General features: G+C 38.1%; 2 pseudogenes; both read right to left on the reverse strand.

The window, feature by feature from the left end:
* Positions 1-137,842: 137,842 nt before the first annotated feature.
* Positions 137,843-138,390, reverse strand: LOC114046850 (annotated as a pseudogene).
* A 717-nt stretch (positions 138,391-139,107) lies between these two features.
* On the reverse strand, positions 139,108-139,604 carry LOC114045073 (annotated as a pseudogene).
* Positions 139,605-144,179: the final 4,575 nt, after the last annotated feature.

Consider the following 144,179-nt stretch of genomic DNA (forward strand, 5'->3'; position numbering starts at 1 on the left):
TCGGGATATAAAAAGAAGCAAAAGATAGTCTCTGCCCTCAAGGAGCTCACAGTCTGATGCATGCAATTTAATATATCTTCTACACAAGGATTACTTCCTGGCATGATGGCTTTAGGGGCTGGAAGCAGGACTGGTACACTTAGAGGTACACGTACACACACACACACACACACATATATGTGTGTGTATATATTTTATATATATATATATAGATGAGAGAAGAGATTATTTTTCTCCTATATTAATAGCCAATTATTGAATTAGGACTAATGTTTTTTCCTTTCTTTTTCCTCATTTAGAAAACAACATCTTAGCCTATTTAGACAGCCTTTAAGGGGCAGGGCTGATAAAGAGATGAAATCTTGGGCAGACCACCCCACTGGGAAAACTTAGATCTGAAATCTGGCCCATTGTATTTTAGTCAGCCAGGTCTGAGTACAGGTGGACCTCCTTCTGTGTAGATTGCCCTATGTGGAGGTAGTCTGGATAAGAGATAAGTCTCTTTGTCCAAGACTGAGTGATCAGAGTCATGGCCCCCAACTCTTAATTACAATAAACCAACCTCTCATTATAATATTCATTTCTCATTAATTGTTAGCTAATGAAAGTTGATTTCCACCCTCAGACACACCCATTCTTCCAAGTGTTGAGTGGGTTCCATGAGGGGTCTTTGGCATTTGAGGGTGCCACTTACCCCTTTTATTAGTTATCCATGAACATAATTAATAAAAGGATTAATTAACCAGAAACTATCTCTCAAACTTTTTATACATCGCAGTTTATGCATATCTTTATTTTCATGACCCTTTGATTTCCTTTTTAGTCTTCAGTATTTTATTTTATGCATTTAAAAACATTACTCTGATAAAAGGGTCCATAGGTTTCACTAGATTGCCAAAGGAGTCTAAAGCACATAGAAAAAGTTTAGAGAACCCCTAGAGTAGATAACGTCTAAGGTTCCTTCCAGCTTAAAACTCTGTGAATTTTGAACCCTTTGCTTCATTGCTCCCTACTCTTCCTGTGTACTGATTGGGTCCTACAACTTCAAATGCACCATTTGTGCAGATGATTATTTTAAACAGATTCTGGGGAGCTATCATATTACTATGGATCACCAGGCCTAGGAGGGGCAGGTTCCTTGGGATGTGGGAAGTGAAAGATTGCTTTGAACTGAATTTGCCATTATACTTTGGTACCAGAGAGACTTCTTCACTGAGGAGAAGTTCATGTAGCAATAGAGTGGTGAAAGTTGAAATAAAAATTGGGAAGAAAAAAAAAAAGACTCGAGTCATGTGGGTAAAGGCTGCTACACTGTCCCAGCCTATACAACTAGATTTTCTCAAACCTGCAATGGCATGTAGGCATGAGCTTTATCCTGTAAGAAAGATTAGATAAAGCAGGCAGACAAAACAGACTGTGACCAGAGGTATGGGACCATGGGAGAAGAAAGTAGGTTGGAGTGCCTTATTCATGATGACTAATGCATACTACCCTGACTGGCAAAAAAACACAGGTGAGTTAGAACAAAATGGAGCTTATTAGCTAGTTAACCATTATAAGTAAACAAGAAATTTCCTTCTCCTTTTGCATTGGGAGATAAAGATGTCTGCTTGTTTTCTCTCTTTTTAAACATATGGAAGAAGCTCAAGAAACAAGGAAAGATCAGGCTTAAAACCACTTGTCCCTGAGGGTTTGGAGGAGGCAAAGTTGCTTGATTGGACTATGTGTCTTGAGAGTATTGCTGCTAATGTATTTTCTTTATGTTACCATGCTTTCTATTTAAAATACATAGTTTTTATTTACTTCTTATATGAAGTATGTGATTTTTTTTTAAACAGGGCAAATCTGAGAGATGTGGGGAATTTCCTGTGTTTTTTCCCCTGTGGGATGGAGTCAAGTGAAATAATGAGAAGAGAGTCAGAAAGATACCAGAGGCAAGTACCCCCAGGTATATTCATAATTCTGATCTCCAGTCTGACTTCCACATATCAAGCAGCCTGTGTGTCTCATTCTAAATATACAAAACAGAGCTTTCTCCCTAAACCTATCCTTTATCTTAACTTCACTATTTATATTTGCTCTATCTCTATTCACCTCTTCTCACCCTCCCTCATAAGTCCCACAACTTATACACTATTTTTTTTTCTGGCTAGGCAAAGTTACATATAAAAGTAACTTGCCTAGGGTCACACAACTAGTAAGTGTTATGTGTCTGAGGCCGGATTTGAACTCAGGTCCTCCTGACTCCAAGGCCAGAGCTCTATCCACTGCACCACCTAGCTTCCCCCTTATACACTATTATAGCTATAACTGACACATATATTGCTTTAAAATGTGTAAACACTACTTTCTTTCAATATTGTAAACTATCTATTTTCCCTTACAACAGCATAAGATCCACATACTAATGTTATCCCCTTTTAACAGATGAGGAAACTGAGTCTGAGAAAAGTTAAGTGAGTTGCTTAGAGTGTTATAGCTGGTAAGCAAGATTTGAATCCAGGTATTCAAATACCTGGGGATGGCTAGGGGACTAAGTGAATAGAGTGTCAGGCCTGCAGTCAGGACGACTCATTTTCCTAAATTCAAATCTGGCCTCAGACACGTCCTAGCTGTGTGACCCTGGACAAGTTACTTAACCCTGCTTGCCTCAGTTTCCTCATCTGTAAAATGAACTTGAGAAGGAAATGGCAAACCACTTCAAAATTTTTGCCAAGAAAACCCCAAATGTGGTCATGAAGAACTCAACATGACTGAAAAACAACAACAATTTTTCCTGAAATCACTTAGGCATTCATAGCAGTAAACCATTCTTCAGTGTATGCTATTCTCCCTCTATGTTCTCTTATCTCTAGAAGAGATCCTTACTGTATTTTGGGTTATTCTTCTAGTAAAATGCAAGCTACTGAGGGCAGGAATTATACAGTCTAGCACAGTCCCCTGAGTACAATAAATGGAGGTTGAATGAATTTAGGGATAACTAATACATAGTGGCATTTTGCCCAGAATAAGCAGACTCATCTACCCTTTGCTGTTGTTGTTGTTCATTCATGGCCTTTCACCTACTCTGCTCTATTTACCTTATTCTGACTTCATCAACAATCCACGGTTTAATTAGTGTCTCTATGGGGATGACTCCTTGATATGTATGTATTTGTGTATGGATGTATACATATTAGACTCTGTGTGTGTATACATATATGTCAGGGAATCATCTGCTTATATAGGTATAGATACCTATATAGGTGTATATATGTATGTATAAATATACATACACATATGTGTGTATGCATATATGTATGTGTGTATCTATCTGTATCTATATATCTCCAAACCCAGTTTCTCTGAGATTGATACCACCTACTCATTATTATACATTTTAAACTTGATACTATATAGGTATATGAAACTCAGCATGTCCAAACCAGAACTCATTCTTCCCCCACCCATAGCCACCCCTCTTCTGAATAGCCCCATTACTCTGAATCATCCTTCCTCCTCTTTCTCTTTCCTTGTTTCTATCTCTCTGTGTCTCTCTCTGTCTCTAGCTCTCTCTCACTCTCTCCCCCTCCCTTTCTCCCTCCCCACATGTCCAATCAGTTATTAAGTTTGCTGTTTCTTCCTCCACAATAGCTCTTTTCCTCTCTCTCCACCCACACAGCCATTAATGGAGCTCAGACCCTTACCACCTCTCTGCTGGATTATTTCAATGACCTCTTAATTGAGTTCCCTACCTCAAGTCTTCACACCACCCTTTTTCATCTCCCACGTACCTGCTAAAATACTTTTTAAAGTATATGTCACATTCTTATTGGACAGACTTCAGCTGTTCTTTATTATCTCTAGGAACAAATAGAATTCCTGTTTGGCATTTTAAGTCCTTCACAATCTGGTCCCAACTTACCTTTCTAGCCTTATTATACATTACTCCCCTTTACACGCTCTATGATTAGGCCAATCTGCCCTTTTTAATGTTCCTCACACATAACATGTCATTTCCTGTCTTTGTGGTTTTATACTGGTTGTCCCTCATCCCTGGAACACACGCCTTGCCTCATCTTAGAATCCCAATTCCCTTCCCTTCAACACTCTACTCATGAAGCTATTCCTAAACCCCAGGTGCTAGTACTCATCCCTCCCCCAAATCACCAAATCAGTGCCTATAATTTTTGCATATTTCTATATGTGCATACAACTTGTTTCCCCTAATAGACTATAAACTCCATGAGAACAGAGACTGGTTCACTTTTCTCCTTGTATCTCAAGGCCGTGACACAGTGCTTTGCACACTAGAGACACTTACTAATTGCTTGCTTGCTTGATTAAATTATTTGAGAAGCCATGTTTATGGTTTATCACATTACCTTAGCCACTTGTCATGGGTTACCTCAACCTACAACTCTTTCTCTATAGAGAGGAATATTTACGTCACAGTGAAAAACTAAAAAGATAAAGAATTATTGCTTTAATATTAACTTTAATATTTTTAATTCAGAACAGCTAAAAAAATCAATCTAGACATGACTTTTATTTATAGTTAACACAGCCACATTTCTCATTAAAAGTAGGACTTTGTCCAAAGATGGATGGCAGGCTAGAGATTGCCATTTTACATTTAATATACTAGTTCAGCCTTATACACTAGCAGGATATCCATGAGGATTTTCTTTAGGAAATATGTTTCCCTATTTAAAGTGTATTGAATTTTCTTTTTCATTCCACATTTGGCTATATATCATCTGTCTTTCTTTGGAAAATTCTATTTTAAAATTTTCCTTTGGAAGGATAAAGCTCTTATTTGGGAAACTGAGATAAAATCTCTGCATACAATCATACAAGCCTGAGCAGGAGTAGTGAATCAGATGTGACTTCTGGGTTTTAGTTAGGAGTGTTCTGGTAAATGTTTAATAACCATCTGTCCAAAAATTTATAATACTCAAGTCTAATCTGTATTATTAACATTTTCTCCAGCACTTCCTTAAGTCTCCAGCACTTTCTTAAGCACTTCTTAAATCAAGGCCTGATTTGTAGTGTTTGACAATTTCTAAGGTGTAAACGCTCACACTGAAAATTTAACAACCAGCTCATGTGAGTCCAGCCAGTTGGAGTGGGCTCCAGCACATCCCTGGTTTAGTCCAATGAATGTCATGTAGCATGAAGTTGAAAATTCCACATAAACTGTAGAATGAGAAAAGAAGTATGTTAGGAGGTAGGAGATGAGAGGTTCTAATCTTGGCCCTGCCAAGAAACCATCAACTAGCCATGTGACTTTGGACAAATTATATAATCTCTTTGGGCCTCAGTTGGTTTATGTGAAAAATAGACGATATTCAACAAACATTTATCATGCTGTAACTATGTGAAAGACACTGTGTTAGGGTCTCTTCGATATTTAGGGTTCCATGACTCAATGAAAGTCTATTTTACAATTAGTACTACCTTTTAGATATATTTTTTAGATATCTTATTAGATATCTTTTAAGATATCTTTTATATATTAGAACTATCTTTTTGGAGGTGCTTTGGAGGGGATTAGAATAAGATTATAAACTTTCAAATGCAAATGGAAGAAAAATCCCAAAACAAAACAGAAGATTCTAGAAAGGAAGAAGATCACTGAACTGAGAGAATTGTTATAAACAATGATAGCTCTATGAATATGATAGAATAGAAAAAAGCTGGGTCAAACCTGAAACCTAGGAGCTATAAATACTAGAATATCAGGTTACTTCATTTCAGACCAAAATACAATCAGTCATCCAGTCTGTCTGAACAATGCCAGGTTGAATTCAGAGTTTAGTTGAACTAATTGACCCCATGTCTCTGCATTGTAGAGACAGTCTGAACACACGCACTAATTTAATTGAATTCAGTATTTTTAAAAAGTTGTATTGAGTAAGTTAAATAAACCAACTTTGGTCTTCATGATGATAAATAACCAATTTGCACTTTCGTAAAATATTTAACTGGAGGGAACCAAATTTAGAGGTCATCCTGTCTAATCTTTTCATTTTCTAGATGAGGAAACTGAGGCCTGGAGAGGTTAAGTAATTTGATTTCTTGACTCTCAGTCTAGTGACCTCCCTAGTATATTATACTTTCTTCCCAAGAATTGTGCAGAAAAAAAAAATGGTTAAGTGCTTACTCCATGCCAGGCACTGTGCTATGCAGTGGGACACATATATAAAAATGAGATGGCCCATGCCTTCAAGAGGCTTATATTTTAATGGAGGAGACCACACATAGGGGAGTAACATTCATGAAAGGCAGTTTTGGTCTGAGATATCAAGGTGATTGAATGGCCCTAGGACACAAGGCAAGATGTATATGTGTGTGTGTGGCATGGACCACCAGAAGACAGATAAAGCAAATGTGTACTAGCTATGCAAAAAATATGATCCTGGTTCAACCCCTGAAGGGTGACTGAATGGTATGCAGCTATGCCATGTGAATTGACCTTTTTCTAAATGAGCTACATTCACTGGGATTATAGTAAAGGGAGGATAACAAAAGACAAGGAATTCATAAAGATATACTCATACTTTCAGACTGACGACTCATGTATAGAAGGTCAGAGGTGAAGAATTTCAATGATTAAGACACTAGGAGTGTGATTTGTGCTATTTTAAGATTGCTTCCTTGTAATAAGATGGGATTGCTGACTGTCAAAAGGAAAGGATTTTTTTTCCTTCAGGAATATATAATATTGATGATTTTTTTAAAAAAAGTTGTAAAAAATTACTGATTAGCTAATGGAACTTCCCATCTGTGGAAAGCAGCTAATGCAAAAATCATTGTCTTCCCAGCATCTCATAGTGGTTTTGGTTATATTGGTGTGAGACAAGTTTCAGCACAGGCCACCCTTGTATGCCATTATTAGGCTACCTGACAATGATACCTAATGATAATATCTAATTATAGGGGCCTTGCTGACATTTCTGAGATGTGTGGTCCTTCACTGCTGAAGGACTTTTCTACATTCCCTCATTTGTAGAAAGCAACTATTCTTAACATACCAATACGAGCAAATCAGTGGCGATGCCCAGAGAAGAAAAGTGACTTGCAGAACAGACAAATGTTTCCTTCTTCATAATGATAATGTGTTTGGCGTGTGTGTTCTCTGCCTTCTTGATGTAAAGCAGGAAATGTCAATAGGCTTTTCAATAGAACGAAATGCTTATTATGATCAGTCTCATTACAAACATGTGGGCAATTAACAACTTGAGTACTGGAAAATTACCTTTCAAGAGGCCTGTTTCACAAGGGAGACATCCTTCATATGTTTGATTAATAAAGATTTTTGTTTTGAACTTTACTAATTCTGCAATATTGTGTGTGTGTGTGTGTGAGAGAGAGAGAGAGAGAAAGAGAGAGAGAGAGAGAGAGAGAGAGAGAGAGAGAGAGAGAGAGAGAAGCAAGCACGTATTTCTGCAGCATGTTCACTTGTCCACTTTCTGTTATGGGTTTGCCACCTGAGTAATTTTTAGTTTCTGATAACATGTGCTTAATAAATTACCTCTGAGTAAATCTGTCATCAGAGTAGGGTAGAGCCAATGCTGTCCAAAATAAATGTTTATCTGAGATCTTTCTGAATTTAGCAACATGCTTATTGACTGAAACAAATAAACAAACAAGATATACCTGAGAGTAAAAACCATCTTAATTTTGGAAATTAAACCTTATAAATTGATTGGTTAAAATAAGAAATTTTAAGTGTTTTTTCCTCTCAACTGTGAGTATTCAAAGTTTTCAAAGTGGAAGCAAATCTGGAATCTCTTCACTGATCTCAATTGCTAACAAGACTCCAGTTTTTCCTATATCTTCCCAAAAAAAGAGCGGGATGCTTAGCGATTATCTAAATAACTTAGTACATCAAGACTGAACTGAGAGGCATCATGGCATAGTGCAAAGTCAGAAGACCTGAGTTTGAATGCTAATTGTTCATCTTACTACCTCTGTGACCTTGAGTAAGTCCCATCTCTTCTCTGGGCTTCAGTTTCCCCATCTGATAGGTGGAGTCATAATACTTGTATCACTTCCATCACAGGGCAATTTTGTGAAGATTCAATGTTATGATTATAAAAAGTTTTATAATCTAAAGCATTCTCTAAGATCAGCTGTCATTAATATTGTGATTCAACTTACATGTATGGTCAGCACATTTTGGGAATGGTTTGGCCACTCGATACGGGCTTGCTTCAAATCAGGATTCTTGCCCAGGGGAAAGGGAGAGAAGAACATGTGTATGCATGTGTGTGTCCCTGTGCCTTTAAATGCACATGGTTCTACAGGTGTCCTTGAATGTGAACTTGAGAGTCTGAGAGAGTGCAGGTTGTCACTTAAAAGAATAACAGAAGTAGTGTGAGATAAAGTGAATATGAGAAGAAGAGGAGAGATGGAGAGCGATTGTAGAGAACCAGTCAAGAGTAGGATGAGTTTTTTTTTTTAATTTTTTCTTCCTTATCCCTTTAAACTCAAGTTTATTTAGTTCCTTAAAGTGCTAAATACATATAAGCTACTAAAGCCAGTCACTCACGTCTTCTGATATTCTACCGTAAAGAAGCCCCAGAAAAGACTGTTACTTCTTGTTAAGCACCTTTTCACTTCTGACTAAATTCATTGCTCCAAAGAATCCCTCTGGCAAACAGTATTCGCTCTTTTCAGAAAGGTCCATGCAAAAGAACAAGTTCTACCCCATTTAAGCACCTTTTTGGGGATCTGCAGTGGAGGCTGGAGACTTCCCACCACTCAGTCAGCACAGGCAATTATCCCCACCCACCTCTTTAATGGTAATCCCTCTGCAAACAGTTGATTTCAGATTTTGATAACTCCTTCTGCCCACCTGAGTACACATCAATCAGACTTTATGTAATGGTACTGTATGCAATTCCAGAAACTAAATCTGTTCTTCGGAACAGCTATTAATGGAAACAGGCTCACAGAGAAAAGATGTCAAGCACTCTGTCACATCCTAGTAATGGTGTAGATTTTCATAAATAATGTATGACACATCGGAGCTGGATCTCAAGTGGAGAATGGGAGGGAGCAGAAGGTAAGCGCTCCTCAATAGAACTAGGAGAGATGTCTTTCAAGTTAAGGCACCACCTCCAAACAGCATTTCTCAAGAAGGGTAACCAACCCCAGGGGGAAAAAAACTTTAAGATGTGGTCAGTGGAAGACTACTCTAGTCATAATGATGGAGTTCTTCTAGAAGAAAAAGATCTGCAAATACTTTTATAGTTCATCTGGTTCAGTCACACAACTCAAAAACGACTAAAGATGGTTTAGGTGATTTCCTGATTTCACTCATAATGGGTTCAATTTTGATTCCCATTCTCTGATGTGGGACTGTAATTAATGCCAAATAAGATCTTGGGGAAGGGGGCAACAGACACATTATAGAATGACTTAGAAAATCTTTAAGGTATCGTATGTGTATGCTCTTGGGAACTTTGATCTTTGGTGAACACTATATGACTCCATCAATGGCTTTTATCATTTCCTTGAATCAAGATTCAAGAGAGGAGGGTGTTTGCTGGACACTAGGTGGCAGCAAATTGTTGAGAGAAATATTTAGCCAACTGATGATTCTATGCAACTTTTGAGCATGGTCACTGACCCTGCATAAGGGAAGAGCACCGGGAAAATGGACTTCATATAAAACAGAATGAGATCAAAGAAGACAGCAATTGCAGAGATCCAAAGGATAATGTTTATCTCTGTATGTTTCAGTCTCCTTCCTTCCTCCTTATCCTCTTCATGGAAGCCCAAAATTATCTTTCTGTCTGATGAATTCTGATAGCACTTTTTCCCCACCTTTCTAAAGAACTTATGATATTCTATTTTAGATTATATTTATTTATGGTTATGTTTTATCTGCCCTACTCTATTTCAGACTCCCTGAGGGAGAAGGCAATATTCCATTTATTACATGAATGTAAGAATATATAGAAGCTTCTTGAGGACATGGGTTGTTTCATGTTCATCTTTGGATCCCCTTCAGCTAACACTAGGCATGGCACATAACAGGTGCATAATAAATGCACATTAATTAATTGATTGATACCTGTCAGGCATGAGCAAAGACCTTGCCAAATAACAGGCACAATATTGGGTCCCTGGCACATAGGAAGTGCTTAATAAATGCTTATTCATTGATTGGTTGAATGGCCTTAATATGGATGGTATATCTGGTGAAAAGAAAAGAAAAGAAAGGAAAAGAAAAGAGAAAGGAAGGGGAGGGAACAAGGAAAAGAAGGGAAGGGAAGGGAAGGAAAGGGAAGGGAAGGAAGAAGGGAAAGTAAAGAAATACTATAGTCTCTTCAAAAGTAGGGACTGCATCTTCTTACTTTGAAATCCTATACAACAATACTATGCAAGTAGCTATTAACAATTTTTCTATGATGATATAGACAAAATTCCTCTAAAGTCAAATTGACTTATTGTAGCATCTCATGTACATTGGAAAGATTAATTTAAAGGCACTGTGCTGATGAGTTACATTTTGCTTAGATCACACTTCTGGTTTTCCTCTACACACTAGCATCTAAGTTCAAGACATCAAAAACAAGAGAGAATCTTTTATATTTAATTACATTTTAAAGAATAAACTTTTAAAAATGTACTCACTGCTTAACCAAGTTTAATTCATCATTCACCATTGCTTTAAAAATGTTCATTCATCAGAATATATATTTGAAAGACTGTTAGATTATCAGGAAGAATTTTATACCCATAACAGTTGAAAAATAAACCAAATGAAAAATGCAAATTGCTATCCAAAGATAATTCTTATTAATAGATGTAGATGACACCATACTATCTCAGCTTGAGGAATTTCTCTGCAATGCAGTGGGTTCTATTCTGTTCCAGCCCACTAGAAGTGACAAGCTCTACTTGGGAAAAATCACCATCTGGGTGATTTCACAAGAATCTAGCCATGAAATATAGTGTTTATTGACATATATTATGGTATCCCTCTGTTCAGCTTGTCAAGCTTATAGGTTAGCAAGGCTTTGCTTGAGACTTTGCTCTTCCTGTGGAGGGTATACACATGCCCCCTGATGATTTTCTTGAAAATACTGGGGAATATTTCACTGATTGAGGCTAGGAATGAAACAGCAGGTTTATCTGGCCCTCTGGGATTAGTTCAGGTGCCTCTGAAACTTATTAGCCATGTGACCATGGATGAGTCTTTTAACCTCTCTGAACCACTATTAACTATAATAATAATAATAACTAATATTATGTGAGTGGGTACATGGTGCAGGGGATAGAGTATCCAGCCTGGAGTCAGGAGGACCTGAGTTAAAATCTGCCCTCAGAAACTTAGTAGCTGTGTGACCCTGAGCAAGTCACTTAATCCTGTTTGCCCTAGTTCCTCATCCGTAAAAATGAGCTAGAGAAGGAAATGGCAAATCATCCAGCATTTTTGCCAAGAAAACCCCAAATGAGATCACAACAGACACAACTGAAATGACTACACAACAACAAAAACTTATGGAGAGTTTACCATGTGTCAAGCATTTTGCTATTATTATCTCATTTGATTCTTACAACAACCTTGGAAGGTAGGTACTACTATTATCCTCATTTTACAGAAGGAAACTAAGGCAAATAGAGGTAACTGACTTGCCTATGGTCTCACAGCTAGTAGGTGTCAGAAGCCAGATTTGAACTCAGGTCTTCCTGACTCCACTCCCAGCACTCTATCCATTATACCACCTAACTGCCCTTGTAGGCTAAACTAGAAGACTATTAAATTATAACTGCTCATAGTCTGACTCTATGCCTCATGAAGTCATGGTTCTTTAATGTATTAATGTAGTAGGGGATCATAAATTTAGAGCTGGATAGTCCATCAGAGGTTGTCTAGTCCAAATCCATCATTTTACAGATTAAGAAACTGAAGACTAATAAGATTAATGAGGCGGTAGAGTAGCAAGTGGAAGAACCGGGATTTGAACCTACTTCCTCTGACTCAAAATCCAGCACCATTTCCAGTATGCCACATTAGAGTCACAATTGAATTGCAGTAGGTTTCCAGTGATGAACAGGATACCTACTTGGATTATGTGACCCCTCCCCATTCCCAATCCTTTCTAGCTCTGAAAATCAGTGATTCCACGATTCTATGAAATGAAGATTATGGGAGTGGTTTGAAGAATCTCTGAGGGGTTTGGGACTCATCATTGTCTAAACACACTGTTACTTAAATAAAATGGTTGAAAGAATAATTTAGGATTGTGTGAATTATGTTTCACACCTTTATAATGATATGAACATGCAGAGTTTCTAAATTTCTGCCAACTTGAAATAGTGATGGATGATAAGCGTTCTTATCTGCCAGAACTGGGTATCATCAAAACTTTTCTTGAATAGAGAAATTATAGTTGTTTTTTGTTAGGTAACAATACGTTTTGACTCACATGAAAATAAAAATATGAATTGATAAATATTATGTCCGGCTACTAACTATAGCTATGAAATGTTTACCACTTTTCTCATAGATTATTGATAAAATTGCTTAAAAATATTTTATGCTCTATTTACCATCAAGGCTTTTTCATACCTACTGACTCCAAGTATTGGCCAATATCTGATCATTTAGTAAGAAATCACTCCTGGATGAATTTAGAGGACCATCATGCTTTATCAGAAGAGATTAGATTTCTTCTCTACTTCAGAAGGTTATAAATTGGTTCACAATATTTCAACTATCTGCATTAGCATCTAAGGGCTAGTTTTCTAGATCACATATTTAGAACCAGAAGGCACCTTAGCAGTCATATAGTAGAATCACCTGATTTGAAAATTGATGTAACTGATGACCTGAGAGGTCATAGGGTTATAGAAGCACAAATTTAGAGGTAGAAGGAACATAGAGGTCATCTAATCCACCCTCATCATTTTACAGAGGAGCAACTGAAATCTTCAGGATGATACAATTAACCCAAAGTTGCACAGGAAATAAGAGGAAGACCTGGAATCTAAATCAAAGTTCTCCAACTCCAGTTCTCCAAATCCAGTACTCTAATATGTCCCACTACCTCCCTCAATCCAACTCAAGAGGTATGAAGAGGTAGGATAAATGGAAATCAGACTTCCTAGAAATTTGGCAGGTGGAATAGAAACCTGGGAATATAAGCTCACCATTCTCCAATCAGTCTCCACCCAGTACTGAAATCCAGATTAATTTCCATCTCATTGAAGTCTATGTTTTTGATTTGCAGCTAAAATTGCAAAATATGGTGGCAGTGGTTAACATTTAATTTGGGTAGATATAATTTTCTCCAGAAGAACAAGCCAGTACCACTAGAGGTCACTGCCATTCCAGTTTATTGGCTCCAAAGCATTTAGAATGGCCCCCAACCATAATTCCTACTGCAAACCCAGCTTGTAAGAAACTCATCCTTCCCCTTTACCCTCAGCAGCTCTGGAAGAAATCACCTGATTCTAAAAGAGAGTGAGTTTAGAAATATACGAAACAATAATAGTTTAGATGTGTATTGCTTGGATTTTGGCTTTGATATAATCCCAAATATGAAGTTATGTATATTTAATGAGAAATAAGTACATTTAAAGAGACAAAATGAAATTCTTTAAAATGATCAAAATGAGCAGGATCACAAGACTGAATGGATTGAAAAACATGGTGGGTGTTGCCACTAAGGCAAGCAACAGAGACATTGTGATAATTAGAGAATGTTAAAATAAAAAGAAATCTCAGGAAAACTACCCTGTGACACAGAAATGGGAAAGCTATATGCCCAAGGATGAAAGTGAAGGAAATAACACTTACCTCTTTGCTTTCAATTAGATAGTTTTGCTTAAAAATATTTATGTTGCATTTTAGTCCATGAATTTCTATGCTGATCAGTCTGTGGAGTAGCCCAACAGTTCAGGGTGATTCTCTTGATCCAAAAAACATTGATTGGGATGAGCAAGTCATTCCACCAGTGCGTCCTCACCAGAAAGTAGGCCTTAAAATCTTAACAATTTCTTTCACAACTGTGTGTTTGTTTTAAGTAGACAGTGATTTATACTCATGCTATGCTTCAATTATTTAATTTAATTATTTAATTGGAACTAATATGTATCCTCTCCAAACAATTTAATTTAACTAAATTCAACTGCATTTATTAAAATCTGATCATGTTTTAGATATTATTTTAAACAGCAGTCCTTGCCCTCAAGGAGCTTATATTCAATCAAGGAGAAACACGTATGTGATAAGTAAAAAATATCAAATTTACAAACAGCTAGTTGATTGATACAGTTGGCAAGAGATTTAAAAATGGAACAAAGTCTATCTTTTGTATCACACCCTTCCTTTCATTTCCCTAGAAACGCAATATCCTTATGGTATCTTTCCCCGGCTCTGTATTCCCCAATCTCATATTCCCCCCATGCCAATTCTCCGTATTCTGATCTTTTCCTCCATACTATGGCCAACCAAATAGTGTTTAATCTATACTCCATGCATTAGCCTTTGGCAATTTCTGGGTGACTGGCTAGATTATTTAGCTGCTAGATGATCTGGTCAATTACCTTTCTCTTCCAAGGTGACACTTTTAACAAAGGCCCTTATTAACCTAAAGTAGTGACTTATGGTGGGAATTTAAGGTGCTCAAATCTTTGTTGGCAAGGAATTAATTGGGGATTCTTCAGGTTACACTAGACATTCTAGACCTACCCAAATGCTCAGTGTAACTATTCATCTGATGAGCATTTATTAAACTTCTGCTATTTGCCAGGCACTATACTGGTTGCTGGATATACAAACTCCAAAAGAAAATAGCTCTGCCTTCAACAGTTTATTTGAGGAAACAACACATGCATGTATGCACATGTAAACTTATATATACACAAAATGTAAACACAATAAATACAATGTGATTTTGGAAGGGAGATACTAGCAGCTGGGGATAAACAGTTGAATGATCTATGGTGTGGGCTAGCTGGGCAGGGAATGAATCAGATAGGTTATTTGGCAGGATTCAACTTATTCAAAGTGGTCATACCAAACACACTTACAAAGATATTTATTCATTTATCCGCTGGGGCAGCTAGGTGGCGCAGTGGATAGAGCACTGGACCTGGAGTCAGGAAGCCAGCCTCAGACACTTACTAGCTGTGTGATCGTGAGCAAATCACTTAACCCTGTTTGTCTCAGTTTCCTCATTTGTAAAATGAGCTGGAGAAGGAAATGGCAAACTCCAGTATCTCTGCCAAAAACAAAAACAAAAACAAAACAAACAAAAAAGACATACGGGGTCACAAAGAGATGGATATGACTGAAAAAACTAAACAACAACAACACTTACCTTCTGATCTCCTCCCTGTTCCTTTCCAAATTAAGCTTCATAACCTTGTCCGGGTTTGGAATAGGCTGCATTATATCCATTCAGTAGAAGAATAATGAATCTAAGATCAAATGAGCTGAAATTCTCCATAGTTACCCAGAGCAGACCTTAAAAATTGGGGATGACCCTAGTAGTCCTGGAGTAGGCAGCCCTATTGCTAAACAATGAATGTCTCTCCCTCTTCCCAAGGCATGATGGTGTCTGTATATTTACATAACTCTTTTCATTGTACCATTTTCTCAAATATGCTGCCATCCTGATTTTAGATGAAGATACTGAAGCAAAGGGAGTTTGAAGTACATTTTTCCCCTTTAAGTCATGGGGCAAATCACTTCAAAAGTGAACTTAAAACTCACAGTAATCTGATGTTCTGTTTCTAGACTTTGATTCAGGAAGATATGGGTTCAAATCCCATCTCTGACATGAGCTGAGTGACAAAGGACAAGCTATTTATCCATGTAAGCCTCAGTTTCCTTATCTGTAAAAGAGATGAAAATAATGCCTGCAAAGCTCACATGAGATAATAACATAGGGTAAATCCTTTGCAACCTTTAAGGCCTTCATAACCTGCTTTTTGAAAAGCTCTGCTTAAGGCTTAGGATATAGCTGGGGCAAGGACTATATGAAGAGGATGATGAGGATGATGAGGAAGAGGATTATCATTACCAACTGATTCTTTAGTATTTGTGGTTTTTGATGGCACATGGAGATCATCTGAGAGATCTTTACTCTTCACAGGGTCCAACTAACTGTGAGATGGACAAAGTACTACATAGCTAGGAGAAAAGTCCTTTCATCTCAAAATGACACTCTCTTTCTTAAAAGATTTCTCCCTGCTTTCCTTCCTCTGCTTGCCAGGTAGTGACATCATGCAGTGGGCAATGCCTGAGCTTCAGGAATGCCAATGATCAGGCATCATCCTCCTTGCCCCCCCCCCCAAACAAACACCGCAGTTGGCACCTGCACCGGCTAGCATGTGGTTCTGGGATGGAAAATCAGGAAGGTTTCAAAGTTTCATATACAATAACAGGAAAAAAAAGATTAAACAAAGGAACATTTTAAATGGCAGTCCCCACCTCTGAACTACTCCTTTCCAGTCTCAGCTAACATTCAGCATACCTAAATTCCCTGGAGAGTAGAGGGTTATAAAACCTCTGTTAAAGACTTTCTTTGCACCACTGATAAGGAAATCTAAACTTTCTCCCTTACTCTGTTTTGCCCCCTTCTAGGGCCTTCTAAAATGAGAATAAGGTAAGTAGTGGGTAGAGGTGTCCTCACTTGTTCATTTCTTCCCTGGTACATAGTCCTTAGAATAAGTAGAAACCTCGTGACTCTTTGAATGAAATTTCCATCATTTTGCCTCCTCCTAAATTTTAATCTTGATTCTCAAGAATTGCAAGAGTATCAGGTTGAAGTCTCTCTCCAGAACATGGGTAGGACAAAAGGAAAAGTAATAATGATAACAATTTTGCCTGTCTTTGTATCCCTAGCTCTTAAAACAGTACCTGGCACATGGTAGGCACTTGAAAAATGCTTGCTGACTGACTGAAATTCATTTAGGTTAGTACTTAAAAATCAAGTCAATAAGCATTTATTAAATACTTACTCTTTACTGGGATCTGTACTAAGCACCAGATATACAAAGAAAGGCAAAAACAAACAAACAAACAAATAAATAAATGAATAAAAACAAATACTGGCCCTTCTCTCAAGGAGTTCACATTCTAATGAGGGAGACAGAATACAAACAACTCTGCAAACAGGGATGTATATGTCAGGATAAATTGGAGATAATCACAGAGGGAAGACATTAGTATTATGAGGGACTGGAAAAGGCATCTCTCAAAAGGTGGAATTTTTGCTGAGACTTGAATGAAGCCAGGTAAGCCAGGAGGTGAAGAGGAAGAAGAGAGTTCCACTACCAGTGAAAGTATGCAGTGTGTTACAAAATGGAGTGTCCTGTGTGAGGAGGCCAGATTCACTAGATTGGAATATTGGGGGAGGGGCAAGGGGGTGTTAAGATTGAGAGAGGGAAGGAACAAGGTGTAAGAAGATTAGAAAGGTAGGAAAGATCCAAGTTAAGAAAGCCTTAAAAATTCAGTCATATCTGAGTCTTCTTGAACTCATTTGGGGTTTTCTTGGTGAAGATACTGGAGCGGTTTGCCATTTCCTTCTCAAGCTCATTTTATAGATGAGGAACTGAGGCAAACAGGGTTAAGTGACTCACCCAGGGTCACACAGCTAGTAAGTGTCTGAGGCCATATTTGAACTCTAGAAAATGAGTCTTCCTGACTCTAGGCCCTGAGTTCTATTCACAGCGCCACCTATCTGTCATTCGCTGATGTAAAATTTCCAAATTGCTTTCCTCAAGTCAACATATTAATAGGATCATTGAGCTATAGCTGGAAGGGATAAGCTTTATAGTTTCTCCCCTTACATTCCCTCTATCCAAATGTAAGCTTTCTGAGGGTAGAGATTGCCATTGTGCTTGTATCATCATGTTCATTGCTTAGAGTAAGTAGTTTATTAATGCTTTTTCATCCATCCATTCATGATCACCCTTGCTCCAGCTTTCCAAAAAAAAGGATTTTGGAAAGTGTTTTGATAAGGTAGAGACCTATGTCTTAAGGTTATTTTGGTAGTTGTGGTTGTTTGGTGGAAGATGGATTGAAAAAATGAGCAATTAGAACATTAGAGACCAGTTAGGAGGCTATTTAGAGTCCATTTAGAGGACTTCCTTATAGTGGCTACCTAGTTTAACCTCCTTATTTTACATTTGAGGAAACTGAGACCTGGGAAAATTAAAAACCTTGCCAGAGGTCATGTAGGCAAAGTCATAGGTAGGCTTTGAACCCAAGTCTTCTGACTGCTAAGTTAGTAATCTTCCTACTGCTGAATTTCTTATGCTAACTATAGGCAAGGTCCTGTGCTAGGCACCAAGAAGGCAATATTCAAGAACGCAATAGTGCTTACCCTCCATTCTGTTGAGGGATTATAACATGAGCACACCTAAGTATATTACAAGATTAATTGAAAGCTAGGGTGCGAGTGATGAAGAATGAATGAAAAAGCATTTATTAACTGCTTACTATTATCACTGGAGATAAAATACAAGAAAGATGACCGTCTCAATACTTAGAGACCTTATACTTGAATAGGGCAAGACAATACACATTGAAAATGGTAGCCAGGGAGGGTCACATTGGTGCACCTTTCCAAGAAAAATATGGTAGTTCATTTGACCGTGGTTCTAGAACTGTAGGGAGGTGTTGGAAAGAGTATATGCATGGCAGTAGGGCAATTGGTGAGGCTGATGAAAAGAAGGGCAGGGAGTGAAGTAAACTATGACTGAAGCCTTAATAATGTAGTGCAATAGTAGAGTCAGAAGCCAAACACTACAGTTAAATCCCTAAGGTAAAAGTGCTGGAGATGAAATTCTTAAAACCGTCAGGGCATGGCAAGGGCAACAAGGTTGTTGAGAAGACAGCTAAGGAAGTAGAGATGGCTTCATGGAGGTGTTGACATCCAAGGTGAGCCTTGAAGGAAGCCAAAAGATCTAAGAGAAGAGGTAGGGCACACCAGGGTTTTGGTGGAATGTTTGTGTGAATACATAGAATCTGCAGATGGAGTGTCCATTCTGAGAAATATAAAGTAGTACAGTTTAGCTGAGTCCATGAAGGTAAGTAATACACAAAAAGGCTGAAATGGTAGAAAGGGGCCAGATTGTAGATAGCCTTAAATATCAGACTGAGGAATTAATTTCAATGTAAAGGCTATGGAGAAAAATGAGGGTTTTTTGGGGGAAAAGTTTGACATGATAGAGAGCTACGCTTGAAGTTTAGTTGGATAGTTATGGTAGTGTGGTGGAAGATGCATTGAAGAAGAGGGCAAATAGAAGATTGGAGACCAGATAGGAGGTGATTTTAGTAGTTCAAATGAGAAGTTATTGCAATAAGAAGAAGAACAACCACAATAGTAGCTATCATTTATATCACTTTAAGGTTTTGCAAAGCACTTTAGATATGTCATCCAATTTGATAGTCATGGTAACCCTAAGAAGTAGATGCTATTTATTATCCCCAGCCCCTTACTGATTTTGAAAAAGATTAAGTCACTTGCCAGGGCCATGCAATTAATAATAAATATCTGATGCAAGATTCACACTCAGGTTTTCCTGGCTCCAAGTCCAACACTTTTTTTTCCATTGTACCACCTAGCTATGATGAGGGTATGAACTAGCAGAGTGGCTGTGTGAATAGAAAGAAGAGGAAACATGTGAGACATATTGTGGAGATAAAACTGACAAGAATTGATAATGATTAGAAATAGGAGGTGAAGAAAGGGAAGTATCAAAGATGATTTTGAAATTACAAACCTATTTGATTGAGAAAGATGATGGTGCCCTCACTAGGAATAAATAATTTCAAGCAGAAGGGTAGGTTTCAAAGGAAAGACAATAAGTTCTGTTCTGGGTATACTCACAACAACCCTGTGGAGTTGGTAGTATCATGTTACCTCTGACCCAGGGTCCATCAAGATCACTGGCCTTAGACAGAATCATATGTTATCCTGAGGGCCTACAAGATTGTCACTTTCTCTCTTTGGTTCTGGTATATTTGCTACAAAAAAACTCTAGGAAAATCTTAAAAGCTAAGCATAGCTTTGGTATAGCTTATTTTTCTAAATGTGAGTTTAGGTTCAGTCCCACAAAAGTCTTCAATATATAATATGGATATAAGGTATGGAATAACTTTTTATATCCTCCACCACAGAAAAATCCTAAGACACAAAGGACTGATACTTAATCTATCCTATGGAACGTTTGGCAAATCACTTAATCTTGTTATACCTCAATTTTCCCATCTATAAAATGAAAACATTATACTAGCTGGCTTCTGTGGTCCTTCAGACTTGTATTGTCTGAGCAGCTTACTGCGATGTCATAGAGCACCGGCAAGGTCCAGATCTCAGATTTCTTGACTTTTTATGTCATGGCTAGTCCTCTAGCTGTCTGATTATCCTCTTGCTAACTCTTCTTCTTCTTCTTTTTCTTCTTCTTCTTCTTCCTCCTTCTCCTCCTCTTCTTTCTCTTTTTTCCTCCTCCTCTTCTTCCTTTTCTTCTTCTTTCTTCTTCTTTTTCTTCCTCCTTCTCCCCCTCCTCTTCTTTCTCTTTTTCTTTCTCCTTTTCTTCTTCTTCTTCTTCTTCTTCTTCTTCTTCTTCTTCTTCCTCCTCCTACTCCTCTTCTTCTTCTTCTTTTTCTTCTTCTTCCTCCTCCTCCTTCTCTTCCTTCTCCTCTTTGCTATAAAGGGAATTTCATGCATTTTGGTGGCTGATACCCAACTCAAGCTTGTGCCCTGTTGCATGATCCAAATAATAATATTTACCTCTAGCCTCAAACTCAGAAACTTTGGAACTCATATTTAATCTCTGCTTGGCATTTAAAGGTCTTCATAACCAGGCTTCTTCCTACTTTTCTAGTCTTTTTACAATTTGCCCCCATTCATACACTGGAGATTGGCTACAATCTAGTGACACTGGCCTTCTTTCTATTCTTTGAATAATATACTCCATCTCTCATTTCTTAGACTTTTTGCTGGTTGTATTCATTCCTGGAATGCTCTCCCTTTTCCCTTCCACCTCCTGGCTTCTTTGACTTCCTTCAAAACTCAGCTCAAATACAATCTTCTGTAAGAAGCCTTTCCAGGTTTCCCTAATGCTAGTTCATTCCTCTCAGATTACCTTTCATGGATCCTGAATGTATGTTATGTTACATAATTACCTGCTTGTTGTCATTCTCCTTGAAAACAGGAACTGTTTTGCTTTTCTTTGTGTCCTCAGTTCTTAGCACAGTCCCTTGAACGTAGTGAGTGCTTAATAAATTGACTGACTGCCTCCATTATGCATTATGCCCAGAAACATTCACAGAAAGACACAAGAAGGCAACCAGGAATTGAAAGTCTACATATTTTTGTCTCAGGCTTTCTTAGTCAATAAGAGGCCACTTACCATGAAACCCTCGCTGGTCACCATTTTCTGCTCTGTGAGGTGGAAAGTGGGGGGAAAATCCCCACTTCTATTCACCTCCCTCTTGCTTCTCTCCAAGAGAGTGAAAACAAAAGTAGAGGAATTTTAAAAAAGCTAAAATAGCTGAACTCTTTTGCAGCTCATTCTTATAGATCACAGAAGGGGTAGTATCCCTAACTAGAGTTCATCTCTCCTGATTCTCAGATATCAGCCATCTTGAAGGCAGCCCCAGTCCTTAGAGACCAATCAGGGGAGTTCCCTGAGACCTCTCAAGAAGAGACTGGGCCACAGACCTACCTCCATGGAAAGTGAACCTTCTGACAAAGGTCCAGGCCCTGGAACCTCATCAAGTTGATTCTGGACAAACATTTGATTAATTGAGATTTCGTAATCATCCCTCTATGCAGATATTTTTATCATTTTCATTTTTTTTTGTAAATATACAGAGAAGCTGATACTCAGCTTTTGGGAGATTACACAACTTGATCAAGTTCATACAAGCTAGTAAGTGGAAGAAGTAGGACTGGTGTACTTTTCCCTTGACCGTACTGTCCTTGATAACAATGTCTTCCTTATTAGGCATCTTGTATCCTTGTTTCCTTTTGTCTTTCATTTAACCAAGAAATAATTAATCAGTGCCAGCTGTATGCAAGGTCACGCACCTAATACCTACCTCTGGGGGTTGCAGAGATGAAGGGCTCCTTAGTAATCAGTCAGGGCCTTTTGTAAATAAATAAACAACTCCATCATTATTGTTAAGGTTATGATACAGGGACTTGAATGTCTTACTTTTAAAAACCTGGGTGATTCTCACTTGATTAATATCCAGTATACTCTAGAGCAGGGTTTCTTAAACTTTTTTTCCACTTACAACCCCTTTTCTCTTTCTGCAGCATTTGTTGGCCTGAGGGCATGCACAGTGCAAAGTGCACATGCTTTGTATTCAGAACTGAGACTGCAGTGAAGTTGCCTGATGCAACATGGGCAAGTGCTGCCAGATTGGATTCATTCCACCTTGGATTCATTAAGCATTTGATTTTGAATTAATTTTTGGTCATTGTGCATTCAGAAACCTTTTACTGTTGCCAAATTTTTCACGACCCCATATGGGGTCGTGACTCACAGTTTAAGAAGCACTGATCTAGAGAACTATAGTTATCATTTTACATATGCAAATTCAGTGGCAAAGAGAGGTGAAATTGATTCACTTAAGGTTCAGCAGTATGGAAATGACCTCACAATAGCAAAACCATTTCTGTAATGCATAGAATAATACTTCTATTCACTGGGTCTCAGTTTCCTCATTTATAAAATAAGGCAGATAGATTAGATGACTGAGGTTTCTCTCCTAAGAATTCATGAAGTGCTCATTTTTAGAACATTATTTTTCATCTTTATGATATCCTTAAGAGGGAATAAGGGGCAGGTATTTTATACCTTTTATAAAGAAGGAAAAATTGAAGCAAAAAAAAAAGTGAGATGATTTGCCCTAAATCCTATTATGTAACCGAGGCTAAAGCTCAAGATTTTAACATCACGAGCCAGGTTATTTTTCTCCTCTATAATCTATACTCTTCATTCTGTCAACACCTACAAATCAGTGTGAATCATAATTCTCAAAACTCGCTCAACATCTTCAGTAGGTCAATTAGCTCCCATAATTCTGTTCTTATAATCAAATGAATCTTGCTTTCATTTGTGTATGTGTGTGAAATAACTTATCTAAGAACATTTATCTAAGTTCCTTAAAATAAAATTATATCACTTACATATGAAATTTGTGTTTTAAAAATTTAGGCTATCACTGTATACCTGATTATGCAAAAAATAAAAAATAAAAAAAATAAATTAATTAAACAAAAACTATTGGTTAACAACCATTCTTGATTTCTGAATTATTCTGTTCAAATGTAAAATTCTTTGAACTGTAAAAGGATCAAATCCTGGGAATGAGTTCTGGGTACCTTTGAAGTGAGGCAAGACAAGTGAGCGTTTTTAAGTTCCTGAAAAGGAGGAATTTCAGAAAATGATAATTAAGACCCATTTAATAATGTCTTCTATACTCAGAACATTGTGATAGGTGCTGGAGATACAAAGATGAAAAATGACAGTTTCTGCCTTCAAAGAGCTAACCATCACTTGAGATGAGGCATGCTGGGATTCAACATAGCCCCAAATAAGGTAAAATAAAACAAATAGCAACACCCTCCAATTAATCTCCCTACCTACAGCATCTCTCCATTCCAGGCTAACCTCCAGACTGCTTATAAAATTATTTTCCTTAAGCACAGCTCTGACCATGTTACTCACCTACTCAATTAACTCCAGTAGCTCTCTGTTGCCTCTTTTGTTGTTCAGTTATTTTCCAATAGTAATTGTACTCTATATATTGATTCTGTATACATCTACATTAGCAGCTAGGTGACTCAGAGAGGATAAATCGCTGGACCTGGAGTCAGGAAGACCTGAATTCAAATCTGGCCTCACATACTTACTAGCTGTGTGACCCTGGGCAAGTCACTTACTCTCTGTTTGCCTTAATCCACTGGAGAAGGAAATCATAAACCACTCCAGTACCTTTGCCAAGAAAACCCCGTGGACAGCATTGGTATGCTATGGCTCATGAGGAGTTGGACATGACTGAACAATAACATACCTATATTGGTACTTCTTGTCTCCCCACAAGAATATAAGGCTCTTATGAGTAGGGATCATTTCATTCCCAGCACCTAGAACAATGCTAGAGGTGCTTAAAAAAATAAATAGATGAAACATATGGGAGGTGCTTAATAAATACTTATTGATTAATTGATTGATCTAAAATAGAATGTGATAGGAGAAAAGTCAGATGCAAACAAAGTGACATAGGGAAATTTGATGAGGGAAAGACCAGTCTTTGTCAAAGAGGTGATACCTGAGCTGAACCCTTAAAAAGGGAGGTTTTTTTTATTGTAGAGATGAGCAAATTGTGTGTCCCAGGCATAGGAAATAGTCTATAGAAAATCACTGAGGTTGCATTTCTTTGATTATATTCAATATATCTTTATGTATGTTAAACCATTGCTTTGGAAATATTTTTTTAATGGAGCTATGTGGGGGACCTGTGATAAACCTCTGACTGTTTAATCAGACAGCTGAGACTCTAAACAGTGATGAAGTCTTGAAAAAAACATTGAGGTCAACTCGGATGGAGAGATCCTCTGATGTGGTCACTGTAATACAATTTTTCTGGAGGACTTTCTTAGACCATCCCTCAAAAAACAAAAGCACTGGTAGCTCAGATCCTTTGGGAAACAGTGATGGATGAGGCTGTTCATAAAGTCTGACAGCTGCAGAGTCCTGTGCAGGACAACAGAACTGCTTCCTTGCATTCAGACAGGAATGCCCGCCTACCATCATAGAAGGAGCTGGACTCAAAGTTAAAAGACCTGGATCCTAGTTTCAACTCTTAGGAGCTGTATGATTTTGGAAAGGTCATTTAACCTCTTTTGGCCTCAATTTCTTCCTTCATCAAGTGAGGAAGTTAGATTAAATCATCTCTGAAAATTCTTTGAGCTCTAAAATTCTATTAATCCATCCAGTTCCTAGGAACTATTTGATGAGCTATTTTGAGGCTTAATAATGTCCCTGAATAGCATGTTGCCTTCATCTCTTAACCAAAATACCTTATTTTATTTTCTTCTATGAAGATAAAAAAAGGAATGATCCTAAGTTGGATTTATATAGTTTTGTTCTTCTTAAGAATTCAAAGCAAATTTGCATATATTATTTTATTAGATTCTTCCTAGTTCCAACATTACTGGAAGATCCGGGGATGAAAATATTATCTTTCTTTTAAGAGTAGAGAATCTGAGTCACTGAAAGGTAAAATGAAATATGTGGTCTCAGACAGTGAATCAGCAGTTCTCTTAATGCCTTTCTCTTCTCTACTCCCCATTGTCCATTCATTACTCTGATGAGATCCTAAAGATCAGAAGTTGTTAACTTTTCCTACCACTTAAGGTAATATTTCATACCTTCCAATAGCTCTCCTTCAATTCAAATATTTTTATTATATGGTAGCTATTCATTAACTAAATTTTATGTGAATAAACTCTAATTAATATCCTATAAGTTTGTTATATGCCTAGAGGCAGTGAGGTGTAATACAATCCTGGAATTTGGACTCGGGACCTGGATTTAAATCCTGACTCAGAGACTTTCTACTGTGCAACCTTGGGCAAGTTGCTTAGCTCCTCTGGGCTTCAGTTTCTTCATCAGTAAAATGAATGGAATAATTCTAGATGACCTGTAAGGGTCGAGATAACTCTAAATCTATAATCCTATGGTCAACAGAATATGCTTGAATTAGATAATGTGATGACTTCATTTCTGTTACCCACTCTGTTTTCCTCCCCTTAATAAAAGGAAGAAGTTTTTCCACTTATTGCTCAAAAAGGAATGAATAAACGCAGACTTGGAAAGCTACCTTTGAAAGCAGTCCACTTCTGACATATGTTATGATCCTTTACCCTTGCAAAGAATGTTGAGTTTTCCTTTTCTTATTCCAGGCTATTAAAAACAACAACAACAACAACAACAAAACAAACAAACAAAAACAAAAGTAATCCTGAGCCATCTCCTGAAGTGTTTTACTTTCCCACAGGTTGCTACTTCCCTGCCCTTAAATCTTCACCATGGCCCTCCTGAGAGTGTATCTTGATGATCTGGAATCCTGGGAGGTAATTGCATCATTCTCCTCTATGTTCAAGGATGACAGCACAGGGTAAATTACTTTCTCTACTCAGGAATGTAAATGGAAAGACTGATATATAATTCGATGAACCTCAGCTCCATCTAGCTACTGAATAAGTGAGAGGTAAGATGTTTAGAAGGAAGAAAAGATCATTTAAGGGAAGAAAACAAGCATTTACATAGCACCTTCTATGTGCTAAGCACTTTTTACAGATATTATCTCATTTCAACTTCACAACAAACCTGTGAGGTCAGTGCTATTATTATCCCCATGATGCATATGAGGGAACTGAGGCAAACAGAGGTCAAATTACCTGCCCAGGGTCACACAGCTACTATGTGCCTGAAGCCAGATTTGAACTCAAGTCTTTCTGACTCCCCGGCCAGTGCTCTAGCCACTGTGCCACCTAACTTCCGCTAAAAGCCAGGAAAAACAAGAACCGTACTGTTAGTGCTCAAAAGACCAGGCCATATTCAGCATTGACTGAGCATTGACTTGAGCAAACTCTGTGTGCATGTATGAGTATTTGTTCTGTTGAGGTTCTTTGCACAAAATCATCAGACTTTCCAGTAAGACATTGTTGTAGTCAAAGGGTTGGGCCACAGTGTTTAATAGCAATGAAACCAGTCACTAAAAAGTTTCTTCATCCAGCCAAACTGATGGGATTGTGGGCATATCTCTTGACCCACCTTCACTAGAGCATCCATTTTTCTCTCTTAGAGATGTCAGAATCCAAAAGTGGCAAGTTTGTTTAACTTGAGAAGCTTTTAAAGGGACTATCCTTTGTTTTAGTCTATGTTCCTTCCCAAGAAGAGCGAATTCACAGCCTTTTTGATAGGATTGGAGGACACCTACAGCCACATGCCTACTAATACTTCAATGATGATGAGAATTATTCCTTAAATCTCAATATAAGATATGTTTTCCAATATCTATATTCTTCTGGTCCTAGTTCAGGTAGATGGGATCTAGGAACATCCTATTATCCCCAGCTTTTGCCTCTGCCCTCGTTTCTACAGATTTTTCTGAAGCTGAAATCAGGAAATATTAAAACTCTTCATGATACTGGTACTCATTAATCTCTAACAACTGCCAGAGCACATTTCCCAGTGCATTCCTTCATGTACATCACAAAGGTACTGGGGCCTAGGATCCCAGGAGATCTTTCTCTCCAAGCCACATTCCTGACATTATATTCTCCCTACTTCTAACCCCAGTTTAAGGAAAGAGGACAGGTGCAGGAAGGAAACAGGAATAACAACATAATATTTTGATTGTTCTACTGTAGATTTCTGAGTTCAATATTCTTTCTACTCTTTCCCTTCCTCCCTAGACCTCTCTTTCCCTTTTGCCCTTTCTGACCTCTTTTTTTTCTCTCTCTCATCTCCTTTCTCCTTAGATCTGTTATTCATCATAAAATGATATGATATATTGGGGTTTTGACAGAATAAAAAGGAACAAAAGCCATGTGGCTAGATCCCATCCTTAAGCTCAAGCTTCTCCAAACAATGGTTTCTGGGCTAGAACCAAACAGGAGAGGTTTAACCCCACAGGACCATTTTTAAAAAGTCACTCCAGGAGAAAGGAGGCCTGGGTTTAGCCTTATGTAGTCAGAGAGACTAAAAATAGGTTCTTTCCTTTTGTTCATAAAAAGTGGAGAATGCAGATAAAGCCAGCAAACAGGGGATGAGAAAGGAAAGCTCATAAATTACAGTGTTCCTCCAAGAAGCAAAGCCACAAGAATGCATATTGGGAAATAACAGGAACCGAGAGGCCACAGGCTCTGTGATGTGACAGGATAAGAAGCTGCCATCCTCTCCTCCCTAGTCAGGATGTCAAGGCATGAAGTGCCCCTCCATTTTGCTTGCCTAATCTCTAAACCAGCCACGGCAACCCTTGGCTCCATTTACCTTTATCTATTTTCTGATGGAAAGAGAAATGAACTGAAACAAAGGACAATCTCAACAGACATTTGAAGGCTTTCTCAAGTTGGGCAGAAAAGAAAAAAAGATTAAAAAAAAGAAATAATACAGCAACAGACCATTCTCCCCCAACCCCCACCTTCACTCCCCCATACCTAAACATACAAATACATACAGATGCACTCATATGCTTTAAGACTTTTATTTAAAAATAAATTTGCTCTGTCAAGTTAAAGTCATCACATGCTCCTCAAAGGAAGGGAATAGACATTTATATAGCAGCCACAATGTGCCAGGCACTGCACTAATTTTTACAAATATTATCTCATTTGACCCTCACAACACCCTGGGATGTAGGAATTCTTATTATCTCCATTATACAACTGAGGAAACTGAGGCAAACAGAGGTTAAATGAGTTGCCTGGGATCACACAACTGCTAATAATAATAGCTAATAGCTAACGTTTATATATTATTTATATATGGACAGCTAGGTGGCACAATGGATAGAGCACTGGGCCTGGAGTCAGAAAGAGTCATCTTCTTGAGTTCAAATCTGTCCTCAGACACTAGCTAGTTGTGTGACCCTGGAGAATTTCCTTCACCCTGTTTGCCTCAGTTTCCTCATCTGTACAATGAACTGGAGAAGGAAATGGCAAATTACTCCTGTATCTTCCCCAAGAAAACCCCAAATGGAGTCATGAAGAGTCAGACACAACTGAACAACAACATTTATATAGCTCTCACTATGTGCCAGGCATTATGCTAAATTCTTTACAATTATTATCTCAACTGATCCTCACAACAGCCCTGAAAGGCAAGTGCCATTATTATTCCCATTTTACAAATGAGGAAATTGGGGCAAACAGAGGTGACTTGTCCAAGGTTATATAGCTAGTAACTATCTGAGGCCAGATTTGAACTCAAGTTTTTGTGTCTCCAGGACCAGCTCTATATCTGCTGTGACACCAGCTGCCTTATCAAGCCCTACTTCCTTCAAGAAGCCTTGGATTGTGTGATTCCCTCTCTCCAGTCCTGATGAGTTCTGTGCTTTCTTGCCATGTATATATATGCGTGTGTGTGTGTGTGTGCATATGTATATATATATATATATATATATATATATATACACACACACATATGCACACACACATATACACTTACATATACATATTTATTATATATGTGTGAGAGGTATACGTGTGTATGTATGTACACACACATACATATCATCTATTATTCCTTTAAAAAATTATAATAGCTAGTATGTTGCATCATTATTGTTATCTGGTTGTTTCATGTGTGTATGGCTTTCTTTAGTCTCTCCAACTAACCTATCTCCACTTGAAGTTAGTACTGTAAGGGTAAGGGCATAGATTGAGACAATCAATTACTCCCACCCAACTTAAAATAAGTGACAAGATACTATGCCCTCACATTTTTTTTGGTGAGAAAAGTCAATCAATGATGAGAACCAAACTTGGACACCTCACTTGAATCAACCAATCAATAAATCATAGACTTTAGACTAAATACAGAAAATGTCCTTGATCAATTTAGATGTCCTTTATAGCTATTGTATGAATTAGAGTGATTTTGTATAAGAAATATATTCAGATTAGTGGAGAGAATTTGCTTACGTCTAGAGGGTTATATACATAAAATAGCAAGTCAGTTCATATTGCAAGGAAGCCTTCCAACCTTAAGAAGGAATCAATTGATTGGGATGAAGGAAGGAAAAGAACCTTAGGCTCAATCATGATTTCTCTTAGACACATACACACACACACACACACACACACACACACCCTTTCGTCTGAGAAGTACACTATGAGATCGGAAGAGTCCAGATAATTTTGGACTTTTCATTGAAGTCCTAGTCCTACTGGCATTCCCCAGAACATTTGACACAGTGTCAACATTAGAAACCAAGGACAAACTAGACACTTTGAGAAAAAGTAGCTTCAAATTTATACAAAAAACATCAAAGAGAGGTTAGTTACCCCACTACATCACGCCTAGGGGGAACTTCATGAGTACTCCCACAAGAGGAAAGGGCCTCCAGGAACCATGAGCTGTGAGTTACACCTTGGCCACTTGGTCTTTCTGAGTTACAGCCCATCTTGGATTCTATATATTGAAGAAAAAACATTTCTCAAACTTTTAGTGGGGATGTTTTGTATAAACTACAGTAAATACTAAAAGATAGTCTGACTATCTGATATGAACTGATAATCAAAATAAACATACTAGTGGGGGCTTATAAGGCATAGAAGTAGAAAAACCAACCTAGAATTCTGAGAGGAGAAGTAATGGCTACATTCTAGGCACCTGATCTGCCATTGCAAGCAAACACTTTAGAAAATAATTTCAAACATATATTATAGCATCATGTATATCTCTTTTTCCCCTTGTGCCATGCTCTACCCAGCATTTAAATAGCTATTGAACACAGTAGTGGATAGAGCCCTGATTCAAGAATCAGAAAGACCTAAGTTTAAATCTAATCTCAGTTACTTCATTTAACCACTGTCTGCTTCAGTTTCTTTATCTATAAAATAAATAGCCCCTACTTCCTAGGGTTGTTCTAAGGAAAAATAAGATAATATTTGTACATACTTTGCAAACTTAAAGTACTATACAAATGCTAGTTATTATTATTATTGCTATCATATAATTATTATCTATATATGATCATAGAAGGGAATTTCATATGTTTTGGAAAAGATGCAAATTATGCAGACCCTGAAGAAAATATAAATGTGCATGAAAACTCTTCCCTTCTAACTCTTCCTCCCTTCCTCCACCTCTTCCTCCCCTCCCATATTGGACAGTTAAAGCTTGTGTGTGATGCTTTAGGATCCACTTGTTTATCCCTGAGAATGTTGGGTCCTGGCTGAAGCTTTTGTGTAATAGGTAGAAAAAAACAGTATCATTCTTCTTGTTTTGAGAACAAACTGTTCTCTTTGGGGGGGGGCAGTATTAAGTTATGATATTCTTACTAAATTCTTAACAGAGGAGAAAATCATCACTTATGTCAGGAAAGGACAGGAAAGAACAATTAAAATAAATAGAACTTTCATTCCAGTGGTAGAGTTTTCTGTTTTCTGTTTCTTTGAATTCTGGGATTAAGATGCACTGGTCTCATTATTTGGAATTTACATGAATACTTGATGTTACTACTAATAAAAAACCAAATAATGGAACTGCTCATCTTGGGCTATCCATAAGCAGGGGCAGCTCTTGTAAAATTTAAGAAGTAGTCAAAGGTCATCTCCTTTTTTTTTTTTACCACCTTTGTCCCACTTTTTAATGCCATTTTAAGCTGATTCCTTATTCATACACCTTCTGTGCTATCACAGTCTGCTTTCAGGAAAGCAGTCACAGAACCTCAGTTTTAACTTGGTTTTTCCATTATTCAATTTGTGGCCTTGGACAGGTGCTCTACCTCTCATGGCCTCAGTTTTCTAATATTCAACATGAGGTAGTTGGACCACCTATGGTGCCTTCCTACTCTTATGATCCTATAATTCATTAAGAAGAATCATGATTCTGGCCTTGGCCTCTGTTTCAGTCTCTTCTCTCTTCCCTTCTCACTTCTCACACGACTTTAGCAGTACCTTGTGAGTTTTGAAGGATTTTAAAGTATTATCCTTCTAATAAGAAGACATGTCTTAAATCACAAGAATGAAACTTTCAATGGTGGCATATCAGATTTTAGAAATTCAGGTGGAAAAGATTGGGGTATATTGGACAGCAAAATACTTCCTATTTTCCTTGAAATCATCAGGTAGGTCAATCTCACTTCACCAAGGCTACCTTCTCCACAGGGATACCTCCATGCTAACATTCCTCACATTGAGTGGAAAGAATGTTTTGGAAAAATGAATCAAGATTGTTGCAGGTGTTGTATATGATTGTGATGAAATATTATTGTGCTATAAGAAATGACAAACAGGATGAGTTCAGAGAAAACCTGGAAAGACTTACATGAACTGATGTAAAGTGAAGTGAACAGAACCAAGAGAACATTATACACAGTGACAGCAATATTGTACAATAAAGAATTGTGAATGACTTAACTATTCTTAGCAATACAACGATCCCAAAGGACTAATCATGAAGCATACTATCCACCTCCAGAGAAAGAACTGGTATTGTTTGAATATAGACTGAAGCATGCTATTTTTCACTTTCTTTCTTTCATTCTTTTTCTTTTATTCAAGTCTTCTTATACAAAAATTACTGACATGGTAATGTTTTACATGATTGCACGTATATAACCTATATCTAATTGCTTTCTGTCTCTGAGAGGGGGAAAGAGAAGGAGAGAAGAAGGGACAGAAACTGGAATTTGAAACTCTAAAATAAATGTTAAAAATTGTTTTAACATGTAATTGGGGAAAAATAAATTTTTTTTTAAAAAAAGACTGTTGCAAGGTGGATGTAAAATTGGCTGCCCAATGGTATCAGAGCTCAAATTTTTAGTTCATCATAGCTCTTCTTGACCTGTTACTGCTTCTTTTCTCCTGTACACTATTAGCTCCTTGTGCCCAACCAATCACGGCGAAACTAAAGCAAGGATGCCATTGTCACTCTCCTTGTTAGTCAAAAGGCATAGAAGGCATGAACTAATCTTCTGTAAAGTGCTTGTTATTAAAGAGCTGAAGAAGTATAAGTTAAGAATTCTCAAACTTTGGCATGCCCTTTGACTATGAGTTTTAGTTCCTTCTCTGTAGATTGTAGCCTACTATTTCCCCAACTGCTTTCTCCCTTTGATTAATATTCTTTTGGTTTAATTTTGACTTTTCACACAATCTCCCCCTTCGTCCTCATCCAGTTGTACTCATATGGTACCTTTCTATGGTCATCAGTAATGGTGACATCAATGAATGTGATGACTAAAGACTCAATGACAACTTAGGGCAGCCACCCCAATTCACCATTATCTATCACAATCTTTGACTCATTTCCAAGAACTAATAGTCCAAGTATCATTATGTTCACCTTTTCCAATATCAATCAGTTCCACAAATCAAACCTTGAGAGATATTAGCAGATGCTCATAATTTTTTTAAAATTATCCCTAAGTCTCTTATTCACAAGCAACATAAAAAGCACAACTGACCCCTAATTCACCTCATGCCCCTCACTTCTAAATTAATAATAATTCTTTGCCATTATAGAACTTTGCCATCATTTGCTATCCTTTTGGGAACTCAAAGCACATTGTTTCTATGAAATCATTTTTCCCTTGGACTTCATTTAAAAGTTACCATATTTATTTAGCACCCTATTCTCTCCAGACTAACTCATCTAGAGGTACAGTATCAACTTTATCCCCTTCTAAATGGAAATAACTATGTAGGATATGGTAGAATGTGACCAATTCGAAATTAAAAATAGATTTTTTAAGCACACATGAATATAGTATAGTGCTCTAGACCAGGCCTTCTTAAACGTTTTTTCCACTCACTACCCATTCAGTGCTTCTTAAACTGTGGGTCCCACATGGGGTCACAACACAGTTTAAGAAGCAATCTAGACAAAGTAGACCTTAGTACTAGTCCTGGTTCTGTTGGTCACTAGCTGTGTGATCTTGGATAATTCTTAACCTCTCTGGGTCTCATTTCCTCAACTGAAAGATGATAATGTGACATGAGGTTTCTAATTTATCTTTCGGTTCTAAAATTCTTTGAGTACTAAAATAAATAGCAATTATATATATATATATATATATATATATATATATATATATATATACACACACACACACACACATATATGTGGATATACTCTCCAGCAACCTGCTTATATAAAATAGATGATTTCAACATTTACTATTTAAATAAAAAGGCTCTCAGAAATATATCTAAGTGGTATTGGGAATTAGGACACTGGGGTTGAAGTCAAATCTCTAATATTTCCTAGCTCTATGACTATGGGCAAACAATTTCCTTTCTGAGCTGAACCAGTTTCCTCATCTAAAAGTGGGGATGAAATTCTCAAAAATATACTTTGAGGAAAATTTTTTTCCAAACCTTAAAATGCTGCAGAATTGTGAGTTATTAAGATGATGGACTTTGAACAAATACAATTTTTTGTCTTGACAAGCCACCCATTTCACCTATACCAATGAGTTTAAAGGGTTAGTAGACAGGTTATGGGGAAAGAGTAATACCAAGTTATCATTTCTGTGAAATAATAAAAATTGTTTTATGGGAAACTCTTTTCTCTTCCTTCTATATATTGTAATGGAATGAAGAGCAAATTTACGATGTCAGATACGACCAACCAATGGTCTCACGTAATCCGGTCTTCATCTGCTCCAAACACACAAACATATACCTTCAACATATGTGGACATAACATCAGCTTATCTGAAAGAGAGGAAATACACCATCAAGGATATGTATTATCAGCAAAAGTATCACAACAGTCATGGGTCAAGAGTAAAGGATAACAGATAGACAGTAGTATTCAGAAAATTATTGAAGAGCAAAGGAAAGCTTCTAGTTGGCTAGGTTACTCCTCTGACTGTGAGGGATTTACAGAAAGGTATGGACAAATATTTTTCAGAATTTGTAGGTCGGAATGGGTTTTGAGCAGCAGAGCAAAGGGAATGCCCCACATCCAGGAGGCCAGGGAGCACTGAAGTATTGAGATGAAAGTACAGGTAGACTTGACCTCCACCGTGTAACTTAGCTATAATGAAACTGCTGACGGTGAGAAGTGTGTCCCAGTTTATCCTATAAGGACTATACTGGATATAAATGAGAATGAATGCCTTCTCTTTAGCAGAGGCTAAAGTTACCATGAGATCACAGATTTAAAGCTGGAAGGGACATTAGAAGTCATCCAGTCCAACTGTGTCATATTATAGATGAAGAAGCTAAAGTGCATGGAAGTTAAGTGACTTATCTTTTTTTAAATATATCTTATTTTCCCCAATTACATGTTAAAACCATTTTTAACATTTTAAAACAAGTTTTGAGTTACAGATTCTATCCCTTTCCTTCATTCCTCCCCCCTCTCTGAGACAATAAGTAATCAGATACAGGTTATATATGGGCAATCATGTAAAACATTTGCATATTAGCCATTTTGTACAAGACTTGAATAAAAGAAAAAGAATGAAAGAAAAAGTGAGAAGTAGCATGCTTAAGTCTGCATTCAGATTTGGTTCTTTCTCTGGAGGCAGGTAGTATGCTTCATCATTAGTCCTTTGAGATTATCTTCAATCATTGTATTGCTGAAAATAGCTAAGCCATTCACAGTTCTTCATTGTATAATACCGCTGTTTCTGTGCAGAGTGTTATTGTGGTTCTGTTCACTTCACTTTCCCTCAGCTCGTGTAAGTCTTTCCGGGTTTTTTCTGAAATCGTCCTGCTCATCATGTCTTATAGCACAATAATATTCCATCACAATCATATACCACAACTTGTTTAGTCATTCGCCAGTTGATGCACATCCCTTCAATTTCCAATGCTTAGCCACCACAAAAAGAGGTGCTGCAAATATTTTTTGCACAAATAGGTCCTTCCCCCTGCCTTTTTTTTTTGTGGATATCTTTGGGATATAGACCTAACAGTGGTATTGCTGGATCAAAGGGTATGCACAGTTTTATAGCACCTTGGGCATAATTCCAAATTGCTCTCCAGAATGGCTGGATCAGTTCACAGCTCCACCAACAGTGCATTAGTTTCCCAGTTTTCCCTTAAGTGACTTATCTTAAAGGCAGCTGGGTGGTGCAATGGATAGAGCACTGGGCCTGGACTCGGGAAGACCTAAGTTCAAATCTGGGCACTCACAAACTGTGTAACCATATGCAAGTTCCTTAACCTCTGTTTGGCTCAGTTTTTTCAACTTTAAAATGGGGATAATACCCTGCAGGGTTGCTCTCACTGGCAAACTTGGAATTTGAACTTTGGTCTTCCGACTTCAAATACAGCTTCTTTCCATTGTTCCACATGTAAGAAGGCCTCAGATTTTATGTTAAAATAGGAGCGAGTCTAATTAAATACTAGCCAGCTGACACCCAGAGCTTAAATCTGTTCAGTTCAATTCAATTCAACTAGGGCGTATTAAGTTTCTATTATTTGAATGGCACTGTATGATGTGTGAGGGCTACAAAGACAAAATGGGGGAAAAGTTATCCCTTTCCTCAAGGAATTTGTGTTCTAATGTGGGATAAGACCAGTACACAGAAAAATAGATATAAGACATATACAAGCTGAATAAAAATCCTGCCCTCAAATTAGGAATCTTTTAACTCTTTTCATATTTTTTAAGGGTGCTTTCTTCCCAGAACATCCATCTCGCTCTCCTTCATTCTCCTCCAATCAGTGGTAGCTTTTCCTGTTTTTTTTTATTAAAAAAAAACTTACTTATTTTTAGTTTTCAACATTTACTTCCACAAGATTTTGAGTTCCAAATTTTCACCCCATCTTGCCCCTCCCCCTACCCCAAGATGGCATGCATTCTGGATACCCCTTCCCCTAGTCTGCCTTCCCTTCTATCTCTCCCCCTCTTCTCTTTTCCCCTTCCCCCTCTATTTTCCTATAGGGCAAGATAGATTTCTGTACCCCATTTCCTGTATTTATTTCCCAGTTGCATGTGAAAATATTTTTTTAAACATGTGTTTTTAAAACTTTGGGTTCCAAATTTTCTCCTTTCCTCCCTCCCCACTCACCCTCATTGAAAAGGCAAGCAACTCAACATAGGTTATACATGTGCAGTTATGCAAAATGCTTCCATAGTAGACATGCTGTGAAAAACTAACTCTATTTCCCTTAATCCTATCCCACCCCCTCCATTTATTCTATTCTTTCTTTTGACCCTGTTCCTCCTCAGAAGTATTTGCTTCTGATTACTCCCTTTCCCACACTGTCCTCCTCTCTATCATCCCCCTACTCTCTTGTCCCCTTCCCCCCCTATTTTCCTGTAGGGTAAGACAGATTTCCATATCCAATTGAGTGTGTATGTTATTCCCTCCTTAAGTCAAATCCTATAAGAATAAGATTCACTCATTCCCTCTCACCTTCCCCTGTTTCCCCTCCACTGTAAGAGCCTTTTCTTTTCTGTTTTATTTTTGTGTGAGATAATTTACCCTGTTCTATCCCTCCCTTTCTTCTTCTCCTAGTATAATTCTCTCTCACACCTTAATTTTATTCTCCATATATGACCTCTTCATCTTCAACTCACCCTGTGCCCTCTATCTATCTATCTATGTACCTATCTATCTATCTATCTGTACATACGTACATATAATTTTTTCCCTCCAACTACCCTAACACTGACAAAGGTCTCATGAGTTACAAATATCATCTTTCCATGTAGGAATGTAAACAGCTCAACCCTAATAAGTCTCTTATGATTTCTCTTTCCTGTTTACCTCTTCATGTTCCACTTGAGTCTTGTATTTGAAAGTCAAATTTTGTATTCAGCTTTGGTCTTTTCATCAAGAATGCTTGAAAGTCCTCTATTTCACTGAATGACCATTTTTCCCCTGAAGGATTATACTCAGTTTTGCTGGGTAGGTGATTCTTGGTTGTAATCCTATCTCCTTGCCCTCCAGAATATTATATTCCATGCCCTGCGGTCCCTTAATGTAGAAGCTGCTAAATCTTGTGTTATCCTGATTGTGTTTCCACACAATCCACACAATCAGGTGAATTGTTTCTTTCTAGCTGCTTGTAATATTTTCTTCTTAACCTGAGAACTCTGGAATTTGGCTACAATAGTCCTAGGAGTTTTCCTTTTGGGATCTCTTTCAGGAGGAGATTGGTGGATTCTTTCAATTTCTATTTTGCCCTCTGGTTCTAAAATATCAGGACAGTTTTCCTTGATAATTTCTTGAAAGATGATGACTGGGCTCTTTTTTTTGATCATGGCTTTCAGATAGTCCAATAATTTTTAAATTCTCTCTCCTGGATCTGTTTTCCAGGTCAGCTGTTTTTCCAATGAGGTATTTCACATTGTTTTCTAATTTTCCATCCTTTTGGATTTGTTTTACAGTGTCTTGATTTCTCATGAAGTCGCTAGCTTCCAATTGCTCTATTCTAATTTTAAGGATTCTTCAGTAATCTTTTGGACTTCCTTTTCCATTTGTCCAATTTTGCTTTTTAGGGCATTCTTCTCCTCATTGGCTTTTTGGACCTCTTTTGCCATTTGGGTTAGGCTATTTTTTAAGGTGTTGTTTTCTTCAGTATTTTTTTGGGTGTCCTTTAGCAAGCTGTTGACTTGTTTTTCATGATTTTCTTGCATCACTCTCATTTCTTTTCCCAGTTTTTCCTCTACTTCTCTTACTTGCTTCTCAAAATCCATTTTGAGCTCTTCCAAGGCCTGGAACTGATTTATATTTTTCTTGGAGGCTTTGGATGTAGGAGCTTTGACTTTGTTGTCTTCTTCTAGTTGTAAGTTTTGATCTTCTTTGTCACCAAAGTAAGATAATGTATTCTGACTCTTTTTGTGAGGTTTGCTCATGATCCCAGCCAATTACTTGAGTTTTAAACTCTTTGTTAAGGTAAGAGTCTGCTTCCAATGTGGGGAATGTATTGTCCCAAGCTTTGGGGATTTGTACTGTTGTTTTCACAGCTACTTCTAGGGACCTGTAAATTTTCAGTTCTTCCAGAGTGATATGATTAGGGGTGAGGTGTTTCCTCTCCACCGCCACACCAAGCTCCACAATGCCAGCACTCCTCCTCACCCCAGGACAACCCCTCAGAACTGTGACCCAGATCCAAGCATGGGCAAAGCAAGAGATTCCTGCCTCAGCACTGGCAAAGAGATCCATTCAATCCCTCTCTGATCAGTCACTTGATTCCCCCTCAGTCTGTGGGCCAGAAGCTCAGGAGGCAGCTGCCACCGTAGGGCCATGCTCAGGACTTGCAGCTGAGATCTAGCTTCTCTCTCACCACAGTCACAGTGGGAACACTGACCTTCCAAGCTGTCTTTGGCATTCATCGGTTGAGAAGTCTGGAAACCGCCACTGCCTGCAATTCAGTCCTCTGAGGCCTGCTACGGGTTTGCTGAGGCTTGCACTGCCATGCCGAACTGCATTCCTCTCTTAGATCAGAGCAATGTACCTTTCCAATCAACCATCTAGGTTGTCTTGGGCTGGAAATTTGTTCCACTCTGTCTTTTTGTGGGTTCTGCTGCTTTAGAATTTGTTTAGAGCCATTTTTTACAGGTATTTTGAGGGGTTTGGGGGAGAGCTCAAGCATGTCATTGCTTTCACTCTGCCATCTTGGCTCCACCCTTTTCCTGTTTTTAAAAGACAGTTTTCATTCTCTCCTCTTCAAAGAATATTATGTTTCATAGTAGCTATTAGGAAAGGGCAGCAGAGCACTATGGATAGGGCAATAGATGTAGTCAGAAGACTTGAGTTTGAATTCTAACTTTTCTACTCATTATCTTTAGGATTATAAGGGCATCACTTAACCTGTCTGGGTCTCAGTTTCCTGATCTATAGAATGAGGGAGCTAAATTAAATGTTAGCTAAGCTCCTCTCCAGTTCTATAATCTATAAGAAGGGATTTACTAATCCCACCTTTGATAAAGAATATTAGAGTCAGAGATGGGGCTACATTAGACATCACCTATTACAGTCCATTCATTGTTGAAGTGAAGAAACTAAGATTTCAAGAAAGTAAGTGACTTTTGCAAGGCTACCCAGCTTGTAACTGACAGTAGTGACTAAAATCCAGGTCTCCTGATTTCCTGAAAAATTTATTACTCTTCCTTCCTACTCCATCATGATACTTTCCATAAGTTTTGTTTAATCATTTTTTTCCACAGTTTGCCAAGTCAAGTCAACTCCTTGGAAGGAGGGAACCCTCATAATTGTATTACTGCTGGAGCCCCAGGATTGAGCAGAAAGAAAAACATAGAGCCACAGCTTTTATAGAGGAAAACATCTTTGCATGGTCTGAAGGGATTGGAATTCTCTCTTTTACATGACCTGAGAAGTAGAGTTAAGTTTGACAAAAGAACAAAATAGTGATTTATTATTATTTTTAAATCCCTTTCACCAAATACAACTTCATGTACTTGACATGCAAGAGTCAGTTCCTGGGTGCATTAAGGAAACACAGCCAGCAGAGATTATGTAGAAAGCATATGACTGCTCTAGCTGCTTTTATTACCCCTGGGGGACTTGTAATAACACTCCCTGCACTCAGCAAACTACCTGGGAAAGAGGCTAATATGATTGATTAAATTTCTTCTCTTCCTATTAACATCCTTCTAAGAAAACTCATTCACTTCATATCTTGGAAACTAAGTCAATTTGGTCCAACCTTTATAAAAGCATCACTTTGGGATTGTGCATATGAATAAGTTGAGAAGCTCTTGGGACAACAGTCCCTGTAGTTTTGCCAACATGTATCAAATAGGCCTCAGTTACATAGAGGCACCATGCCACTCAATGACCTGACTGAGACATAGCTGGTCCATTTGTTTCAGCAGCCTTAAAAGAGTCATTGGGAGGGTGGAAAAAACATTGGATTGGGATGAGGGCATAGATTCAAATCCTGATTTTGTTACTTACTCCCCAGTTAATTTTCTAAAATGAGGAGGTTTGATTAAACAATTTCTCAGGCTCTTGCCAGCCCCAAGTCCAAAGATTCAGAGTTGGTGGTTCCTCCAAGGCCGTCTAGTCCTCTACTCCCTTCATTTTAAAGATAAGGAAATTAAGTTGCAGGGATATTAATAATAGTTGGAATTTATGTATAGTTGAAAAGTACTGTACGTGTAACTACCTTATTTTTATCCTCATAAGATACCTGGGAGGTAGGTCCTATTATTATTCCCATTTTACAGGTGGGGAAACTGAGATGAGAGATGTTAAATGACTTGCTAAGGTTCTGAGACAGAGTATGAAATCGGGTCTTCTTGACTCTCAGACTAACACTCTATCTACTGTGCCACCTAGCTGTCTAATTTTTTCTCCTTGTGTCCTCAGTGATTAGAACATACGAAGTGTTTAATTAATGCTTATTCATTCATTTATTCATTTGCCTGGAATCACACAGTTAATCAAAGGTAGGTTTTCAACAAAAGTCTTCCAATGTTGGAACTCAAATTCTGTGTTTCCACTGTAATATTTGCATCACTCCACATCCAACCTGACCACAGAGATTATTGTCAGTGACAGGAGTAACTGAAAGGATAATATTGGCCAGCCAAGCCCACAGCTAGGCCCACACCAGGTATCTCATTCTGTGATTCTAGGCAGGGTCCCAGCATTGCTTTCCTCTAAATGTGGAATTTACACCCTTTTCAACTCTCAGTTTCAAAGAGCATAGTGGCACCAGTCACCACTGGTAATCACCAAATGTTGAAATCAAGGAATCACAAAGGGAGGCCCTGGAATGTGTGGCCGCTTCCAGCTCTCTTACTAATAGGTAAATAGTATTGTTGTCTCACCCCAGTCTAAGAGTCTCTCTCCCCCGCCACCTTCCACCTTCCTTTCCATACTCTTGGAATGAGTAGTTACTGTATGCCCGGTACCTCTCCCCTTCTAAGGAGTCAGCTTGGTTATGACAGGAAATATGGGAAGTTCATGATATAAACACAAAGTGCCCCAAGATTGATCTCCTATGCTTTCATCTGGATCTCGTGCCCAGTGCCTGGGGGGCTCCGTGACTTTCTCCATGCACAGCCATGTTTTATGAAGCGCAATGGCCATTCCTTGAATCAAGCCCAAGCCTGTGTCAGTAAAGCCCATGATCAATTTCCCGTGCCATCTTGCAAAACAGATTGAAATATAGCACCTTTTAACCAACCTTCGGGGTAAACAATACAGCATGTACTAGGCTTCATAAACACTAGGCTTTATTACAAAGGGCATTTCAAACGCAGTGTGATAGGACTTGACCTTAAAAGCTATAGACAATCTAGCGGGGCACAGACGGTTTCATAAAGTACAATCACTTCCTGGAATTCTTGGGGCAGCGCAGTCGGAGCCGTGCAAATCCTGTTTTCCTTGCATTGTTTCCTGCATGTGAATATCATCAGTCTAGCAGGTTCTGTAACCATGGCACTTGTAAACAGCAGAGGGGAGGCTTCTGATAAAGCCACTTGCTGTTACAGTTTCAAGGAATTTATTTTTTTTTCTTTGAGAAGACGACCTAGATATAACATGTCTGAGTAGATATCTGTCAAGCATTTCTTTGATAACCAGCGAAGTTTAAACGCACACACATACACACATACACACACACACACACACACACACACACACACACACCCCCTAGTATATACATTTTTTCACTGATATGGGAGTGGGGTAGGCAGCTTCATACATGAAATCAGAAAAGACATCAGTAGTGAGGGGATGTAGCCCAGGATTCAACAGTTATTTCCCCAGCCTTTCTACCAAGTATCTGTGACTTTATCCAAGTTGCTTTATGCTTATTCTGTGCATCATTTCCCAATCTGCATTGTAAGTTTATACTTCTCAATCCCCACATGTGAATTGACTTCCCTATGGGAAACAAGCTTATTTGTTAAGCACTCTGTAAGTTCTCAATTCAGCATATATTCTAGGAAAAAAAAACTGCCTTAAAGATAAAATCAGAAAAGTCATTTCTCATTTCTGAACCGTAGTTTCTGGACCTTGATTAAAGACCTATGTTCCATTTCCTGGACTCTAGGGAAATACTGCCCCTGTTGACATGGATGCTGCTAGGAGCTAACCTTATAGTTTGTTAGATAAACTCACCCCTATTACAAACTAGGAAGAATGAATCTTGTCAAAATTAATAGGCCTGATTGCTCACAGTAAGATTACAAATGGATCTTCTATAAGTTTCAAGAAAGACTGCATTGCTCATACTTACAGATGTTCCTGTGTGACTTCAGCAACAGCTAAAACTGAATCTACTGAATAGTTTTATTTATATCCAATCCTGTTTCTCCAACATTATCCAGGTTTTTAATGTTAGTTAGAGTGTCATTAAGAACCTCCTGTGTAACACTGAGCAAGTTACTTAAACTCTCTGGGTTTATTTCTTTATAAAGTGAAGGGTTGAATTAATTAGGAATTCTTTTAAATATAAATATATCTACACCTACATATGTATACACACTTATACCACAGGCATTTGCAAACACATATACCTGTTTATCTTTATATATCTGTAATACATATGTAATCATATATATATATATATCTACATATATTTATGTATATATGTATCTATCTATCCATATATTGCAATATCAGCTGTGTCCCATTTAGGGTTGTAAAAATTATCCAGATTTGAAACTCACACACACACACACACACACACACACACACACACACACACTGACCATGTAATATGTTGATGACAAGAGTGTTCTGTTTCAGTCTGAGAAAGACTTTCTCAGAAATGAAATACTGACAAGAGAAAAGATTAAAGTCTCCATTACATGCTTGTGTTTTCATAAGACTGTAGCTATCAATCTGCCCAAGGGCAGAGGATTTTCTGAAATTTTAGCTTTTCTATTTTCCCATTTTTTTTCTGGATTTCAACTCTCTTGGTATTTTATGGATATTTTCCCTCCACTATCCAGAAACAATCTGAAACAATGACTCCAGCTACAAATTCAACTTTCTAATATACTAGAAAATTAAGACTAACATGAAAAACTTCATTGTCAATATCAATAATCCTGTCAATACTTACTTTAGTACTATAGGGATTCAGGCTTTCAATTCTATGGGCATACCATCTACCAATATGGATGATAATCTCTTTCACACTTTGGTAGATGGTTTAATGAGATGCTTTGGTCAAAAAAACTCCTAATCTAGTTGCCAAGCCTCTAGTGGTGAGCCTCATTATACTTAACCAGATTGGTCCCTAAACAACTGGACCAATATTCAAAGCCTTCTAGTGTGGTAAAGCCCATCATGGCTGAGGCTCTACTGGCTTTGTAGAGCTAGGATTTACCATCTCTTATCACCACTGTGCCATGATGGGGAATCTGACTTTACTAGAGAAATAATAATAACATCTTATGTAAATTGGTTCAATAATTGTGGGAAACAATTTGGAATTACGGGAGAAAAGTCACTAACCTATTGGGTCAAAGATCATAAAGTAGGCATATACTTTAAGTAGGTCAAAGTGTGGGTGTGTGTGTGACATCATTTGCAGAGCAACATTTTATGATAGTAAAAACAAAAATAATAGCAATAAAAATTGGTAAAAAATGAATGTCTATCAATTGGTGAATGTCTAAACAAATCTGATGAATTAATATAGTAGAATATTGCACCGTATGAAATTATTGATATGTGGAATTCAGAGAACTATGGGAAGATTTGCATATGGTTGTAGATATACATGGCTATGGCTGGAAGGGACCTCAATGGCCTTCTGATCCAACTCATTCTTTTTACAGATGAGGAAACTGAAACCCACGGATATTAAGTAACTTACCCAAGGTCACATAACCAGTAAGCATCAGAGATCAGATTTGAATCAAGGTTATCTAACTCCAGAATCAATGTTCTTTCCACTGTACCCTGTAACCTCCATGAGCATTTATAGAGTGAAATAAGCAAAACCAGGAGAGGAAGATGCATGATGATTACAATAAGTTAAACTAAAAGGACACTAAAAACCAAATGGTGAGTAATCCTAATATTGGAACCAGAGAGTAGATGGGGAAGGTTTTTGTTTGTTTGTTTGTCGTTGTTTTCAGTAAAGAGGTGCAGGACCATGAGTGTGGAGTGTTACGTACACTATTCGATGTGACCACTATGTCTGGGTCACTACTGCTTAACCTTTTCTGTGTTACAAGAATGAGTTTATTTGGAGAGGAGGATATAGCCAGGAGGCTGCGAGATGGCTCAGTGGATAGAGTACTGGGTTTGGAGTCTGAAAGACCTGAATTCAAATTCAGCTTCAGACACTTACTAGCTGTGTAACCCTAGGCAAGTCATTTAAACTCTGTTTGCCTTAATCCACTGGATAAGGAAATGGCAAACCACTCCAGTGTCTTTGCCAAGAAAATCCCATGGATAGTATTATGATATGGTATGCAGGGTTACAGAGTCAGACATGACTGAACAGCAATCTATCCAGAAATAATGGTGATATAAGAATAAAAGGCATCAACAAAACTTATTTTTAACCTAGTTATATTCATATAGAATTTTATGAAAATGAATAACTTTAATATCCATTATTTTACCTAATTCTCACAACCACCTTGGGAATTAAGGAGAATAGATAGGTATTATTATCGCCACTTTACACTGGAAGAAACTGAGGCCCATAGCAATAAAGTGATTTGTTCAGGGTCACATAGCTAATATGCAACAGAGCTAAGATTTAACCAAAATTTTTCCTATTCTACTAATAGCTGATTTCTATAGGAAGGAAGCAAAGGAAGGAAAGAAGTGTTTATTATGTGTCTACAATGTTCCAGTCATTGTGCTAAATGCTTTAGAAATATCATCTCATTTGATCCTCATGACAACCCTGGGAGGTAGGTTGCTACGATTATCCCCATTTTACAGTTGAAGAAACTGAGGCAGAAAGAAGTTAAATGACTTGCCTAGGGTCACACAGCTAGTAAGTATCAGAGGCTAGATTTTAACTCAGGTCTTTCAAGACTCCAGGTCCAGAGTTCTATCCATCTATCCACTATACTGTTAGAGCATTTTATAGTTTGCAAAGTGGTTTATTCCCCAAAACAAACAAACAAACAAATAAACCATGAGACAGATAATATACCTATCCCTGTTTTACAGATGAGGAAACTGAGGTCCAGAATTGAAATTACTTGCCCAGATAATAAGTGACACATTCAAGAGTTTAACTCCGGCCTTCTGACTCAAAGCCAAAGTCTCTGTTCTCTGGCCCATACACTCCACAGCTCCCTACCCTGATAAAGTGACCAAAAATACCAAAAAAAAAAAAAAAAAAAGGAAGAAGAAAGAAAGAAAGACAAGAGAAAGAAAAGATGAACCTAGTCTGGGCACATTTATAACAAGCAACTTCCCCACCTCGCAGATTTCCCTTTCACTGTTTTCATTTCACTGAATCTTCAGGATCTGTAGTGACAGCTGAGCTGGCAGGTATGTTCTAAAGACTCAGCAGCTTCAGGGAAAAATTGGATATAACTGGCAGAGAAAGAGAGGGAGAGGCAGACCATGGGCTGGTGCCTGAAACCAACCCGCTGTTGGCAGAGAATTACAGGTGAGTAGAAAGTCATACACCTGGAGCTGCAGTATACTTCAGACTCCACTGTCTGTCTCCATTTGTCCTTCTCCATTGTCTATTGTGGGCTGTGGTGAAGTCTATGTCATGTTGTTAAATTCTTACAATATGTTGTCTCCCTATGGTAGACATCTGATTGTAAACTAACTGAAAAGAGGCAATAATAAGACACACCTTTGTGAAGTGAGGTAATGTCTATATGATCTAATTTTTTTCAATACCCAATTTCAATCTGTTAAGTCATAATAGTAAATCAAAGAAACCACATTGGCATAGTAAATAGAAAGGCAGACTTGGAATAGGACGGACTTGGACACTGATGGATGCTGCCACTGAAACATACTGCCTGTGTCACCCTAGGCAAGTCATTTGACCTTTCATTGGCTTTGTAAACACTCTAGTACCATGAATTTCAGATCAGCTGCCAATCCGCTTTAGTAGAAGTAATTTCCCCATGGGGAGTTGCCTACATCCATGAAATCATAGGTCAAGACCAAGAAAATATGTTAAATGATAATACTTCACCTAAATATCAGTAACATGAATTATGTCAGTAAAAATTTAAAATAATTTTATAATTTTACAAATGATCTCATATATGTATATTATATATAATTTAATTTCACAATTCTTGAAGTAGCTGGTCTTTACTTTGCATCTGCTCACTAATAGGATCATAAATTTAGTGTTGAATTTGAACCTTAGAGGCCATTGAGTTCAACCCACTCATTTTACAGATAAGGAAACTGAGGCACAGAGATTTAAATCACTTGTCCAAGATCAGAATGTTGTTTGCCCTTTATTCTCAAAGAGAACCAAGGACATCGGGAGGTTGATGTCTTGCCTTGCAAGTGAATTGGATTTAAGTGACCAAAATCACTGTTAATATATGACAGAATCAAGATTTGAATCTAGGTCTTCCTGACTCCAAAAGCAGTGCAGTAATCACATTATTTCTCTGAAGAGTCTCTCCATTCTGGGGCAGCTAGGTGGTGCAGTGGATAGAGCTCTGGCCTTGGAGTCAGGAGGAACTGAGTTCAAATCCGGTCTCAGACACATAACACTTACTAGCTGTGTGACCCTGGGCAAGTCACTTAACCCCAATGCCTAACCAAAAAAAAAAAACCAGAAACAAAACTTTCTTAAAGAGTCTCTCCATTCTGCTTCTTGTCTCTGTAGAAAAGTAGAAATGGTATGTTATCATTCATCCCATCCTGTTGAATGAAAATGCCTAGTGATACCCATTTGCCGTATTTTCAGCAGCACAGTAAGCTTGAAAACCAAATTCTGCCCTTGGATAAGCATGAGCAACTACCCCTAAAGTCAAAGGGAGTTACATGCATGTCATTTGGGCTGAACTTGGCCCCAAATATTTTATTTATTTTACAAAATTCACTTACTGGCATAGGCAGAAGGGAGATAAAACATCTCCTTTTCACGAGGGTCCCTGAGGGAGCAACAATGTTGCTCCAGCAGAATTCATACCACACAACCGATACAACACAGAACACTCTGCTTAATAAAATAAACATACAGTCATATGTCTGGGTTCTTTGGACATTGACAATGCTTTTTAAAGTTAGATTAAAATGTATCTTGGATTTTTGTTTAGAGAGAGAGAGAGAGAAAGAGAGAGAGAGACAGAGAGAGAGAGAGAGAGAGAGAGAGAGAGAGAGAGAGAGAGAGAGACTTAGTTAACGTCTGAGTGGAGCAAAAAGCCTTGTCTGTCTTTCTGAAGTTCTGAGTCCTGTACATGATGCCCAAAGCTAATTTCTGTTTTGAGTGTCTAAGTGAGTAGCAAACTCACAGAAGAAGTGTGGTATACTGGTGACTATCCAGCTTCTGAATTCTGGCCCTTTTCTAGATCCTAACCATGTCCTCATTCTACAGAGTTCTAATGCTATTTTGGACCCCAGCAATCCTCTAGACCCCAAGTCTATTCTGGAGTCTTATTCTCATTTTAGTTTCCATTCCTGGTCTGTGTGTCTGGTACAAATTTGGAGTCTTGTTTTTATTCTAGGCCATTGCTCTGATTTTGGATCTTTTCTTTTGGATTCACGCTGAAACAGTATCCATGCACTTTTGTATACGATTTGCATCCTTCTCTGACCATGAGGAAAATTTATTGGCCAGCCACCCACAGCACTTCAGACAGTTACAAGGAAAGAATCAGTTTGAAACCCATAGATGAAAAGGAAAAAAAAAACAAAACCAAAAACAAAATCTTGCCACCATGTGATTGCCTAACCGTGCTTTTGTTGCATGAATTTGAGACTTCAGGAGAGTATTGGTCAGTATGGTAAGGTAGGGAGTTGAGCTTAAAGTCAGCAGCATGTGATTTTAAATGTTGTTTCAGATACTTATTAGTTGTGTGACTCTGGACAAGTTATAATTTAACTCCTCTGTTTTCTCATCTGTAAACTGGGGACACATAGACATGTACATTTAGAAGTACGTATACATATACACAGGGCAGCTAGGTGACACAGTGGATAGAGTGCTGGAGCTGGAGTCAGGAAGACTCATCTTCCTAAGTTCAAATCTGATCTCAGACACTTATTAGCTATGTGACCCTGGGCAAGTCACTTGGCCCTGTTTGCCTCAGTTTCCTCATCTGTAAAATGAGCTGGAGAAGGAAATGACAAACCACTCTAGTGTCATTGCCAAGAAAATCCCAAATGGGGTCACAAAGAGTCAGACAGGACTGAACAACAATAACAGCAGCAATTTTTTTTAAGCAATAATAACGTGTTTTTTTCCTCATAGGACTGGTGTGAGGATGGAGTGAAATCATGTGTGTAAGGTACTTTGAAAGCCTTCAAATGCTAAATGAATATTATTTTAAAGAAATGTGGTGACAAATTTAAGTTATAAGAATATTATTTTGTATTTCCTTGTTCTGAATTCTAAATTATATCTCTATAATGGCTTTTAAGCGAGTGCCAAAATTTTTAACGGAGAGGATACAACTAGTTGATTCTGGTTCTAAATTAATAAAGGAAAGGAAGAAAAATAGGGAGGTTTAGGTTGGATAGAACTTCCTGAACATATTGGTTGTGACAAGTTAGCCTAGGAAGTGATGCCTTTGTTTTAGAAATTAAAGAAAGATAAGAATATTTGCTTTTACCACGCAAGATATAAAACTATCTATCTGTCTATCTACTGTCTGTCTATCCGTATGTATTTGTACGTGCATATGTGTGTTGTTACTGTTGTTGTTCAGTCATGTCTTCATGACCCCATTTGGGGTTTTCTTGGCAAAGATACTGAAGTGGTTTGCCATTTCCTTCTCCAACTCATTTTACAGATGAGGAAACTGAGGCAAACAGGGTCAAGTGACTTGCCCAGGGTCACATAGCTAGTAAGTGTCTGAGGCCAGATTTGTACTTAGAAAGATGAGTCTTCCTGATTCCAGCCCCAGCACTCTATCCATTGTGTCACCTAGCTGCTCTGTATATATGTGTATATATTTATAAATGTACATGTCTATGTGTCCATGTATGCAGATGTATATCTACTATACATATACACATATATAGTATCTAAATCTCCATCCCACCTACTGTAAATATACATAGATGAATTTACATATATAGATAGTTTGATCTTAAAGTAGGACCTCTGGCTTTTTAACCTTCTGGTCTTAAGGGAACTACATACATATATTGTGTATCTATCTGACTTATACTTTATGTATGGTGGATGGTAGATAAATGTTTAGTGAACTAAAGTTTAATAGTTATCACTTTCTTTCTTAATATCTTTCCTTTATTCACAGAAAGGAATAGTTCGATGTTCCTAAAATTCTGTGTGTATATGGATTTATATATGTATATACATATGAATGCAGATATATGCATGTATGTATATGTATGAAAACTAATGCATATACTTCCTCTACACATATTTATATCTGTATATTCTTACATATACATGTCTATTTCTCTCTGTTTCTCTCTGTCTGTCTCTCTGTCTCTGTCTCTGTCTCTGTCTCTCTCTGTAGATAACTCCTAGAGAATAACCTGAGACACACAGAGATGATTGTTTGATCAAATTCACACAACCATTAAGGTTCAGAGATGGTATTTAAGTCCAGGTCTGCCTGACTCAAAGTCCAGTACTCTATCTATAGAATCATGTTGTCTCTTTAATATACATTAATATAGCATAAAAATAATACCAATCATATTAATAATTATGCCTATGCCTCTTCCTCCATTTGAAATGTATGACTTTATATAGGACTGAGGTGTGTATACTTGGCCAGAGAGGAAGGAACATAGAAAAGAATAAGCTGGGCCCAATAATAGATATCCGTCTATCTATACATTAATATATATGTGAGTGTTAACTTATGTGTATATATACATACATTTATTTGTCTAGACCTGTGATTTCATCATTGTTGGAAAAGTCTGCTGGTGAGGAAATTCCCTTTATCAAGCAGATATCAGGTGCCAATCTGATTTGCAATTTATATTTTGAGAGAGGCACCTGGGGCAATGGGAGGTTAAGTAACCCGCCCAGAGTTGTAGAGCCAGTACTTGTCAGAGGATGGATTTGAATTCTGACTCTAGAGCTGCCCCACCCCCTTCATACACAAAGCTACTAAGATTTATATTAATAATACCTTATCTATACCACTTTACAGAGCATTTTCACATCTATGATTGCAAATGATCCTCACAACAATTACCTTATAAAGTTTGTAGGACAGATGTTATTATTTCCATTTAACAGATAAGGAGATTCAGGCTCATAAAAGTTAGGTGATTTGGTCGAAACCATATAGCAAGTTTGAATAGATACTAGAACCCCATTCTTGCGATCTCAAGTTCACTGATCATTCTACTATATCATAACTAGAATAGCTTTTATTTACATAGGATCATATGTTTAGAGCTATAAGAGACCTTTGAGATCATGCAACCCAGGCCTCTCATTTTACAAATCAGGAAGCTGGGACTAAGAGAAGCAAGTGACTTGGCCACAGTCACACGACTATTGTGACAACCACTCTCAGTTGTGAAATTCAAACCCAGGTGTTCCTGGCTCCAAATTCCCCACTCTGCTCTGCACCATACTGCCCCACTAAGGTTTGCAAAGCATATTCCTCACCACAGCCCTGTGAGGTAAGTAGGACAAGTACTATTTTCTCCATTTCACTGATAAGGAAACTAGGACTCTGAGGTAAACAGGTAGGTGCTATTGCCAGCTCCTACCAGCTCCTACCAGCTCCTACCAACTCCAGAGAGCCAATTGTTGCATTTTACACCTCAGAAATCAGCAAGTTTTAAAATCAGAGCTTGATGTATTGCTGTTGATTGTCTAGGCTTAAGAAAGTGATGGAGAAAAATGTTAATGATGGAAATTAACCTTTAAGGTGTGTCAGGATTACTTTTTTTTTTTTTCCTGAAGACCTAGCTGCTAAACATTTACCAGCCTATCTGTGGTTATAGGCCTTGTCCATGTTCACACAGCTAGTTAGTGTCTGAGGGAGGATTCTTACCCATTCTGCCTCCATGTGGGTCACTGTCTCCATTATGCCAGGCTCCTTCTCAAAATACTTTGCACACAGTATATCCTAAAACCAGATATTGGTCCTACTCTGACATTCTAATAACTTGTATCTTGTTAGAGTGTACTTTGCTTCAATCATTTATTTACTATTTGAAGTCAATGCAAGTATAACTTAAGAATAAAAGGTTAAGTTTTCCATTTTTTCAGAATACATATTTTGCAGTTTGATTGTTGCAGATTTCTGAATATTCTGACATATGAAAACTTCCTCAAGTCAATCTGAGATCTAGGTAACATGGACACTTTTTTGAATAAGAGCTTTCAGAAATGACTATTTGAAACTTCTCAGGTCACATTCCATTGTCCCATGTCCATTCTCCAAACTCAATAATCAGATAAAGTCAGTTGCTGGATTTAGAGAAATTTGTAGAGTTGATTCCCAAATGTGAAAGTCTGCCCACAACAATGAAATGTGGTTGGGGAGTTCCTTGTTGTAAGTGATATTTACTGAGTGTGAGGATGTCATCCTCTCCAAAAGGCTGATTCAGGCTCAGAGACAAATAAAGACCTCTTCAAGGGAGCTAAGCCCCAGAATAGCATTTTTCCTAATTTAGAAAGGGAGGGATGAATTATCAGTTTTCACGCAACTCATTTAGAAACAGAAACTTTACACTGTTTACAAATGACATCACTTGTTATCAAACTTTCCTACCCAACGTTAGCACTCCTCTCCAAGGAGAAGAGGGTAAAAGTCTTTTTTTTTTTTTTAATGTGTTTTTTTTTTTTTAATTTGGCTAAAGCTCTTAACCTAATGCAGGGTTTGCTTGAGAAAACATAGGCAGGTTTTCCTACCATTTCAGTCTAACACAAGCAGATGGAGCTAGTAATTCCAAGGTATTGCATACTAAAAGGTGGAAATTGTTCAGGATTCCTATTGTGAATTGTCCTGGATTCCTATTTAACTTCTACCTGATCAGGAATGTCTCCTCAGCTCCATGGGCTTCTTTGAATTTAGGAGGCTGTCAAATGAAGGAATTCTCTACAAAAAAGCCTTCTTAAGAAGGCTGACAATTAGATTGGAAAATTAAGTGTATTTTAAAGAAGATAGATCCAGAGAGTCAGGATACCTGGATGCTAGCTCTAGTTCAATCAGTCAACAAACATTTATTGAACTCCTCCAATGTGACAGGCATTATGTTAAGTACTGGAAATGTGAAAAGCCAAAAAGGGGCAGTCTTTAGTGTTGCCATTTTCTCTGTGACCTTGTACAAGTCAATTGACATCTCTCCATAATAGTTTCCTCAGATACAAAATGAAGAAGTTGAACTAGATAATCTCTAAAGTCCCTTCTAAATCTGATTTCTATCATCCTCCCGTCCTTTCTTCCTTATGATCCATTTATCGCTAACATTTTATAATATTTCATGCATATATTTCACAGAATCAACTATGATGGGACATTTGGACAGTAAGATAGAAAATCCAAAACAATGATTGAATTGGTATTTGGGAGGTGGAGAAGTAGGAAATTTTCTTTCTTAAAAAGGCATTTTATTAATACCTTTTGCCAATTGGCCAATTCTGGATGGAAACCCTCTCTTACCCCTTGATTGAACCCTCTCATTAATAAAGAAAAACAATTAAGCAAGAACAATAACAAAATACAATAACTGCAATTGACAATGTATACAACATTCTGCCCTAGTAGTCCACCCAATAGCTCAGTTATGAGGAAGAAATATATTTCCTTATCTGTTCTCTGTTTCCCTTATCTTTGTTTGTTGCTTTTAATTTATTCCATTTTTGCCCCTCTTTCCCTTACTGCTCTTCTCTTCTTCATTGTCCTAATATTTGTGTATAATATCTCTTCATTCTGCTTAGGTCATTCTGAATTAGGTCATGAAGATTTTCCAGGATATCTCAGAATTCAACATGTTTGTCATTCCTTACTAGATAATAATATCCCATTATATTCATAGAGCAGAGGTTTGCTTGTTTGTTTGACATTATTTTGTTTTTAGCCATTTTTACCATGGAAGTCGATTTTTTAGCCCCTTTTATGCCCAAGGTGTGCAAAAAAAATTGAAGAGTGTAGAATAATTTAACAATAATATAATCAAAATTATCAAAGTCAGTTCTTAACATTGTTTGCCATTGGTCCTAATAACCATGTCACTGAATTCTCTCCCAAATATCACAGTCAAGTGCTCATTCATTTTCTCTTTGACTTCAAGAGAAGAAGCAGAGAGATAGGGTTACATAGTAGATAGAGAGCTACATTTGGAGTAAGGAATTAAATTCAGTGTAGTTCAGTTCAATTTAACTCAACTTAACAAGCTTTTACTTAACACCTACTGCATGCCAGTAACTATACCGGACCTCAGAGATACCAAGAAAAAAATGAAAACAGTACTTTCTCTAAAGGAATTTATATTCATAGGGATGTTGTTCAATTGTGTCTGACTCTTCATGATCCCATTTGGGGTTTTCTTAGCAAAGACATTGGGGTTGTTTGCCATATCCTTCTCCAGTTCATTTTACAGATGAAGAAACTGAGCCAAATAGGGCTAAGTGACCTGCCCAGGGTCACACAGCTAGTAAATATCTGAGGCCAGATTTGAACCCATGAAGATGAGTCTTCCTGACTCCAGGCCCAAAACCCTCATCCACTGATAGCTACATTGACTCCAGGTTAAAATAAAAATACCTATATTCAACTTTGAAAACCCTAGGGATATAAATAGGCCTGCCTATATGGATTCTATTCATTCTTAAGGGGATACCCTTCTGACCTAGCCTTATGGTGGTAGTCAGGAATAGTATTTTATTGTGTAAATGAAGAATTGTATTTTTTTAAACTTTATTTTAAGTGAAGTTGTTTTCATTGCATTTTTTATTTTTACTTTTGGTCTGTGAGCATGTCCTTGCATTCCAATAATGAACCTGATTCACCAAACAAGCTTGAATTAGGCCTGGTCCAGAGTAGATACTTACTGGCTCTATGACCCCTGAGGCTTCTAACAGTTTGATTTTCTTCATCTGTAAAAATGCAGATAGAAATAGCAACTTCACAAAGTTGTGAAGACCAAATGAGGAAATCTAAGTCAAGAACTTTATAAGCTTTAAAGTACTATGTAAATGGTAATTATTATGTTTTTCTTTCTTTTTTCCCCTCTTTTCAGTATTAATATACCTAATTTGATTAGGTCAAGTCTGAAATATTTTAATTCCATGTAGTATGTTCTCATCTTGATGCTTTCATTCTATTTGAGGTTAATTTTGACTTTTCCTCAAACTAATTGATGATCTGACTACACACAGACACTTGATAAGAAATGATTGCTATGTAAGTAACCAGTTGGTTCCTACTCATTTAGATAGAACTGATTTCAATTTTTTGTTATATTGTATAGTATGTCATGTCCAGCCCTTTGTAACAGTAAGCATTCAGAATATACCACTGTGAGGCTTCTGGAGTGTGCTACATATCTAAATGGTCTCTCTCATTTTTTTATTCCTAAACTACATCTTCTTCCTGTTCTTGTTCTTGTTCTTGTTCTTCTTCTCCTTCTTGTTCTTCTTGTTCTTGTTCTTGTTCTTGTTCTTTTCCTTCTTCTTCTTTTTCCTCTCCTTTTTCCTCTCCTTCTTTTTCCTCTCCTTCTTCTCCTTCTCCTTCTCCTTCTCCTTCTCCTTCTCCTTCTCCTTCTCCTTCTCCTTCTCCTTCTCCTTCTTCTTCTTCTTCTTCTTCTTCTTCTTCTTCTTCTTCTTCTTCTTCTTCTTCTTCTTCTTCTTCTTCTTCTTCTTCTTCTTCTTCTTCTTCTCCTCCTTCTTCTTCTTCTCCTTCCTTTCTTCCTTCCTTCCTTCCTTCTTTACTTCTTCCTTCCTCTGTGCACACATTTGCACCAAAGTCACCAAATGTCAAGGCACATGTTGATTTTGTTTAGATAACATTGTCCAGCTGTTTTTTTTTTCATTTTCGTTTTTTTTTTCAAGGCATGACTTGCCCAGGGTCACACAGCTAGTAAGTGTCAAGTGTCTGAGGCCAGATATGAACTCAGCTCTTCCTGAATCCAGGGCCAGAGCTCTATCCAATGTGCCATCTAGCTGCCTCTTCTCCAGTTGTTTACAAGCTTTCTTCACCTGCTAATTGCACATAACAGATACTAGCGCATAAGCTGTTGTGACCTTCATGGTGACCTTTTGGAGAGTGTTCATCAAGAGCACTGCAAAGTGAGATGATCCATGAAATGATACTTCTCCTTGCTTTGAGGTACATGATTAAGTCAACTCTTTTCTTTGCCTTTCCAAAAAGTATAAGTGAGCCACCTTCAATTTAGCTAAAAATCCCTTATATTTTCTGGGTCTATCTATAGTAATTATTTACAGTATTTTTATAAATTTATATAGCTCTTCTGGCACTATGCCAACTTGGGAGATCTTGTTGGAAAAGCATCTCACATTTAGAATATCAGCAAGTCAGGTTTATACAAAGTCTAAAAATTACGTCATGCTCTGCCCCTTTCTTGCTACTCTTCATTTTTGCCACAGAGACAGAAGAAAGTACATAATAAGTCATTTTGAATTTTTTCTTTAATCCAATGGGCTGCCATGGCCAAAGACTTCATTACCTAGAGATCAGACTACTACTTCTGACACTCTGTACACAGCTCAGCAGGTTCTGACAGCACTTACAGTCCATTCTTGGGATCATCCTTGAAGACTTCTTAGCTTAGGAAAACTAGGGAGAGCTTGTGCACTTCTAGGCTAGCTTTTGGGATGCCAGAATTACCTCCAAGCCACAATAAGACCTTCGAGTATAAGATTTTATATCTATCCTTGCTGAAGATGAAATAATTACATTGGTCCATTGCTCCATACTACCTCTTTGTGAAGAAACAAAGAAGCTGATATAGTCTCCATTTGCTTTGCTAAATCATTTCATCTTTCAGAAAAATAGGGGAAGTAACAATAAGGACAGTTAGCTGGACTTGATTCTGACTAATAAGAAGAAACTGGTGGATGAAATGAAAATACCAAGAATCCTAGGTTCTATCACTGGTAAAGAGGGGGATGCCAGTCAGTGTCTGATGTATATGCCCTACAGAACAGGGATTTTCAAAGAATTTAGAGATAAGGTAGGTAGATTCCCATGACCTACAACTATAAAAGGAAATAAGCTCAGGAGGTATGAGGAAGGTCTCAAGAATGATCCTGTGAGTCAAAAGCAGTGTCCCAAGACGGTTCTTGTAAAGTATAGTATTTGCCAGAAGGGCACACACAAGGCCTTGAAATAGAGACACTGAAACTAATGACTATGGAAGAATTATGAAATCTCTGGGGAATCACCAGGCTATTCTTCTACTGAAGGCTTTAGTCATTACTCATTTTGTTTAATGTGAGCAAACAATACCAGTGATTCATTCTTCAATTACTTGGTCACTTAAATTAAAATTAGCCATCTCAAGGGCCTATGCTATGGTATGGATGATAAGGTTTGTCCTGTGGAATCATGCTGGAAAAATTGTTTTTTGTTTTTGTTTTTCTGTGGGCAAATGGCATCAAGAGGCCCTGGATTTCTGGTGTGTGTGTGTGTGTGTCTGTGTGTGTGTCTGTGTGTGTTTGAGAGAGAGACAGAGAGAGAGAGATAGAGAGAGAGAGAGAGAGAGAGAGAGAGAGAGAGAGAGAGAGAGAGAGAGAGAGAGAGAGAGAGAGAGAGAGAGAGATTTGGAACAACAATACTCAAATATCATTGCTAAATGATGAATTGGATGAGGTCCTAACTGAATCAGGCCTGGGCAATGGCTCTGAAAATCATGAAGCCTATGGGTCTGGACCTGTTGAGTCCTTAAAAATCAACAGTGCTAGGGTGCTTCGCCTGGGTGTAGCCCCAACTCGAAGCCTCTCTAGGACAGAAAACAGGAAAATATTATGTTCTGAGTTGCCCGGGAAATGAGCACACTATAAAATGCCCAGGCATGCCCTTGTGGCTAGGAGGGGTCTTCAAACTTCATATCTCATCTACCTTTCTCCTGTGGGTGCCTTATTCAGGGTTGTCAGATATTTCTGGGTGGCTCTTGGAAAGCTGATAAATACTTCTCTTGCTTTTAGCTTAATTGGGATAGGGTGTGATCTGCACTAGACTCAAATCCTGAAAGAATGGATTCTAGTATTGGTCCATCTGCTTACTGGCAACATTTTTATTCATTCATTACACCTCCCAACTTCAGTTTTGTTTTTGTTTTTTTGCCATTCATAAAGCAGCTCAGTGTAGGGCAAAGGGTGCTTGACCTGGGATTAGGAGGGATCTGGGACCAAGGATATTAAATATATCCTTAGTAGCTGTGTGCCCATAAGGAAGTTGCTTCTCTGATGCCTTATCTGGAAAATGGAAATAATCATGCCCATATATAATATATAATGATCATACCCAAATAATACTTCAAAAAGCTGTTTTAAGGATCATATGTATGTAAAGCCTTTGGTAAACCTTCAAGAGCTATTACTATCCATGAAGTAGCTATTGCTGCCATCCTATCCCTAAGAAGGTTGGTAGCATTATATAATATGTTATTTAAATAAATTATTTTTAACAGTTGAAGTTTCAGGCTTTAGCCTTAAAATGTTTATACAAGTAGATTGGGAGAATTTTAATCAATTTGTAATTCCATTATACCGTGAGCTCTTGGATAGCAGGGATCAAGTTTTTGTCTTTGTTTGCCTTTTTTTTGTACTCTTAGCACTTAGCCCAGGTTTGGCATATAGTTGGTGCTTAATAAATGCTTGTTGATGTGACCTGAGCAAGTGTTTCTTGAACAGCTGTCATGTTAGAAGGCAGTGAAAAAGCGCTGATTGTGGAATAAGAGGACCGGGGTTCAAATCCCACCTTTGACATTTCCTACCTGAGTGATCTGGGCAAGTTACTCCCTGAGCATCAGTTTCCTTAACTATAAAATGAGGAGGTTGACTAGATGGTCTTTGAGGCCACTTCCAGCTTAAGGCTTATGATCCAATCTTTATCATAGCACTGTGACTGGCAACAGAGGAGAGCCAAGATCCATGGACCCTGCCTACACTATGTCTGATTACTCAGTGAATCAACTATCTCTGAATTAAATTGTTAATTAACAATGAATTAGACAATCTTGGAGAGAAGACATTATTTAGGTTCCTAGAGAAGAAGGCAATGTAGAAAATCAGGTCATCTCAGGGACCCACCAACTTGGGGATATAGACCAGTTTCCAGTGAAACACCAAAGGAGTTATTTGTAAGCATTCAGCTTTCTCTTACAAATGAGTTTTCCCTGCTGAAGCCCTAAGGATTTTAAGAGGGCCCCAATTATGTTGGGAGACACAATTGCTCACTGTATCTACAGTACTCTGTGACTGTAGGAAGATGATATAACAAGGTAATCTTGCAGTTGTCCTTTATGTGAGAGTTTTTATGGGTCTTTGAGGGTGGCACATGTTTGAGATATTTTAAAATTCTTCTCTTTATTAGTTTCTAAGTAGAGAAACAAGTCTTGATTCTGTTTAGAGCTCAAGTGGCCCTGAATCTTCCTTTTGGTGGTTATGGTCTTCAGTCCATCCCTGAGCTCAGACAAGAGGACTCTGCAGCCTCAGAGAGAGTCAGACTTAGCACTGGAGGGGTAAAATACCAGGCTTGAATTCCTTTGAATCAATGAAGATGCCTGTCAGATTAAATCTGAGCTTACTGGACCATTGCTCAGAGCAGCAGGTGATCCCCTGCAGCGAAGGGCCTGCGTCAGTCCCACAGGACAATGCCAGAGAAACCAGCTCACCAATTATGAAAGATGTCAATGAATTTCATTTTTGGAGAAAGTTTTTCAACAAACATGTAGGCCCTGGGGTGAAAGAATTTCTGAAAACCTATTCAACATTGGAGTGGAAAGCAAGAACGGAAAAAAAAGGAAGAGAATAAGAGAGAAGAGAAGGATTGTAGAAGAGGAGAGAGGTGATTAAAAGGATAGGAGAGGGAGGAGGGTAGTTGTTTCAAAAGAACTATTTCGTTTCCCAGAAATTAAATAAATGCTCTGCTCAAATGCTACCTCTGACACTTACTACTTGTGCAATCTTTGGTAAGTCACAACTACTTTTGGCTTCAGTTTCCTTATCTGTAAAAAGGAGAGTGTTGGATTAGATGGTTTCTGAAGTTCCTTCAAGCTCAAACTCTATCATTTTATGAAAGATAATTAAATATCATCATACTAAAACTCATTTCTACTCCAGTAAGCAGTGAGTGGAGGTCTTCCTAGTGGTCTGAGGTATACCACTGTCTTGCCCAAATGCTTATAAATGCTTTTTCTCCTGTCCTCTAAGCCCTGATTCTGTGACCTGCAGATTGGAGGACACAGAGGAAAGCTCTCTGGAAGGTGGGACAGCTGAGCTGTCCTTATGAGATTAAGAGGGAATTGTCCCTGAATCATTGGAGAAGTTAGTGCCAGACTTGAGACCTTTGAAGAGAGTGTGGTTATTATGAATATTCCCAATACTCCCATGAATAGAGAAAGGGCAATGGATTAGTAGACTCACTTTAAAAGATACAGAGGTATTAGAGAGGTGGTGTGGTATAGGAGAAAGAATGCTAACCTGGGTTCAGATCTCACCTTTGATGCTTACTGCCTGTATGACGTTGGGTAATGAACTTAGCATCCCTGGGCCTCAATTTCCTTATTTTTAAAAGGAGGATGGTGAGCTTGATGACTTCTGAGGACCCTTTCAATTCTGTGTCTACAATCTCATGATTTCATCCAAAGTGTCCCTGCCCATTAGAATGTCAGCTTCTTGAGGGCAGGAATCACGTTTCCTTCTTTTTTGTTTTTCATTTGTTTTTCAATGATTAGCTCAGTGCTTAGTACATAGGAATTGCTCAACAGATATTTGTTGATTGGTTGGTAGATTGATTAGAGGTCAATACCAAGGGGAACTTTGAAATTACTTTCTCGGATAAACATTCCCTCCCTGTGTAACAATTTTCAATCATCTCTGACAAAGCCCTTCCTCACTCACAAATACTTTTTTTATCCCAAAACACAAGTCCTTCAGTGCTGACATATCCCCATGGGACCAGAGCATGAGTGCTTATCACCATAGAAGATGCCCTAGATAAATTGATCTAGGGTTTTCCTGGTCATTCTGTTATCTTTGAGAAAGAATGGGAACAGAGGTGGCAATGGATTTTAAACAAAGGACCCGCTGGGACCCGCTGGGATCTGCTGGGATTCCCTCTGTCTGATTTGCCAAAGTCAAGATTCTTCACAACCAGTATCTACAATAAAGACTTGAGTTTGTCATAAGTTCAGATAATCAACTAGCAAGTCCCAGTCATTAAGCTCATTTTCCTGTCATATCTTTTATAAACCAGGGATGAGAGCCCTCAGTAAAGCTGGTCTTTCTGACAGACTTCCCCATAGTACCAGTTCCAAGAGAATTGTTATCCAAGGAGCTGGAACAAATATGTAGAGTTCCATTAAAACCCCCTAATTCCAAAAACATAGGGAAATTAATATGCAAGACATCCTGTCTTGTTTCTGTAGGCTTACATGCCTTTCATTCTTATAGGAAAAGTTGACCAGAGGTGGGTTCCTGTTAGCCAGAGTGGTTCATTTCTCCTTCATCCACATGGATTCATGGAAGTTATCAAAAGAGTATTTAGTCTTTAGCTAAAGGTTATGCAAACTTCTTGAGGTTGCAAATTTCAATTTGAAAATTCCACAAGCATTAGTTCTTTCATGAACTTTTGGCTGCAGCCAAAAACTGGAAGTACAAAATATAGTGACCTAAACATTTTGGTTTTAGGTTCAGTTCTAAAACTGGAAAGGTATCCACCCATCATTAATTAAAATAATGCCTCCTAAGATTGGCTGCAAAGCATGTTGCTATGCATGATATAAATAAATAAGCTTTCAAATGAAATCTTCGTTTAATGGAATCTGTTGTGGAAAAATTCAAACAGACAAACTGATAAACCAGGAGCCAATTATACTCACTACAAAATGGTTCTTGACTGGAACTTAATAAATACTTGTTGAGCTTAATTTAATTTATATCTGAGTTCTTTTAAATAACAACTTCCATTTGCACAGTTGAAATATAATTCCAAAATGTGATTTACCTTGAACTCTGTGGGAACCCCAGTTTTATTAGCACCCTTTAGAAAACCCCAAATTGAATCAATTATATGCAACATAATCACCATGGATGTCCCAGAACAGAGATCAGTAATATTTTAATGTCATCTATAATTTCCAACCACTGATGGCAGGGGTATAGATATGGTACTGATTAGGGACAAGGGGGAGAACACGTGAAATATATTCTCTTGAATTTTGGGGGAGCTGGGCGATCTACAGGAATACTCTAACTCTTGAAAAGGGCAGGAACATAGGAGAGCAATAGGTAAAAGAGATGATGGAAAGTAGTCAGAGGTCCATTGAGAAGCAGACCACACGCCATCTTAGATACACATGCCATTGGTGTATGACCCTGTCCTAGATGTTCTAGTTTCTTTAGAACTGAGAATCATGCTACTAGCTGATAGTGAAATATATGATAGTCTCGCACAAGCTCATACATATATATGTGTGTGTACACACACACACACACACACATATGGTGGCTGAATGTTGCTTGGCTGGTTGCTGTCCTTTGTTTTTGAAGAGGACCAAACTGACATCACTGTGCTAGAGTCAAGTTTTAGTGTGTCTAACTATGGTCGATCAGACCAATAAGAGCTCGGGATGTTCTACCATAGGTCGGGCACAAATAGTCCATGTGAACCTTTGGGGTGGATTCCCTGAGTTTGCGTATCTTGCGTTTCTCATGAGCTATTTCAATTCTGCTTTGCTCACAGAGCACAGCACCGTCTCTGATGTGGCCACACTATGCTGAGTGACCCTGTGCCGGTGTCTCCCATGTCACAACAATCAATTCCAAAGTTCTTAAGAGAGATCTTGAGAGTGTCCTTGTATCGCTTCTTCTGACCACCAGGTGAACACTTGTCCTGTGTGAGTTCTCCATAAAAGAGTCTTTTTGGCAAACATACATTTTACATTTGAACAACACAGCAAGCCCATCAAGAGCTTCACTCTCTGAAGTAGAGTTTGAATGCTTGGCAATTTCGTTCGAGAAATGACCTCAGTGTCTGCTATCTAGGTTACTGGAGCAGTGTCAGCTATGAGAAACAATGAGTAAGCCAGTTTAGGTGGAACACAGCATGCAGGAAGAGGAGTAATATACAGTAAGATTGGTGAGGTATGGAGAATCAGATTGTGAAGGGCTTTGAATATGAAACAGGAGAAACTTATATTTTATCCTAGAGGCAATAGGAATCTGCTAGAGCAGGGAATGAAATGGCCATACTTATGCTTTTGGAATATCACTTGTGGAGGTTGGGTTGGAGAGTGGAGACTTACAGGTAGGGAGATGAAGCAGCAAATATTGTAAGAGTGCAGGTATAAGACACAGTCCCTTTGCCCAAAGGGCTTACAGTCTAGTTGGGGAGGCAAGGTATAATGACTACATACAGAATTAAATCATGAGAGTTACATAATGATATATCAAGTAAATAAAATACAGTAAGTATCATAAGACAGTTGACAATTGTCCATGAGCAGTATAGACAATGAGAATGAATAATTAGTAACATTTAAGAGAATTTACAGGTAATATCTGAATTTCCTCCACCTCTCTATTCCCCCAAATATGATACTTAAAGCTGAAATCCAGTGAGGGCCTTAGAGGTACTTCTATTATTATAGGCAGAGTTGTGACTCTGCCCCTTCCTCCCTCATGCACTTGGGCCAGAAAACAATCAAATGACTTGCCACTTGAAATTTCTGACCTACTGCACAGGGTTTGAGTAAGCATTATTTCAAGAGTCAATTTCCACAGGCCTACTAGCATACATCTCTCACTTGAACATACTACAAAGAAGGCCGAGATAAACCATATTATAAAAGAAGAAAGATGGCTTACCTCCACTTGTGTACTGAAGAATCAAGACTGACACCAAACCAGCCATCTGGTGAAATCTTGAAATTCCTGACATATTTGTCTGATGAGTCATTTTAAAGAATTTGTGAAGTGTTCTGGGCTCTTTTCATTCTTATATTTTGTGGTTTTTCTCCTTAGAAAAACTTCCTGGATCTTTCTTCCTCTAGAGCTATTGTTAATATTCAGAGATGATGTCTGGTGGGCAGTGAACAGGTCACTTTGTTCTCTTTCTCTGGCTAAAAACATGAGGCAAAAAAATTATTCTTTTCTGTCCCAGAGAGTGACAATTTCATCAGCTACTTCACGTTTTAAATGCAAACCCCAACTTTAAATCTTTTTAGTTAGCGGACTCCTATGAATGTGTTCTATAGAGAATTTGGCATGAGAAGTGTGAAAGGTTATTATCTCCAGCCAATAGTTTACTTTAAGAAATCATTATCCTATAAAAATGTATTCATTAATGATGACTTTTGGAAAAATGATTTTTCACTGGATTAAAAATGTTAACTTTTTGAACTACTACTGTAGCCCTAAGTAAGCCAGATATTGGGATTGGTGATTATGAGGATGAAAGAAGGAAAATAAATTAACACTTGCAAATAGGATATTTGGCAATCTTTACTTCAGTCATCCAATATGTACATTGGTTTTCAGCTATGATTCAGTAGCACACGTAATAACATGAAAATACATTGACCTCAATGAAACATACAAAAATATCCTACATAAATGCAAGACTTTGTGGTTTATTTGCTTATTTTTGTTTGTTTATTTGTTTGTTTGTTTTTGGCAAAGGACACTTACGTAAAAGTGTAAATTAGGTATGCCAGAAAAATTTTAAACAATAATAACTCCTAAGAAATACATACATAAACAAGTAATCAAAAAAGGCCAAGAATAAGTAACCCTGTGGAAAAAGAAAATGAGAAAATTTAAAAATATGAAAAATGAGAAAATATAGAGATAATAGCTGAAAAGTTTTTGATTGACTGTGAGGAGAAAGGAAATGAATGACTCTACCCCATTCAATACAGCTGCCCAGAAAGTATTGAAGTCTATCAAATAAAATAGCCAGCTGCTTATGATATTTTTTTTAAAAACTGAGAATCCTCAAGGTATTTAGATTTTCTAAAGAGCTGTCTCTGGATCAGGAAATAGAACCTACCAAACCTAAAACATGGGGTGGAAGGTTAGTCATTAATTGAGATATTCAGATAATAAACCCCCTTTTACTTCTTCTCCCCCACCATTCCTTAAGATTTCGACCGTTATGGATAATTGGCCTAGGAAAGTTTGAAGGAAAAAAAGAAATATGCTAGAATTAACTGGCAGGTAGTAGGTGCTTAATAAATGCTTGTTGACCATGACCTTCCAGGCTTGGAATTGGAATGTTTGAAATGAATGTGACATATCACAAAAGGTTCTAAGTCTTATTTTCCTCATCTAAAAGATGAGAATATTAATAGTACCTACTTCATAGTTAGGGTGAGAATCAAATGAGATTCTCTCTATAAAATGCTTTGCAAACTTTAAGGCCCTATGTAAATACTTGTCATCACTACTACTAATAAGCTAAGCTTCATGAACTTCAACATGAGACCACAGTTGAAACACTTAGCCACTACTAATGCTTGCCCTACATTAGAGAAATAAGTTCATTGTTAATAAAGTCAAATGAAATATGTCAGTGTTTTTTGAAGATATTTCTCACTAATTTTAAGGTTAAGTCCCATTGAGTTGAATGTAGCAGAGTAAACAACTTCTAGGTCTCAGAAGGGAATTATCAGCCTGATACATAGCTGCTGTGATTTGGGACCGCAAGAAGATAAATGATACAAGGCTCAAGGGCATAGGTGTCAAATTTGCACTGCTTGAAAATAAAATGAAAACTGAAGGTATAGAGTGGTAACAAATGGGTCCCAATAAGACTTATTGTTGAGAGAGATAGTGATGAGGAAAATATCCTGAATTACGCATCCAGTGTACGTCAAAGTACGCCAGAATGGAACCTAAATTAGATAACCAGTTCAGGACAAAGAGTGAGGCAGATAGAACACACAGACATGCATGTTCACAAATGTGTGTTAATTTTTAATTCCCCTTCTTAATTACCAAGAGCATACCCTAGAACTTTGGGGTTTACCTTTACAGAAGTGTTGGAAAGCATCCCAGAGTGAAATGAGAAATTTAAATCATCTTTACTATATCTTTGCCTTCTAAACAAGAAGCCCCCCAAATGTCAACCCAGTCATTCTCTTCAAGCACTTAGAGAAGTGTGGTATCTGGAATAAAGTGTGTCTAAGCATAACAGAACAAAGTAGGAGGAAAGATGTCTTCTTTTTCCCCTAGATCACAGATCCTTCTGGGAGCAGCTCCATAGGAATTCATATGATTCATACAAAACTGTCCAAGTGACAGCATACACAAATATAACACACATGCACATACACATGTGTACAAAGTATACGCAGTACCCAGATATACACATGTACACATTCATGCACACACACATTCAAAGGTGAGTCTTGCATTCCTGGCATATTTTCATGTCTAGCCTTAGCAGGTCCTTTCTGAGCAAATTCTCTAAAATTAAATCTTGACTAACGAAATTCTTTTCTACTAATTCTAATTGGGGTAGACTTGAAAGCTGTCAGCTAGCTCACAAGTTAGTTAAACATTACTTGCAAGAAGGGCTATTGGCTTTTTGCAGAGTAATAACACAATTCTTTAGATGTTCATTCACTGAACACATAGCTATTTAGCACCTACTAAGAGCAAGGCATTGAGCCTTGCTGCTGAGATATCTTTGTTTTCTGTTGTTATGACCTTACAAATACAAGTGCAAACCTACTAGAGAAAAGAAAAATGTGCTGGCAAGCTCTCAGTTGGCCTCCTATGGCTACAAGGAGAAAAATGCAATATGAATGTTTGGAAGGATGAAAGAATCCAGATGTTTGGCATTGATGAACCAAAATATCTTGGTAGCCGACTTTCCATTCATGTTTTGGTACAGTGTAGACATAGCTTTTGCAGAAGGTTTTGGTTGCAGAAGGCTTGGATAGAAATATGTGGTATCTTAATTAGGGGCTGGGGGGCTAGAAGTAGAGCATGCATATAAGGAACTTCTAGATGACAAAATTCTTTCTCCCCAATGCAAGTCATCACCTTCTCTGCAACTTACAGGCTTAGAGGATTGCCTAGGTCATTGAAGAGTTAAACGACTTGCCCTAGTCAAACAACTAGCATTATCAGAGGAAGAACTGGAATGAAGCATCTCAAACAATACTAATCCTCGACAATAAAACAAAGTAGGCAAAGCATGCCTTGGATCCCTCTCACCTCCTGAATCTGTCAATTGATCTCTTTTAAAGACTGTCCCTCCTGCTCTCCCTGATATCCAGAATCCCTATTTATCTGTCCTCCTGACCCCTATCAGAACCCATTTTAAATCCTTCAGCATACTAAGGTATAAGTTACAGGTTTTTACAATTTTAGAACTAGACAGGACCTCAGAAATCATCTCATCCTACCACTCTTTTGACAGTTTGGGAAACTGAGGGCCATAGAGATCACAAAATCATAGACTCTCACAGTAGGAATGGAATTAAGAAACTGTCCAGTCCAGCCTGTGTCTGAAGAGGAATCACCTCTACAATAATGAATGTTCATCCTGCTTCACCAGTAATGTGGAGAGGATGCAAGGAGGAGAGGGACTCTCTATTTAACGAGGCAACACATCCCACCTTGGGATAACTTGAGTTGTTTGTTAGGCAGCATTTCTTTAGAACAATCTGAAATCTGCCTCTCTCTACAACGTTTACCTATTGCTCCTAGTTTTGCTTTCTAGAGTCAAACTGAACAAGGGTAATCTCCCCTTCACATGTCATTGTTATATTTCAGCTGTTTTAATCACGTCCAACTCTTCGTGACCCCATTTGGGGTTTTCTTGGCAAAAATAATGGAGTGGTTTGCCATTTCCTTCTCCAGCTCATTTGACAGATGAGAAAACCAAGGCAAAGAAGGTTAAGTGACTTGCCCAGGGTCACATAGTTAGTAATTTTCTCAGGCCAGATTTGAACTCAGGAAGATGTCTTCTTGACTCCAGGCCCTATGATCTATCCTTTGCTGCCCTCCTCCACATGAAAGACATTCAAATGCTTGAAAATAACTATCATGTACTCACCTCGCCCAATACCCAGTCTCCTCAAGGTTAAACATGACCACTTCTTTGACTAGATCCTCCCAGGTCTCTGGTGTGGGGGCATTGCCAATCATCTTGACTTATGCCTTGTCACTGGACTCTAATGACTCTGGAGGAGAGAGTGAGGCTGATGACTTTGGAAGCTCTGCCTCACTTAAATCCAATTCACTTGTAAGTCAAGACATTACCCTCCTGACTATGATTAGTCCTTTTGGAGAACAAAGGATAAATAATAATAAACAGAGTTCTCTGGTTCCCTCAACATGGTGGTCACCACTCTTGTGCATGCATTCCAGTTTGTCAATACCTTCCATAATATTTGGAGCTTAGAATTGGACACAATATCCTAGATATGGTGCAAGGGCAGAGAACAGCAAAATAATCACAGCCTTCATCTGGACCCTATTGTTTTACTAAAGCAGCCTAAGATCACTTTAGGTTTTTTTGCTTCTTCATCAAGTCATTAAATAGCAGAATTGGGATTAGAACCCAGGATAATAGAGTTGGATAGCATAAACTGTCACTTGGGTGGGATTTTTTGTTTTGTTTTATATTTTAACAGGAATAAAATCTTAAGATAAAGGGGGTATAGTAGGTGCTTTATAAATAGCACTTAGTATAATGTGCGGTATATAGTAGGTACTTTATAAATGTTTATTGATTGAAATAGCTAACACTTAGGGTTTAAGCTTTTTTAAGCATTCATGGATTGCAAAGCACTTTACAAACATTATCTCATTTTATCTTCACGACTAACTTGAAGAGGTAGGAACTACTATGATCTCCATTTTATAGATGAGGAAACTGAAGCAGGCAGAGGTCATAAGGTCACATGATGTGTATGAGGCTCAGTTTTCTTCATGACTCCAAGTTCAGCATTACATATGAATGTTTGTTGGATTGGATTAGACTGGATTGTATTAGATGAAGCCTTAATGGTGGAATTGAGGTATCAGCCATCAAATGAAGGAAAATTTGCATATTTCTGTATTTAGCCATGTCATTCTATAATCTTACCCACAGTATTCCGAATAATCTAGACCTGGTGAGAATTCCTTCCCTGAGTCACTGAAATCACACCTGTGGTTAATACTTCCCAGATTCTCCCATCTGAGTATAAAACACCCTACAGTTCAGAATAGAGTCCTTTTGCTAATAATCCTACAGTAAATGCCTCCTCCACAGTTAGAGCCCCAAACCCCATGGAAGCAGAACTGAGGCATTTGTCTATCAGGAAAGTATTAACTCTGCCGGACAACATTCAGTCATATCCTGCCTTGTATCAAGGACTTTCCTTTTTTTTATTTTTCATTGGCCTTCTGACTGTCAACCTCAGGAAATACATATAAAAAAACCAGGATGGCAAAGATGGTTTGAGAAAACCTTGTCATCACTTTGAGATATCATTATTGAAACAGCTTCCAGTGGTCAACATCTTCGAGATGAGATGGGGGGAGGGAGGGGGGAAGTAAAATACTTCTTTCCCCTTGGTGTTTGTTTTTGCCTCTGATGGTATTCCCTGCCCAGTAATATATGTCTTGACTTCATGAACTGCTTTCCTGCAATAATTCGTTGGTGGAAAATACAGTAATTCTGCCAAGAGTTTGAATTTCCCGATGGCCCCACGTGCCCGGGCCAGAGATCACAGTTCTTTGTGTTTAAAAACACTTCCAGCTAGGTTATTCTGTTCACTGTCGAATAAACTTTACTTTAAGCTGGACTGCAAGAAAGCATCTCACAGAGAGAATTCTGCAACTTAAAAACATTTGTAGGGAAAAATAGGCTCCGAGGGAATGGGGAAGAAATTATTGAAAATAAGTTTATGGTGGGCTATCTGATCTCTACCATTTTTGTTCATGACTAGGGGTGGGGGTGGTTAAAGGAAGGGACTGAAAGAATAAGGAACAGCCAAGATCATAGGATCATGGACTTAGACCTGAAAGTGCTCTTAGAGGTCATTAGGTCCAATCTCCTCACTTCATAGATGAGAAAACTGAGGCAAAGAGATTTCATGATTTGCCCAAGATCACACAGTAAGTAGCAGAACTAGAGCTCAATGGCAGATGCTCTGATCCCAAACCAACATTATTTCCTCTAGCCAACGTGACTAATCATTCCCTCTCCCTCAAGTGGTAGTTGAGTAAATAAATTAAAAGTTTCACTCCAACTAGTGATGAGTACAACAGTTAGATTTACTTGGTTTCATTCAGTTCAACAAATATTTGTTAAGTGACTTCACTGCAGAGATTCCTGGAGGTGGGTTGGAAGAGGAGTTTTTTCCTGTAATTCCACATTGCCTTTCATGTTTTAACTACCAAAACAAGGATTTTCAAACTTTTTGAAGTTACAGAAATATCAGAGCATCTTGACCAAGCAGTAAAAATTTAATGACATTTATAGGGGGAAATGATACATGTTAAGTAGTCTAGTCCGAAATAATCTTTTTTTTTTCCTCTTTAATGTTCTTATGACACTTTTTTTTCCTGTCTCTAGAAGACAATACTTGTACTGTTTGTTTTCAGACAATGTCTCTGATTAAACGCGAGCAAAAATGCACTGTTACAGGGTAAAGATGAAGGTTTAATTTGGTGATAGAAGAGAATTTCATGGAATGAATTTTATGCAAAAACAGCACACTCATGTGCACTTAAATGATTAGGGAAGAAGAGAGAGGAAAGCTTCAATAGCAAGACAACCCTCAGAAACTCAGCAAATTTTTTCCTAATGCAATCCAATGCAACGAGCATTTATTAAATACTGGTTATGTGCACCTACTGCATTAGGCACTAGGGGTGCAAAGGAAAAAAAAATGAAATATAGCTTCACCCTTCAGGAGCTTACATTATTCAATTTAGGTTCCTGAGAGTCAAGAAACATGGATGGATGCCTCTTGAATTTAACCACAAAATCAGAGAGTCATAGAATGTTAGACTTGGAAGGGACTTTACAAATAAAAAATGACAATGATCATAATAATAGTTGTTGTTTTTACAGCATTAAACTTTGAGAAGCTCTTTACACACCTCATCATTTAATCCAAACAAACAACCTATGGGCTAAGTACTACAGGCATCTGTATACTCATTATATAGAAGAGATCATCTGACTTCAAGCTCAGTCTTGTGTACCCTATTGGTAAAGGAGAATTGCACTCAAACAAGATGAGAATTTTCTAAAGCATGTCCTTGGTTATCCTGGAATTTGGTATTTTAAGATGCTCCCCTCTCCCATCCAAATATAAAAAGAAGCTCATAATATATCACATACTTTGATACCTTTTATTTTTGTATCACCTATATTTCCCAATACTTGCCTCCTTGACTCTTTGGATCTAAGTGTTTGCATCTGTAGAATTATGGAAGTTGTGCTACCATGATCTCTATGGTCCTTTCAAGCATGACTTAATATGCAAAACAAAGCATTAGCTACTAATCTATATGCTTTAAAGATACAAATTTTTCATAAAGAACATTTATTTAAAGTGGGGGCACACCTGAATCATGAGTAACATGGAGAAGAATCCTTATTAAGGAACAGCATCTGTATAATGTCCCTTTTCACCAAGAATCCAGGTAGCACATCTCCCTCTCTCTAGGGAAAGTCTGAGACACTTTAGAAATGACAAAGAGGCTCACATACCCTTCAGGAATCAGCAAATACCAAGATGCTGTTTCTACTGGCATGGGCTTGAGTCTGGAGATAACAATGGAGCTTTTGTGAGTGCACATGTGGGGCCAGGACTTCCAATGAAAACAGAATGATGTCATTGCTGTGCCACTGCATACTAGGAATTTTTGGAAGCACAGCTGTACATTCCAAGATAAAATATTAGGTCATTTCAGGGCCTGAGGTGGGGTGAGGTAGGATGGTGTCCCAGTTCTTTTTTTGGTAGTTGCTGTGCTAGGACAAAGCCAAAGAATGAAACAATCTGCTGCCCATCCAGATGATGGTCATTTTGTTTATAAAATCCTTTCAGAGATGATGCCACCAGCTTATATCCAAAATTTAGTTCCTGTCTATAACAATATTCATTTTATAACTTTTCTATTTCTTTGTGACTAACCTGAATCCTTGATTGGATTATGTAGCATAAGCCCATTTCCTCTTATTCTAGCCTCAGTGATGCTGAAAGACAATTTCTTATCCTAGCTGTTAGGTGTCCCTAGAACTTCCTTCTCAGTATTTTCTCTTCTGGGTTTAATAAAATGCAAGTTCCGTATAATAGCAGGCAATTATTTGTACAGCTCTCTACCTATAGTATCTTATTTGATCCTCACAACAATCCTATGGGGGTGGGCATTGCAAGGATTATCCACCTCTATTTTGCACATGAGAGAGCTGAGGCTCAGAGAGCTGGAAAGCCTGCCCATGATCACTCAGTGCAGTGGAATTTGAACTAGTATCCCCCTTACTCTAAGTTCAGTGCTGTCGAGGGAGGGAGGGAGGGAGAGGGAAGGGAAGAATGTAAGGAAAGAAAGAAGGAAGGAAGGAAGAAAAAATGCATTAAGTACTTACTCTGTGCCAAGCACTGTCCTAAACACAAGGAACACAAATACAAAAGTGAGGATAGCCTTTGCCCTCAAGGACCTTACATTCAAATAAGGGAAATAAGACATAGGGGGAAGGTGGCCAAGGAGGGGCATTTTGGTTAAGAAAATTACAGGGATAGTGGATGGAGCCATAGAGAAGTAGAAACCAGATGGATGGAGAGGGGTATTTAAATATGCGTTAATCTCCTTTCAGGGTTGTATGCAAAGCTGTGTGCAAATCTGTACAAATATCTCTGATTCACAGATACTCACTGGGGACCAATTACATATCACACAAACAGCTTCTACTCAGGAAAAGCACATTGCGTTATGTTTGTGTCTCATAAAATCCAAAAGAATGATTCAGCTCCACATAATATTTAATGAAAACAGCTACTCATTAGAGAGCAGTTCCTTCCAGGCAAGTCAATATCTGGGAGATCCTTTTGCTCTTGCCAGTTGAGACTCACTGCATTGTTTTTAATGATAGCCAGGGACTTCCTTTCTTGACAAAGCACAATAAGCATGACATCCAGAATCTGTGGAATCAATAGTCACTATTAAGGTTTCTCAAAATTTCAGAATTGAAGCAGGTGAGGGCCTTATGTATTTTTAGTGACATTTATCATCTATTTGAGGTCTCTCATTACAGGCACCCTAAATTATCCTCCATTACTCAATGCCTCTTTATCTTCTCACTCATGTTCTTTCATTTCTTTTCCATTTTCAGTGGATGAGGTGACCCTTATCTAAGTCCAGGTTAATCCGTCCATTTGTATTCTTGCTTGTATGTTTGTATTCCTACTTGTCTCCCATGGGAACTTCTTCCCTTCCCCCACCACTCTGTTTTTTTCCTCTGTCTCTCTCTCTATTTCCCTCTTTTTCTGTCTCTGTCTCTGTCTCTGTATCTGTCTGTCTCACTGTCTTTCTGTCTCTATCTATTTCTGTCTGTTTCTGTCTCTGTCTCTCTGTCTCTTTCTCTCTCTCACTGTCTCTCTCTCTGCCTCTGTCTCTGTCTCTCTCTCTGTCTGTCTCTCTCTCTCCCCACACCTTTTACACTCCCTCCATCTCTACAGGTCTAGCAGCTAATCTACTATATCATCCTCATCTGGGCAGAGGCCTCTCTGAGGTACACATCCCATTCTTATCCCTTTCCTCAGCTTCTGAGTACCATCTCCAACTGCCTGCTGTATGTAATTACCTGGATACCATGTTCTAATGGAGGAGACAACATGCAAATAACTATATACATACCAGATGTGTACAGTGTACATGGAAGGTAATCTCAGAAGAAAGGCATGTGGGGGGTGGGTCAGGAGGACAGAGAGGGGACAAGAAGGGACTCTTTCAGAAGCCAGGATTTTATCTGAGTCTAGTAAAAAAACCAAAGAAGCTAGGAACTAGAAGTGAGGAGGGAGAACATTTCAGGGAGAACAGTTAGTCCAAAGGCATGGAATCAAGAAATGGAGTGTCACATGTAAGGAATGTCAAAGAGGACAGAGTCACCAGGTCATAGAGCATGTGGAGAGGAGTAAAGTGTAAGAAAACTGGAAAGGTAGGAAGGGACCAGGTTGTGAAGGGTTTTGAAAGTCAAACAGAAGATTTTATTTTTATTCCTAGAGGTGATAGGTAGCTACTGAAGTTTGTTGATAGACTTATGTTTTAGGGAAATCACTATGGCAGCTGATGGAGGATTCACAATGTCTCTTTCACCTTTCCCTTCCCCTGAACTCACATACCAGTCCTCTCACCTCTTGAACTATTGAAGCAACATCCTCTTCTCTCCAAGCCATACTTGAGACAAACACCAAAATCATCTTTCTTTCATTTTCTTTTTTTGTTAATTTATTTTGATTTATCAATAATCACTTCCATATACTTTTGAGTTTAAAATTTTTCTCCCCTTTCCTCCCCACCTCCCTCCCCAAGATGGCGCACAATCTGATATATGCTATACATTTACATTCCTATTAAACATATTTTCATATTAGTGATGTTGTAAGTAAAAATTAAAACCAATAGGAGGAACCATCAAAAAGAGGAAGCAAAACTCAACAGAAGAGAAAAAAATAGCAATTCAACTTCCTCAGTTCTTTCTTTGAATGTGGATAGCACAAAATAATCTTTCTAATGCACATATTGGACCTCATTATTTCCCTAATGACCAATCTTCATTGATTTCCTATTGCCTAAAACCATTCTCCATGCCTGGAATGCTTTCCTTCCTTATCACCACCTCATAGAAACCCTTGATTTATTCAAGACTCAGCTCTCCCAGCTATTTGAACCCTCCATCCATAAAGTATATTAATTATATCATATAAAGTATATTAATTCTGTATCTATTTCTACATGCATATATGGCTTCCCACAGTAGAATGTAAGTCTCTTGAGAGGAGGCACTTTCACCTTTGCCATCGTATCCCCAGTGTCTGGCACATAGCAGTTATTTCACAAATGCTTATTGATTAATTAGCATTGGAGGGCCTTCACTGTTGGGGAAGAACCTTTCTCTTCAGCCTTATTTCACATTTCACATGTAAGACTCAAGCTGTTCCTTGACCTTGTCTTACATTGTCCTATCTCTATACATTTGTGCTGGCTGCTCTCCATAACAGTGACTCATATTTATATAATAATAACAAAAAAATAATAATAGTTAGCATTTGTGAGTTTAAATCTAGCTTCAGATACTTACTAGCTGTGTGGCCCTGGGTAAGTCACTTAATCCTATAGTTTCTTTATCTGTGAAATAAGCTGGAGAAGGATATGGCAAACCACTTCAGTATCTTTGCCAAGAAAACCCCAAATGGGATCACAAAGAACTAGACTTGACTGAAATGACTGAACAACAACAACAACATGTTGGGAAGCTCTTTACATGTGTTAACACATGTGATCCTCATGACAATCCTGTGATGCAAGGTCCCATTTTACAAATGAGGAAACTGAGGCACGGAGTGATTGAATGACTTGACCAGGTCACACATTAGAAAGCATCTGATTCAAACTCAGGCCTTCCTGACTTCAAGTTCTATACTCTACCTATTGTGTCAGCTAGCTACAAGCACCATCCTTTCAGCATCCTCATCAGAAAAATGGTGAAGTATTATTAAGCCTATTTTCTGAATGAGAAAACTGAACCACAGAGAGGTTAAGCAACTTGCTGAGAGTCAAACAGCTCAGACTCAGGAATCAAAGTCAGGTGTCTTGACTCCAAATTCAGTACACTTCTCATAACTCTGCATTGTCTCACATACTCTGATATACTCCACACATTCTCCTCTTTGCCTTTTGAAAGCATTTTTAGCTTCAAGGCCTGGCTAAGTGGTCAGCTCCTCCATGTGATCTTTCATGATCTTCATAGCTGAAAGTGATGTCTCCTTCTTCCATTTTCATGGATCACTTTGTTGAGGCATCCCCTTTGCCCCTCTTACATTGTACCTTAAGTCATTCATGACTATAAGTTCCACAAGAGGAAAATGTATCATCTTTTCATCTTTATATCCCTACTACATAGCAGTGCCTCTTACCTTGTTTGATAAATGTTTTTTTTAATTTGAACTGAATTGTGTATATGTGCAATGTCTTTGTCTCAGGAATTAAAAATATTCCATGGTTTTCAAGAGATTTTCACAGTGTTCCCTTAACTTAGATAGCAGTCAAGTCAAAGTCTCATTTTATGAACATAATAAATTTTGTAATAAGGCATTAACTTCAAGAGGTATTATAATTCATCTAGCCCACTGTCAGTTAACAGAAAAAGTTTGTTTTGGGGGAAGTAGGGAAAGTGAGTCGCACAGAAACCTAAGCACTTGATCTAACTTTATATACTCACTAGATGAATGAATGAATGAAAAAGCACTCATTAAGTGCTTACTATGTGTCAGACACTGAGATAAGTACTGAGGATATAGATATAAGTAAGCAAGACAGTGGCTACCTTTAAGGAATTTACTTTCTAATAGGAGAAATCAAAACATATAGTGGAATGGTGGCCCATAGAATATTTGGTTGACATGTCATTTCCAGGAATGATAATGTTCACTGTTGTTGTTCAGTTATTTTTCAGTCATGAATGTTTCTGCATGACCCTATTTGAGTTTTTCTTGGTAAAGATACTGGAGTGATTTGCCATTTCCTTCTCTAGCTCATCTCACAGCTAAGGAACTGAGGCAAATAGGGTTAAGTGACTTGCTCGTGGTCACATAGCTAATAAGTGTCTAAGGCCAAATTTGAACTCAGGAAGATGAGTCTTCCTCACTCCAGGCCCAGTGCTCTATCCACTGCACCACCTACTTGCACGATGGTAATGTTATTTTGATTACTATACCCAGAGCTAGGATTAGAAAGCAGAGTGGGGGGGGGGGGTTAAGTGAAAGGTCTACAATCTGACAAGACAAAGGGAAGTCTCATGATCAGAGTCCAATATCTAAAGGGTGGGCATTAGAGTTCATGGTCTGAGCAGAGGGAGGGAGGAGGAGAGAAAGAGAGGAGGGAAGAGGGGGAGAGAGGGGAGGGAGAGGGAGAGAGAGACACACACACACAGAGACACAGAGAGACAGAGACATACAGACAGAGAGAGACAGACAGACAGACAAAGAGACAGAAAGACAGAGATAGAGAGAGACAGAAACAGAGATAGAGAGAGACAGAAACAGAGGGAGACAGAGAGAGACTAGAGCATGGGTGGCATTGCATAAAGATGTTCAAGAAAGAACCCAGGCCTCTCACCACATGATTCATTCAGCATTGTATTCACTACTTTGCGAATACAAAGTCTTTAGCTTGGCATTTAAGGCCCTCAATGATCTGACTAGAATCCACCTTGCCAACTTTATTTCACATTACTCACTCCCCTTCACATACTCTACATTCCAGACACACTGGACTACCTGACACTTCTCCAACTTGATCCTCCATCTAACCTCCTTCAAACATCTGTAGGAGCCATGTTGTTCATGACTGGAATGCACTCGCTCTTTATCTTCCATCTCACAGAAAGTTGATCTTCTTTTAAGGGGTATTCAGATGCCACCGTCTTCCATGATCCCCCCTCCCCAGTTGGTAGTGCTTCATCACTCCCAAAATAACTGTGCTTTTTCTTTCTCTATGCAAATGTTGTATCCTTCCAATAGAACACAAATTTCTTGAGGGCAGACATGGATTCATTTTTTTCTTTGCCTCCCTAGCACCTATTGTTTAACCTGATACTTAGTAAGTGCTTGATAAATGCTTGGTTACTCAGGCTGAATTCTGTAGCTCCTCAAACCTGAATATGCTGGTCATTAAATGATTTACAGAAACATTTTGTAACAGTTTTCCTATTCAAGCAACACATTACTTGGGTTCAATATAGAGGAGAAATATGTGCAAATCTCCATCCAGTGTCTACTCACAAAGAAGGAACAATAAAGCAAATAGCAAAGTATTGAGCAGAAAAAAAAAGTTAAAAGGGGAAAATCATGTGAGAAGATCATTCTTACCTTTCTCCTCCCCCATAGGCCAACAAGTACAATTTCCCACAGATTTATAAGGAATTAAAAAAAAATCTATGGTCTGGGAAGGGTTCGTTGTCATCTACATTGTAAGAAATCTTTTCTGCTTAAGATCTTATGGCTGTGTCTCCCAGCTGTGCCTTAGGACTGATGTCAATGTCATCTTCCACGTGGTTTGGGGGGTCCCTTGATACTGTCACAACATCTGATCATGAATCTCTGTCATTTACTAGTTTGGGCAAGGGATTTAGATTCTGTGATCTATCAACCACAAAACAAAAATAATAACATTTACAAGGTGCTTATGAGGATCAAATAATTAAAACACTATTTAAATAATATTAATAATAATCATAATAGCTATCATTTATATAACACTGTGTGTCAGGCACTGTGCTATGTGCTTTATAATTATTAACTCATTTGATAAATGTGAGGTACTGTCATTATGGGAAATAATAATGATAATGATAACCAAAACAATAATAATACTTTGTTTAGTCCTTTTTCAGGGATGTCTGACTCTTCATGACCTCTTTTGGGTTTTTCTTGGCAAAGATACTGAAGTGGTTTGCCATTTTCTTCTCCATCCTATTTTACAGATGAGAAATTGAAGTAAACAGGGTCAAATTACTTGACCAAGGTCACATAGCTAATGTATCTGAGGCTGTATTTGAACTTAGGAAGATGAGACTTCTTGACTCTAAGCCTGGCACTGCATAGCTAACATTTACATAGCACCATAAGGTTTGAAAAGTACTTTACAAATATGACCTCATTTGATCCTCATGATGATGCTGGGATTCAGGTGTTACCCCATTTTACAGATGTAGAAACTAAGTTGGGAAAAATTAGATAATTTGCCCAGAGTCGTTGTCATTGTCATTGTTGTTGTTGTCTGACACACGATTTGAACCCAGGACTTCCTGACTCCAAGAGAGACTGTCTATACAAAGACCAAGGTGGAAGATAGAATACAGTTTGGGGACCAGAAAGGCCTATTGGGCTGGATTGCGACAGGAAGAAGCATCAAATAAGTCTGGGAAAGTAATCTGGAACAAAGACCACAAAAGGCCTTTACGTGGTTCAGCACCAGTCGGCTCTCACTACTAGAAAAAAAGTGATTCATAATGCGTATCTTGGTAATTCTAGGTCATTAGGATCACTTTCCTGCAGAAAGAAATATCCTGTTATCAGGATGAAATGGAAGTTCTATTTTCATTTAGTCCCTCCATATTAAGAAATTTTCTTATTTATTTTTCATTTGAGATGCATGTAAGGTGTTATTAAAGAAGACAAGCCCTCCAAAGGAACGAGAAAGTAAGTTTAAATAAAATAAGGGTCATCCAAGTTCTTTCCCCAAAATGCAAACCAGCCTCTTCTTATTGGCAGCTGGAGATGGCTCACATTGATCCCCCAATTTGCCAGCTTCCAGCTTGGGACTCCTGTCCTCCAGGAGAGCTGCATATAAAGACAGGACAAGGCCAAGTGGGAATGGTTTCCTCTTGCCATGCACATGGATAAAAGCCTACTTTGAGATTTTGGATGCTGCTGCTGACTGCTAGATTGGTCTGTTAGGCATCCAAGTTTATGACACAGAATTCTCCAGGAAGAATGAGGTCATAGTCACTAAATAGCCAGATTTCTCAGAGATATCCAACCTAATTTTGCAGACACTTGCAAGACCACTTAGACTCTGAGCAGCTGGACTTCTTGTTGGCTATGGGATCCAAACACTCAGAGGTTCATCTTCCAGGAATGTCTACACAACTGCTGCTTCCACATCCAGTTACAGGAAGAGAAAATGCCCCCTCTCACATGGAATTAGGTTCTAACAACAAGAAAATCTGCTAGTAGCCAACCATGCTGTTGCTGTTCAGTTGTTTTCAATAGTGTCTGATGCTTTGTGACCCCATTTGGTTTTTTCTTGGCAAAGAGACTGGAGTGGTTTACCATTGCCTTCTCTAGCTCATTTGACAGATGAGGAAACTGAGGCAAACAAGTTTAAGTGACTTACCCGGGGTCACATAGCTAGTAAGTTGTCTGAGGCCAGATTTGAAAACTAGTCTTCCAGGCACTACATTCCATCTACTGCACCACCAAGGAAATCTACTGGTAGCCATCACTATAGGTCAAATTGACTCTCTCCAATGGAGATACTATAATTTTGTTAGCCATACACTTAACTGCCTTTGATGACACAAAATTGATCTATGAAAGACCTCAGCTAGAAAATAGTTATAGGTCATTAAGGAGAAGAGCAGTGAACTGGCCTCTTTAGCCTAAGAGATTGCTTTGTTCTGGTCTACTAGGGGAGCTAGAATGAAAGGGGGTTGCTCACTGAGTGGAAGAGATCACATACACTGGCTATGTCTCCTGTACAGCTGAGGGAAAATCCATACACCCATGTCCCTGAAGTGCTTGCTTTTACTTAGGAAATGTTCTAGGAATCAACCTTCAGCATATAATCTGGCAGGAATGGCATGCCAGGATGAGAGGGAGTATTAATCAGCCTCTAGCCTGTCCTAACAGTAGTTCATTGTCTTGACATGAAAATATTTGTTTAAATATTAAACAGTGAAATCTCTCCTGGTCATTAAGCCAATAACAAAAGCAGGATGGAAATGGGTTAATAATCTTTGCCTCTGGCCAACTGAGCAGCTGGAATGCCATCAGTCTTTGGCGGCATGTTACCCACCAGAAGGAAGGCCCGTGCATCCAAGGTTGGCCAGTCCAGACGCTATTCCCACACACTGTGTAAGTCTCTCAACATGATACGTGCCTCCCATCTCATAAACTATGTGAATGGTGAGCAAAAGTTTCAGTTTTCCTTTGGTTTGGTTTATACATCCACGAGGGCCTACATTCTTCACTATATCTTTGACACGTAGAGCTTCTAGCCAAGGAAAGACACATTCAGTTGAGCCCATTTTTAATCTGACTTCCAAACAAAAGCATGACATTTATTTGGCTCTTTCTCTCCCTTATTTAAATCAGTCCAAGTCAGGCATTACTAAACAGCTACATGACACAGACTGTCCTGGATGCTCTTGGGAGATCCAAAGAATTAGAAAGGACAGCCGCTGCCCTCAAGGACTTTACAGTCTAGTTACTTAAGCACACCTAAGGGCAAGATTCCATGGAGACCATCTATACAAAACATGACTGTTTTGAACTATGGTAGGCTAACTCTTCAAATCTTTTATCATTAAATTTTGCCAATAGAGCATAGTGCACTGATCTCCCTATCTCCCAGTATACTGTAGGTTCCCAAATCCTGGTCATTCTGTGCCATGGCTCACAATTCCATCTCCTAAACCCTTATCCCTATTCTACTCAGTCCTACTCCTCTCTAGACCCACTCTAATCTGGTTTGCCCATCTCTTCACCTCTTTCACTGAGCTCTTGTCTACTCCCACTCTCTTCTCAATAAACTCCCTTGCAACATCAACTTTTCAACCAACACTAGCTCCACCCTTTCTGGTTAACAGAGACTAATTCTCTTATGGGCCCACTACATTCCTTGTTGGCTTCTCCATGGGTGGCTACTCCTTTTCCCACTCGCCCTGGCTTATTCTGCCTGCATTCCATGGCCATTTCAAGAGTATGCCTCTACCTTCCCTACTTTATCTCTTTGAAGTCCATGATTGTTGTCATTTACTGAGTTCCAAGTCATTCTCCCAACTTTCACAGCGACTTTAGGACTTGTCTCACAGCATTCCTCTCTACTCCATTTGTCTGTGGAGCTACCACTCACAAAAACTCCTCTGTTTGAAAGCTTGGGATTTTATCTTGGAGTCTTTACTCTCCATTATCTTTCCTATCAAATCAGTTTGTTGACACCTCTCACATTGGTCTCCCTTCTCAATTTCTACTGTCACCACTCTAGTATGACCCTCATTACCACCCACTTGGATTATCACCCTCACATGTTGTACAACCTGCTTCAGAGGGTCATTGTGAAAATCAAATGAGATAATGTGTGAACAAAAAAAGCTTATCTCAATTTACAGGGGTGGGGGAATATGAAAAGAAGAAAAAAATCTGTGACAGGACTGTCCAATTTCTTTTTTTTTAAGTTGCTCTGGTGGAAAGTGAATTCCTTTTTATGGCAGGTTTCAAAAGACAGCTAGAGGCTCATTTGTCAAGGAGCTTGTAGACAGAATTTTGATAGGAACAGAACTAACAAAAATAATAATAGGTTACATTTTTAAAAGATCTGTAAGGTTTAAAAAATATTTTATTAGCATGATTTCATTTGATCCTTTCAGATAGTCAACCAATAAACAACTAGATGTTGTCTTTCTAAGATAGGTACATATATCAGATACTACTATCTATTTTGTGGATAAGGAGACTTAGACTGAGGGAGGCTAACTTATTTTCCCATGGTCACACAAGGAGAAAATGTCAGTTGGGATAATCTAGGTATCCTGTAATTTATGGTCCAGTGGTCAGGTCCCTTCCAGCTCTAAGATTACAATGAGTCTAATCATCAAGTACTATATAACTTCTAAAATTTCATAATAATAACTAACATTCATATAACATTTTAAAGTTGGTAAAGCACTACACACATGTGATATCATTTGATCTTTAAAGCAACCCTGTGAGACAGGTGCTACTATTCTTCGCATTTTACAGATGAGGAAACTGAGGCTGAGAGAGGTCAAGAGACTTGCCCAGGGTCACACAACTAAATTATTGTCTAAGGTGAGATTCAAACTCTAGTCTATCTTGATTGCAAGTCTAGCCCTCTATCTACTGAACTACCAACTTGCCTTAATATACATGACTTGTCATAATTGTGACTGGTCAAATATAGTACTAAGAAGTAAACTTCTGTGAACTCCCAGATCTAAAACATTGTCTTGAAGTAGCCCACTTTTCTTAAAATTGGCACTATTTATAGTGCCATAAAAAGATGAATTAAGAGAGACTCAAAAAACATTAAGCACCAACAATATGCAAGGCATTATTTTAGACTAGGAAGATGATGATGATGGTGGTGGTGGTGTCTTTTTTTCAAATTGTAGTTAAAAATTCATTTTGTTATGGCAGTACCCAATAAGAACATAAAGAAAGCAAAATACATTTCCAGAAAAAACACCTGTATTTATTTATTTGTTCCAGAAAAAAAAACCACCTAATTTATTTATTATTTATTTATTATTATGTTAACAGTAAGGAGGGATCTGTTTTTTTTTTTTTGACAGTATGGTGCTAAAATTAACCATTGAAATTAGCCAGAGTTTTGTTACCTCTCCATATTGACTTTATTTGCATTGTAATAATTATTATATATATTATTATTTTTGCTTTTTTACAATGTATCAGTTTCTATATATCTTCTATGTTTCTTTGAATCCTTCATATTTGCCATTTTTATAGCAAAGTAATATTCTATGGCCTGTTTATACCTTGATATATTTAGCAATTCCCCAGATGTTGGGCATATATTTTATTTCTAGCTATTCGTTATCACAAATAATACTTCTATGAGCATTTTTGTGCATATGGATATTTTCTTGTTGCAAATAACCTCCTTAGAAGGTTGTCCCAGTAATAGAATCTCTAGATCAAATGGTCTAAATGGTTTAATAACACTGATTGCATAATTCTATTTTTTTTTTTACCAGAACAATTCAACTGGTTCATAGCTTTACCAGGAGTGAATCACCATGCCTGTCTCCACAGTCCAATTATCTTTTACCATTTGGGTCTTGGCATCTCAAGGTTGATTTAATTTTCATTTCTCTAATTATTCCTTCTCAGGGACTTATGTAGAAGGGCTTCTACCACTAAGCTGTCAGAAGCTCAAAGGCTCTAATTCCAAATTTTCTTGCTAATGGGGCGGGGGTGGTGGGAGCTTGTAAGACCCTTGTTGTGCTATACAAGCTTCGTAAGACATGACTAAATTTCCTCAACCAATAGAATATACTTCCTATGCAACATCATTCCATTTTATGCAATGGTTTTCAAGGACTTTTCTCATACCTAATTCAAACGCCTGGGATTGAGTGATTGATTGAATCAGTGGGGATGTCTAGACCTTGTTCACACCAAGTTGTGCCACTGGTTGATGAGTAATTCAATTGAGAAATCCAGGCTCTCTGTAAGTATTGAGATAGAGATGTAGAACATCCCTCCTACATTCCTCTCCCTCTACCCCAGTTTAATATGTGATGTCATTAGCAAATCTACTGGAGGGTGTTTGGCTAAATGCATAGACCCAAATCTTGAATAGTTCTGGAATGACTCAGGGAGATCTTTCATACCTTTTTGTAATCATTCTCCAGTCTTCTGCTAAAGAGTCTTGGAAAACATCTGTGTTAGCAATTTTTAATCAAATCCTATAATTAATATTCTTCCCTCTCCAGAAAGATATAAAATTCCAATTGTGGGGGTAGGGGAACTTACATTCTAATGAGAGAAAACAATACATAAAGGTGAGGGGGGGAGGGGAGAGGAAAAGAGAGAAGGTCTGAGAAAAAGAACATGGAGGTAAAGTTTGGGGAGCCAGAAGCACAGCCAGGAGAGTAATCAAATATGGCTGATCTGGGCCCATCACCAAAATAGAAGATCTCAGAAGAAGTGTGACAATGAGATAAAGGAGTCACTGGAAGGATGGCCCAGAGTAAGAAGGCAGATGAATCATGGTGACAAAGTCTAGAGAATCAAAAGCACAACCAGGAGGGAAATAAAGTGTGAATCAAAGACAAAGATTTTCTTCTTTTTTAGTAATATTCATTGCCTCAATTTATTTTCCTTATTTTATTGATAGCACATCTAGCAAGTAATAGGTGAGAAAATAAGTATCCTTGCTTTACTCCTGGTCCTATTAGGAAAGTTTCCAATTTTAGTCCTTTATTTAAAAAATTGCTTGCTAGTTGTTTTATATAGATACTTGGATCATATTATGAAAGTTTTCTTTATTTCTATGGTATATACACACACATACCCAACTATGTGTGTATAAACATATTTCATTGAAAGCTTTTTTCCATGTGTTGATAACTGTTATTTTTACTATTTTGTTATTGATAATATTCATTAAGCTTATAATTTTTCTGATGTTGAACCATTCTTGAATTCCTGATATAATCTGTTCATAGTAAATGATTTTTAATACATTGCTGCATACTACTAGCTAATATTTTATATAATATTATTGCATTCCTACTTTCTAATGATATTGGCAAAATTTTTTCTTTATATCTCTTTGGTATCAGGAACTTCATGGGAGGAATTTGGCAAGGTACTCCATTTTTGTGAACAGTTTATATAATGGAAGAATTATTTGCTCTTGATATTTGATGGAATTAATTTTTAAATTGTTCTAGAATAGTGATTTTTCTGCTTTGGGAATTCGTTTACGGTTTACTTGATTTCTCTTTTTGATAATGGGTTGCAATTGCAGGCACTTTAGAGGGGCAGTGATTTATGGTATCTGAATATACTTTAAATCAAGGAATCTTAATCTTTTTTTCTGTCGTATACCCTTTAGGCCATCTGGTGAAGCCTATTGAGCCCTTCTCAGAATAATTTTTAAATGCATAAAATAAAATATGTTGGAATATAAATGAAATCAACTACATTGAATTAGAGTTATAAAATACATGTTAAAAACAAAGGTAGAAGACAAGAGATTTAGAACCCCTATTTTAAACAATAGCAACTATGAGCCCATACAACTAGTGGGTCCTTATTTTGCTAAATGTACTTGCCATTTCTCTCCTTTTCTACTCATTAAAATGTGAGCTTTTAGTTGTTGTCCAGTCACAAGCTTCTATCAAACTAACAAGTGGCACTTGACAAAAGCATGCATTTGTTGTATTGAGTGATATTCATCGGTCAAGGTTAGTCTAGTTGGTCAAGGTTGTTTGTTCCATGGCTGCCTGAATAGTCAAGTGAAGAAGACAAAGTTCTTTTCTAGGATCCCAGAGACAAAGTCTGTATCTCTTTGTTGTATAACCATAATCAACAATGAAAACCAAATTTCATCAGTTCAAAATGATCCCCTACAAAACTGGGCTGAAATGGGAACAAAGACAAGTGGAAACCTCCCATCTTAAATACAGCATACATTTCATATTTTTAAAGATTTTCTAGTTTCTCTTGTACATCTTCAATATCCCCTTCTTGGTTTGTTCCTTCCCATTTACCTTCAAACATGCTCCATTCTCTCTAGCAATAATCCTAAAGCTTTCCCAAATTCTAGGTACTTTATTGAGCTATTGTCCCATCTCTTGCCTCCCTTTCACCACTAAGCTTCTTGAAAAGTCTGCATTTGATATCTTCACTTTCTCACTATCTACTCTCTCCTCAACTCCTTACAGTATGACTTCTATCTCCATTTTTCTACAAACTGCTCTCTCAAAGGTCTTTGGTGACATCCTCATGGGCAAATCCAATAGCCTTTTTTCAGTCCTCATGCTCCTAGAGCACTTGCAACATCTAACGCTGTTGACTGCTTTGTCTTTCTTGATACTTTCTCCTTACTTCACCTGAAAGGCATTCACTAAAAAGGATGTTAAGGGTTATCTAGTTCATCTGCCCACTCATTGTATATATGAGAAAAATGAGTCCTAAAAATATTAAGGAACTTACCTAGATTAGTGCAAATAGTTACATGGTAAAGCCAAAATGCAAACTCAAATCTTCTGACTCTCAAGTCCAGCATTCTTTTCACCACACCAATGCTGCCTTCCATTTCTCCCAAGCTCAAAGCCTATCTCCATACAGGATAATTCCATTAGGCTATCCTACCAGCACCTCAAACTCAAACTATAAAATTTGTACTTACTATCTATGCATTTAAGCCTGGTCTTCCTTCTTTTTCTATTTCTATCACTGTTCCCGCCATTCACCAAGTATTACCATTGACTCTTTACTCTCCTTTACCTCCAATAGTCAAATAATCACCAAATATTTTAGGTTTTACCTCTGGCAAAATTTCTGTCATCATACTCTTCTTCTCTATTATCATTATAACCACCCTAGTATCACACCCAGTTTCTAGTTTAGTATGGTGCCTGGCACATAATATACGTGTTTAATAAATGTTTATTGATTAATTGATTGACAGTATTAGCCTCATCAGTCTATCCTTGACTATTAGCCTCATTAGTCCCTATCCCTCTGTTATCACAACAACTGTCTAACCCGTTTTTACCACCTCCACTCTCTCCTCCTCCAAGCTATCCTTTGCACCTCTGCCAAAGATTAGTTGTTCCTTTGTATGGATATTTATATCACTCATCTGCTCAAAACTGCTCAATGGATCTTTATCCAGACTGAATAATTACTGAATAAAGTCCAAACATATATAGACTGAATAAAGTCCAAACTTGGTCAGCCATTCCAAGCCTCTCCGTTACCTTTCCCACCTTATCTTGAACCACTCTTCTCCATATACTCTATGCATCTTCCTAAAACCTGTCTCTGTGCCTTTCTTTACTCATGCTGTTGCTTATACCTGGAGTAACTCACCTTCCCTCTTTACCCATGGAAAAACCACTTTTTTATCCCATGATTGAATGACAGAATAAAAGAAAAAGCATTTATTAAGGATTCAGCATGTGAAAATCACTGTCAAGTGCTAGGGGAGAAATAAGCAAGGCCCTGATCTCAAAGAGCTCACTTCTAATGGGAAAGACAATACATTACAAGATAATTCAATAAATCCAATGGAGAGGTTCTATGGTCTTTAGGGAATAGTGACAAAGCAGATGATAAGTATCTTCATTAAGATAATACCATTATCATATGGTTGACCATGCTATTATTCTAGATCTTTGTGATGGGACAAGATGCTCTTGCCCAAAGAAGGCCAGTGAGATAACCCATCATAAGACCATTGATTTGGAGCTGAAAGGGACCCCAGAGGTCATAGTTTAATCCTTTCATTTTTATTGATGAGGAGACTAGGACCCTGATAGGATCATCACATAGCTAGTAAATATTAAAGATGGGATTTGACCACAGGTCTTCTGAATCCATAGCCAACACTCTTTTGTCTTCAAAAGAGGCACCAACTAAACTTTCCCATGAGGTATTCAAGAGCTAATGTCTCTTTTCTGGAAGTCTTCCTTTTTGTAAGGGTCCTTTTCCTGAGAGATGATATCAGCTTATTTTCTACCTATGTGAGATCATTTTGTAGAACTGTCCCCTAAATTTCACAGAGGAAGTTGATGGCTAGGGTAGGGAATGAAATAACAAGGCCAATGGAATCCATTCTTACAGTGACCCTATATAATCCTTAAATGTTTCCATGGCAACAACATCTATGGAGATTCAAAGGGACAAGGTTTTGGGGACTGAGCAATAAGCAGAATCAGTGATATGGGGATACCTACCATTCTATGGGGTTCTTGAACTTACCTATCCATTGGTGGTGGTTGGTAAGTGGTTAGTTTTGGTGGTGGTAAGGAAGGTAAACCACTTTTCCATAGTGATTATTCACCTTAATGATGGCTGTAGGGGTGGGGAGTAGGATGAATAGGTTGTGGGACACGGTTATTCCCAGGATTCTTGTGTTCAATGTACTGAGCTGCCTTCATCAGGACCTGAGGTGGTTTTCTGCCCTGGCACATGCCTTCTCCTTTCCCCACTTCTGGGTGTCTTGCACTTCCGTGAAGATTCCTTAATAGACCCAGTCAGTAATGTGATTTCCTACCACAGATGGCAGAGCCACATTATACTTCACTTAGGCATTTAATTTGAGGCTTCCTATTGCCCCAGGAGAAAATTCAAATTACTCTGTTTGGCATTCAGAGCCCTTCATAACCTAGCCCCCTTCTACTCTAACACATACTCATAGACCCAGTGACACTGGTGTCCTGGCTGTCTACAAACAAGACACTCCATCTCTCGACTCTAGGCATTCTCTCTAGCTCTCCCCCAATGCTCTACCTCCTCTGCTCTGACTACTGACCTCACTGGCTTCCTTTAAATCCCAACTAAAATTCCACTTTCTTAAAGAAGCCTTCTTCCAACCCCTCTGAATTTCAGTGCTTTCCTTCTGTTAATTATTTTCTATTTATCATGACTCTAGCTCACTTTGTCTATACTTGCATGTTGTCTCCCCAATTAGATTATAAGCTTCTTGAGGACAGGGACTGTCCTTTGCCTCTTTTTTTTTTTTTAGCATAGTGCCTTACAAATATCAAGTGCTTAATAAATAAATGTATATTGATTGATTGATTGATTGATTGATGTTCAATTTTGTGCTGCAGTTATTTGTGGATATGTTATATCCCTCCTTCCAATAGAATGTAAATAATATGGGAGCAGTAGACATGTCCTTTATAAATATTTCTATTTCCCCTGGCCGAGGGATCATGGTACAGTGAAGAATGGAGTCAGGAACACCTTGGTTTGAATCCTTCTTCTCTTATATACCATGCCATACATAGCTGCGTTTGCTTGAGGAAAGTCACTTAACTACTCAACGTCCCAGGGAACTCAACATCTTAATACCATTATCGTTTAATACTAATACCATGTAATGCATTTTAATATGTTTAATACCATTTTATGAGGTAGGGGTTTTGTAAGGCTCAAATGAGATAATGCATACAAAGCACTTTGAAAACCTTAAAGTTCTATATAAATGTCAGTTATGCTATTTTTATTAGCTTAGACAGGCCTCCAGTCTGGGGTTGTCTTCTTTCCCTGGGCCTTCTATGACACTTCTGCTGAATTTATAAAGCAATATATGGGTGTGCTGATATTTAATAGTTGGGGGGTGGGGGAAGGCAGGCACACACTTACAAGTTCAATCTGCATTATTAACACTTTCTTAATCTAGACAATCAACAAAACAATAAATCAGGCCCTGATTTGTAGCAAGGTGTAAAGAGGTATAAAGACTCAAGCTGAAAATTTAATAATAGACTCAATTAGTTGGAGCTGGCTTCAGCACACCCTAGCAGGTTCCAGGTGGCTAGCTAAGACTTAGTTACAAATGAAATGCTGTATAGGTGGAGACATTTTCTATACATGAAATCATAAGCCCTGACTAAAATGAAAAAATAAACAAATGAATAAATAAATGAAAAAATGCATAAATAGAAAAATGAATGGATGAATGAATGAATGAATTTCCCTTAACACCTTGCACAGGTCTCTTCACTCAATAACTGTTGAATGAATGTTATATGAATTGTTGAGATGTAGCTTTTAAGTATTAGTTTCCAGGCTCCCCAGCCTAAGTCATTTCACAATTACTTTGCATATATTTTATATTCACCTATTGTTGTTGTTAGATTATTTTTCGATCATGTCCAACTCTTCACAACCCCATTTGAAGTTTTGCTTGGCAAAGATATTAGGGTGGTTTGCCATTTCCTTCTCCAGCTCATTTTACAAATGAGGAAACTGAGGAAAAGGGGATTAAGTGTCTTGCCTAGGGTCACACAGCTAGCAAGTGTCTGAGGCCAGACCTGAACGCATGATGAGTCTTCCTGATTTCAAGTCCAGTGTTCTATCCACTGCACCACTAGCTGTCCCATATTCACTTAACCTGTGAACATACTGTGTCCCACAAGTGTGATGGGAGGCCCTTGATGGAAAGGTCTGTTTAGCTTTTGCATTTGTATTCTCTGATAACTACAGAGTTCTTGCCACATAACAAGTACTTAATAAATGTCTATTGATTGAATCCTGCTCATAAGGTTGGATACTCAGTACTCTCTAAAATACATTGTCCCTATAGTAAACTTTTTATCCAGGTTGGGGAATACCATGCATTGGTATCATACATATCATGTGTGGAATAAAATGCAATAAAGTATACAGGCTTAAAAACAGACTGAGATAAGATAAAGCTATGCAAATCTTCTTATTCTTGTTTTTGTTATTCTTGTTCTTCCTCCTCCTCCTTTACCCTCCTTCCTCCTCCTTCTTCTTCTTCCTCTGTATTCAGGACATTATTCAATGGTTGAAGCTCCATTTCATTACCAATACTGTGATGAATGATAATCAGTATTATGGACATTGATTTCTACTGGTACTGTAGGTGTTAGAGTATGTTGGTTAAATTGATATCTGGATATAACTTACAATAAAAGGTACCTGGGGGGAGGTGAATAAATTATTGATATTTGATATGGTTTGGTTTTATTTAATGAAACTAGAATGCAAAACACGCTTCCCCAAAATTCTGGTTATTTGAGTTTTTCTGTTATTTAGATCCGAAATAAATAAGTAGTCCTACCTCTCCAAGGCAAATAAAAGAATGCAGTTTAATCTGAAAAATTTAATTCCATTTAATCCAATCTGACCCAATAAACATACGCTTAATACCATTTAGGTATTAAATGCCTACTGTGTGCAAAGAAGGAGGCAGCTAGGTGGTTCAGTGGTTAGATGCTGGGCCTGGAGTCAGGAAGACCTGAGTTCAAATGTGACCTCAGACACTCACTAACTATATGATCCTGGGCAAATCACTTAACCTAATTTACCTTAACCCACTGAAGAAGGAAAATGGTAAACTGGTACAATATCTTTGCCAAGAAAACCTCATACAGGGTCACAAAGAATGGTACATGACTAAACAACCACAAATGTGCAAGGAAACTGGTAACATTGATGTGTTGACTTTCACGAACTAAATAAACTGGTTTCAGATCATTACTAGCTCACCCTCATCACCAGCTGTAGTGAAATTATTACTTGAAATTGCTTCCTTACATTGGAGTTTAGAAGTTTGACAATGGAAAATTGATGCTGCAGTGAAGGTCATGTTTATGACATGTTATAAAGATTGTCCAGAGTTACTCTGGTCACTACAGAGAATTATATCTCCTCTCCTCTATCTGGATTCAAACCATTATGCAAATTGACCCTTCAGTTGACATGCCTTTTGAAGATTCAAAAATCAAATATTTAATCTTCTGAGTACAGAGAAAAAAGCTACTTAGGGTACTAATGAGCTGAGGAAATGAACATACCTTGGTATCTGTTTCATTCTATCCTGGAGAGGGAGATATGGGTTCTGGGAAAAAGAGAACCCAGCAAATTCACAAACTCAAATGCCTTTTCTTAACTCTAGTTTAAACCAACTTCCGTAGTTCAGAAAATGGAGTAGGAAGAGAGATTAGTTGGTCCTTGAGTAGCAAGACAACAAAGTATTTCACCATATATTGCTGAACACATTGTTGAGAGTCTCAGTAGGAGACATAGGCCTAGGCAGCAATTTTCAACACTCCCCAACACCACAAAATGGCTGAAGGGAAAGCAATATATCCTGATGACCTTATATTGAAAGCAATGTCTTCACCTGAGAGTTCTTTGTCCTTAACTGGATTGCAAACTTCCCAAGGGCTGGGGCCAAATCTTCTCTTTCCTTTGTACTCTATACAAAATATCTGGTAAAACACTATGATGACAGTACTCTCAATAAATATGTTGCCTGACTAATAATATCACAGTGATAAGATTTAATAGAACTATAGTACAGTAAAGGGAGATATTGGACAGCATCTTAAAAGGGGTGTGTGTGTGTGTGCGTGTGTGTGTGTGTGTGTGTATTATAATGCTTAGTTTTGGCCCTGGAAATGACATGAAGAAGTGCTATTTTCTTTTCCAGAAGCCCTGTGTCTGAGGTGGGGGTTGGCAGGAGGTGGGGGAGGCAGGAGTAGTGAGGAGGGTGCTATATGTATGGAATGTTCTGCTATATTTGAACTCTATCATTGGGCAGCTTTGTTTGTTTGTTGGAGGTGTGGGGATGAGGGGATTTTTTTAAATGATGTGTTCAATATGTCACAATAAAACTAACTTTTAAAAATTAAGAGGTGTGTGTTTGGTGGAGGAGGGTCAGTGAAAGATTAAATCTCCATTTCATTACCAATACTGTGATGAGGTTTTCATCTAAAAACAGAAGCATCATAGAGAGCTGTCAGTAAAGAATACAGGATGTACAGACAAGGAAGGAAATCTCCCCTGCCTAAGCAGGTCTTTCAAGTTTTCCCTCAATACTTATTTGCTGTGAAGCCTTCCCCAAATTGCCTTAACTCTTCCTTTAACCCTTTCCCAGCTTTCCCCTCACTGCAGAAATAATCAACTAAATTGCCAACTAATTTCTCCTTCATCTTGTTTCTCTGTTCTTGATATAGTCAGACCATTGAGAAGACGTCCTCTCTGTTCTCTTTAAAGGCTTTAAAAAATATTTACTTTGTAGGTGGGGACAAATCTTTGTTCATACCTCTGACCCACCAGAAAAAAAAAAAAAAAGGATAGCAGGTCCTGTGCAAAACAAAGACCCTGCCTTGTACTCAAGCTAAATGTTCCAGCCTCTTACAGGCAGTAAGGGTGCCCCAGGGGCTTCCTGGAAATAAGGCAGTGTTAACATGACCTTAAGCTCCCTCCAAGAGTATTAGTCACCTGTGGGACTGCCCTTAGCTGCACACAGATTTGTTGAACAGTAGGGCCAGGTCAGGTGGCCTCAGATGATCTGTTTGGGGCTGGTACATTGCCTGTGGCAACTGTATTCATAGCATCCTTTCTTAGCTCTTTGATCCAAGCATTCTCAGATTAGTATAGTGGAAAGAGTACTGATGCCAGGGTCATAGGCCCTGAATTCAAATTCTACCTCTCACACTATTTGCATGACCTTGGACAAGTTATTTAATCTCTCCATCTTCATTTTCTTCATCTGTAAAATGAGGGAATTGGACTAAAATTCAGGGGTGGGGAGCTTGTGGCCTCAAGGCCACATGTGGCCCCATAGGCCCTCAAATGTGGCCCTTTGATTCAGTCAAAGAGACTGAATGTGGCCTCACATGTGGCCTTGAGGCTGCAGGCTCTCCACCCCTGGGGTAGATGAATGCTAAGGTCACTTCCAGCTCCAGATCTATGACCCTTATTGGTAAAATAGAAACACTAAGAACACCTCTCTCTCAAGGGTTGTTGAGAAAATTGAATGAAATCACGTGGCACAGTGAATGGATAGAACAGAAGACTTGGAATGTGGAAGACCTAAGTTCAAATCCGATCTCAGGCACTTAATTGCTGAATGACCCCAGTCACTGAACCTCTGTCTGCCTCATTTCTTCATCTAAATGAGAATTTAGAATTTAGTAAAATGAAGCTAATAATAACACCTACCATCCAGGGTGGTTGTAAGGATAATAAGAGATAATATTTATAAAACACTTTGCAAAGCCTAAAGTGCTATATAAATGCTAGTTATTATTATTCACAATCCTTTGCAAACCTAAAGACTCCAAATATGCATTAACAATTATTGTTACATTTTTATAATTCATCTTAAATGAAAAGTGACAAAACCTGGCTACTCTTTAGATGCAGGGAGAGTACCCCTAAATCCTCAAGGGTAATTTTTACTGCAAGGGAAACACTTGTTAGCTTTCCAGCTATTTCAGATATGGTTCCTGAAAGGGACATTCTTTCATTCTTCTCCACATAGAGGCATAAACATTCTGCATTTTTAACTCAAAACACACAATGTTATCTGCTTCTGGTGTCTTATGTAACTTTTCAGGAATGCTGAAAGACTTTCCGGGCTCTGTGAGGTTGGGGGGTTGGGGAGAGGAGGGAAAGGGTCTTGCAAGTATGTGTGGGCTGAGAGGAGTAGATGGAGAAGGAAAAAAGAAATCCCTTTTTTTTTTTACCCCATATATCACTGCATTGGCTGTTTTCGACAAGAAGTTATTGCAATTAAGATACAAGCCGGATGTGTGGGTTCAAAATCCCAGCTGATATCATAGGCATTTATTGATAATGAAAATTTTGAGGAAGAGATCTGGCAAATTGTTGTCTTTACTGGTTTCCTATGAAGGGGAGAAACCATATGGATTAATCAAAAAATTACAACACCTTATCTGGAAGAGGAGAAGTGTGTTTATTTTACTGCAAAGGAATGTCTCTGTCAAGTTTTATGTGTCAGTTTTCAAAAATAGTGCTGCATCTATTGCACCCGACCACACGAACAAGATTGTTAGGACCTTTGGTCCTGCCTTGATGCGATGGTCTACCCCAAGCTCAGTATGTGACCTGTCCCAATGTCTTGCACAGAGGGGAGCTGGAGAGATGCTTGATGCTCTATTTTCACAAATGAGTGAGTTATGATGGTGCCTTTCCTATCGATAAGATACTGCTGATGACCTACTATCAACATGTTGTGGGCTGATCCAGCCCCATCATCCTACCTGATTCTGTGGCCAGTGACAGACTTTTGAGGTATTAGCTGGCTGAGTATGGTTAGGAATGATATGGTCTGTGTATGACGATTAGATATGGTATTCCAGTGATAACTGCCTCTCATTTCACAACATCACAAGAGATGCCAATGAGTGACCAAAAAGAAAATAACCTTCAAAAACAAAGCAAAACAGGATTTCAGTGAATCACTCAATTGAATTTCAGAACTGAAAAGGACTTTAGTAGCAAACTAGTCCAAACCATGTATGTAAATTATTCCCACTGTGGCATACTTAACAAGTGGTTGATTCAGTCTTTACTAGAAAATTTTCAGTGACTGGGAACACACTAGTCAGTTAGTAAAAACATTCATTAAGCACCTACTACATGCTAGGCAACGTGCTAAGTGTTGTGGACACAAATATGTAAAAGAAAGAAAGACAGTCTATGTCCTCAAGGAATTTATAAAGAGAGAAAAACACATGTAAAATGGAGCTAAAAAGTGGGGGTGACAGGAGAGAGGAACCTAAAGTATGGGGGGCATGGTGGAGAAATCAGAGATGTCCCAGAGTAGTGCAGCCAGGTGAGAAATGAGATATTTGGAGCTGAACTCCCTCCTTGAATGGAAGTAACAGGGGCAGAGGGTCTCTCTTTGAGTACAGTTTATATCTCCAACACTTGTAGTAGTACAACGTGTTGTTGCTATTCGTCCTTTGTTTTCAAAGAGGCCCAATGACATCATGGGGTAATGTCTTGACTAGTGTGTGAATTGGATTTAAGTGAGGCAGAGTTGGAAAAAAGTCATTAGCCTCATTCTCTCTTCCAGAGTCATTGAAGTCCAGTGGCAAGACAAAAGTCAGTAGTATCACTGGCAATGGCCCAGGATGCAGTAGATGACTTTGGTGTTTTCAATGTCTAACCAAACACCTGCTTCAGCCACCTTCATACTCTTGGAGCAAATTGTTCTTATCTGACCATTCTGCTGGGGGAAGTCTTTACATGCTTGGGGTAGATGCCCTCCAAACTCATTGAGGGGTTTGAGGCTTGTTGGTTACCCTCAACCTGGTTTAGCCCATCTGCCCAGATGGTTTACTGGGGTATGGCTGATGTGCATGCTGTAACTACTTGGAGCCCCAGGTGAGAGTTGGATGACAGGTGGACATCAAAGGTGGATGAGCAGCCCTGAAAAGGGCTCAGCAAGCCCTCACACCAGAAATGCTAGCCCTTCCTGAACACTTTATTCACCCCTTAGGCAAGTCACCTTCTTGGACCTGAGTTTCCTCATCTGCAAAATAGGAGAGACTGGGTTAAGTGACCTCTCAGGTCCCTTCCAGATTCTGTCAGGTAAAGCTATTTTCAATCTGGCAACAATCAACTTTTCTAGACTTATTGTATATTATTCTCTTTGCACACCATGATACAGTTAAACTGACTGTTTTGTTGTTTTTCAAACACGAAATTCAATCCTATCTCTCTATATCCTTGCCCTGATATCATAGGCATTTATTGGTAATTAAAATTCTGAGGAAAAGATCTGGTAAATTGTTGTCTTTACTAGTTTCCTATGAAGGGGAGAAACCATATGACTGAAAAGTATTTTTGCCTCATTTATACCTCTTAGAATACTTAGCATCCTTTAAAACTCAGCTCAAATATAACTCTTATATAAGATCTTCCCTGATATTCTCAGCTCAAAAGGACTTGTTTCGAATAATTTTATAAATGTGTGTGTGGTACATGTTGTCTCTCCTTATAGAATATAAACTCCTTGAGGGCAGGGGTTGGTTCACTTTTGACTGCATCATCAGCTCCTGATGCATAGCCAGCACTTAATTGCTTATTGATTCATCGATTGTTCCACTGATTAATGTTCCTGCTATCCTGTGGGTTTCTGTGAAATAAACTGGCACATCAATCAGGAGAACAAGAGACCCCAGAACACAAAATTCCTGGGATTCATATAACTCAATACCGTACCCTGTTCACCCACTAAACCACAGTTTTGGAAAATAGAGATGGTAACTCCTCCTCACATGGATTTTGCAAAACCCAATGGACCAAAATTCTTTTAATTCTAGATGTTTAGGGAAACATTGTGAAGTTAAGAAAATATCAGAAACACTGGCAATGCTGCAATTATTTGATGAGGTTGCCTAGAACATCATAAGCACCAGAAATTAAATGGAAAAAACCCCAGAGACTCAGATATCACTGAAAATGAAAGGCAAGGAAAGATATGGAAACATCAAGGCTAAATATATGGAAATTAAATTGAGAAGGTACTACAAAAAGAGAAGGCAAAAGGGGAAATACAATTGGCCATTTCTACTGCCCACATCCTCTCTTACCAGGATACAATAAAAGACTCCCAGCTTTTCTCATGCCTCCAACAATGCATTCTCCACGTATCTTCCTAAGCAATCTCCCTAAGACCAAAATCTGGTCATTTCGTTCAACTATTCAAAAACTTCCTTTAGTAACCTCTCATTGCTGAACAAATGTAATTCAAAGTCCAGAACTCTGCTTGCAAAGCCCTCCCTAATGTAGCTCCAATCTGCCCCCCCATAGCACTTCTGGTCATTCACTCTTCTCTAGCCACACTGGGCTCCTTGCTATTCCCTGATCTTGTCCTCTTTCCTACCAAGATATCATCTAGTAAGTATTTATTAAGCACCTATGAAGACAAGGCATTATGCTAAGCTCTAGTGACAAAAAGATAAAATTCCAAAATGTCTGCACTCAAGGAGCTAACATTATACTGGAATTTTGCAGCATATAAATAGAAATATATATGTATATATGTATGTGTTTGTGTATGTATATATATATAATACATATACACACACATAAACATACACATATACATATGTTATACATATATAATATACATACTTATATATAAATATATACTTATATATGATAGAAGTGTATATATATACTTACATATATGTATGAGTATTTACATACATATACATATACTATATATATACACTGCATATGTATATATACAAATTTATAGAAATATGTATATATACACACAAACAATAATATCTAGTATGTGTGTGTATACACACAAATATTATATATACAATTATCCCTTTCATATTGCAGTTTTCTCCATCATGATTTTCCCCTTTGTTTTGATATAATTCAGGCAAGCATAAGAAATTAAATAGGAATTTGGGGAGTGTTTTGAGGAAGCCATAGATGACATGTGAAGTCCAGCAACACAAAACAGAAAAAGTTTAGAAATTCAGAAATGCATAAAATATACACATAGTATTGTATAATATAGCCTATGACCAAATACTTAACCCAAATTTTACAATAAGGTACTGTAAACACCCCATGAAAGAAAAAGAAAAAAAATTCAGACTTCTTCTCTGGTACGAAGGGAGGGCCAAAATTTTTATGCAGATTTTCCAGATCATGGGGGCACTGTACCCCTAACCCCCACAATGTGGAAGGGATAACTATATACTATATGCAGACATACACATATACATATAAACATATACATGTGTATACACACACACACACACACAATAATATCTAAAGCATACAGACATATAGATGTGGATGGTATAATATTTGACCATGAAGAGGGGCATTAAAGATCACCCAGTCCAATGCTTTCATCTTACAGATAAGGAGACTGGGGTCCAGGGAAGGGAAATGACTAATGCAAAGACACACAGGTAGAAAGAACCATTTATCACCATCTGCCTTAGATTAAAATTGTTTGTCACTTTCCCTTCTCCCCTTCTAGAGTGCAAACTCTTTGAAGGGACATACTATGCCATCTTTCATCTTTGAATCCTGACACCTTTAACTGGCAGGTATCTAATACATGTCCATTTAAGTGAACTGGATTGATGTGGTCAGTAAACTCTTTGCTGAAGATTACAAGATGTGGAGTCTTTTGTTGATAACTATTACTTCAATGTTACATACTCTGAATTGGAGTGATCAGGTGTAACTTTTGATAATTTTTGGTTTCCTCAAGAAACAATTCTATTTTGGAAAAGATTATGCTTGGGTTTAAATTTGGACATAAATATATAAACATTCTTCCAGCTTCTTATAGTTAAACAAGAATTTGGGGCAGCCAGAATACCTGCCAAGAAAAAAAAAAGTAGACCATTACTCCTTGAAGATCATTTAGCTCCAGCGAAATGTTTTACAGTTAACAATGCTAATGAACAAGAAACATATGGACTCACATTTCCATGACTACAAAAATGGGCTTAAAAACCAGTGGTGTGGGGCGCAGAGGAGAAATGTGCCAGGGGACAGAATCTCATTAGAGTTTTGTTAAACTCGAAACAACCCAAAGCCAGTCCGAGCTATTTCACCCAAACACCTGCTCACCCTCTCCTTAGCACTCTTTCAAGGAACAGGTTCAGATTGGAGCTTACCTTCTATTTAAGAGAATCTAATAGGTATAAGGTTTGCTTGCTGATATTTCCCAGCATGCTAACAGGGCATAAACAATGAGTCAGAGCCAAGAAATTGGCATCTTCACCTACTATAGGCATTTCACTGAGGAGTAAGGTTGTTCTTCTTGGAAGTCAGAGGGGTGCTAGCAAGGGGAAAACTTTCTGGGTCATTGCTAGCGATAGCTTCATTATTTAAGAGATAGGCCAGGAGGAACAATATCAGTAGTGTACTGAAAAGAGCCTTGGATTTAGCAGGGTAGAACCTGGGTTCTACATTGGGTCCTGTGTTACCCTATTTGGGGTTTTCTTGGCAGAGATACTGAGGTGGTTTGCTATTTCCTTCTCCAGTTCAAATGATAGGTGAGGAAACTGAGGCAAACAGGGTTAAGTGACTTGACCAGGGTCATCTAGCTAGTAAGCGTCTGAGGTCATATTTGAACTCAGTTGTTCCTGACTCTAGGCCTGTTGCTCTTTTCACTGTGACACTTAGCTGTCCTTTTCTATCTCCAAATCCTACCATAAAAGTCAAATAGCAGCTGCCCTTCAGTGTGATGTGTTAAGGAGTTCATTTTCTAGCATTGTTTCTTGTTTTTCGTTCTGCGTGGTGAGTATGTGATGGAGAGTAAAATGCATTTCTGAGCACAATTGAAAAAGAAGGAAAACAGTGTGGCACATTAACTACATACTGTACCTAAAAATCTTTCTTCAAAAATGCAGCAGATCTTGAATCACTGAGAGCAACCAGAGGACACAGGAGCTCCTGCATTGACAGCTAATGCCACTGCAATCATGGGGTATTCATGTGACAATTGATTTCCTTAGCAACAAGAACATTGTAGAATCCCACTCTGCAGAGGGGTGGACATGTGGGTGACCATGAGAGAAACTAATAGGCATTTTTGTTTGGGATTTCAAAATCCAACTTGCCTTCTTGGATGAGGAGAATATGAATAAGCATGAAAGCTGGCTTGGATTGAATACATGACACGAAGCGGCATCTACATAATATCCAAATACAATTTCCCAGATGCAGGAAGCAATTTTACATCTGGATCCCATATTCCAAATGTGTCAATGGTATTTCTCATGTTTCACGTACAACAATCTTCTGAGTGATCCCTAGAAAACAGTCCTCGTTGAATGGGCCAGTCCATCAGTGAGACTCAAACCATCACACACATGGTCAACCTATAGTATCTGAAGATGTAGGAGTAGCCTGCCTAGTGATAGACATCCCACACTTTAACTCCCCTTCCCTGACCTCTTTAGTAGGACATGCCAATAGGTCAGTATTCTTTATCCTTTCCTGTGTTACCCAGTCCTGGCAGTATGATGTTAAGGTGAACGCCTCAGGACTCCCACCTTTATCCATTCTTATTAAATGTACTTGCTCCATATTGCTTCTGAACCTTCTATTGCCTTTGAACTGGGAAAATTCCTTCATGGAGTTGCTGTTGTTCTGAGTATGATAAATTAAGTTGGAAGGGACATTTCAGATGAATATTTAGTTTTGTATCTTGCAAAAATTAAAGAATATCTGAACTGGCAGGGACCCAGGGGGCATCTAGTTGAAACCATACCTCACCAAAAATTTCCTCTAAAATATAACCCAAAATTGACAAAATTCAACTATTCTCTGTAGACCCCCAGGTAAGAAAAACCTATTCCTGACCCAAAAATACCAATACTGCGATTGGGAAATTGTCCTCTGTGGAACTTCCACTTTTTGCTTCTATTTATATTTTCAGATGCCAAGTAGACCAAGTCTGATCCATCTTCCCCACAACAGCCCTTTTAATATTTGGTTTTTTTTGTGTTTGGTTTTGTTTTTTTGTTTTTGCTAGGCAATGGGGTTAAGTGACTTGCCCAGGGTCACACAGCTAGTAAGTGTTATGTGTCTGAGACCAGATTTGAACTCAGGTCCTCCTGACTCCAGAGCCAGTGCTCTATCCATTGTACCACCTAGCTGCTCCCCCCTTTTAATATTTGAAGAAAATCATCATATCCCCTCTAAATTTTATCTTATCCAGGCTAAACAACCCTAGTCCCTTTAACCTGTTCTTATTCAACATATTCTTCAGTCCTTTTATAATCCTAGTCATCCTATTTGGGAGGAATGCACTCTAGCTTGCCTGTAGCTTTCCTAAAATGTGGTATTCAGACCCTAAAACAAACAGTACTCCAGAGCAGAGTATAGCAAAGCAATTGTCCCCTTCATTTTGAACCCTATGAGTCTCTTCATGAAAACTATTAGTGTCACATTATTTTGGTGACCATGTCACACTGCTGGCTCTTATTGAAATTATAGGTCACTAAAATTCCCAAACTTTTTACTTTTTATTTTATTTACTGTTTTTTTTTTCTGGCCACGCCTCCTCTATTCTGTATTTGTAAAGGATTTTGGTTGCTGTCATTAAGCCAAATGTAACACTTCATTCAGCCTTTCAAATTTGAACTTTCTAGCTCATCAAGACCTTCTTTGGATCTAGACTTTATCATCCAATATGTTTGCTATCACTCAAAGCTCAGTGTCATTTGAAAATTTAACAAGCAGGCCAATGAATCCCTCATCCAAGTCATTGACAAAACAGATTCGATGTCTCAGGGCAAAGGAAAGATTTCAGTTATGCTCCCCTACAGACCCTTTTCCAAGGTGACATAAATTCATTAATGACTATCCTTCGGGTGTAGTCATTTAACCAGTTTCAAATACACTGAAGTATACTTCCATCTAGCCTTTATCTGTCCATCCTGGGTACAGGCATAGCGTTAAAGAGTTTTTCAAATGTTTTGCTTAAAAAAAAACAAACAAAAACAAAATATTCTCTATCTATAAGATTCCCCTGATCTACTAGCCTAATTATTTTATCAAAAAAAGAAAATCGTATTGGTCTGGTATGACCTTATAATGAGGAAGTCATGCTGCATTTCAATGATCACTGTATCTCGAGGTGCTCTCATGACAGCCCCTTAATTTCGATATCCTAGAATTTTTCCAGGGATCAAAGTCAAGTTCAAAAGTTTATAATGTCTACTTCCCTTTCGGGAAAATTAGGACAATGCTTGTTCTTCTGCAGCCCTGAAGTACTTCTTAAATTTTTTGAAAATCTATCAAGGATCAATGGTATTGTCATAGAAATCACATTGACTCATTTTTTTCAGTATTTTAGATCGTAGTTAGTCTGAATCTAATGATTACTTACCTGATCTTGAATTTCTGTTCCCTGCCTTCCTTTTTTGGGGGTTCTAGGCTTCCCAGTCCAAAGATCATTCTCCTTAGAAGAGAAAATAGAAACAAAATAAGACCTCATCTGTTATGACTATTCTATCCATCCCTTCTTTGACTCCCTGCTTGCCCTGAAAATAGTTTTGTTTTCAGCCCTCTTAAAAACAAACCAAACCCTAAAAGATTCTCAGAATTTCAGGTCCTGAAATAGTTTCATTTCAACTCTGTCTCATTCATTTTAAGGGATTTCCTACTAGGATGTTGAATGGCAATGATTGAATCATAGACCTCTTGAATATTAAAGCTAGAAAGGTTTTAGAATCTTGTTCCACCCTCTCCTTTCCACGAGGGAATTTTACACATAAGGAAACTGGGGTCCAGAGAAGTTCACTTGCTTCATTTTAGTGTCAGAGTTAAGACTAGAAACTAGGCTTCCTGACTCCCAAGAGCCAGGTTTGACCTCCCCCTCATTATAAGATACTACTCTCTTTTCCTTCTTTCTCTTCCTTTCTTCCTCCCTTTTTGTTTAAATAATTTTTTTTAAAAATTTCTTGTTTCTGAACTTGACAAACATCAACAGATATAAACACTTCCTTACGCAAAGAAGATCAGAAAAAAGAGGATTTCATTTGAAATAATGAATTTCTATTGTGTATAATTTTTAAGTATGTAACAAATTTAGTATGTTGGTTCCAAAATTGTCTTGATTGCCTGTAAGTCTCTCTGAAGTGTCTTCTGGTTTTTTTCTGCACTTTTTAAAGAATTTTTAGGCAATTGGAGTTAAGTGACTTGCCCAGGGTCACACAGCTAGTAAGTGTCAAGTGTTTTGAGCTGAGGCCGAATTTGAACTCAGGTCCTCCTGATTTCAGGGCCAGTGCTCTATCCACTGCGCCACTTAGCTGCCCCTTTTTTCTGCACTTTTAGAAGATGCTTCATTGATTCTTTTATTTCTTTTCACTTCCATTACTATCACTAGTCCTTCTTCTCTCTGTCCTCCCCCCATCTTTATACTCCCTCCAAAAAACCATACCCTATTCCTTGCTTATAACAAGCATCATCAAGCAAAACAAATCTACACATTTTCCATGTTGGAAAATGTCTCATTCTACACATTTAATTCATCATCTCTCTGTCTAGAGATAGGAAATATACTTCCTATCAGTCTTCTGGAGTAGTGGTTAGTCATTGCATTGATCAAATTTCTTGGGTGTGCCATCTTGTAGGCATTGGATAAATTCACCTGGTTCTTCTCACTTCACTCTACATCATTTCATACAAGTTCTTTTAGGGTTTTTTTTCTGAATCTATCCTTTTGATCAGTTAATTAAGCATAATAACACTTCATTACTTTCATATACAAAATTTGTTCAACCATCCCCAAATAATGGAAAACCCTTTATTTTCAGATTTTTGGGGGTTTTTTGTTACAACAAACAGAGCTGCTATGAAAATTTTGAAATATGGGTCCTTTCCCTCTTTCTTTTATCTCTTTGGAATATAGACCTAGCAGTAGTAGTATCACTGCATCAAAGAGTATGCACAGTTTAGTGACTTTTGGAGTATAGTTAAACATTGCTTTCTAGAAAGACTGTTTCAATTCATCACTCAACAAGAAATGCCCTCATCCCTTACAATAATTGTCATTTTCCTTTTTTGTCATCTTTGACTTTCTTCTCATGTACACAACTCCAGAAAAAGAGTGGGAGGATGTTGTTTGAGGAGAATGCCTGATGAATACAAGACTGCTATAGCTTAGAGATTATTTGCTTAAAATCCACAATTAATTCCATTTTTATAATCATTGTGTTTTGTTGATTGTTTCATCATAATTCTGGATATGAAAGGGGTCTTAGAAGTCATCTAATCCAATATAACAATTTTTCATATGAGTAAACTGAGGCTCAGATAAGTGATTTGACTTGTCCAAGGTCACATGATTAGTAAGGGACAGAGAGTTGAGGTTCTAATACAGGTTATATGGTTTCAATTTCAGTTCAATACTCCTGCCATTGCATCAGGCTGCTGGTCTAGCTATCTCTTCTTGGTCATCTTGTGTTGCATTTTAAATTTAAAGTTATTAAGACCAAACTATGTGAATTAGCTTTGGTTGCTTTAGATTTAAAGAAACAAAATTCTTCCCCTTCTGGTGGGGAAATTGTTTTGGTGGCTCATGTACCCAGAATTCCCTTGAGACATTTAATTGGATGACCCTAAAGGTCTGTGAATTCCTGAGCTGCAATTAGATTTTTACAATAGTTGGTACAGAAAGTAATTAGCGGTAGTTGCAGCAGTAGTAATGATAACTACAATAAAAAAATAATAACAACGAAAGATTATCTTTCTATCCCTTGCAGGGAGAACTCAGTCTCTGGAACCATAAACTCATTCCAGGTAACCTTATGTGAGAAGGAGCCAGCAAGAGATGTCAGAAAACACCACAGAGTTATATACCCTCCAGGTACAAATCTGCTGTTCTTACTGAGGCAAAGATACTATTAACTTCATCAGCTGGATGGTAGAGGGAGTGCACAGTGAATTCCTTCTGGGCATAAATAGTGCTATTCTTACATTGACAGAATGTGAGATTTGAGCCTATTATGTATGTTTGCAGGTTTTTACTTTTAATACGCGAGGCCCTGAATTTGAGTAGTGGACATGTGATGTGTCTTGGGTATAGAATTAATAAGACAGGTGCTGAAAGCACTCTTTGTTGTTGTTGTTGTTGTTGTTGATTTCCCTTGAATCTATGTGGTACCCATCTCCTTTTCTACATACCACTGAGGCTGCAAGTAGACCAGATAAATAGAATTTGAACACTCACTTTCCTAGAAATACTGGCACAAACTTGAGACATAGTCATAGGCAATAAACATCTATTGAGCACTCACTAAATGTCAGGCACTATACTAAATGCTGGATACAAATAACAAAAAGAATGGCAGTCCCTACCCTCCAGGAGCTTACAGTTTGATGGGAAAGACAATACACAAAAGGAATCAGAAAAGAAATGTGGGGTTACTACCCAAGGAAACCCAGCACAGGGGCCAAGCACGGTGTGGAAACCAGCAGAACAGCTGATGAGAAACGAAGTTAATTCGAAAAGCCTGAGCCCTCTCTAAGGCGAGGGCTTGGGAATGGTTCATAGATTCACCACCCAGCCCTCCAGTGAGAGGGGAAAGGCAATTGAGGGTGCTGAGGAGGTGCTGAGAATCAAAAGTGAAACAGTCTCAATGATGATGAGATTTCAGAGGATGAGTTTATCCTAGGGAAGACAGGCTGTTCTTGGAATCAAAACCAAGCCTACCCAGGGCTTCCTAGAGAGCCACAGAAAAAACTGAAGGAAAGATGCTAGGACTTGACTAAGTCAACTTATTGTGTCAGAAATGTGTTCTAACTCAATGATCCTTACACTGACATTCATTTTGCAAAATAGCTCTTTCTAGTCTAGCAATGCCATTGGCTCTCCACCACTAAAGCCTACCTACCTTCAAGTAGTTATGATTAATTCTCATCCTCCCACTTCTAGAAGCCAACACCTGTGTCCTGCTCCCTTTATGCCTTTCTTGCATCTGCATTTATTGTTTCTTGTCCTTACGTTTGTTGTTGTTGTCCAGTTCTTTCAGTCACATCTGACTCTTCGTGACCCTGTTTGGGGTTTTCTTCACAAAGGTATTGGAGCATTTGCTATTTTATTCTCCAGCTCATTTTACAGATGAGGAAACTAAGGCAAAAAGGGTTAAGTGACTTGTCCAGGGTCACAAAGCTAGTGAGTGTCTGAGGCTGGATTTGAACTCAGGAAGATGAATCTTCCTGACTCCAGGCCTGGCACTCTAACCACTGTGTCATGTAGCTACCTATGTTCTTGCCTACTACTGACAAAAGAAAGAACTTCTTTCTTTCAATACCAAGGATGCCAATTCCTTTCAAGGTTCAATAGAGCAAAAACACTGTGTCAGGAGCAGGGGGGTGGGGGAAGGAGGGAGAGAGAAAAAGTTGGCTAAGAAATGCATCTGCAATGTCATTGAAAACTGCACAACCAGGCTCTCACTTACCTTCCCATTCTCATTATGCTCCATTTCATGCACTATTCATATCAACTGAACTGGCCCTCTTGAAGATTTTTACTCACAGTGTTCCATCTCTGATCTCTCTGCCTTTTTATAGGCTGTTTCCCATGCCTGGAATGTTCTCCCTTCTCAATTTGACTCCTTAGAATCCTTAATTGTCTTTAAAGTTCAGCTCAAATGACATCAGTGTAAGCCCTTTCCAGATTCCTGGTTTCCATTGTCTAGTGCCTCCATCCTCAAATTGTCTTGGATCCATATTGTACATATTTTGTATATATTTACTGTGTGTACCTGTGTCTCTCCCTATAGAATGCAAGCTTTTTGAAGGTAGGGACTCCTTTTCTTTGTCTTTGTAACTCCAGCATCCAACACAATACCTTGTACATCATAAGTGCTTAATAAATGCTTGTTGATTGCTTATTCTTCATATTCTTGCAGTGCTTTGAACACAGATTTGAAGAAAGAGGACATATCCCAAGCCAGGACTCACTTGAGAAGCTTTTAGGAGCCCTATAGGGATGGACATGGTGAAATTTGTCATCTTTATCCACATATTCCCAGCACTGAGCATTTCACTGTGCTGTGCATATAGTGGGCACTTTAGAAATGTTTGTTGAATTTAGGTTACTTTGGGTTACTTAGGTTAGGTTACTTTGTTAAATGAACCATCAACAAGGTGACCATTTGTGTAAGAAAGGAACATTTCTACCTCTAAAGCACAGCACAGAATTACTGAGTTTACCAAAAGTTCACATCTGCCACTCTGTCTCTCTCTCTCTCGTCCCCCTCTTATATAGAGATGTCTATATAGATACAGATATAGAGATATAGCTATATGTGTATATATCAGTATCCATATGCATATATGTACATGTGTATATATCAGTATCCATATGTATATATGTGCATGTTATATATATGTATGTGTATATGTGTGTATACATACATACATTTATATAGATGTGTGTGCGCATGTGTGTGTATACATATACATATACATATACATATACGTATATATATGGAGAGAGAGTTGAATTTTTGGTAAACTCAGTACTTTTGTGCTTTAGAAACAAAAATATTTCCTTTTTACCCAAAAGTTTGCCTGAAACTTTATGTATGTGAATACACATGTATTTATGTATGTATATGTATATGTGTATATATATATATCTATATATACACACACACACATACATATCTATGTCTATTTCTCTATCTCTCAAGAGGGATAGACATAGATATAAGTACATGTAGACCTATATATACATATACATATGCATATATTAATATATACATATGTGTATATATTAATATATACATATATGTATATATTGATATATAAAGTTTCAGTATATATACTTATAGAAAATTTAATAATACATACATATATAAAAGCAAATATAACTCAAATCGAAAAAAATCCCATTAATTTACTTCTGAATCACTATATAACTTTTAACACAGGTGGGAAAGTTCAGATAAGAGTTTATACTTTTATGTTTTCTTTCTATAGAAAATAGAGCATGGGAGAAAAGGGTAATTGAAGAAAAAATGTGTCCCCAAATGCAAATATTTGGAATTAAAGGTACCAGAGCTTTTAATGTGTATAGCCAATAACAAAAAACTTTACAATGTTTAAGTACAACATACCTCCCTAAACCATATCAGAAAAGAAAATTCTCAGACAGATATAAGATTGATATCAGAATGATTCTAATCCACCTATCTGTAGCCTGGACCCAGGTCCAGAGTCCAGAGCCCAGGTCCAAGAATTGCATTCTCAGAAAGCCCTACCTATAGAGACAGGTTGTACTTTTCTCTGAAGAATTACCTGAGGCTTGAAACATTTAAGGATTATATAAGATCACTTTAAGAATGAACTCCATTTCACTCCATATTTCATTCCTTACCCCTTGAAATTTCTGGGGACTGTTCTCCAGAATGGTCTCATGCAGGTAGAAAATGAGCTGATGATATTATCTTTCAGGAAAGGGACCCTTACAAAAAGGGAGTTTCCAGAAAAGAGACTTTGACTCCTGAATACCTCATAAGAAAATTAAGCTGGTGCCTCTTTTGAAGACAAAAGAGTGTTGGCTCTCGATTCAGAAGACCTGTGGTCAAATCCCAACTTTGATACTTACTAGCTATGTCATGATCCTAGCTATGTGATGATCCTGTGTGGGTCCCAGTTTCCTCATCTGTAAAAATGAAAGGATTGAACTACGGCCACTGAGGTCCATTCCAACTCTAAATCAATGGTCCCATTACGGGTTATCTCCTTGGCCTTCTTTGGGCAAGAGCACCCTGTCCCATCACAAAGATCTAAAACAGCATGGCCAACCATATGATGAAAGTATTATCTTCACAGTCATCTTCCATCACCTCCAGGATCAAATACAAAATCCTCTGTTTGGCACTCAAAGCCCTTTATAATTTAGCCCCCTCCTACCTTTTCAAGTTTATTATACCTCACTCTTCAATTCAGTGACACTGGCCTTGTTACTCTTCCAGGAGCAAGACACACCATCTCTCAGGGCTCTCAGAACTTTCTCTGGCTATCCCCAATGCTTCGAATGCTCGCTCTCCTCTGCTCCACATATTGGCCTCCCTGGCTACCAATAAGTCCCAACTAAATCTCTTGTTTTACTGAGGACCTTCCTCAATCTTTCTTAATTCAAGTGCCTTTCCTTTCTTATTTATTTCTTATGTATCCCGCATATAGCTTATTTGTATCTATTCCTTTACTTGTTATGTCCCCCACCAAATTGTGAGCCCTTTGAGGATAGGAATTGTCTTTTGCTTCTTTTTGTATCTCCTGTGCTTAGCATAGTACCTGACACATTGTAGACATTTAATAAATGTTCATTGGTTAACTGAGCTTTTTTGTTTAGACTTCAAACAGCAGAGAGAGGAAAATTATTCACTAAGGAGGATTCTAAATTTTTGTTTAGGTATTCAACCTTTTCTTATGATAAGAATCTCAGTGCACTTCTTTAATAGTTTAAAATTGCACTAAGGGCCACTCTTTGTAGTCATTTTGGGTTTTTGTTTAGTTGCTTATTTTTCCACCCTGGTTATGATTCAAGACAAATAAATGTTTATTTTTTGCCTCCTAAAATTATTCATTCTCCTTCACCCAGATGAGAAAAAAATAGTCTTACTATTAGTAATAACAATAATAAAATAATTCCCATTTTATTATGCTTTAAAAAAGGGTTTTCTCATAATATCCCTGTGAGAAAACTGGCACAAGTATTATTATCCCCATTTTATATATTATCTCACTTTTACTTTTGTGTCCCTGGTGCCCAGGTCAGTGCCTGGCACATTGAAGGCACTTAAATTCCTTTTTGATTTATTGATTGATTGGTTGGTTGGTTGATTGATGAAGATAAAAGCTCATGTAGGTTAAAGGCTTTTTTGAGGTTTACATCTACTATGTGATGAAACTGGAACTGAAACCTAGGCCAGAGGATTATAGCACCATAGGAAGCAGAGGTGGAAAGACCTATAGAGACATTGTTGTTGTTCAGTCATTTTCCAGTCATGTCCAATTCTTCATGGCCTTCTTTGAGGTTTTCTTGGCAAAGATACTGGAGTAGTAAGTAATTTCTTTCTCCGGCTCATTTTACAGATGAGGAAACTGAGACTAACAGGGTTAAGTGACTTGCCCAGGGTCACACAGATAGTAAGTATCTGAGGCCTGATTGAACTCTGGAAGATGAATCTTCCCGACTCCAGTCTCACCACTCTATCCACTGTGCCAATATAAAGATAATCTATCTATTCCAAACTTCCTCATTTTACAAATAAATAAACTGAAGCTCATAGGTTAGTCAATAAATGATTAAATGACTTATTCTTGGATACATAACTTGATTGGTGTGGTAGAAACAGCACTGGGTTTGGAGGCAAAAGATTTGGGTCTAAATCTTTTTTTTTTTCCTCCCTTATTTGCCACACATATAGCTTTAAGCAGGTCCCTACCTCTCTTGGACTCAGTGTCCTCATCTGTGAAAGGAAGTAAGTGGTTTCAAAGGTCTCTTCAAATTCCCATAGCCTATGTCCTCATAGCAGGTATTTCTGATAGAGCCCTTTTCTGGAAGTCTTAATTAAGGGAACTAGATCATTGAATCAATAGAGAAGGTAGGAAAATGTACTTACGTATACATTTCCCTAGATCTCAGCTTTTCATCCTTTTTTCCCTTGAAAAGACTTCTTGCCATGGATTTTGGATGCAAGAGAAAAGACAGAACAGAGAAAAGGGAGAGAGACAGAGTGATATGTCTGTTGGTCATGCCAGGCAAAGAAAATGAGCACTTATGACTTAGGTCAACACTTCAACAGTTGCCATAACCAGAAATGGCTGTGTTGGGGATCAGATAGAAAGCTGAGATATAGCTATCAATAAAGATTCCAGCTATCTATAGGGGAAATAGGAGTTAGTGCTGTCAGGTCTGGAGTAGAAATGGATTCTAAGATGCCTAGACTAGCAGCTTATTAGAAAAGAATCAGCTACTGAGATCAAGGGAGGACAAACTCCTCCCACATTTCTTTGCTTCCTGTTGACATAGTTCCATGATCCCTAAGAAGGGGATACCAGACACAATTCTTTCCTCTAATCCTTTTGCTGTCTGGGAAAAGTTCAGAGAAGGGGTACCTACCCAAGTGAAGACTGGCAGATAGACTTTACACCTATGCCCCTGTGCAGTACTTTCAGATTTATTTTGATTTTTGTTGACACTTTTACTAATTGGGTAGAAGCTTCTCTTTGTAGAACTGAAAAGACTCAGGAGGTATCATTTCGGGGTGGAAAGTCATTAGGCTGAGAACCCCACACAGTATTTTATTTTAGAAACATATTATTCATTATCATTCCATAGTAAAATATATTTAGATGCAGTAGACTACTTGTGTAATAATAAATATGGAGGGATCGAATGAGAAAGAGAGAGATGAAAAGCAGAAATGCGGGCTGGAAAGCAGAGATAAAAGCTTTTCTTATTTTAATCATTTTGGAATATAGACTATATCATACTCTTAGACCTTGAATCTTGAATCTCTTGAATACTCTTGAATCTTGGACAAATGAGGATATTCCTCGTAGGCAAGTAATTAGTCCTAACAACACTTTATTTTTCTATAGGTTGCAGACAACAGGTCAATATGTTTTGATTCAGGCTGCTATGCTTCTGTGACTCCTTTGGAGCATTATGGAACACCTACCTAGTTCCCACTTTCCCTCTATCCACAACCCTATAATCAGAATTATCCAAGCTGGAGATTCAGCCTCAGATCTCCCAATTTAAAGTCCAGAGCTCTTTGTACAACCAGTCCTCTGTCTCTAAATCAGTAGTCTTTCCCTTATATCATGCAAGCTCATTGTTAAGAGAAAAGCCATTCATACTAACTGAAAATTAGCCCTAGAATTCATCTCTGATAGCCCTGAGAACAGACTGAACATCTCTATCTGGTTTCTAATGGTAAGATGCCTACAAGATAAAGGCATTGTTACTACCAATGAAGCTCTCATGTCAGTGGCAATGCAGCTGTGAAGAAACTCCCACTGTTCCCAGGATGAGTTTCATGATCGTTTCAAATAATGCCTCACCTGCCTATCTCACAGGGTCACTGGGATACGTACAGGAGACAGAGGGAAGTATTTGCTTTAAAAAGTTAAAAGTTCCATACTCATAAACATCTCATCCAGGACAGAGGTAATTGGGGTCTCCATCTCTGCTGTTTCATGAAACTCATTTATTTCTAAAAATATATTAGAGGCATGGCCTCTGGAACATATTTCTACTACTGTCTGTGGATAAGACTGCTCAGTCTCTCATAAAAGGAAGTTTCCTGCAGAATCAATTCTGAAATGCACTTTTCCCTCACCTTACCAAAAAAGTTGTTCATTTTATTGAAATACATTAGATCAGGAATTCTTATGGATGACTACTCAGAGTGAATTGACAGAGAAGGAAGGGGCCTCCAAGAACAACACTGTCAAATGTTCCATTCAAATATATTGAGTTTCATTTTGCAGTAAATTCATTCAAAAAAAAAAGGATATTCATTCCGTGCAATAAACAAACGTCCTCATAAGTCCTCTTGTAATCAGTTTGGCATATTATCTCCTTTCACTCCTTGGAGAGGAAATAGAATGTACTCTACCAGCAGTTGGTTACACAATAAAGTCTGCTTTTAAAAAGGTGGGGGGGTGCACTTGTGTACTGGAAGAAAAACTAAGGGCTCCACAGATCTTTGAAACTTGTTGAGATTAAAAAAGGGAAAAAAAATTATCGTGATTGTTATTTTAACTATTGCACTTGATAGCAGCCAGAAGCACAGCTTATTTGTATCCTACTGAGGAGAATTGAGGCAACAGAGAAGAGTTTGTTGATTTTTTAAAAATTTAAATGAGTGAGGGAATAAAATACCACCCACTCGAGAACTAATGAGTTTAGACCATGTTCATGTTCTTTTATTATGAGACTGAAGCACCAGTTCAATCAACTGAATAAAGTCTATTTGTAATGAATATATAATTTTTCTTCACCCCTTTTAGATTTCTTTCACAAACTAACCTCACTGAAAGCCAACTTGGGACAATTCTAGCTCTGGGAGTTAGAATATCACTGCCTTCATCATCACCCCTAACAATTGACTGATAATTGATAACAAAAAGAGATGATAATAATACTTGCTGTTTTCACCTTGACATCCCTGACTTCTCCCTCTATCATGTTTACTCTCCTTGTTGGAATGGGATCCATTTAGACTGGAAGCCCTCTGCCCAGGGATCTTGTCTAAGACCATATTTTTGATAGTATCTCTTAGAGTAATCAATCCATTTTGGCTATTATTATCAGGCCTGACCCTACAGTAATTTCCAATCAGTTGAATTAAAAAAAGTTATTAAATATCTAACATATACAAGGCAGTGTGCTAGACAATCGGGATAATAAGATGGCAGGTGACATTCCTTGTCCTTGTGAAACTAACAATTCAATAGAGAGGACATGACCTGTACATCATACATATGGATATATGATGAATAACTAATCCAGTGACTTCAAAGATCTATAATTTCCTTGTTAAGAATCCTCCTTAGCATTCTCAATGCTTAGCATTTGTGCCTGGTACACAGTAGCAATTAATAAATGCTTATTGATAGATTGAAAACTCAGATTGCAACTCTTCTATGACATAATTCCAACATTTGCTGACATATATGCATACATATGTATATATGTGCAAATATGTACAGATATACACTCGTGTATGTATACACATTCACAATAAATATGTGCATATACACACATATGTATATGTATGCACATATATGTGTGTACATACATGTATATATACTCATGCATATGCACATATATTCGTCATGATGTAGCTGATCTGGTAATGAACTTCTCCAACTTTCTAGGCTGGATCTTGTATGACATCCAATCCATGCTTAAGGTCTTTCCAGATTGGTAAAATATGTCAAAGCTTGCACTCCATTAGAGAGGCTTTTGATAACCCAGAGACATTTCCACATGATGATAAGACATCAGAGTGACAATTATATTACAAGTTAAAATGAGATTAAATACCCAGAAGACATCAAGGCAGAGAGACATGAGGCTTCTGAAGGGCATGAGGGGTCTCCTCCCTTTTAGCTTAGGAGCATCAGGGAAAGTTCTGTGGAAGAAATAGTGTCTGATGGGGACGTTGAAGCAAGAAAACTTTCTTCGAAAAGTACAGATTCCTTCCTGGGACAGAGGATGATGCATACAAAATCATAGATAAAGTAGGGGATGGCAAGGAAAAATCAGGAACATTGATTTAGAGCTAGAATGGATGTCAGAAATCATCTCATTTAAGACCCTCATTTTATGGCAGAAGAGACCAAGGAAATTCTAGGGACATGGAATAATAATCCCAAGGTCAGACTGAGCCAGAATTAAACCAACATCCTCACTTTCCAAATATAGCACATTTTCTATGACACTAACCACACTACATGATCTCCCCCATGGGTTATAGAAGAAATTAATATAAAGGCTGGTAAAGATAGTTGGCACTAAATTGTCAGGCCTTGAATAATAAGTTAATGAGTTTGTATTTTACTTAATAGGTAATAGGGAACCATGGCAGGTTTTAAAGTGGGGAAAATGATGTGATCTTCTCTAAGTATTGGGACGACTACTTGGTAGTAGTGTGAAGGATAGCTTATTGTGGAGGGGAAAATGGAGTCAGGAAGGTCAGTATAAAGATTTTTACAATAGATCAAATAAGATGACTCAGGACTGACCTAGAAAGAACGTGTTCAGTTGTGTCCAACTCTTCACGATCCCATTTGGCATTTTCTTGGCAGAGATACTGGAATGTTCTGCCATTTCTTCTCCAGCTCATTTTACAGAGGAGGAAACTGAGGCAAACAGGGCTAAGTGACTTGCCCAGGGTGACACAGCTAGTAAGTGTCTGAAGCCAGATTTGAACTCAGGTCTTCCTGACTTTAGGCCCAGTGTTCTACCCACTACACTACCTAGTTGTCCCCTAGAAAGAGTAGAATCAAGAAAATGCTAGTCCAGAAAAGAGGCAATGAAATCCTGAACTAGGGCAGTAGCAGTGGGAATGGAAAGAGAGATATTGCAGAAGTAGACTGTACAGGACTTATTAGGCTGTAGATCAACTGAGGGACAGGGAAGAGACAAAAATGATTTGAAGTTTCAACTAGGACAATGATGGTGCTCTCCAAATAAACAGTAAAGTTAGGAGGAAGGAAATGTTTTGGAAAGATGTTCAGTTCAGCTTAAGACATGTTGGGTTTAAGAGGCTGATGAGTTTATCTAGGAGTAGACCATTGTAGGCAGCTAGAATGCATCATGTTAGACTTGGAGTCAGGAGGATCTGAGTTCAAATCCTCCTTCAGACATGTGACCCTAGGCAAGTCTAAACCCCTCTCAGCTACTTCCTCATCAATAAAATGGGGATAATCATAGTACCTACCATAGAGGATCAAATGAATTAACACATGCGAAATGCTTTGCAACCTCAAAGCACTACATAAATGCTAATGTAGTAGCAGTAGTAGCAGTTGTTGTTATTGTTCTAGTTCTAGTTGTAGTTGGAGGAGAAGTAGTAGTGGAGTAGTTGGAGTAGTTGTTGGAGTAGTAGTAGGGAGAAGGAGGAGGAGGAAGAAGAGGAGGTGGTGGTGGTGGTGGTGGTGGTGGTGGTGGTGGTGGTGGTAGTAGTAGTAATAGTAGTGGGGGGGTGTTTTCCCATGGCCTATTGCAAATTGGGAATTGTAGATGGGGGTATAGAAAAAAAATGTTGTAGTCACTTGGTTAACAATGATGTTTGAAGACATAGAAATGTACAAGATTTCTGAGAGAGTTCAGATAGACTAGGAGAGAACTGAGAACTCATCCTCACCAAGAGGGTGGATATTCCCATATCTACAGGTATGGGAATGATAAATAAAGGCATAATTTATGGGGCCATAAGCCCTTCCTGATCTCCACCACTGAATGTCCTACCATTAATTAGTCACAGGATTTGATGAACCCTGTTAATATGGACACATTACCTAGGAGCAGGAATAAGACCAGAGGTTAACCTTCTCCCATTAATTTGTCAACATATCTATTTATATAAAATCACCTAGCTAGGAAATAGTGGGTGTGATGAAGGGAAAGAGGCCAAGGCAGTCAAGAAATCTAAAGCTTTGCTTAGAGGAGTTAAGACCCAGTACATTTGGGGGAGTGGGGTTGGTGGGATATTCCCAACAGCTAGGAAGAGAAGGGGTCAACTTGAAGATACCACAGTTGCTTGAAGCTGTGTATGCTTGATTTGCAAATTTGCCTTTGCCTAACCTTGTTCACTGTAAAGGCAAAATCCTTTTCACTGCTACAAAGCTGTAGTTTCAGAGAGAGGAATTTCAAAGTTAATTTTGCCTAGAAATCAATACTGAAAAGTAAATGACCACCCATTGTCTAAAAGACCAAGCTGAAGGCATCCCTGGGGTAGGGCTGGAGAATTGAAGGGTAGGGAGGAGGGGTAGATATAGGAAGACTGGTAGTATAGGTTCCATACCTTGTCAAAATCTGATTGTTCCATGAAGACTAAAATTCTAATTAAGGCTTTGTTTCAATAATTAAAGTAACCATGATTGCCACACAATTATGAAACACATAGCTCAAGAACAAATACAGTTTAGGAGTGTCCCTTAAATTAATCTAAACCATTGATTCAACTACTTGAAACAAGGAGGAATTTTTGGGCTGTTGGACTAAAATTAAAAACTCAAGAAGGAAAATAAACTCAGGTAGAATTCAAGCACTCTGAGGGCAAGAGCCATTTCGTTTCTGTTTTGCACCCTCAAATTTGCCCAGTGTAGGCACTTCATGAAGAGTTGATGAATTGAATGGAAAGATCTGGGCACTCCCACTTCCCTTGTTTGCAGTACTCCCCATAAGATAGAACACACTGCCCCCCTTGAAAGGCATGGCAATAGTCAAGCCTTTAGAAACCAGAATTCTCTCCATTAAATAACTACACTCAACCCAAGGGATGGGGTGAAGAATTCATGCTGCATTCTGGTGGATGTTTACAGCCCAGTTAATTAAGAATGAGTGAGGCCCCAAGGTGGTCAGGTCCCAGCAGCTCATTTTGAATAGCTGTATCTGAAACTGGAAACAAATTTGTTGCTGAAATACAAATTGGAGGAAATTGCTTTTGTGGGAAAACATTTCCTCTCCTCAGTGGGTTTCTCTTTTGTGTTTTGCCTGTTTCGATACTGTGTAGAGGCAACTGTGATCTCCTGATAGGGAACCTGGAATCTGTTCCAAACTCTACTCTAGTGCTGTGGCTTTAGGCAAGATTCTCTCTCTCTCTCTCTCTCTCTCTCTCTCTCTCTGTCTCTGTCTCTGTCTCTGTCTGTCTGTCTCTCTCTCTCTTTCTCTCTCGCTTTCTCTTCTCTCCTTTCCCCTCCTCTCTGTCTCCCTTGCTATTTTTCCTCTCTCTTCCTCCTTCACCCTACCTCCTTTTCTCCTCCTCTTTCCCTCTCTCTCTCTGTCTTTCCCTCTTCTTCTTCCTTCCCCTTCTCTTCCTGCTTTCTCTCTGCTTTCCTTCCTTCATCCTCCCCTCACAGTCCCATGGAAAGGCAAGTGGGACTAGGGAACTCAAATTGTTGTCCCTTCCTCTTGATTCATTAAATTGAATTTATTGAGGACTCCACTTACCATTCTGAACTAAGCCTAATTACAAAAAAAAAAGAAGAAGAAAAGAAAAGAGAAAGAAAGAAAAGAAAAAGAAAATCACCTGGCTTTGAGGATCCTAAATGACAGGCAGGAATCAAACAACTAGTAAACACTGGCCATTTTCTTCCCAAAGCATAAAGCCCTAAAGGTCTTTCTTTACTAAACACTGACTAATTCTGCCAGCAAAAGAGGGTATTTTATTAACGATAGCATGCTTGCCCAACAAGATGAACCTCCAGAAATTAATCTTCAGGGAAACTTATGAAAGTGAAAGCCAGCCCTTGGTAGGTGGTGATGAGGCATGGGGGAAGGGCCTGTTCCCTTATATCAGTTCATTCCATGCAATTGAGCTGGCAAACCTATGCTGTGCAATGTCCATAAAGAGGCAAAAAACTACAGTATTATTCATCACAACACCCCCATCCCACCCAAGCCAAAGGTGGGAGAGTCAAATAGATTCACAGAGAAGAAATTATCTTTGAAACATATTGGAAAAAAAATTCTTCAGTGACAATTCAATGGAAGCCTTCTCTCCATCAAGTTAGATGTAGGCCCTACAGTGAACACAAAGATGGATAATAAATAGTTCTAGACATCAAGTGGGATATAATCTAGGAGAGGAATTAAGGCAGAAGTACCTGAAAAGTAAATGGTAAAAATAACAAGAGACAACAGGGCCATACTATATGAAGAAAAGCCACACAAGTGGTATGGATATCACATGCTATTACCCTAGTTCCAGGAGGAAATACCATTTCCAGAAGAGTCCATCAAAAAAGAGCCAGGCTGATAAATCAATTAGAGAGGATTATTCGATCTTTCACATCTATCAAAGCCTTCAAAGGAGAGGTGGATATTTGGTCCATTTCAAAACTTCTCATTTTCAGTATTTGAACAGAGAAGGTGAAAATAATTGAGACAATTCAATTAAATTCACAAGAATTTAATAAAATCTACTAAGCAAAGATCTCTGCCCTGGGGCATATAAATTAATAGATGAGGATAAATAAATAAGTGAATACATAAGTAAATGAAGAAAAGAATGGAGATACAGATAGATAGATAATATCAATAGACAGCTTCTACATTCCAAGGTGTATTATTTTAATTGATGTCTGCTCTCCAATAAGATTCCATATCTCAAACTTGTTCTAGCAACCTAGCTACCAAAATGCCCCTAGGTGTCCTTTTTATTTTCTCCCAGTTACCCAACTGGGAAAATCTGAGCAGCGCTCCACACCCCAACCCCCTGCTCCAGAGCTCTTCTATCACCTTTCTAACCTCTGCACTGTTACTTAGCTCCTCCATCACAAATTGTTCAGACATTCCTTAACTGAAATGGTGGAAGGACATATGTAGCATAATTTATTATCTATGTAAGCACTCATTTATTTTACAAAAGACCTATTCCATTTCAAAGAAAGTACAATGACTTCTCATTTGTCCTGCATCATTAGGGAATGTGGTATTCCACTTAAGTGAATTTTTTTCCAGATAATTGAAGTTTATTCCTTTAAATTCTAAACATTTCAAAGAAAAGATAATCTTGGATGGGAAGAGATTTCAAATGTATTGCACAATTTGGTAATTAGAAACATAATTGAACTTTTTTTTTGGTAACTCAAGTTTATAATTTTTTTTGACTGACTTTGTGCCTTCATTGGTACAGGATTTCCTGATGAAGAAACTAACTCTACCAATGTAGATTAGCATGTCCTCTGTAATTTAGTCTTACACAGTTTCCTGAAGGCACTGAGAGTGGAAAATGACTTGCCCAGGGTAACAGTGGAAATATGTGACAAAGGCACATAAGTCTTGAGCCTTTGTTGTTGTTCAGCAATGTCTGACTCTTGGTGACCCTGTGGACCATACTGTCTGTGGGGTTTTCTTGGGAAAGATACTGGAGTGGTTTGCCATTTCCTTCTTCAGTGGATTAAGACAAATAGGTTGAGAGACTTGCCCAGGTTCACATAGCTAGTAAGTGTCTGAGACTGCATTTGAACTCAGGTCTTCCTGACTCCAGGTACAGGGCTCTACCCACTGAGCAACCTAGCTGCCTCCTGTCTTAAGCCTAGGTCTTCTTGATTCCCAGGCAGACAGACTCTCTGGTGTTTACATCATTGGTCTCCCACGTGTGGACTTGGGACCCAGAAGATGAAGGGTCATGGTCCCAAGCCACTTGTGATCAACCACTTGGTAAGTGGGAAGACAGGTTAAATCCCACTTCAAATCACCACTCATGGGGCCTGTCTCTAATGTACCATCTACCCTTCACCCATGTTCCCTCAACACTACCACCATTCTATCCCTCTGACTATTGTGCACACCACTAATCTCTCCCCTTATGCCCTAATCATCAGGATAGTTATAACCTGCTACCCATGGCAGGGGCTGCTCAAGTGCCATTGGGAAAATCACCCCTCTACTCACATACCATCTCCAGGCCCATCAGATCACCTAATAGCTAAGACAGAGTCACCTGAGAGAGCAGGCTGTATATCGTAAATGCTCCTCCCCTTTTTTGTCTTGGGTTGGATAGATTAAACCAAAGAGCAGCATATGCAAATAATTTATAAATAAATTTTGGGGGTGAAAACTCAAAATATTTTAATGGCAGTTTTCAATCAAAAAAGTCTAGGCATTACTGCCCGACAAAATTCTGACCATACATAGTGCACTGAAATAAAATATCTGCTCTTACTTTTGACCTTTTCTATATTGATGTCAATTATTCAGTTTACTTGTTGCCTTGCTCCCATTGTCTTCCTGAAACCCCTTCAACCCCTTCAAGTTTGCTTTTTTTTTTCCATTAACATTGAACTAGGAAATCAGATAACTGAGTTTGTTAAGAGCTACACTTTAACACAGGTTGCTAGATGGCACAGTGGATAGAGCAACAGTCATGGAGTCAGGAAGACCTGATTTCAAATCTGGTCTCAGACACTAACTGGCTATGTGACCCTGGTCTAATCGTTTAACCCTGTTTGCCTCAATTTCCTCATTTGTAAAGAGAGCTAGAGAGGAAATGGTAAACTGTTCCAGTATCTTAGGGTCATGAAGAGTCAGACATGACTGAAACAACAACAAATACTTTAACAAAGAGTCAGTCAGTAATGCTCTAAGTCAGGGGTGGGGAACCCTCAGCCTCAAGGCCATATGTGGCCCTCTAGGTCCTTGGGTTTGGCCTTTTGACTGAGTTCAAGCTTTACAGAACAAATCCTTTTATTAAGGGGATTTGTACTGTGAAATTTGGATTCAGTCAAAGGACTGCACTTGAGGACCTTGAGGGCCACATGTGGCCTCAAGGCCACAGGTTCCCCACCCCTGCTCTAAGTTATTGGTGCAGGTGCTTTGTGGCAGACATTATTGATGCTTAAAGGCTGTTTACCTTTTACCTCTAGGTTTCAAGCAATGATCTGGAAGAGTACTAGAAGACTGATTTTTTGATAAGCGGATTACCTAGATGAGGCAATCTGATCTGGTTCAAAGATAGACAGCATTCCTTTGCAAAGACTCTGAGCATTGGAGTAAATACCAAAGATTTCCTTTCAGTGTTTACTTCTAAGACTTCAGTCTTTTCCCATTTCTTTCCACAAGTAATTATTTATTTCCATTCCTTCCATGCCAGAGAACCTTATTTTTTTAGTCTCTTAGCCCACCTTTTGGCTATCCATATGTTTAGCTTTTCATTTTTTGTTTGTTTCGTTTGTTTCCCACACCAAGACACAATATCTGTACCTGAAAATCTATGCGTTAACTGTGGTAGATTTCCAGAGGTCTCCAGATTACACTTTGGGAAACATTCCTCTGTTGGAAAGAAAATATGTTGTTCTATATGCATGCTTGATTTATGCAAAAGCAAATCAAAATGATAGCCTCTGGATATATTTATTTGTAATACTTCCATATTTTAAAGACTCTTAATCAAATTAAAGCTCTATCTACTAGCCTCCAAAGAACAGAGTAGAAAAATATGTGTCTGATAGTCAGTGCAGTAAGGTTTGACCAAAGGAGAAAGAAAGAATGAATTTCAAAGCAAAAAGATATTTCTTCATTTTCCTGGAATTCTAAACAAGACATCTGTGTGAAAAAAAAAGTCTGCTTAATTTTATTGTTAAAAATACCAGGAAAAAATGGTGGGGACAGAAGTGGAGAGGGATTGGGAGGATGAGGAAGAGGAGAGGTAAGAAGAAAAAAGGAAGGAAAGGAGTAGAGAGGAGAGGAAAGGAAAGGAGAAGAAAAGAAAGGACAGACTGAGGACATGCCTTTGCATGTACCTATATTCAGATGCCAAACCATGAAGTATTTCAAAGATGCTTTGAAGTATACCCCAAAGTGAAATTCAATGTAAACTGTGGAATGATATTTCATCAACAATGTCAATAACAATGTTTTGTATGATGCTTTACATGTTTCAAAGTGCTTTCACAAAGACTTAGCTATGCTGATCAAGACAATAATCCAAGACAATTCCAAAAGACCAATGATTAAAAACAATATCCACCTCCAAAGAGAGAACTGATGAACTCTGAGTGCAGATTGAGGCATACTTTTTTCACTTTCTTTATTTTTATTGTTTTGTGTGTGTTTTCTTTTGCAACATGGCTAATATGGAAATATATTTTGTGTGACTTCACATGATCATCTCTTATTTCTTGCCTTCTTAAGGAATAAGGGAGGTGCAAGAGGGAGGGAGAGAATTTGGAACTCAAAATGTTAAAAAATGATTTTAATAATGTTTCAAAGTATAATTGGAAATATTTGATAATAAAAACATATTTTTAAAAGTACCTTCACATGAGTATTATTTGTACAATTATCCTGTTCAGCAAAAAGGGTATTATTGTCCTTACTTTTCTTTTTTTTCTTTTTTTTTGACCTTACTTTTAATACAAAGAAATTGAGACTCATAAAAGTTAGTGACTTGCCCAAGGTTACACAGCTAGAGATGAAATTAGAATCCACATTTTTTGACTCCTGTTCGATTACTTTTCCAGTGTCATAGTGGCCATTGACAATGAGTGGAGGATAGACAGAAAGTGCCTTTGATATTACTGTGTAGAAGAATATGGGATGTCTGTTTTCAGGAAACTACAATAGAAGTGCCTTAGAGAGACTCTAGTATGTGTAGGAATTCTACAACTGGTTTTAATCTGCTAACTGTGCGGTTAGAAGTCTTTTTAATTGACTTCATAGCCAAAACTAGAGGTGCTTTCAAAAGACATTAGCTGATCAGAGCTTTGGCCATTCTCTTTGGCTGTTTTCTCTTGATAGGCCTCCACTCTTCAATGAATTCATTTGGATGTGAACTTACTGAGATCAAAGGCAATGTAGAAATGATGCTGAGTCTGAATCCACTGTCTCCAGACACTGAGGTGGTATAGGGGAGAAAATGTACCCAAGATGTTGGGGGAGGGAAGAATATTCCTACTTTTCTTCTCATTGAAACTTCCAAATAAATATGCCTTTGTAAAGTCAGTGACTTTTAGCTGACACTGAGTGAACACAACTTTTTAAAGTTGTGTTAATATGAGGGAAGAATACACTTTACCCCCTGGTGTACACCTAGAACCCTGAAAAGGTGATGGATCAGTCTCTGAGAGATTGAGTCCTAAGGTACCTTCACTACAACTCTGAGTCATTGGGCTACTATATTCTTTCTCAACTGAAGAACAATTATAATTTCCCAGAGCATTCTCACAGAAGATATGAACAAGAAATATACATTTACTGAGCATCCACCACATACTCAGTACTGGGTTAGGAGCTCTGAGGCTATAAAGGACACAATCTCTATTATGAAGGGATATTAATATATCATTGGGAGAAGAGATAATCATCATCATCATCATCATCATCATCATCATGATTACTGACATTTACATGATATTTTAAAGTTCTCAAATGCTCATTTACAAACAGCATCCCATTTATGCCTCACAACAACTTTGTAAGGAAGACCTGCAAGTAGTTTTATTCACAATAAACACATGTGGAAATTATACCTTGGTGTTTATTTATTTATTTATTTATTTATTTTTAAAGGCAATCAGGGTTAAGTGACTTTGCCAGGGTTATACAGCTAGCAACTGCATTTGAACTCAGGTCTTCCTGACTCCAGGGCCAGTGATCTATCCACTGCCCCACCTAGTTGCCCCACTTTAGAGTGTTTAAGGAATTTACTCATGGCCACACAGCACATAAGAATCAATGGTGGAACTGGAATGCCGGTCTTCATGATTCCAAAGTGAGTATTCTACCCACTACAGCCCAGGCACATTGATAGATGTACCAGTAATGACTAGTATATGATAACTGTCTAATTCAGAGGCTCTTAATCTTTTGGGCCATGGGCCCCTTTGGCAGTCTAGTGAAGACAATCCCTTCACAGAAAAATGTTTAAAAAGATACAAATAAAAGAATTTCATTAATTATAGAATAAATACAAATTAATAATATATGACAAAGTCAATTCCATATATAGGATTGCAAAGAAAACAAAATATACTGAAATATGTATATGTAAATACATATATGTATATATAAATAACTATTTCTATATATTTATATATATCTATCTATAAATATTTAAATGTATTTAAATGTATGTATATATATGTTTATATGTGTTTGCTTATGTATGTATTTATGTATATATGTGTTTATGTATTATGTATCTGGAGTCAGAAAGACCTGAGTTCAAACCTGGACTCAGACACTTACTAGCTGTATGACATTGAGTAAGTCACTCAACCTTTGTCTGCCTCAGTTTCCTCAATTGTATAATGTGCATTATAATAGTACCTACATCACAGGATTGTCATGAAGATCAAATGAGACACCTGTAAAGCAGTTAGCACTGTGTCCGACACACAGAAGGTGCTAAATAAATGATTCTCTCCCTCTCCCCTCCTCCCATCCCCTAATTTATAGGTGTTTGTTTTGTTTTGTTTTTTCAGAGAAGAAAATAAGAGATTGCTATGAAGTAGGCTTTTCAAGGAAATCTTCCTGGGTGAGGATAAACTTGAGCTCAGCTTTGAGGGACCAAAAACAACTTCAACCAACATTTATCTAGTGCCTATTGTTTGTAGGTTTTGTATGGACCCAGGTGAACTAGGGATAGGTATTGGGGAGGCAGGGTCGGGGAAGGGCAGAGGGTATGTTTACCCAACACAGAATGCATCCCTGGAAGTATTTTATAATCCAGTAAAGGAATAAGAAATGCTACTTCAGATACCTTACGTTAGTTCATTTTATTCTCACAATAACCTTGTGAGTTGGGTAGGATAGACATTATTAACTCCATTTTACAGACAAGGACATTGTAGCAAAGACTGGGTAAGTAATTTGCCCAAAGTTGAATAGTTAGTTGCAAGTCTACAGTAGAACCCAAGTGGCCTATTTTAATAACAATACCATCTCCAAATCCTCTGCAGCTTGGAAATTGTTTTTCACACAATAACCTTGTAAAGTAGATAGTACAAATATTACATTTGCTTTATAGCTGAGGAAACTGAGTCTCTGAGGCATTAAGCAAATTATCCAAGATAACACAGGTATTTGCTTCCCTGAATGAATCTAGTTAAGGAGATTATCAGTGGCCTAATAGTTGTCTTCTGAACTTGGAATGCGGTCACACTCATTTGTGTAGAAAGCAGCAAAGTGAATTCTTACTGTGATCTTAGCTCAGCAGACAAAACATGAGAGTGCTTTGGGAAAAAAAAAAATCCCTACCTCTCACAGGCACACCTTTTGGCAACAACTGAGATGCAGTAATGGGCCCAGGTGACAGACTCTTCCTTTGCAGTCCATCATGGTGCAGAAAAATTTTTAGTTACCCTTAAAATCATCCAAATAAAGAGATTCGTATGTCTAGATGGCTGCTGCTAATTTTTTTCTTCCTTCTGATCTCTCTTCTTTGGTGTGGAATAAGAAACAAGCTTTTGGATTCCAAGCTCACTGCAAATGTATTTATGTTTTTATGGGCCCCAGGATTCCTTTTTTTGGTCCTTATCCAAACCTCCAAGGTAGACTCATTGGCTCCAGAGTTATGGTACAGATATAAGTGATATGGAAAGATGCCTCTCCTCTCCTTACCCCAAGGTAACTTCACCAGAGGCTTTTTTTTTTCCCCCGGCTTGGTTATGCCACCAAGCTGATAATCTTCTTATAATCAGTTAAGACACTATTTCCCGTGGATTAATTTGTGCTGGCAGATAAGAAAGTAGATTAAAGTATAATCTATGAAAGGCAGATTTTGTGTGTCTTTGAACCCTAAATCCACTAAGTTTGATAAGGTTATTTTTTCACATTTTAAAAAAAAAATCAGTTGTGGAGATGGCAAGCAATGAGTTCTGAGCAAAATCAGCTCCTACAGTCAGCAAAGTTAAATTTAGAATGTTATCATAGCTAATCATATTTTACATGCAAATATTTCAATTAGAGTAGGTTATCTATAATAAATAGCCTTCATGGTGGAGAAGCTGGGCAGATACTAGAAATTCCAACTTTCTAGTAACTGTTTTATGGCTTAAATTGTTCTAGGGCCTACCCTGTCTCATGTTTATGAGAGGTACTTCCTATAGTTGGCATTATTCTAATCAGGTTGTATAATCAATAATGAGAGAATCAAAGCTCTCCACTTTTCAATTATCTTCACATCTGTGGAATTGACCAATCTGTAATGACTAATTTTTTTAAATTTAATTTTTTTTTTGCTTTTTGGTGAGACAATGGGGGTTAAATGACTTGCCCAGGGCCATACAGCTAGTGTCAAGTATCTGAGGTCGGATTTGAACTCAGGTCCCCTGACTCCAAGGCTGGAGCTCTATCCACTGCACCACCTAGTTGTCACATGTAATGATAAATTTTTGCCCAAACCAATCATACCAAGCCCCAGTCTTGATTGCCCCCATCATCCACCTCCTTGGCTCCTACATACGAGCTGCTGACTGGGTACACTTCAGATTCATGTTATCTAATCTCATTCAGGTCCTCATGCAGCAACAATATCCATTTTCTAGCATGAAATGTTATGTTACAGTAGTAACATAAACTAGGAGGAGATTATGGAGAAATTCCTTTCAAAATAACTACAAAATGCATAAAGTGTCTGAGAGTTAACCTATCAAGATACACTTAGCACTTAAATAAATACAACTTCAAAACACTGCAAAAATAAAAAAAAATAATTGAAAAGGGATTGTTTATATGCCAGAAACAACAACAACAAGAAAATAAAAAACCATCCATTTTCACCTCAATTGATTCTATCCCACTTTCCATATAAGCTGATCTAAACCTTCTGTTTTCTCATGTCTTCCATACCCCCTCCCCTCCCCCCCATATCCATCTCCCCCACACTTATCCACTCTTTCAGAGCCAGGAACTAATAGAAATCACTTCCTATGAGCTCCCTCTTCTCTCATTCTCTATGTCTCACAGCATCTTGACATCATACCCACATCCCTCCCTCCTTTATTCTAGTCTCTGATGAAGAGGTAAACCATTCTCCTCACCAGGCCAATCACTCTACTTGAGAATATTCTCTTTCTTCACCTCCATGTCTTAGAATGCCAGTTTCCTTCAAGACTTAGCCACCTTGTACATGAAGCCTTTCTTTCAACTGCTATTGTTTTCTACCCAATACTGCCTTGTATTTACTGTGTATATACCTCTATCTAGATATCATATCTCCCCCAGTTCAATTGTAAACTTCTTGAGGGCTTTCACTTTGTTTTTTCAACACTTAACACCTAACACAGCACATGGGATATAGCAGTTATTTAATAAATACTGGTTGATTGAGGGAGGGAGAGAATAGAGGTTGGGACGGGGGGAGAAAAACCCTATCTGGTTGGAGCACAGCAGGGATGTTTGAGAGAAATAGAAAATAAGGCCAGGTAGTTGGGGGATAGGGTCAGATAAGAAAGATCTTAAAAGCCAGGCACAGTTTTTTTTTGTTTTTAAATTTTTTTAAATTTTTATTTTTCAGTTTCAAATTCTCTCTCTCCCCCACCTATTTAAAAAGCAAGAAATATAATACCTATTATACATATGAAGTTATGCAGAACATTTCCATATTAACTATGTTGCAAAAAAGCATCTGAATGCAGACTGAAATATATTTTTTTCACTTCATTTTTCTAGAGGTGAATAGCATTTTTCATCGTGAGTCCTTTGGAATTGTCATTGATCATTGAACTAATCCAGGGTTGGGGGACTTGTGACCTTGAAACCACACGTCCTCAAGGATGGCCCTTTGACCAAATCCAGGCATGCACTAAAGGATCTAGAGGGCCTGAAGGCCGCAGGTTCCTCATCCCTGATTAGAGTAGCTAATTCTTTCACAGTTGATAGTCATTAAAATAGTGATATTACTTACTATACCATGTTCTCCCAGTTAGGCTCATTTTACTTTGTATCAGAACATATGTCTTCCCAGGTTTTTTCTGAAGCCATCTTCCTCATTATTTCTTGTAGCACACTAGTATTCCATCACAATCATATATCATAACTTATTCAGCCATTCCCCAGCTGATAGACATTATTTCATTTTCCAATTCTTTACACCATAAAAAGAGCTACTATAAATATTTTGTACATATGGATCCTTTTCCTTCTTCTTTGATCTCTTTGGGATCCAAACCTAATAGCAGTATTGCTTGGTCAAAGGGTATAAGGCACAATTTTATAGCCCTTTGGGTACAGCTCCAAATTGTTTTCCAGAGTAGTTGAACTAGTTCACAACTTCACTAACAGTGCATTAGTGTACCTATTTTTCTACATCCCTTCCAGTTTTTATCTTTTTCATTTTCTGTCATGTTAGTCAACCTGATGGGCATAAAGTAGTACCTCAGTATTGTTTTAGTTTGCATTTCTTTAATTAGTCATTTAGAGATGATTATTGATAGCTTTCATTTCCTCTGAAATCTGTCTGTTCATATAGTTTGACCATTTATCAAATGGGAAAGACTCTTATTTTTATAGATTTGGCTCAGTTACCTATATATTTGAGAAATGAGACCTTTATCAAAGAAACTTGCTATAAAATTTTTTCCCCAATTTCCTGTTTTCCTTCTAATTTTGGCTGCGTTGACTTTGTGCAAAACCTTTTTAACAATGTAAACAAACTTATCCATCTTACCTCCCGTGATCTTCTCTCTCTCTTGTTTGGGCATCAGCTCTTCTGTTATCCATAAATCTGACAAGTAATTTTTTCCATGCTCCCCTAATTTGCTTATATCACCCTTTATGTCTAAATCATGTACCAATTTTGAGATTATCTTGGTATAGGATGTGAGATGTTGGTCTATGCTTAGTTTCTCAAGCAGAGGCATTTGAACTTGATCTGTTTTATAATATAGAATGACTGTGGATTTCATGTGTGAATGACATGATGTTTTTTAAACAATAGATTTTAGGAACACTAGCTTGGTACTGGCATGCAGGATTGATTATGGGGAGCAGAGATTGGGAGTGGAGACTCTAATCAGGAGATTCATGTAGTAATCCAGGTATACACTGATGGTGACTTAGGCTAAGATGTTGACTTGGAGAGGAAATGGGGAATTTGACTTTGAGAGACATTGTAAAGGGAAACAAACCCCAGAACCAGAACTTGGTCTTGACTGGTTAGGAAATAAAGGTTTTTTTGTTTGTTTGTTTTGCCTGAGAAATTGTAAGAGGAGTAGTGTCATTGACAGAAGTGGACTGGGAAAGAGATTTGGTTTTAAGGGGATAGAAACAAGCTGCTGAACTTGGTTTTTATCATGTTGAGATGAATTTGAGATGACAATTGGACATCCAAATGGAGACAGCTCAAAGAAAAATTCTGTGCTCTGAGAGATGTAACTGGAACCCTTTACATTTTTGCCTCTTTTTGAGTCTACATACTTCTGCAGAGTTGCCTGGGGATGGAGTTGATAAGATATGACAAGTTGGGAAGGAGTCAATTAAATACTGTATGCAAATTAGTAACAATAAAGCATATCTAAGCTATTGCCTTAGGTAAAGATTACTTGGAGCAGCTTAGAGCAGTGGTTAGAGTGCCATTAGTTCAAATCTAGTCTCAGACATTTACCAGCTGTGTAACCCTGGGCAAGTCACTTAACCTTGGTTACCTCAGTTTCCATATCTGTAAAATGAGCTGGAGAAGGAAATGGCAAGCTACTCTAGTATCTTTGCCAAGAAAACCTCAAATTGGGTCACAAAGAGTCAGATAAAACTGAAAAACGACTGAACAAACACAAAAATGATTATCATAGTTATCCTTAACTTAGATCATAAGCAATGTTTCAGTGTAATCTACTGAGCTAAAAAGGCATCCTTTATCTAAATGTATAGGATGAAATTAGGTTATCAGAGACCTAAGAAGGAAGGAAATCTAGGGGGATGTTATGTAGTGCATTGCTTTTTAAACTGTGGGTCGCAACCCCATATGAGATCACATAACTGAATAAGGGGGTAGCAAAAAATTTGGCAACAGTAAAAGATTTTTCAATGCACACCAACCAAAATATCAGTATCAAATATTCCATCAAGATTTAATTCTTTATGTAAAAATAGACAAGCCCATCTGTCTCATTAGAATGATAATTCGCTTTCATTTTTAATAGATGGTAAAATTATATGTATACCAAAGAATTGTTTTAAAATACATTTCTTTATGATTTCTTATCAGTAAATGTTTGATTTGTGTATCTATTTTATATACCTATATAGCTGGGGTTGCATAAAAATTTCTTGGGCAAAAAGGGGTCGAGAGTGGAAAAAGTTTAAGAAGCCCTGATAGTGTGTTTGTGTGACTGTAGAAAGCAGGACAGGAAGTGGAGAAGGGGGTGCGTGCTGGTTAGTTATCACAAGTGGGGCAGTTAAAATGAGTGTGTGTTGAGTTGTGGGATAATTCATTTAGGTGAATAATGTCTTGGAATCCTTTTCAGCAATACAATTTATAGGCTTAAGAATAACATCAGCCACATAATTAGATGGAGACAAGGACTGGACCAGGGGTTTTATTTGTATAAGAAACTTTCAAGTCAGGAAACATCCTTTACCAATACAGCCTGCCACATTCTCTGCAATGTTTGGTCTTAGAGAGTTGTCTGAAGGCACTAAGAGTTTTCCTAGAGTCATACGGCCAGTATGTGTTGGAGACAGGTCTTCAATCCAGATTTTCCTGGCTTCAAAGCTGAATCTCTACCATACTGCCTCATCTTGCAACATAGTTACCTGATGAATATTTTAGAACAACATTTTTCTTAATTTACATGTCAATACTTCAGAAGGTACATACTTTTATCAATATGGACACTTACCAGTGCAGAACCCATCCAAGACTTTCCCTGCTGAACAGTTTCTGTCCTTGTCATTTCATATAAATTATCCTTGGAGGATCTACCAAACATGCCAGAAGCCTTCCTGTAGACCTTGCAGGAATTTGAATGGGTACTTGGGCTGTTCATGACCCCTTCATTCTTAACTATGCGGTTAACCAATCTCATTTTTCAATTACAGAGGTTATGTTTATTGGTTTTTATACTACTTCATATGTGCAAGTAATCTCTGGCAATGAGTTGCAAACTATTTGTACCTACTATAAATAACTCTCTCCATTGGCCTTTGGGCAAATTGTGATTTTGATTATTCAAAGATTCTTGTCTTCCATGATTTATAGCCATATAGGATCATCGGAAGATTATCAGTATTAGAAGCATGGGTTTTTATATTTGGGAACAGCTTAAGATCATAAATCTAGAGCTTGAAAGAACCTTAGAAATCTTAAAATCTAAATCCCTTCATTTTAAAGATGAGGAAGTTGAGGTTTCCAGAAGCTGTAGCTAGGTGGTGCAGTAGGTAGAGTATTGGACTCACATTTGAAGATCTGAGTCTGAATCTTGCCTCAGACAATTACTAGCTGTGTGACCCTAGAAAAGGGCCTTAAACCTCAGTTTCCTCATCTGTAAATGGGGCTCATAATAGCATCTACCTTACAGAGTTATTGTGAGAAGCAAATGAATGGTGTGTAGAAAATGCTTTGTACATCTGAGAATGCTATGTAAATAGTATCTAATATTGCTCAAGGTCATAGAGGCAGGAAACATCAGAAAGAGTATTGAACCCAGATCTTCTGACTCTGGGGTCAATGTTTTCTCTGGTGTTTGAAAGCATTTTGCAAGTTCCCCAATGGGCCAGTTGATTTTCTTCATCCTTTTGAATTCTGGGCCCAGATCATAGTCCATCTGTTGGACTTGGCCAAAATAGACTTATTAACGTACTAGTGCAACGGGCTGCCCATCCAAATGAATAAGGTAGGCCATGCAACAAGCAGTTTACATCTCTACGTAAACCTTTGGAAAATGAAAGTTTCTCTAAAGGAAATTTTGATTTATCAGGTCCTTTGCAGTACCTGAAGAAGTTAAATACAATTCTATTCCTTTCAATGATTTAGTCATATAACATAAGTACTTTAAAATTTTAGCTAAGCCTTTATCTTCTGAAGATGTTGTTCTAAATAATAGAAGGCATTCAAATTGAATAAAGTGCAGAAGCTGCTTAAATTTCAAGTGTAGAACTCAGCTTCAAGATACTTTATCATCCCAGCTTCAGGAACAGGTCTGGGAGTGAAGCATTTTTAATTTTTCTTCTTCCTCTTGTCTAACTCTTCCACCTCACTGCTGAGGCATCACAAAGTTGCCTCAAAATGTTAAGGTCCTAAAAATTATAACTGCACACAGAAGCAGTACCCACTTTAACAAATTCTGGGATTCTGGGACTCATTTAGGAGAATCTTTTCTTGATCTTATAAATTTGGCAACTATTAGAAACAATCTGGCCTCAGACATTTACTCGCTATGTGATCCTCGGCAAGTCACTTAATCCTGTTTGCCTTAATTTCCTCATCTGGAAAGTGAGCTGGAGAAGGAAATGGCGAACCACCCCAGTATCTTTGCTAAGGAAAACCCCAACTGGGGTCATGAAGAGTCAAACATAATTGAAAAATGACTGAATAATGAGAAACAACAACAATAACACCTGAAACAACAAATGAAGTTTAGAGGGTCATCGCCAGAGGCAGGTGATGAGAAGAATCATTCATTCACAACTAAAGTAATGACCCTTTCATTATGACTCCTGACATGTATGTTTTTGTTGTTGTTCTGTCGTTTCAGTTGCATGCTACTCTTCATGATTCCATTTGGGGTTTTCTTGGCAGAGATACTGAAATGGTTTGTCATTTCCTTATCCGGTTCATTTTACAGATGAGAAAACTGAGGAAACAAGGTTAAGTGACTTGCCCAGGGTCACATAGCTAGTAAGTGTCTGAGGACAGATTTGAACTCATGAAGAGGAGTCTTCCTGACTTTAGGTATCGTGCTCTTTCCACTGTGTCACTTGGTTGACCTTGACGTTTATGTTTAGGCCAGGGGTGGGGAACCTGCAGTATGGAGGCCACATGTGGCCTTCTAGGCCCTTGGGTGTGGCCTTTTGACTGAGTCCAAGTTTTACAGAACAAATCCTTTTATTAAGGGGATTTGTTCTGTGAAGTTTAGATTCAGTCAAAGGGTGGCATTTGAGGACCTAGAGGGCCACATGTGGCCTTGAGGCGGCAGGTTCCCCACCTCTGGTTTAGCCACCAGCATTTCTGTTCTTATTCTGGTGGCCAAAATAGGGAAATGGAATTAAGACAGAGAGCAGATTAGGGAGAGAGTTAAATGGAGCCATAAATCTGAAACTAGACGAATTTGTTCCATAGTTGGCTTTATGTGAGAGGCAAAATATTTGACCTTTCCAGGTTATCTCAGTTTCACCAGTTGTTATGTGGGGTTAATCACAATGATGTTTCATAGCAAAGGATGTTCCTGTCAATGAAATATAGTTTGAATGGAAGGAGAGAATAACTGAAGAACATGTAGGTACGGTTTTGCAATGGGATAACTCTGTTCTGTATTCTTATTGTCCAATACTGATTGCAAACTCTAGAAGAGGTATGGCTCCCAGACAAGCATCTTCTTTAACCATTTCATAGATCCTGAGCTCAGAGACTGCCCTTTTAATTTTACAGATGAGGAAACTAAGGCCTAGGGAAATGATGCAACTTGCCCAAGGTCAAACATATATTAAGGACTGGAGGCTGGATTTGAACCCAGGTTTTCTACCTCTGGAGTCTTTGGACCCAGGTTCTCTGCCTCTAGAGAGGTACAATTATACAACACTTTAGAGTCCCAGTTTTTGTGTCTAGCAATAAGTGTCTTTAAGGACTGTCCCAGGATAAGCATGTTTCCCTATGACAGAAATAATACATCAACAATCCCTGGTGGTTACTTATGCTTTTTTTAACAAAAAACAAGCTCCCTGCATCCAGAGAAATAGACTTACATATAAAATAATTTTACACACACACACACACACACACACACACACATATATATGCATACCTATTTGTGTCTAATGGTAGCCATCACTAAAGTAGGGGAGAAGAAAAAAAAGGAGGGGAAATGTACATGATAATTTTATTATATATTTAAAAGGAATAGCAAGTTGTACATAATCAATTGAAATTTCATGTGCAATCTTTTTTAAAATTATACTTTGTTATGGAAATGCTTGTTTTATTCCATAAATTAAAAGTAAATAAATAAACCTATATTCCTTTTCATGTACAACAAGCTTTGCACAATCACAATTGAACCAAATTTCAAACATTTCTGGGGCCTGAAATATAGTTGATTTTTCATTTGGTGTTGTTATGGTTATGCTTGGAGATACACCTCAGTCCATGGATAAAGGGTCTTATTCTGTATGTAGCTATGGGAGTTTTGCTTTGTTTTGTTTTCTTAATTTATAATAACCTTTTCCAGGACCTCGGCATCCTGCCAGAGCACAACTTGTAACAGCATCTCTATTTGAACTCACGTAATGAAGATAAGTTTCAAGGAAGCGTCAGCCACATGGATGGTCTTGTCCTAGTCTAGAGAAATGGTGCCCCAGCACCTCCAACGACTTTGCTCAGAGCCATGATTAATGATAAAGGGCAGAGACAAATCCAAGCTAATATAGACATGGAATTGTTATTTCCCTCATCCTCCAAATTCTGGCTATCATTGGATAAACATTTCCTTCCACTTCAGCTTCCACTCTTCATTATTTAATATCTCCATGGCAACAATGTAGTAGGTACTCTATAGAAGGATATAGAATTTCCCAGTCATTTGCTGGTTATCCAGCTTGTCCAGCCCAAAGTGCCTGGCCTCTGCCCCAAGTACCCCCAGAAAATAAGACACCATCATCTCCCCAATGTCAGTCCTTCCCAAATAGCTTTTCTTTCTTTAACAGCAAAAATAAAACAACAAACTCCAGCAAACTCCAGATCTTTCCCAAACTAAAATGTTTCATAGGGGAAAAGAGCCCAGAAGTCAATTTCAGAAGGTGACAGCCCTGTGTTTCATGGTTAGATGTCAAAAGCACACTAAAACATCTATATTTGAGGCTGAATCTCTACTGTTCATGTCCAGGTTGCAGGCCTGATGGCTTGAGTGTGAGGATACAAGTTCATATTAGTCAAAGTCCCAGACTGTACTAGAGTCATATACACTTGGTGCAGTACCTTCTTTTGTGTACAATAGTATCACATCTTGGATTATCCCAGAAATCAACACTAAAATACACTGAAACTGTGGAGTGTATATGTTGGGATGGGTTGGGGGAAGGGATGATTTAGAAGTTGACATACAAATCTAAGACCTACCTTATGAATTCTTGACTTTTTCTGTGTATCTTGAAGAACCTTTGCCAGTTTGGTGAAGCCTATGGGACCCCAGAGGGGCAGCTTGGTGGTACAGCAGATAGAGTGCTAGGCCTGGTGTCATCTTCCTGAGTTCAAATCTGACTTCAGACACTTAATAGCTGTGTGACCCTGGGCAAGTCACTTAACCCTGTTTGCCTCAGTTTTCTCATCTACAAAATGAGCTAGAGAAGGAAATAGCAAGCCACTCCATATCTTCGCCAAGAAAACTCCAAATGGGGTCACAAAGAGTTGGGAATGACTGAAGTGACTCAACACAACAACATGGGACCCCTTCTCAAAATATCATGTTTGCTACCTACATTCATAATTGTAGAAAATGCTAAATTTCAGCTAGAGATTCGCGACAATAAAGGTATATTTTTTCCCACTGAAGTTCAATAACCTTCTTAAGTCTATCCATTGATCTCAGGTTAAGAACTCCTTACTGATAATGACTTTATTTAGAAAAGGGTTGAAAAATCAATGTATTTGAGTTGTATGATTTAAGTGGTAACAGAAAATAGACCACTTGGTAAAGGGTACAGTGAGAATATTCATATGTAAAATATGGATTCTAAACACTTACAAATCATCTAGCATTAATTATATATTTGCAATCTAGGAAGAATGAGAGGAATAATAACTTATATAAAATTTTCCTGCATTTATTCAGTCTTTTGTTCAGTACAAAGCACCTATCATGGTGCTTTGCACTTTCTACCTTTGTAACATCCCTCATATATGCCCCCTTCTCTCATCTGGCACTGCCATCACCCTGGTGTAGGCCCTCATCATCTCACACCTTGACTATTGCTATACCCTTCTGGTTGATCTCTTTGCCTCAAATCTCTCTCATTGCTAGTTTAGCTCCCAGTTAGTTATACAAATGTAACTCCACCCATGTGACACACTGCCCCAGCCCTGTTCAATAAATTCCAGTGGCTCCCTATTACCTCCAAGATCCAAAATAAAACCCTCCATTTGGATTGTAAAACCCCTCCTAACCTGTTTCCCTCCTACCTTTCCAGTCTTTTTAAACCTTACTCCCACCCACATAACCTATAATCCAGTGACACTGGCCTCTTTGCTGTTCCTCACACAAGATACTCCATCTCCCAATTCCAAGCATTTTCACTGGTTTTTCCCTATGTCTAGAGCAAACTTCCTCACCCTTGCCTCCATGCTTCCCTGGTTTCCTTTAAGTATCAGCTAAAACCTCACCTTCTATAAGAAGCCTTGTCCAGTCGTCCTTCATTTTAGGGCACTCCCCCTGAGATCATCTCCAGTTCATCTTCTTTATACATAGCTGTCTGCAAGTTGTTACCCCAAGTAGACTGTGAACTTCTTGAAAAGAAGAGACTATTTTTTGGCCTTTCTTTCTATCTCCAACACTTAGCCTGCTGTCTGTTGTACATGACAGGCACTTAGTAAGTGCTTGTTGATCTGACTTAACTTGTAGGTGCTTAATAAATATTCATTGAATGTTATTTAAAAAAGAAACATATGAAGAAAAATCTTGAATCAAATTACAATGCCCATCAAGAGGTTTTTGGCCAGCACTGAGTTATAGGATTTCATTTCTTTCTTTTCCTAAACAAATTCTACTTAGCTTGGACCCAACTCCTTGAGACCCTCTCCCAAATACTTAGGCTCATATGGATCATTTCCCAAATAATTTGTAAGCATCTTCCTTCTTCAAATTGCACTCTATCTACACCCAGCTCTTAAACTGTTCATGAGACTTTCACTCACCTAAAATCTGCTAAAGGCTGGTATTAAATTTTTATTTATTTTTAGGCTTTTTTGATTTCTTTTTCCCAATCTATTTGTTTTAGTAGTTGGGAGCTTATTTAACACAGATAAAAATGTGCAAATTATTTTACTCATTTTTTTCACTCAGTCTAGCATTTGGATCGGTAATCTTGAGGGCTAGCCGAGCTGCTCTCTCAACAATGACTTTCCGATTCTTGGAGGACACTTTGTGAGCAATCTCGGCACAGTAAAATTTGTTGCACATCAAAAGCACTTCTAGCTGTTTGACAATGTGTACCAAAAACTTCCTGAATCCACTCAGTAACATGTGTGTTGTCTTCTTATTGCTTCCACAACCAATACTGGGCATCAAGATCTGGCCCTTGAATTGTCTTCGCACCCTGTTGTCAGTGCCTCGTGGTTTACGCCAGTTTCCCTTGATCTTGGCATATCTGTCAGACTGGTGCTGAAGGAACTTCTTGATCCTCTTCTTGACAATTTTAGGCTTCATGAGAGGTCTGAGGGCAGGCGTGGAGCCAGTGGAGAGATAGCGGCCCCTCCATGGGAAGCGCCAACAGAGAGAGAGAGAGCCCAATCTATTTTAATATACAATTTTATTATAGTCCTCACTAATTGTTTCATTAAATAGATCTTATCTTACCAATCAGAATACATGCTCCTTGAATGCAAGGACCATGTCTATACTTTTTCTTGTCTTCCATCCACAATGACTTAAATAACGTAGGGACTCAATGAATACCTGTTGAATTGAATTGAGTTACTTAATGATTAGGAATAACTGCTCCTTTCTTTCTTTCTTTTTTTTTTGGAAAACACAATTTTAACACATTGTTGACCATGTACAAGTACCCTAGCATAAACCCATACTATTTGTGCAAAAATCTTGAGCCAAATGTTATTCCTTTATAAGCTCTCTTTTCAATCTCTTAATTCCTGGATCCCAGCTATTATTGCCATTAACTGAACTTTCCTGAGTTTGAATTGAGGGGATCCTCACCCCCCAGATACCCCACATTCAAGGTTTTTTAAGGCAAATGAGTAGTTTCTTTCCTATCAGTCTGTAAAGATGACAAACTTTGCTTACCCGTGGGGAAATTTTGGCTTGTTCAACCAGTCTTCTCTCGATTTACAGTCCCACTGCTAAGATGCTTTAACAACTTCTCTGCTCTTTTAATACTATGCTCTTTCTCCAAATGAACTGCAAAGTAGCTGAAAATTACTGCAGAACAAGAAGGCCAAAAAAAATTAAGTTATCAGTTATTTCCCAGAATGTGTGGTAGCTTCTGACACAAAAATTTTCTGGACCGAAAAATGAAGAGCTTCTGTCTGTTCTCAAATGTTAATTTATTGCAGTAGTGTCCTTTGTAGCTTTTAACTTGCCTGGCATTCCACAACACCACTATTAATGTCATCAATGACATCATGAGGATGCCTGCCATCATTGTTGCAGCCCACAGACTAGACTGTTCCAAGTAAAGAAATTTAATGGTTCCAGAGAGGTCTCTTGCCAAGGATCAGTGCCTCATCTGTCGAGTAATGTTGATAATCTCATCAAGACTGATGTTTCTACTGTGTTTAATATTTTTTGCTTCTTTCTGTCCCAAGGAGGTTCCTTTAGACTTGATGATCAAGCCTGAGGCAGGAGGCACAACCTCAATCTGGGCCTGTCTGTTCTGAATGGTCAGTTTCACTGTGATCCTTAGCCTTTTCCAGTCACCAGTTGCCTTGGCAATGTCATCACCAACCTTTTTGGGAGACAAACCCAAGGGACCAATTTTGGGGTCCAGAGCTGATGTGGCACTGACTTCATCACTAGTGCACCTTAAAAACATGGCTTTAATTTTAGTAGGGTCAAATTTGGGTGGCATGGTGGTAATAAAGATGAAGGCTCAGCCTGGACACTGCAGGGTGACTACCAGCGTCAGATGAACCCGGATTCAGGATGACCAAAAGAAGTTGCACCTTCACCACCATGAGCTAGGAGCCAAAAAACTGTTCTTTTCTAAGGCATCCAGAGGGTGCATGGTAATCTTACAAGTAGTGGTGCCTCAGGCCTCCCAGGACTCTAGCAATCCTAATAGGCATGATGCCTAGCTCCAAACAATCAAAAAAAAGAAATGACCAAACATAGAGAAGCAAGATATGGATCTGAACACAGCAGTTACTTGGTGAATTTTTCTTTTGCGATGGTCTCTTTATTCAACTGGTTTGAAACAATTCACCCAGGATAAGCAGTAAGTTAAATCAGCCCATAAATAGGTCCCAACTTTGACCATTTTGCAAGGTCAAGGGATATAACTGAGTTTCCTTAAATCCAGGAAGCTGCTGTTTTCCAGGCCTGAAGTAAAGAAGCACTCACTCTTCTTGAGTTATCCCTACTGTATGGTAGGAATATCAAGGGAGTACTTGAGGGTAGCTACAAAAAAAGGGATTATGGTAGATACACAGATATGTCTTTATTGCTACAATTAACAAATGTCTATTTTCCGGCAGCGCAGGCCTGAGGCATACAGCCAGCACACAAGAGCCCTATGTTGGCAAAAGTCACTGAGGCATTTGGGGTTAGGATTACACTGTTGCTGATCATGCCCCCAAGTCATACAGCTGGGAAAAGTAGCAAACAAGATTTATAAGTGACTGTGTGTATTTATATGGCTTTCACTCATTCACATACAGGACCGCTCATGATGATTGTATACATGTCTAGTATGATATTAGCTCACATTTACATAGCACTTTAGAAAGTCCTTGCAATAATCACGTATATATATATATATATATATATATATATATATATATATATATATATATATAAAAGCATCTTGAAATTCAAGCACTTTACATGTTCACCATGGACATCCATGTCAAATCACTAATTCACTTTTGAAATAGCACACCCCAGTAGTATACAGGGTTTTGTACAAATTTCTTGCATAAATCTCATTTTACAGATGAAAGTACCTGAAGCTCAGAGAGTTTAAGAGAGTTTTTCAAGGTCACATATCTAGTACATGGAAGAGTTGGTATCTGAACTCACATTTGATGACTTTGTCCAGCCCTGCCTCACTTAAATCCAGTTCACTTACAAGTCAAGACATAACCCTCCAGATGTCATTGGTCCTTTTTGAGAATGAAGGATGAACAACAACAATCCTGATAGCAAGACACTACTCTTTCCACTATTATGGATTACTTTGGAAACCAAATGGTTGCTACCCCTTGTCTAATGCTTCTGATATCCAACACTTGTTTTGTTCCGTTTGGTTTGTTTGTTTGGGAGGAGGGGTGGTAGCAAGTTGTAGCAATTTTTTCTTAATTTTAGCAGCTTCTTGGCTTGGCCTTCATAATCTATCTCTACTACAGTCATATCCATACCAGATAAGTGTAAAATTAGGGAAATAATACTGAAGTATCTGAAATGTTGGAATACAAGGATAATTGGATTGGGGGTCCATGTGCATTTTTTGCTTTTCTGTGAAAAAAAAGTTAAGAGAGAAATGATGGAAGAAGAGAGAAAGTGGGAGGAGGGAGGGGCAAGAGAGAGGAAAGAGAAAGGAAGAGAGAGAGGAGAGAGGAGAGAGAGAGAGAGAGAGAGAGAGAGAGAGCTTGGTCTCATGGAAGCCTTTCCCCATTCCTTTGACATCTTGGGACCAAAGGAACTAAGTTCTATAAATAGGTACACATTTAGTGCTATGTTTCCTATGCATTCCTCCTAAGACTTACCTGGGGACTCTGACTCCTCTAATTATACACACCTGAGCCAAGGTTCTCTTGGGAACAGAACATATATTTTCACAGATAGACTTAGCCCAAGAGTAAATTAATTCAGTCTCATGTTTAAAAATAATCATTCTGATGCTGAAGCCACACATTACTCCTGTACCTAATACTTTCACAAGCATGTGCAAATACATTAAATCATCAGACATAGGCATGGGATAACAATCTGCAGGACTGATTATGGAAGCCATTGCTTTGGGAAATGTAATGAAGCCAAAGGGGCTAGATCTTTGCTTCTCAAGACAAGCATTTATTCTTTCTCACATCTGTTGAGGTTGTGCCATACATTTATTTGGAATGATGGACAGCAACAGTGAAGACTAATTGCAGTTCCAGATCAATTTAATCTCTGTATTCTGAGGTGATGTTTGCTGTTAATGGGGGCCAAATCTATAGCAGTATCTCATTGGTGTGGAAGCCAGCAAATCTGACCACTGCTCTGGGGTGCCATTGCTGGTGAAATATAACAAAAGCTACTTTTCCAGTCTAAATATGAAGGGCCACAAAACTTGTATTCTAGCACCCGAGTCCATAAGATTTTCATTGAACTCGAATTTCCTAAAGGTTTATATTAACTTTTTGTTGTTGTTGTTGTTGTATATATGTGTGTTGGAGTGTGTCAGGGAGGGAGCGCATAAATTTTTCTTTGGTTCATTTTACAGGTTTTTTATTCCTTTGTTCTTTTCCCCAAATCATGGAACGCTACAGATGCACTTACAGCACAAAGTTTTAAAAGACCTAGAAGACCTCCAATGTATTGGGCAGAACAACTATGAAAGATTTCTGGAAAAATATAGATAAGACTTTCACAGGATTGAATTCCTACCCCTTCCCCAATAACCATGGAAGGTTGTAAGTCATCAGAGTGCATTTGTCATTGTTTTGTTTAAAAAAATATTTTTAAAAAAAGACCTCCTCCTTTGGAGTATTTTACTTTAGATGGATATATTTTCATGTGTTAGTGTACCATGGAGGTGTTCAGTAAATGTCTGACTGTCTGGGATAGCTTAGTGCAGGCTTGCCTAGACAGTTCAAGATTAGGTAACCTCTCTGTATTGGGGTAGAACTGACTTGAGAGGAGATAACCAGAGACCACCGAACATTTATACTTTCTACAGGGTCAGCGATCAAGGGTATGTATAGAGTGTGCATTCCTAGGTCTCCCTATACTCTAGGGCAAGCATTACTAGTGGCCTTTGTCCTGAGGAGAAAAGGAAGGGCAAATGATAGATATTGCCTCAGGTGTTACTGGCACACCCAATCTATTCTCTGTAGCCCTACTTCAAGGACCTTTGGATTGGGGTGTTGATGTAATTATAGAAATAAAAAGTAACAATGGGTCTTTAATACCTGGGCAGAAAGAGTCCTACTGAAGTAATTAACTCCTTGTTGGTACCTTGCTTACTCTGACTATAGATTCACCAAGTAAACTTCTGGCCTTAATTTAGATTGCCAGGTGAGCTTTTCTTTTTATACATTATGAAAGTGTGGTTCAGAAACATCTGTGGGTCTTCTCGATACTTTCAGGGGATCCATAAAGTCAAAAGGATTTAAATAGTTTATTTTGATACTTTAAGCAGTTAAGTGATGAAGAGGATAGCATATTGGGCCTGGTGTCAGGAAGACTTGAGTTCAAATACAGTCTCAAGACATTTAATAGCTGTGATATTGAGCAAGTCACTTAACCTCTGTCAGCCTCAGTTTCCTCAAATGTAAAATGGTGATCATAATAATACCTACCTCTCAGGGTTGTTGTGAGGTTGAAATGAGATAACAATTATAAAACACTTAGCACAGTGCCTGGTACGTAGTAAGTACTATGTAAATGTTAGCTGTTATTATTACCTGTTAATGTTAATGTATTTCAATTTCAAATACAGTAAATATAGACAGCTATAACCCACGTAAACAAAAGCTCTTGGGGTCCTCAATTTTTAAGAGTATAAAGGGATCAATGTTTGAGAACCATTGCCTTAGTGTAAAAAAGATTTTTCATTGCAAATTATTCTAAGTATCACCTTTGATTTTGTGATATTATTATCACATGGTGAGGGAGTTAAGTAATCCAGAGCTATTAATGAATTTAAATAATTGATTAAACAAAAAAATGATCTCTAAGTCTGTCCCTTTCCTAGGTGGCAGGAGTTACCCACATTTAAATAGCAGTCTAATTTTAAAAGCACTTCTCTTCATCTGTGAGATAATCTATTATTGTTCTTATTTTACAGATGAGGACACTAAGGTACAGAGAGTTGAAATGATTTATCCAAAGTAATGTGGCTAGTAAGTGTCAGAGCCAAAACTTGAATTCACATCTTCTGACTTCAAGGCCAATAATCTTTTCACTATATCACTTTGCCTTATAAAATTAAGAAAGCTTTACCAAGGGTAGGACAAGAGGGGCTTTGTCCCAGAGAGGTGACATTTATAGGACTCTGACAACACTTGTGCTCTTCAGGAGAGAGAAACTGAGTCTCGAAAGGACAAATAGTTAAAACAGAAAGCTACCAGATGGCCACCCCATGCCCCAGTGAAGTCTTCCCCAAGTTGGCTGTGCCTAGTTTCCCTGTCCCCCACCATCACAGGTACATTTCCAATTGCCTGAGACAGAAAAATAGCTCAGAAAATTAACATGTGACAAATGAGACAGGAATTGATATAAA

The sequence above is a fragment of the Vombatus ursinus genome, unplaced genomic scaffold (genome assembly GCF_900497805.2).
Source record: "Vombatus ursinus unplaced genomic scaffold, bare-nosed wombat genome assembly UNPS02000577.1, whole genome shotgun sequence".
In the NCBI taxonomy this organism is placed as follows: domain Eukaryota; kingdom Metazoa; phylum Chordata; class Mammalia; order Diprotodontia; family Vombatidae; genus Vombatus; species Vombatus ursinus.